This window comes from Maylandia zebra, linkage group LG12 (genome assembly GCF_041146795.1).
Source record: "Maylandia zebra isolate NMK-2024a linkage group LG12, Mzebra_GT3a, whole genome shotgun sequence".
In the NCBI taxonomy this organism is placed as follows: domain Eukaryota; kingdom Metazoa; phylum Chordata; class Actinopteri; order Cichliformes; family Cichlidae; genus Maylandia; species Maylandia zebra.
Genome location: NC_135178.1, coordinates 31,329,718 through 31,435,777, shown reverse-complemented (window position 1 = coordinate 31,435,777; position 106,060 = coordinate 31,329,718). Strand labels below are relative to the sequence as shown.

At 42.1% G+C, this 106,060-nt stretch overlaps 3 protein-coding genes across 10 annotated transcripts; all 3 read right to left on the bottom strand.

Annotated features, from left to right (window-relative positions):
• Nucleotides 1–590: 590 nt before the first annotated feature.
• On the bottom strand, nucleotides 591–30,434 carry camsap1b (calmodulin regulated spectrin-associated protein 1b). Of its 8 annotated transcripts, none has more exons than XM_076891092.1 (20): nucleotides 30,005–30,434; nucleotides 28,497–28,662; nucleotides 22,254–22,516; nucleotides 16,256–16,417; nucleotides 15,002–15,082; nucleotides 14,686–14,718; nucleotides 14,107–14,166; nucleotides 11,829–11,970; nucleotides 11,421–11,560; nucleotides 11,248–11,344; nucleotides 10,124–10,280; nucleotides 9,669–9,751; nucleotides 9,463–9,550; nucleotides 6,951–9,252; nucleotides 6,478–6,614; nucleotides 6,179–6,393; nucleotides 5,065–5,167; nucleotides 4,795–4,904; nucleotides 4,396–4,514; nucleotides 591–2,998 (listed from the first exon to the last, which is right to left on the bottom strand). In XM_076891092.1, exons 2-20 carry the CDS (start codon nucleotides 28,660–28,662, stop codon nucleotides 2,702–2,704), a joined length of 4,755 nt encoding a protein of 1,584 aa, XP_076747207.1. In that variant the 5' UTR covers nucleotides 30,005–30,434; the 3' UTR covers nucleotides 591–2,701. The 8 variants fall into 8 exon arrangements, with proteins under 8 accessions (XP_076747207.1, XP_076747209.1, XP_004566798.3 ...); XM_076891094.1 differs by having other exon boundaries at nucleotides 10,157–10,280; XM_004566741.4 differs by lacking the exon at nucleotides 14,107–14,166.
• Nucleotides 30,435–34,537: 4,103 nt separating this feature from the next.
• ubac1 (UBA domain containing 1) lies at nucleotides 34,538–42,101 on the bottom strand. Its single transcript, XM_004566745.3, has 10 exons — nucleotides 41,643–42,101; nucleotides 40,414–40,534; nucleotides 40,264–40,337; nucleotides 40,068–40,175; nucleotides 39,802–39,904; nucleotides 38,981–39,089; nucleotides 38,449–38,725; nucleotides 37,900–37,986; nucleotides 37,552–37,690; nucleotides 34,538–36,893 (listed from the first exon to the last, which is right to left on the bottom strand). The coding sequence occupies exons 1-10, from the start codon at nucleotides 41,778–41,780 to the stop codon at nucleotides 36,778–36,780; spliced, it is 1,272 nt and encodes a 423-aa protein (XP_004566802.1). The 5' UTR covers nucleotides 41,781–42,101; the 3' UTR covers nucleotides 34,538–36,777.
• A 992-nt stretch (nucleotides 42,102–43,093) lies between these two features.
• notch1b (notch receptor 1b) lies at nucleotides 43,094–86,833 on the bottom strand. The gene is made up of 34 exons (XM_004566746.6): nucleotides 86,553–86,833; nucleotides 85,820–85,901; nucleotides 73,237–73,493; nucleotides 72,713–73,051; nucleotides 70,768–70,890; nucleotides 70,445–70,678; nucleotides 70,112–70,267; nucleotides 69,544–69,729; nucleotides 68,149–68,262; nucleotides 65,283–65,396; nucleotides 64,933–65,166; nucleotides 64,484–64,594; nucleotides 62,513–62,705; nucleotides 62,248–62,393; nucleotides 62,023–62,136; nucleotides 61,173–61,292; nucleotides 60,754–60,906; nucleotides 60,411–60,639; nucleotides 59,706–59,907; nucleotides 59,381–59,534; nucleotides 59,038–59,222; nucleotides 58,260–58,392; nucleotides 57,173–57,430; nucleotides 52,861–52,973; nucleotides 51,963–52,531; nucleotides 51,251–51,685; nucleotides 50,884–51,032; nucleotides 48,919–49,129; nucleotides 48,526–48,616; nucleotides 48,115–48,277; nucleotides 46,659–46,957; nucleotides 46,271–46,418; nucleotides 46,051–46,148; nucleotides 43,094–45,958 (listed from the first exon to the last, which is right to left on the bottom strand). The coding sequence occupies exons 1-34, from the start codon at nucleotides 86,608–86,610 to the stop codon at nucleotides 44,567–44,569; spliced, it is 7,563 nt and encodes a 2,520-aa protein (XP_004566803.3). The 5' UTR covers nucleotides 86,611–86,833; the 3' UTR covers nucleotides 43,094–44,566.
• Nucleotides 86,834–106,060: the final 19,227 nt, after the last annotated feature.

Sequence of the window (106,060 nt, the reverse complement as noted above, 5' to 3'; positions counted from 1 at the left end):
GACCTAAGGCTTTTGCTACAACTTCATAACAATGTTGAATAATATTGAATATACATGCCCAAAGGTTCATCCATCCATCACCTCATTCACACCAAAGCAGTGCTCATGCAGAGGCAGTTCTGCTTTGGTGCTTTTTGAGAAGGAGCAAAACCTCTGATCCCTACTGAGCAGAAGTTGGAGTAATTTCTATTAAAAGTGTGGGCTTTATTTGCCAGCCATTAATGAGTTCCTTCTGCTTGCCCCTCTCATGATGTCAGGAAACAAAACCCTCCTGCTGTTTAAACCTGAATCATGTCGAATGAACTAAAGAGATGCATCAAGATAAACACCGATTATTTTTAAAGTGAGGTAAAGTCCAGTTTAAATTAGAAACCTGTCATTCTGGGAACACTTTTTCTGTCTTGTTAGCTTTCATTCATTAATAGGAAAAAGTGTGTTTCAGTGAAAAGATGCAGACTTGCTCCTCGAGAAAAAAAAAAAAGTGTGACAATTGCAAACAAAAAGTTGTGATGTTTTGTTAATCAACATGGTGTCAAACAGCAGCAACAGAAAGCAGTGAATCTAAATGGATAAATGAAGCCATGAGAAAATCGAAATGAAAAATGTGACTTTTATTTACTTGAAAATTTATTCTGTTTCAGTGCTTCCATTTTAAAATAAATAGATGGCATGGGATCAAAGATAAAAATCAACAAGGATGAAAAGTACATGTGTAACAAAAAAAAAAATACGGTGACCAATGCCAGTACAATCTTTTAGGTAACATGAAAATACACTACCGTACAATTAACGATCGACCACCTCTGCCACCCAACCTCCCCAAAAACACCATGCAGCAAGAGAGAAATCAAGTATTCCACAGTTTTTTTTGGAGACAGCAGTAGTATCATGTCAGTGACGGCCCTTCGGCTTTAATTGTCAGTGTTAAATCTTAGCGTTTAGTTTAGTTTCCACAATTATATTCATTATTTTCCCGGAGCGCACAAACAGCAGTCTTATTAATTCTTAGTTTTTATGCCCATTCAAAAGGTAAAATCCCCTCAACAAGCAGAAAGTAAAGTGCTCGTGCAACGCTTGGGGTTGTTCTGGAGGCCAACATATGGTTTCTAAAAAACACACAAAAAAGCACTGAGTTTTGAAAAAGACAGAGAGAAGAAGAGAGACGACGTGGCAGTGTTTTGTCAACACCTTGGAGGAATGTTCTTTAATGTTGGTACATAACTGAACCACAGCCCCCCCCCCCCACCAACCACCCCTCCCACACACAGAGACCCTCCCCTCCGTAGTGAATATATCAAATACTGTCATTCGAACAGGTTACAGGGCAGCGCGGAGGTACTCTTCACAACAAGAGTGCGCGAGCCGCTGCTGCGATTTAAGATGGGACAGGCTGACAGAAACACTTGGGGAGGGAAGAAAAGGCTTTGAGGGGAGTTACATTGCATGAAATAAGCCGTCGACAAGTGTTCATGAGTGCACCTTTGTACAGGACAGTTTAAGTAGTGTCCAGTGGAGAGAGAAAACACAACTAAGCTCTAAACATCAGAGAATTCCTGTTATGATGAAAAGACATAACATCAGCTTAAACTCTATTCCACATTGCTTAATTGATAAATTAAAAAAAAAAAAAAAAAAAAGCGCTAAAAAAACCAAAAAAACCCAAAACAAAACATCAAAAAGCATCATTTTGTACCAAAGCCTATCATTCATCCTAAAAATCAAAAAGGATGTTTTGACAAATAAAATTCTTTAAAATGACCATCGTTATTTTTTGCCTTTTTTCTTTGCAATACACATATCCAGTGCTACACGATCAGCATCTAGTTTAAAAAGCGGCTGAATAAATAGACGATAGTACCACGATGCGTGAAAGGCCAACGGATGTCTGAGGGATACCCAAGGAGCTCCCCCGTGACTAAAGAAGAAGACAGTTCAGAGCAGCAGGTTTTCTGGAGATCCCTGGTGAGGCAAAATTGGTAATGCCAGCCTGATTCGACAGATTCGACAGTCCACACGGGGAGAAAGTGTAGTTGTGACAGCAGTGTAGTCCTAAAGGGTTGTACAAAGTTCCCTTGTTTCTGATTTTCTGAAAAGAGCGACATAAACCCCCCCAGCCCACCCCGATGTCCCCACCCCCTTTTGTGTCCAAATTTGTCCAAAAGATGAGGCATTTCTGGAGAGAAGGAAGGATTTTTAGTGCTGCAGCTGAGCTCTCAACCATGACAGTGCTGAACTAATAAATACTTCATGTAAAAATGAACATCCACCACATATGAGGGGGGGGAAATGCCACATGCTTGAGTCATGGTTGTTGTTGAAAAAAAGGAAGAGAAAAAGTAATCAGGCAGACTCAAAATGAACCTGAACAGATCCCACCGACATCACAGGAAGAAGAAGCAAACTGAGCTGGCATTCCCTCTCACATCGCAAGCACCAGACTCACATCGCAAGCACCAGACACACACGCGCGCACACACACACGCGCGCACACACACACACACGCGCGCGCGCACACACACACACACACACACACACACACCTTTGTTTCTGCCTCGGTCCACCTACAGATGACCGCATGTCCATAGTGGCCTCTCTCCCGTGTAGGTTTCCATCCCGAGCTTTGGGGCGTCATTGCAGTCAGAAAACAAGCAGTGTGAGGATAGGATGAAGTGGATGAAGGTGTGTTTCCAAATCCTGCCTGCTATTTTCCACTTTTCTTTGGCACAGCGCTTCTCTTGGCCTGCCACAGGTGGTTGTGGATGGTCAGGGCGTCCACGCTGACTGACACAGTCTTGGCAGGGATGACGGTAAACTGCTTTCGATCAGAGCTGTACTTATACAGCTTATCAATCATCTTCTTGCTGATGCTCTTGGGTCCGGTGCCCGTCAGCTTTTGTATTTCTTCGGTGTCGGGGAAGTACGAGTAGAGTGCCCGAAACTGGCAACCACCGTCACGAAACAGGATCATGAGGTGGTTGGACTCACACTTCTCCAGCTCCTAGTGGGGTAGGGGAAGGGAGGGGGGTTACAAGGAGATATAACTCCTGGGTAATTTTAAGACAACATTCTTTAAAGACACAACTTTCACCAACTTTTGCATGACGTGCTGTCACTGATTATGAAAAAAGAAATTGATCATGCTTCCAAGATAGAAGTGCCAGTGTTACTTTTGTGATCCCAAAAAGAAAACAAAATAGTTTAAGAAAAACGAGTGTATAAATTACATCAAAATATTCATATTCTGAATGCAGGAACCTTTGGATCACTTAATTCCAGAAGATCCCAGAAGTTCATTTAACAAACATCTCAGGTAGTGAACGTGCGTCTAGTACCACAAAAAGTAGATTGCTAAGGACTGAATTGGTCCTTGTAGCCATGTTAAGAATAAGAATAACTTTATTGATCCCAGAGGGAAATTCATACGTCTGACATGGCTCATTTGCTATTTGTATGAGACTAAATAGCCTGATGTCTTCCAGTACTGATGCATTTTTGTTCCATAAAGTGGGTGAGCAGAGTTGTTCAACATGGCTACTAACGTCTTTATTGTGCATCTTTCCATCACTTCCCCCAGCGTGTCCAGTCAGGCTCCAATTACAGAGCCAGCTTTTCTCATTAGTTTGTCCAGTCTTCTTGCATCCTTGTTTCTGATGCTGCCTCCCCAGCCTCAGAATGATAGGAGATTTGCAGCAATTTACTGCAGATGTTAGGAAATCTTAGTATTCTTAACAAAAAGAGGCAGCTTTTCCCCTTTTTGTACAGTTCATCTGTATTCAGGGACCAGTCCAGTTTATTACTAGGTGTAAACCTAAGTATTTATATTTTGTTACAACCCCTTTGTCCACCCCACAAACTTTTACAGGCTGGAGAGGGAGCCCTAACCTTCCTAAATCTACTATCTTTTCCTTCGGCAATCGTGGCTGAAGAGTTAGCAGTTCGTCTTGTAATCGGAAGGTTGCCGGTTTGAGCACTGGCTCCGACAGTCTCGGTTGTTGTGTCCTTAGGCAAGACACTTGCGGTCAGAGAGCCCAGTGGCACCAGTGTCCGGCAGCCTCGCCTCTGTCAGTGCGCCCCAGGGCGGCTGTGGCTACAATGTAGCTTGCCATCACCAGTGTGTGAATGGGTGGATGACTGAATGTGTAAAGCGCTTTGGGGTCCTTAGGGACCAAGTAAAGCACTATACAAATACAGGCCATTTACCATTTCTTCTTAGAGGTGTTTAATATGAGGTAGTTTTTCTGACTCCAGTCACTGAAGGCGTTTACAAGATCCCTACAGTCAGATTCCCGTCCATTCCTCACACACCAAAAAACAAACAGACAAACAAAACCAAACAAAATCCCACCAGCATCTTTAGAAATACTATACAACATGCTGATACCACCCCACACTAACCTCTAAGATCTGGTTCTTCTGGGGCTCGTTGACTTTGCCAGCCAGGCAGCAGTGAGAGATTGCATTATGGATGATTGGCTTGTTTGACTTGGCACTGGGCTCCTTGAAGAGTTTGGGGCCTACAGAAGAAAAGCCATGAAAATGTAACAGAGGACTAAGTCTGATGACTGCAAATTTAACTACAGCTACGACACCTACAGTAGGTGTCAGTTGCTTCTGACCAATAAAAATCTCCTTAGCATGTTCAGAAAAAAATATAGTGACCAAAACAGCGATATTCACATATCATTTTAAATGTTCCGAGACTGATATATTGATCTCTTTTTCACTAATCAATGAATAACTATAAAAGATTTGTAGTCATAGTAAAGACTGATCACAGATCACAGAAAAACTTGCCAGTATATTCAGCCATGGAAGTGATGGAAGAGGCGGTGGAGCCGTTGTCCCAGTCTCTCTCTGCAGCTCGACTGTTCCGACTGCCTGGAAATGACTCCACAGAGTCACAGCTGGACACAATGGCACATGAATGGGTGGATCAATAATCATGACAGAGGGCTTCTTGGGTAACAAAACAATTTGAATATAGACAGCAAATCCTAAACTTGCATAATATAACAAATTCTTACAAACAGTAAACACATGAAAGAAAGAGTCTAGGGAATTTACCGCTGGGAGCCTGCACCTCCAGAGTTTACGCTGTCGGCCTCGTTGGTAGCGGCAGATGCGAGAGACAGATTGGAGCCTGACTGGGCGTTACTCAGTTTGTCAGCTATGTAAAACAAAGGAGACCATTTGAAAAATGTAGGAAAAGTTTGGTTGTTTTTGTTTTCCATTTAAATGTAATTACAATATTTTATCAATACTGAATAATGAGTCCATTACCAGATTATAAGAAGGTCTTTGTTTCAGTAAAAACCAACACTTTTATAGATGATATAGGGAGAAGAGCTCTTTAGCTTGTTTTTTCCTAGATCTCAGTAGTTTGGGACAAGAGCCATGGTCTAACCATCTCCATACTCCGTTAGAGGGGGCCATCAGGGTCAAGTGACCTAACGAAATGGTGGGACTTTGCCAAAAAGTACTTTGATGACTCACAGACCACGAGAAACTGTTTCATCATATCTGATGAAATGAATATTGAACTTTCTGATCCAGTTCCAGATATACACACTTATTTGTAACGCTACAATCAAACAAGGTGTAGGCTACATCAGTCCAAAGACATACAGGAGGTGCTAACGTGTATAGAATAAAGCACAAACGTATGGTTAAATGTGGCCTGTAGTCTAAAGTGTTTGGGAAAAGGCCTGCGTGAGCTTAAATGAATCGGCCAATCAGGATGAGAGAAACTTAAAAAAAAAATAAGTATGCCAAACTCAAGGTTGTCATTTCTATCAATAGTGTTTTAAATGAGAAAGTTTTATCTGAAAACCTACTGAGTAATTCAGTCTTTTATTTTGAACAAAAGCCCTCCAAAAACCACTCAGCTTCAACCCTTCTGAGTTTTGGTTCTAGACTGTGCATAAAAATGAAATTTTAAAATCAGCCTGAGAACCAAAATGTCTCAATACTCTAAAAATCAAATAATATTAGTGTCATAAACAGTAAGTGTGGAACATATAATTATTAGTAAAAAATAAAAGAAAATAAAAAATAGCCCACAGTCAGTCAATGTACCCCACAGCTCAGCTGGAAAAACAAATGAAGCGCACCATGCTGTGACATTTACAGAAAAACTGATTTTTAGCTAAATGTCAAAGTGGTGATGTAACAGTCTTACCTGTAGAAGAACACTTGGAGAAATTATCGCTGGAGGATTCCTCTCTGAGGACAGACTTGGGTCTGTGCTTCTGCTTCGGTTTGGGAGTTTTGGGCTTCACAAGGCCTTGTTCCTCAAACATCTCTTGTTGCTTCCTCCGCAGATACTCTTGCTTTATCAGCTCTCGCCGTGTCTTCTCCTCCTCTTTACGCAAACGATCCTCCTCGGCTTTCCGCCTAGTGTTGGCACCAAACACTGGAATTTTAGTAATTTTCCTAACAAATAAATTGGAAATCGATGTCAGTGTGAAAATAATGTACCTGGCTTCGTCACGTTTGAGCTCAGATTCGGCCTCTAGTTGTTGTTTACGTAGTCGAGCCTCCTCTGCTTTCTTCTGCTGCTTCAGCAAAAACGCTGCTCTCTTCTTAGCGAGCTCATCCTCCGCTTTCTGCTCATCCTAGAACATGGAAAAATATAATAGAACAATGTATTAAATCTGCAAATAATAACAAATGTGGTTAAACATCAAAACTGAAAACTATGCAATCTGGTTATTTAATAATTAGAATCACTTTTTCCATTTGGCCAAACAAAAACAAGCAAAAGATTACAAATTCAAAGTATAAATACGAATAAATATAATTTGCATTTCAAATATTTTTTTTAAATCAGCAAAATATGAAATTATAAAATGTGTGTCAATGTGAAAAACTATTTATGTTAATCATTTATAATTGAAAGAGTGTATTAGGGAATTAATAGACACTTGAGGATGCCTGTTATTTATTTTTACCTTGAAGAAGAAGCCCAGGACTGACTTCTGCTCTCCATCATCTCTCTCTGTTGTTTTGTCCTCAACACCCCCCTCTTCTTCTTCTTCTTCTTCTTCAGGTGCCTTCAGCTCTGACAGATCAACCTCAATGAGGTGGGTTTTGTTGCGTTGCGCCTCATCTGATGGTATATTCTCTTTCCCTGAACCGTCTGAAGAGTTGAGCTCAGACTCTCTGGTGTTGCTGGACAGGCACTCATCAAAGGGCACTTCTGGAGGAGCCAGTGATGTCAGGTCCACTCTGGTCGGCAAGCGAATGTTTGCTTCATCATGAAGTCGGAAGGTGGCACTCCGAACGTGGCCAGATCCTGGCTTGTCAACTGTCTCCACTACTGTGGGGTTTCTGGGACTGTCGGGCTGCTCAGTCCTGGGGGACCTGCCCCCAGCTGAATGCTTTGGGTGTGGCAATGTCTCTGATCCACTCTGGGTGGGTGTGAGGGTCCTGGTGGTCTGGCGGCTCTGCTCCTTGGCCATCTTTAGCTCTGATGGTTTGGATCTGGCGCTTCGGCCAGAGCTTAGTTTGGGGGGTTTCCTGGTTGGAGCGGTGCTAGTGCCAGAAAGATGCTCCACAAAGTGAAAGCCTGCTCCAGTCTTGGAATCTCCGTTTTTGTCGCTGGTTTGAGCAGGAGGTGGAGCTGCACCAGGTGGGGACTGTACATTCTGTTTCATCAACATCTCCTGCTGCAGTGAAAGCTGCATCATTTGTTGCTGGATGCTGCCAATAGCTTCATTTAGCAGCTCGATAGAGCGACTGCACTCATTCAGGTCCAAATCTTCATCCAGATAGAAGCTTCCACCGTTCCCTTTCTTTTCTGCTTCTAAGGCACCAGACGGGGTGGTCTCATCCACTTCCTTCTCCCCTCTCATGGTATCAACACACATATCATCTTTACTTGATGGTCCTTTCTCCCCATTGAGCTCATCTTTAGAGATGTCAGCTTTGAGTGGGTTGGGTAATGTGTCACTCCTTCCTCCACCTTTCTTTACTATATGCAGAAAGGCTGCTTTTCCCAGCTTCTGTCTCTGTCTCGCTGACAGTACTTCCATCTTCTTCTTCTGATGCTCAATGGCACGCCGCTTCTCTTCCAGCTGCATTCTGAGCTGGACCAGTTCAGAAGCCAATACATTTGCACCGCCACTGCCTGTACGAGAGGATCCTCCCAAGGGGGAAGAGGGGCTCTGGTCCCTCTTAATCCTCCATGAGGAAGCCAGGGGGCCACTACACTCTGATCCATCTGGAGTGGTCCTCTGGGAACTGGAGGCACTGGAGCGCAGGTCATGGTTGCTGCCAAAGCGCTGCTGCTGAGCTTTACGCTCAGCAAAAGAGGTCATGCGCACGCTGCCACTGGCCATGCTGCTGGCCTGGGAGTGTGTGCTGAGACAGGGGCTGGAACGACCGCTGCCACCATTAATATCTTTGTCTTCATGCTCTTTCACATTCATGTCTTCTTGGAGTTTGGCTGATTCTTCTTCCTCCTCGTTGAAGGCTTTCCTGGGCCAGAGTGTTTCTTTAGTGGTTGCGGCTTCATCCAAATCCTCTTCCTCCTCATCCAGGTCCCCTAGGTCACCGTCCTGACCATTGCCAGGCTTTAGTTCTTCAGAATCTGAATGCAAGTAGAAACCCTCAGCTGGGTCCCTGGAGGAAGGTTCCACACTGCTGCTTAGCCTGAGACTTGCCTGACTTTGAACAGGCTCATCTGACAAGCCTTCCTCAGCTGGAGGAGGAAATGTTTGGTTCAGATTGGAGGGAGCTTTCCTGCGAACAGCAGATGTAGATCCATTTTCTCTGCGTAAAGAGCCCCTTCCTGCAGACCGGGACACTTCACCACTCTCCTCCTCCTTGTTTAGGCATACAGACTTCTCTTTAGCCGTTTTGAGCACGGCAGGCATTAGTGGTTCAAGGTAAAAGCTATCTGGTGTCAATTTGGAGTCAGTGGAAGGTTTGGATCCAATTACAGCAGCTGATTGTGTCCCCTCAACCCGTTTGGAGATGGCAGGACCATCGCTCTTGGCTACGGTCACCAGAGTTTCTTCCTCATCCTCCGTATTGACATTAGTCAGAAGGCTGTGGCCGTTGACTCTACGTACTGGAGGACGTGATGGCTGGTGTACAGAAGTCTGGTGTTTGGGAGTGACATTGATGACATTGGATGCCAGGCTGTCCTTACTAATTGAGCGAGCCAGACTAACGCTGTCACCAGAAGCTATGTCTGCATCACTGTCAGTGGCTGAGTGCAACAGATAAGGGCCCATTGTGGACACTGGTCTGCAGAAAGAGATCATGAGAATAACCTCAGCTGTAAAGTCTGTACTATATGCACAATATAAATAGTCCTTACAGAATTTAAAATTTTATTCATTTTTTGCCTTACTTACACAGTTAAGACCTACACTGGTCACATAAACAAGTTAATCACAACTAGCTGTATGAAGAAAGCCTTTTATTTTAGATTAAAAGTGCAATTATTCCAAGTACCTCTGCCTCTTGTCGGGCCATGCTACTACAGAGCCTCTGACTTGTTGTCCGTCCATCTGAGTCAAGGAGTTCGAGCGGTTTCTCAAACCTACCCAGAAATACACAGGTGCAGATTTAAGTCAGCATGACTTAAATCCAAACTATTAAATCCTACTATACAGGTAATGCATGTATGTTTAAAAAAATAAAATCAAGATTCATCTTACCTGCATCGTCTCCTTGTTGCTTTTGTTGTCTCTGTCGCAGGGGCAGAAGTGGGTGTGAAGGACTGAAAGTTGGGCCCCCTTTACTACAACCAAAAATAAGAGACAAGAGGTTGGCAGAAAATTTATGAACAGCTTAGTTTTGTGTGTTTTGGATCTTATCGTACAGACAATAGGACCCAAACCCACTTTAAACCAATCTGATACATCTCATTATATTTTAGCATATTCACTAGAAAAGCCCAGTATTTTACCACATAACAGACAATCAAGGTCCAACAGCATGCACAAGGTCATCTTAACACAAGTGATCAGACACAGGGTTAGATGTGAAGGACACATGAGAGCGAAACACAGCCATCCCTGCATATCTACCCATCCTTGTGGGTCTATTGTAACTGTTTAGACGACAGGATCATGATGAAGTGGAATGAGAAGGAAAGTGAGAAAAGACTTACAGGGGGTCAGAGTCTTCAGGGTGCAGGAAGTACCTGTTACAGACTTCAGGGCTGCTCTGGTTGTCGGCCATACCAGGACTAGCTAGGAAGCTTCGCTTGGTGGCGTTGGAGATGGGCACTGATGGACGGGCACTCTTGGGATGAGCTATGGCTCGAGCTGAGTAAAGGACAAGGGCAAAGGTCTTGACAACTGACTATTAATGATGAGGATGACTAAACTAGCTGTACTTGGGAAAACAACTGAGCTTTAGTTCTAAGGACACAGAGCACTCTGTAGGGTTGGACCAGAGGTTTTATTTCAAGATACACCAGCGTACCATACAATTTTTGTGACCATGGGTAGGGCTGTTCGATATAACGATATACACCGGATGAAACGTCTATCGTTTCATTTTACGCTATCGTTTGTTTCGTGGTGTCGCAAAATAAACTGTTTACGGCAATATTTTTTCATCGTTTTGATGGTCACCGTAGTGACTATATTAATTTATTAAAGTTCTCTCTTTCTCTTATATTTTATATAACCACATTAAGGACGGACAAGCGCCTGTTTTTATGTGTTGTGGTTAGCAACAACGACGGTAACAGCATCACGTGTCCGCTTGTTTATGTTCCACATAAACCTTTCACAATAAAGCTCAAGATCCTGTTGAGACTTTTCAAAATAAACTGAATCACGTGAAAGAGCAGATTATTTACGGATGAGAATTAAAAAAAAGAGCCGCCAGGTGCTAAAAAATAAACCTTAGACTCAAACATTAGAACAGGCTTTTCCCCGCAGCACGCCGTGTAATAAATACTCACAAAGAAAACGGCGGCCTTTACAACTTATGTCTAAAAATGTATAGTTTCATGCATCGGTTAAAACACTCGACTCCAGCTACATGACGCGCAGCGGGAAACACTTCCCGCAAGACGAGCTGCCCGAGATTCACAGAATTTACAGAAAATGATACATTTTTGTGATTTATATCGTTATCGGGATGATAGAATTCTTATATCGGGATATGAGATTTTGGTCATATCGCACAGCCCTAACCATGGGAGACCACGAAACACTACAATGTAATTCACCACATATGCAATAGTTTAATAATCTTCACTTAATCTACTGTAATACTTACGATCTTTAAACTCCTGGAGGTCTCTGGGCTGGACAAACTCTGGCTTTACTGTCTCAAACCACCAAAACAGCTCAGCGATGAACACCATCACATTGTGCTACACAAAGAGCAGATGGCACGTTATAATACTTAAAATTCACTCTGCAGTACAAATATCTGACAGTTTTTTGTACCTTGAGCACAGGCGGTGAATAGAGCATGTCCTCTGTTGTCAGATAGAAACTTTTATTCAGGTACTCATTGGCAAATTCTCTGAGGAGCTGGATGTTGTACAGGCTATCAGCGATAGAAGGGACTTCCTTCAGGCAAATATCTAATCAGGTGCACAGAGAGCAGGTCAGATCAGGACAACTTGATGACATGATGGCTATAAATGTCTCACTGACTGGACAGTGAGAGTAAGTATGAGCAAGTGACAAAAATAGCATCACACAGTTATTAAATTGAGCATGTAAGTAGAGCAAGTCTATTGGCCCCTATAGAAAAGTATTATTTGAGAGTGATTTGTGAGATGTAAGTAGTGAACGTGTGTGTGTGTTCGGGAGACAGAGAAAGAAAACACACAGGCAAGAGCATCATACCTTCCAGCTTCATGAGATCGGAGCAGTAGTAATGGACTACAGTGAGCAGTGCAGCTCCATCACAAACATCCCTCATCAGATCTTCCAGCAATGGAAAGAAGGGCAGCTGTCGACCGGAAGCATGTTCCCGACGATACCGTACCTAACCACCAGGGGGAGAGAATCAGGGTTTTATGAGAAGAAAAGCCACAACACACATCCCTGGAACTACCAGTCAAGTGGCACGTCACAAAACATCCTACATGGAGTGACTAATATCACAAATACAAATCTCTTTCACATCACAGTAACATCTGATGTGTAAGTTTTTCTTCCAGTTAATGTTAGAACTAATTTAAGCATCAGATCAAGGTTCTCCCCAGTGGTTTCACAGTAAAATGGCATTTGTAATGAAAGCACCAGTTAAAGGCTTCATTTAAATTGATCAACAGCACGTTTAGTGAAGTCTGTTAAAGATGGTTCCGAATGACAAAAGCCCCAGAGGCACCATGATCACCCAATCGAGGGAGAATCCTTGAGACCTGGTTAACTGTGAGAAGATGAAGGTGAAGGTGTTAAAGAGCAGTGACATGAAGAGCACAGAGTAAAAGATCAGTTTTCCATTGACTTTAATGACAAGCAGACCACCAGCGGTGAAAACCAGTGAAACCAGGTAACACGAACCAGCTGACCCAAATGTCAACAGCTTTAATCACTGGCTCACTTTTTGTGAAACAAGTGTATCATTAATACAGAAATTCAGCCTCCCAAGTCACATTTATTTGAATGCCTACTCTTTGAAGCTGGTAATCATTTCAGGAACTCACTGAGGAAATTGAATAGCAACAAGTTAATTAAATGAAACAGACAAATGCACACCCATTTTAGAAGCTAAAAATGAAATCACATACATCCAGACCTGACAGAAAGCCCAAGTACAATGTACTAACTTGTAGTGCTACATTTACCTCCATGTTAGGAAGAGGTCAACTCTGCAAACTAGAACAGGGAAAACTAGAACTGGAAGGTGATTATTATTATTATTATTATTATTATTATTATCATCACCATCATCATCATCATCCTATGTGCACATGTGTGTACACATGTCCTGCAAATGCCGCTTAATTTAGTGGGCAAAACTGAAGCTATAACCTTTTCCAGATATAATATTAAATTTCGACTTAGAAGGAGATGACACATAATAAATTCAAGCATAGTTCCACATTTAGTTATACTAACAGCTAGGGCTGTGCGATATGACCAAAATCTCATATCCCGATATAAGAATTCTATCGTCCCAATAACGATATAAATCACAAAAATGTAACATTTTCTGTAAATTCTGTGAATCTCAGGCAGCTCGTCTTGCGGGAAGTGTTTCCAGCTGGGTGTAGTGTACCTGGAGTCGAGTGTTTTAACTGATGCGTGAAACTATATATTTTTAGACATAAGTTGTAACGGCCGCCGTTTTCTTCCTATTTTTTAGCACCTGATGGTTCTTTTTTTGCCTCTCATCCGTCAATATTCTGCATACTATTTCACGTGATTCAGTTTATTTTGAAAAGTCTCAACAGGATCTAGAGCTTTATTGCGAAAGGTTTATGTGGAAAATAAACAAGCAGACACGCGATGGTTTTACCGTCGTTGTTGCTAACGGCAACGCATAAAAACAGGCGCTTGTCCGTCCGTAGTGTTGTTATATTAAATATAAGAGAAAGAGAGAACTTTAGGAAATTAATATAGCCACTACAGTGACCATCAAAACGATGAAAAAATATTGCCGTAAACAGTTTATTTTGCGACACCACGAAACAAACGATAGCGTAAAATGAAACGATAGACGTTTTTATATCGTCATCCGATATATATCGTTATATCGAACAGCCCTACTAACAGCCTTCACCAAAACAGCCAACTTTATACTGTATAGCTTTGCCTAATTAATTTAAAATATATTCCATTAGAATTCAGAAAATCCAACATTGCTTGAATTCTCAGAAATATATATAGTTTAAATCCAAATTCAAGTCCAGAGATTCTAGGCACTACTTAGAGTAAATAAAACACAACCAAACAAAAAAAAAATAAAATAAAATAAAAAAAAAAAAAATAAATTGTAATCAGCATAAAACAGCTTAAAATGAACTTTAATCTCGCTCATGGAGGGTATTCCACAAAACTATGCTGGGGCAGTTGTTGTCACAAGTCACGGGTGAAACTAACAACCAAACAAGAAGCTGTACTACAGGACACGTTCTACGTTAGTGAGTCTCCTGACTAGGAGGGATCACTGTACCGCTTCGGAGAGTTCCTCTGGCCCCAGCATGCAGTGGGCCAGCTCGTGCACGACATCAGGCTGATACACAGAGCAGAGATACTGTCAGGAGATTGTGGGCATATAGGAAAACAGTGCGTGAGAGCGGAAGAGAGAAACTGGAGGGAGAATGACAAAGCAGATCAGTGAGAGAATGTGGCCAGTAATGGGTCTGCAAAGCAAAGGAGAGGTGTAGGCATGGATTTTTCTCGTATTCTCACTAGGCAAGCAAATACCACACACATCTGCGCACAGAGAATCCACATGGCCTACTTGAGCTTGAAATGAGGTAGCACACACTGCATAGCTTAGAGGAAAAAAAAGTTTGGACACAAAGGTTAGAATAACCTTACACCTTAGTGACATATTTGCCACAAGGGGGAAAAAAAGAAACAAACTAGCTGTCAGCCTTCTCCCCCCTGCTGACACGCTGGCTACATGTAGCACGTAATGAGCTTGAATGAGCCATGGAGGAGTGTGCGCACACATCAACACAGAACTATGCGTGCAAAGGGCAGAGGGGGAAGAAAATGGGGTTATGGGGCCTGGCATCCAACTTACAGGGACTAGCTTCCAATACCATTTGGAGGGAGACTATCCAGTTTGCAGGGATAAGAGAAGGGGGAAGGAGGGACAGATGAGGAACAGGAGCAGAAAGGTTAACACGTCAGAGGTCAGAGACAAAAGGATTGGATCTGCTTCCAGTTTAAACAGATAAGAGTAGAGGAAGGTCAGAACAACATCAAAACGCCATTAGGGAGAAACATTCATGTGAGCGCTAAGGATGCTGTTGCTGTTTTGAAACAAGTGATTGCTTGACACACCTGGATAAGACATGGAGATTTCTAATAAAGGAACCTATTTTGAGTGGCTTTACCTTTTGATGGCTAGGGGACTCCAGTGGGTGGTGCTTGACTTTGTGCTCCCTTTCTGCAATCTCCCTCATCTTCATGTTTACCTGCAGAAGAAAAAAAAAAAGAATAACAAAACAATTATTAGTATGTTTGCATGGAGTCAATAAACCACACTACTGAATGGTAATAGAGGGCTAGGAACCGGTTAGCAACTATCTGGCAACCACTGAATGCAAATGGAAACTGCATATTAAGCTACTGTTTGGAAAATTGTTCCCGTGAGTTGCTGGCTGACAGTGGATGAAATCATTGACAAAGAGGATGTAGCAACAAAAACCTCCTTGTGGATATTTTGATTAGAAATAGAGTTCTATGCTTGCCTGTAGTTTGCTTGAATGACATCTGTAGTGAAATTTGAAGTGTGATGCAAGGCAGAAACAAAACATTCACTTTCAAAATAAAAGCTGCACCCCAGCCTATAACCAAAACATTTCACTTTGAAAGCAACTTGTTTCAGTTTCAGGTATGCGGTGCACTTTTCACAAATTCACAACAGCTTGGTAAGTAATCCGTACAAATGATAGATAACCACGGCAATCTGCTAGGGACAAAACATTTGCAAAGAGGTTGCCATATACTTTTTTGCGATAAGTTTCATGCTAATAGTGGCCAGTAACCTTAGAGAAGAGCTTTCTGGATATAGCAGTTAGTTAGTGAGGCATTTGGAGCAAAATTAAACAACTGCCTAGTGAGAAATTGCTAATCAGGTCAGAATTTCCTTGACGAAAACTTGACAATGTTAGAACAAATTGCTTTTCTGAAATTTAATCTAAAAAAAATGTAATCCGTTTAAATATTGCGCTAGTAGACTAAAGAACATATTCTTAGTCTCATGAATAAAGAGATTTATATCACAGTTAATATCAGAATAATTAGATTAAAATTTCCAAGATGATAAAAACAAAATGTGCATTCTGGCATGTGGAAAAAATATTTTAGGATTATATCCCCCATCTTCCATAGACTGACAATGTTCTTTCAAAAGACAACTACAACATGAACTTGAGTCTGTGCGTGTAACAGACCTAGACTCCTGTCTATTGGACTATATCCAATCATCAATGACATAAGTGGACCACTTTATTCAGAGCCCCAGGAATAAAGCCAGCTGGATTTTAGAGGATAAAAAGCCTAAACAAGATTTGTTGTGAAAGAGTTTAATAATAATGATGATAATATCCTGCTGTGTGTCTTATCTGGGTCATGAGTGTCTATACCTTGTTGATCCAGAAAACCATAGCATCCTCCAGGTCAAAGGGCAGCTCCTTAGAGGCACTGAAGGTAGAGAAGCGCTTGACAGAGGCCACCACTTTCTCTATGCTGATCATCTCCACTGTGTAAGCCATCATCAGGGCATCGATCATGGGCATGTGAGCACTCTGAGTGAAAGTCAAGAGCAGAGCACATGGCAATTCAGTCCTGCTGTATTTTTTTTCAGATTCCAATGCAAACAGGCAGAAATTTTAAAGTTCCCAAAACATAAAACATTACAAAGTGTTAGGTAGATGATTATACGGAACCTAGGCACCTATAGCAGGGTTCTTTTAACATACACTTTTCTAAATTAGCACAATCATCACCGATGCAGCAGAACAAGAGGTATTTTTTTGGTAATCATTTACAGTTTTCAAAGACACTAAAAGCCACAAAACACTCAGTATTTCACTTCTATAAAATATGCAACTGCTTGGAAAGAGGAAAAAAAACTAAATGTTGCAGCCATTAACCTTTTTAATTTTAATGTTCCTTGTCTCATAACACCATATGTTAAATTATCATAAAAACTACATATTAATGCTGGGTGTCATCATTCATTGGCTAATTTCGTCACACCATCCCACAGACACAGGAAAATCTGGATTGGATTGTTTGGGGGGGGGGGGGGGTTTGGTAGGGATTTTCTCATCTCAAACTGAGATGAGAAACAGCCCGAGACGCTTCTCGTCTTCCACCCGTCTCCTTTTTGTGTGTTAGTCTTTCTTCGTATCAACTTTGATGTCAAAACTGTTTTATTTATTTATTTTTCTTACTTGAGTCACAGCGAGTGTCTGAGAGGAAACGATATTCAGAACTTCCACTGTTTCCGCTGGAGCGTTGCTGCTTTTTTGTTCGCTTTTTTAACTGTCATCACTTTGGTGGGAACACCTTAGAAAGCCGTCCCTTTTCTGGGATCCTCTTTAGACACAACTGATTCTGTTTCTTCACTTGGACTTTCTCCTTCTTTATTGCCATAGCGCTCCAGGGTTCTCTCACGTCACATAGTTTATCACACTTCAAACATTTCTTTTGGAGCCTTAACAGAGCTTTTCTATATATGCTTTAGTAATCCACAACTCATCTTCCATCCATTCATGCAGCACCTATATTGTTTTAAAAGTTAGTAATGACTAAGCGTCCTACTATTTAACAACCACTAACATCTGTGAATACACAGAATAGACTTATTAAATAATGTTGCTATCCGTGGCTTCAGTGGTACGGCCAGGAGGTTCTTAAACAAGTGTGAAGCTTTAAATAACCACAATGGCTTAATCAAAGCTGAAGTCTCTCAGTCGGCACAGTAGGTGTCCAATGTTAAACCCGCTCTTCAACTCCTAATGCAATCAAGAGGCCCAGCAGGGGCATCCCATCACCCAGCGAGCCGACAGCTGATGCCTAAAAGTCAAAATATTGATCCTCGATGGTCAGAGTGCTAATTAGATCCAATCAAATACCAGGGAATCTTAAATTCCCTTTGGCTAGTGAATCTTTATTTTGTAAAAGTCCACTACTAAGTATTGTTACTTATGTAAAACATCACAGGCAGCACCTGAAACTATAACAAAACTATTACAAAACACATATATAACAACACACACAAGTTTCAAGCAGTGCTTTGTGCAACACACTGCTAGCTTAATCCAATTGGTGATGGAAGTGCACAGAGATTAGGCTTGTTAACATAACAAATGAGAGCTATTCAGAGCTTTCTCCACTGCATGACCTACATGAACACAAACAACATTAAAATACATTTCCAAACAAACTAACATGGTATTGTCTGAGACATGGAAAAGTTAAGAAAACAAAGTAGGGATGACTATTGTGCATACGGGAATCTAAAAACCGCTTAGCTCTGGTAGCTCTTGGTCTCAAAACCAGACTAAAACGTTTTCATGAAAGAAGCCAACTAAAGGGTAGAGCTGACCTAAATACCATTTTGGGGGCTTTTAGGGTTTGTTGAGAATTATTTGCAAACATCTGAATCTTTGAATACTGAGAGAATCATAGAGCGAGGTCTGGGGACGGAGGCAACCACTGTACCTACAACAGTTTTAGGAGCCCTTTTAGTTTTTTGTGGTTCAAATGCTTCCTTGGACACCAATGAACATAACATAACATAACATAATAGGCCGAGGGGTAAAAAACGTAAACATTTGTCGATGGAGTGAGACTTTTGCTCTAATTTGCCAAATCAGGCAGCTCTCTTGGCTGAACCACACTTATTACTTACAACAGCGTAAAGGGTAAGAAAGACAGCCCTTTCAATTTTGTTCTGCATGTGGGGCAGGAAAACCCTGACTAAATTCTCCAAAATTTAAAATGGCTCAAAGTCTTAGCAGGATATAATACTACAAGAGCAGAGAGGAACCCCCCCCCCCAATATTATTCTTTACCCTAACTACACTATAATTAAAGCCCATTGATTCTGAACAAATACATACTGAATTCAATTTAAAACATCCAATGTGGTCAGCAGAAAACAACAACACATATTTAAACTTGACATTAAATAACATCAAAATAGCATATTTAGGATACATGAAAGTGTAAGATGTTCAATCTTTTGTTCTCCTATAACACCACGGCCTTCAACAATGCAGCATGTAGCCCCATGTGGAGCAGGGGCTGCTGGTGCCCCAAGCTCTGTGTGTACACACTGACCATGTGTGCGCACACACTATAGTATAAATTGGTCTACAACAAAGGGTAGCTTCACAGGATTTTTCAAGCCCCAGCTGTTTCCCAAAAAAGAGACAGGCAAGGTGCAGAGGAAGTGTCTGTAGGTGTAGGATCCCCTTCATTTAAACAGACACACAAAGTAGGAAAACACAGGTTGCTATGGAAACACCTTGTCAAGTCAGCAATATGGCAGTGGGGGTTTCAACAGTCTGTCACAGATAAGTGGTGTCCTGTTCAGGATTTTCTGACATCCTCACTTGGCTTTGTGTCTGGCCGCTTACATACCGGCCTGCCTGGATTATTGTATCAGACTGCTGGGAGGAAAAGCAGACGTACATCACTTAGGAGCCAGCCTGCAGAGGAAAGGCCTGCTCTACACCACTGCTGGTTTCCATGGTAACAAAGGGGTAGGAAGCAGGGAGATGTCTAAGAGCAAATGAGGCTGTTGGTGTTCATCCTATCCTGTGTGAAGTGCTCTTAGTTAAAGTGTGATACATCGTATTTCATCACCAAGGGTTCTGCATTCATTCACACGGATCTGCCATGGTGACTCAAGCTGTGCAGATGTGGAATAAATGCAGAGGGCATTTAACCTCATTATGAGGTGATCTGTGAAAATCTTACAAGGATTACACTTGCCTCAAGACAACTAAATGGGTCAACAGGGCAAGTACCCAGTCACCAACATCTTTACCATTTTGCTAAGTAGAAAGCTTGAGAAAGGGAGGACAGCTAGGCTGGATAAGCATTTAAACTGAGCGTTTAGGGAGCTTTTCCAACAGATGGATGAAAATGAAGGTGAGAAAAATACCAGACACAATAAATTCATTTCAACAAGGTATTAACACAAGAGCAAACCTCTTAATGCTAATGCCCCCCACTCTGAGGGAGCACAGAGATCAGTTTATTTAGCAGGATTTCTATTTTTAATGATCCAGCGGAGAGTCATTTTAAAAGTATGTTGCTTTTGCATATGATTGCAGCAGTGATTGGAAAACTGACCAATAACACTTTGTTAGACACTGAGAACAGGCACCGCCATTCAAATGCAAAAAATGAATAAAAAATAAAAAAATCATAGTGCATCTCTCTTACTCCTTAGTTGCTCACGTCAACTTGAGCTATCACACATTATGTTTGATTTATGTACATTTAATTAAAGTTTACTTGTTAAAATATGTGTCAAAGGGATGTACTACAAATCAAATTCACCATAGCCAGGCTTTTTTGTGTTAGCTGGATCACCAAAACCTAAAACTGCTTTCCTAGATAACGAGTATCGCAGTAGAGGTCATTGACTTTACCTGTTAACCCAGGCTTTCTAATTTAGGATTTGTGTATGGAGTAAGAGTCAAATGACCTCTCAGCAAACAAATACATTACAAATTTTACAGCATGCTTCATTCAGAGGTATTAGAAAGGCCTACCTCAAAAGTTTGCATGTAAGGAATACATTTCTTCCTCAGAGAATATATAAAGTGCTTAGAGGCCACTAAAAAAGCAGCGCATTAAAAATACGTTAATCAAAGCTGATGTTTAACCTCGACACTGAACATACACAAGGCCACAAATTTACTGAATATGAGATAACTGCATCAGTTAGTGTTGGTTATTGACAAAGATTACCTAATGTCAATTTCTGTTTCAAAGACCAGAATTATCTCTAACTTCTATATTTCCAGGTATACTTTAGAATGATTCAAATAAAATTAAAAAACAAAACAATGTAACCAGTGCAAATTATTCATTTATACCAATGGTGGAATTTCATATTTGAAAATGTTTAAACTGGTGCTGCTTCACTCTGCTTTTATCAACACAAGTTGTAGCCATATTATTTAAATAAACATATTTATACGTATTGTCAGTTAAGAAGTGAATGGGGACCTTTGTGTTAAACTAGTGGCCAATTCAATGACCAAAGAGTTGCAGGATTACACTGTGCAGGAGTGCCAATTAAACTGTGATTAAAATTGCAGTGTCTGACACTGTTGCGGGATTTGGCCAAATTATTAATTTGATTATACCCAACTCTGCTTTTGGATAATTCTAAAATAACCAACTTCTTTCAGATTTAGTAACCAAAATATCTACAGTGTTATCAATAACAACCAGTAGAAAAGAGTAAGCTCATCAGTAATAATAATTACTGACAACTAACCTCTGCCTCCTGTTGTATTTACATAAAAAACACACGGTGGTTTATCTGATACTGTGGTATCATCTTTTAACATCACAATGATGTTTATCTTTTAACTTGTGTAAAAAGAGCAAACTGTTAGTAAAGATATGAGTAACCTGTGAGTAGTGGAAAAAGACTCATTACAAAAGCATATATAGTATGAAATAAGTGTTTGTGTTAATTAAATTAACTGTGGCTAAACTCTTTCAAGACAGATTAAGGACAACAACACCTTTGCACAATGAAGGGGGGGGGGGAAAAAAAGAAGAAAAAAAAAATCACACCCACACCTTTCACGGTAACCCCATACACACCTTGCATGCCAGCAGTCAAATGTCACTTATCCATTTGAATAGATATGATGCAGGAAATATTCAAATATTCTGGACACTGTACTAAAAGCAAAGCATGCTTAAAACTCTTTACAAAGTGGATAATGTAAAGAATCTGCAAATGTTTTTGGTTTTATGTGCACTGACAGATGTTTTTAGGTTTGCTGGTATTGCTGGATAATAATAAACGGACTACTAACTTTCACTGACTTCACTGAAGAAAGATAATGCATCTGAAGCAGGAAGAGCTCATCCCCTGATAGACAATCTGTGCTGCTGAGATACACTTTGTAATTGCTATTACAGTTTCACGGCCTATATGAGACTGCATGTGTCAGCTGATCAATAAAAGCATTAACATACCAGTATTATAGTACGTTTTAATTTCAAACCCAAGCAGCAGCTACATGTGAAAATAACAAATCAGCTCCCAAACTTATTTTTCCACAAATTCATTCATCACTAACCTGCTAGCCCCTGCCCTTCCAATTTCGTGTTTCCTTACTGGCTTTCAGGAGAGAAGATAGTTTACTTTAGGCTTTGGAGATCTACCACAAGGTGGAGGGCCAATCTAACAAGAACATGCAGCAGGTGGAGGCCTTCCTTACGTACTGCTACACCAGTTTACCATGTGTCAAAGCAGAACCAGTACTACTAACTGTCCATCGACTGGACAGGAGACTCACTAGACAGGCAGGTGACAATATTAGGTGTTATTGCCACAAAATACTGCAAAATTTGAGAGGATTTTGCACTCACCATTTTGATCGGCATACAGGCCAGGTCCCCCTCTGTAACGGGTGTGTCATCACTCTCCACCACATAAATGCCCTTCCTGGACAGAGCTTGGATGACAGACATGTGGGACTGAAGAGACACTGCCTGCTCAGTTTTGAGGATGAGGGCACACACACGGCAGTAAAGCTCACAGGACAGCAGCAGACGAATGACAGGTGGCTTGATGTGTTCCTGGTCATACTGGTCTGTATAGAACGGGTCCCTTAAGTCCTCTGGAATATGGTCTGCAATGGAGAGAGTGTTTGAGGGGGAAGTCAGTGCCCAAAATACAGGAAACATCCTGAAGCAGTATGTGAGGTTAACACTAGATCAAACTATACATGGACTGAAGACATACAAAAGCTGGTTAAGATAACATACAAAATACTACATAAAAAAGCAGCCACAGCTCTGACTGCCTCATCTACAGGCTACAGTAATGTGACAAAGCCCAGTGCTTTCCATGTAATATTTGTTCCATACCACTATTAGTTTACTTGTAGCAAACATGAACTTTTGTAATTGCAAGTTACAAAGCATTTCCTCAGCGTATCAGGGAAACAGATCCTTGATAAGCCAAGACCTCAGTGAGACTTCTCAGGTGACACTGTGGACCTCCCCCCCCGAAACCCACAAAAAAACCCAGTTGACCTACAGAGACAATTCTGTTGCTTTGAATATGAAGTCATTCTCAAAAACAGAAACCACAGCCATATATGGGCATGAGACAAAGCGGCTCTCTCGAGGCATGCACAAACTACATTTTTACTGTAAGGTAAACCAGACACAGGAATAAAATGGGTGTAAAGGCATGTGCAAACCTGTCCAAATTCAAAACAGAACAGGGACATGATTGAAATGACCCTGTTCTGTAAAATCTGTTCTTAACGCTGTCTGAGCCCCAGTAATACGGCATGAGCTGTGTGTGTGTGTGTGTGTGTTGTGTTCTTAGCCTCTGCACTGACTGACAGGATAAAGGGAGCCACTCGTCAGCAATCTCCTATTCACAAAAACTGGATGGTGGATAGCTTCTAGCAACTGGTTTAGTGGATGATGAAGTACCAAGCGCAAAAGATGAACTGTAAAAGCAGGCATGGTACATATGTACAGAGCCTTTGAGAAGAATGTAAATTCAATAAAATTTTAAGGAAAAAATAATTCCTTAATAAACAATCGACACAATAGACTTATCATGTATAAAGCTGTAAGTTTAGAAAACATCAGATGCAGGCTTTCTTTTCCAATTTCTTTTCCAATGGTCAAGAATAAGGGAATTTTTGCGGAGATAACCAATATAAATGACTAATTTATTACTATATTGACTGTAAAAAATGTGTGCCTGAATACTGATTCCAAAAAAGAACCCCTACAGACTTGAGGAAATTTTAATTATAATGAGGACTTGATTATTTTACTTAACATCACAGGTTGGGGGTTCCTAAATTGCATCCAAATGCAAAATATTTCTTTTCTACTCTCCTCTCTTGTGATGTTAAATTTGTTTCTGCCCCTCCCTGAGCACACACCCTGACTTCACACAACCTCTCACCGTCTTGTCATTTGGTGATGAAACTTATGAAGTAATTAGGAGCTTTTGTTCTCATGCATCAAATCTGATAATGTAGAAATATGACCAAAAACTTGTATCACAGGGAAGTGGGAAATGCAGCTTTAAAACCTATTTTGAACTTTTTGTCCCAAACCTAGAAAAAATCATTTTGTCTCTAGGTAAAAAGACCCACCGGCCCTGCTAGTTACCTGAGCTCCAGTCAGACCAATCAGAAGCAATAGAAATAAAGCTAAAGAAGCTAAACAGCAATCGCAAGTTATGTTGGTGAATTTCCTCTCTGTTCTTGGCCCCTTCCTAGCTAACATTTTTCAGCATGCTGTTCAATGGTATAATTTTAAAAATAAAACAGTTTGTGCCACAATGTTTGTCCTGTTAGTTGAACATTAGTTGTGAGCTGTTACCTGTTGTCTTGTAGTCATCTATTTGATTCATACAACTATAACAATGAGTAAGAAGGTGGTATAAGTTCATCAGGGCTATGATATAGTGATATAAGGCACTTGAAAGAAAAAACAACAATAGCTGCTGTATTTGTCCACTAATATAGTAGTTTACATATCTGGTATCCTGCCCAGAACATGATGAACATTTGTTGTTGTGTAAAAATAAACTGCAAAGAAGTATTACATTTAAAATCGCAGATTTAATATATTTGCCATCCCGCCCTTATTTCAGTAGCTGCTCAGATTATATCGATCCTGTAATCGGTATTCTGCATGCATCACTGAAACACAGGCCAACATGCTGCCAACCCCCATAAGAAATGAAGACGTCATTGCACAACAATAATCTATTACAGCAAACACCCAGCAGTTTTGATCATTCCTAAAGAGCAGTGTTTGAGTATATAAACAAACAGTAACATTGGAGTAACTGTGTGTGAAAACAAAAGGGTCTGGTCAGGGCGAGTCTTCACGTTTGAATACATTCAACAGACACTGATGTCATGTGGCAGCTGCCCCCCTGTGTTCCTATTACCCAGAGCCAGGCTGACAAATTTACTAACTGGGATGGGGTGGAGCTGGAGAACCTGGCCTGGCAACAAGACCCAGCAAAGTCAGCCAACCAGGACCAGGACTATACCATGGTCAGCACAAGCAAACATGGGCAAGAACCAGTACTGTGCATGCAGCCATCACAAGTTCTAACCCTCGCTGGTGTTGTGTCTGGCTGTCTGACACGCATGTTGCCAGCAGCTGTGGCAAACATAGAGGGTAGTAAGGACAGGAGACCATATTGACAAATACAACCTTGTGCAAGGAGGAGGGGAACCAGACAGGTGAAAACAAACTAGATGAAAACTAGATGACCCCAACATCCAAAGATTGTTATACTCTTTACAATGAAATTACATCACAGCTCTTTAGGCTGTTTCTCTCCGTCAGCCAGTGAACAAGCCAAGCAAACAAGAGTACACTGTAGCAAAGACCAGATGAGCCATAGGGTGAAAATAAAATGGCCCTAATTTATTGAGTCCCCATGGGAAAAGGCAATTGTGACTGCAGCTGAGAGTTCCCTCCTTCTGGGCCACCAAAGCACTGGGCTGCTTTACACTTTCCATTGTAACAGAAAAGGATCTCCACCCAAGTTTGTGTGTGGTGCATCATTTTTGTCCTTAGGAAGTGGCTTTTAAGCACCATCTTTCAGACTGCATCGTTAGCCAAGGCCTATGATGACAGACAGCGAAATGACAGAGCAGACTCCTACAAGCCTTGATATGAACTCAGACAAAAGTATGAGCCTTAGTAATGAACCTTAAACAAAGAGGGCTTTAGAGCAAAATGCTGGCCTTAAAAAACAGGCAATGGAGACAATAGTTTTCCATCCATAACCCAGATTACCTTTGAATCCAATCTTGCTGTCATTTGTTTAGAATGAATGCACCACTGGCATTAGGAAATCTGAGTAATGACCACAAATATAAAGAGACCACAAAATACAAAGGAAAGCTTGTAATAAGCCTCTGAAATAATGGTCAGAGACTAAACTGAGCCAGCACACACACACAAAGCAGTGAATGGAGGGATTTATGAATCAGATAGCTGAGGTTTATATTATATATAACCAACTTCAACCACTATGATAAGGAAACACCCTGCAGCACATAAAAAAAGGTAACTAGCAGTCCTTCAAAGATGTCTTTAGTGAACCAACTTGTGAAATGCTGTCAGGCACTGGTGACTAACCAAGCACCAAAAAGTGAAAATCATTTCTGTTGGTAAAACTTTTACCAATCCAATAAAGCTTCTTTGAGAGAAATTAAGGCAACATTCACATATTATAGTTTCTCCTTGGATTTACTGGAGTTAAGTAAGAAAATAGAAAAACTGGACAACATGACTGTAATGTTTCATGACGTGTGTTTGTCTGTCTACAGGACAGGTTTCCAACAAAGGTTTCAATGCAACACTTTTTTTTCCCCACAAGAGACCCAACTACTGGAGCATTCACATTTAACCGTTGAGCCGTTAAAAGATTTCTGATAAAAAGTGGGCTGCATGCTTAGATTAAACACTGATACAAAGTAGAGTCACCAAGCAATGTGGTGCATAGACTGCATGAAAGTCACCACATTTCCAAACTTCCTCAAGCATTAGTAGAAGCACAAAATCATGTATGAGCAACTCATGTAAGTGTAAAGTGTAGATATTCCCACTGCAACCAGTGGGTCCAGTTTACCTTAAAGTCATCTCTTACTAAAAGGGTTCCATAGCATTTCTGTAACTCTCTCCTGTAAATTCATATATTGGTGAGCTCTCACTTAACTTAAGGGATTTCACATCATACCCACCAAGTTAATGTGGCATAGATTTTCCATGATATAAAAGTGTCATATTTTAATATCAACGGCATAGGAATCTCTTGCGTGCACATTCCCTAGCATGCAAAACAAGACAATCCAGACATGTTAAGACAGCCAGACCAGTGTGTCAGGCTTGACAATTTAGTACCTACAGACTAAGCTACATCAACAACCTTTAACCCCAAGCACAACACTATGCGAAATATGCAAGAAACTTGTTTTACTACTTGTGGGGAGGAGAAAAAAAACAAACAAAAAAAAACTGTCAAGTACAACCGAGCTAGGAAGGCACGTGACCAGTCATCAGTTGCAACCAAAACGTAAACAAATCACGCAACTACGTATTACTGGAGCGCTTGCTAGTTTTGCTCCATATGACAGGAAGAGCAAAATGGTGGCTTGAAATCACTCAATTACTGACACGGTTACATAACGAGCGGCCAAGGACATGATGCCAATCCAAATAGTGGTAAAAGTGGGATTACAAAGCTCAACCCAAGACATAACATCCAAGCATTTTTCAGTTTAATTATTATGTGAAAATATTTTTGCAGGCTCCTAAAGAATTACAAGATTAAACCAGTTAAGTTATTGTTATACTTAAGTGTTAAGCAGTATGTTCTACTTTTACTTAAGGTTTCCAGGAAAAATGCTACCTACACTACATTTGTGATCACATTTTACATAGGCTGTGTCACAACTATTGATCTCTATAATACTGGTGCTGCTGCTGTTGGAATCTTGAGGCAACAGATTCACAGGTCTAATTAGGTAGTCTGTCATCAATGACAGTAGTTCATTGGGGAAAAAAAAGGGATGGAAAATGTCCTTTGTTTTGTTTGCACCAACAAATTCTACTGTCTGCAAGTTACAATTTTAGATAAAATGTTCAGTATTTTTATTTTGTATCATAAATATCATCACTGCAATTTCTTTGAAACATCGTAATATAATTTAGAGATTGTATCACCCACCCTTAGCTCCAACATGAAAACTTTTTTCTATACAAAACATATTGCAGAAAAGTATGTTTGACGGAGAACTTTAGCACAGAAGAGCAGCTGCAATTCAATTGTTTACAATATCGTCAGAACAGTGCGGTGCACATGCAACAGTTATGTATCAAAGCTCAGCAGACAGTGGTTGACTCAAATGTAGTCTTTGTGAAATAAATTGCAGAAGATTTTATATAACAATGTCTCCATAATTCCTTTTGCCACCTAACATAAAATATGCACATATCGTGAAAGGATATCAACTGTACTAAAGGTAAACAGTAGGACTTTTTTAAAAGGGTCCTAGTTCCACAACTTCACTAAAACAGATCGTAAAATGCTTACCTTAAATTTCACATAACTCATTTCACCCTTAAAATGTATTCCACTCTTGGAAAAAGCAACCACAGACAAAGCAGGAAAACCTGCCCCTATCTGACAAAGTTACTAATGCCGATACAATCTCAACAGGCAGTGCGAGTGACTGGCAGTGCAGATCAGTATTTTCCATGCTCTGACTACAGTCAAACAGATATAGCCTAATCCTTAGTGCCTGTCACTCAGGCCGATTTGGGCTCATTCTCACTGGCCGCCCTACAAGAATGGAAGGATCTGGTGAGTCAGTATGGGAGTTCGGTTGCCAAGTGCCATGGGGGGGAAACAGTTTTGGCTCAAGAGCACAGACACAAGTATTTCTTCCTCTTGGGTTTTTGCTGTCAAAGTTTCGCTGCTGGAGCGCAACACAATCTGCTGACTATCACTGTAGAGAGCAGTAAACACAATGTGCCAACAACAACATCTGAAGTAACTGTGAGACATGACATTTGTGTAGCATGAATGCAAGTAAAATTACTTACCAATACCGTAGGCTTTGGCAAACAGCCACCGTAGGTTGGCTGCTATTTTTGCTCTGGCGGAGTCATACATCTCCAAAGGTACAACGTCCATTGTGCCTTCTGCAACCCCGGCCAGTTCTACTGTTCTCTTAGTACTGTCCCCGCCAGCACACAAATCAACATCCATCTTTAACCAAAAAAACAAAAAAAAACAAAAAAAAAAAAGCACATTGTTAAAGATAAAATTATACAGGACATTATGCTGAGTAAGAGCCAATGCCAAATAATATGATATTAGCCAGGCATGATTTGCCAAGTGACAAATTCCTTTAAAATGACTCATAAGTGATTTTCTGATACATATTTAACTGAAATCTCACTGACTACAATGTTTGTTGCTTATCAACAGAATATGTTGTTTTTTTATTTCCTTCCTTTAGTGACCCATTAGAATTACATGTGGTCATTGAGACACAAGTGTCAAAGAGGCATTTCGCAGTCACTCATGATGTCAAACAGTAGACAATAGACTTGAGATTTCCAAGCAGCAACTATTTCTTAAATCACCTTGAACTGAAGTCATGGTGACTGCAAGAATGAATCTTTATGATCATTATGTACATTTTGACAAGCAGACAGTTGACTGTACTATTGCACAACTGCAAAGCAAAGGATATGATGTTGGTTTAACCTTTGTGATCACAGTAAGTTTACTTGCAACAAGTACATGTAGACAAAAGGAATGTGATCAATCTTTGTCATAGTTTAGACATTTGATACTCACGTCTACACTGTGCAACACAACTCTAGTAGCAGTTGCCAACTTTAGACAAAATGTATTCCACCTCAAATACAAACTTACAAATTATCAATGTCAGTCAGCCAAGCAGACTTGTGTTTTCTGATTAGTTAGATCAAAATCACAGCAGTTTCACTTTTAACTTCTTTGTCATATAGGTGTTCACCTTTTACTTGGACAACGGTTCGACAGGTTCTGACTGTCTTATCCTGTCAACAGCCTAAAAGGCAATACTAATTACATTAATAGGTTAATAGAAGGATACTGACTAAATTTAGTATGGTTTTGACAGAAAACTAGTGCACACCTGCTTATCACACATGAGTTCTAACGGATTTTTTCCGTTTGTCAGAAATCTAAAGTTCTCTTTGGTCATGAGTTTAAGTTATCGCATTACCTGTAAAAATATTAATAATAATAATAAACAAACCTGTAACAATTTCATTTACATTAACGGCCCACAACAGTACTGTAAACGCTGCAAGGCCATAACTAATGTTAACATACTTTAATACGTTAGCAGGCTAACGTTACGATAACGTTATTAACGGGATCAACCGTTAGCTGAAACAGTAAAGATTTTCTTAACATTTGGTCTACTAAGCGGCCATGCAATGAAACGCAAAGCAGCTAACTATCACCAGCTAACCGCTAGCTTGCTAGTGTGTGCTGTACAGCAGGACCACTCAATGGTCCCATGAATGACGTTAGCTAGCTGGCAAGACATTACCTTGAAAGGTGTGGTGTACGTCCAAGTCACACTTTCGTTCCGTCGGGTAAACGGTTAACCAAGGACCTGTCTCAATAAACAGGAGCCTGCTATATAGAAAACACACCAGCGGCAGCGACGCATTATAGCCAGCTAATAATGCTAGCTTGGAGGCGAGTCAGTGTGGTCCCCTCCCAACAACAAGAACCGATCCGCGGCCTGTGTGACAACCGCTCCACGGCAGACTTTGGGCCGAAACAACACAGGGAGAAAACGGGAGGCTCACCAGTAAAAAAGTACAGCGTACGCGGGTCTTAAGGCTGGAAATCTACCTCAGTGTTAAACCCTCCATGTTAGATAAAAAATAAGCATACGTTTGGGGCTCGAGCAATGCAGCGAGGATCAGCAGTGTCTTCGCGCTCTGCCCATAGAAATGCAATTATTATCCCAGCCTTCCCAAACGCGCACAATGCGCATGCGTGATTAGCTTCCAGACTATACTCGTAATACTGGAAACTGAAATCCCGCCTTGCATCACAGATGCTTTTTACTATTAATATTACTTTTTAAAAATATCTTATTTTTAACTGGATTCATGCGCACTGCATTTTTGTAACACGACTTCCTAAAGAACCTGTTTAAATAATGTTAATCAATTTTTTTCTCTGATATGTCTATTTAATTAACCCACAAGAACGTCAATTTAATTTCTCTTAAAAACTAATATTTCAACATGCACTTGCGTTAATATATGTATACATTTTTTCTTTTGTACTTTAGTCCTGTTTTGTCCTTGCGGTCTTGACCAATGATGGCATCTAATGGTGAAAGATGGTATATGAATTTGAAGATTTGGAATGATTTTGTAGAGCTTGCGTAATATCCGTAACTGTTCCTCAAAGTTAAAACTGAAGAAGCACTGTCCTTCACACTTCCCACTTTCATTACATATTTAATATGTATTTATATAACTAATGAAAGAAAGACGCAGTTTTAGCTCCTGGTTCGAAATCTAAAACTGTAAATCATTTCAGAATGTTTATTCATATATCATTTATGGTGGAAATACTCAAAAACTCAAAAGTCAGAGATTTTAAGAAAAACTGAACATGTAGTTGACTCCATGCAGTTTGCATGCCAGCATTACAGGCCACATAATGGATTAGAAGATCCCACAGTGACCTTTGTTGAACCTAACTGGATTCTCGTGCTCAAGTACTTTTTTGGCTCTCTTTGGCTTTTAACACAATCCATCCTCATATTTTAATCAGAAAGCTTTTAGAACAATTTAACCCAAATAAAAACATTTTGCTGGAGTCTTGGGGGATTTTGTTTGTTTGTTTGTCTAGCAGGACTCAAAGAGTCCAGATAAATGCAATTCTTTCTAATCAAGTTTGATTGTCAATTGGCTGCCCACAGGGATGTGTGCTTTTACCCTTAGTATTTATCCTGTATACAAATATGTGTCAAAGCAGGAACATTAATAGTTGGCTGCTGGACAAAGACACCAGTCATGGCCCAATTCTCGATGAAACATATCTAAGACAAAAGATATGAGGATTGATTTTAGAACACATACTCATAAACAACAGGTTACAGCCATTAAGGGTCAGACAGTGGAATGAATTCACCGTTATAAATATCTCTGATTATTGATTCCAAACTGAACTTTGAAGCAAACTGTGAAGTTGTGAGCTAAAAAGGGCCCCTGTGTCTGTCATGTTATTTCCATACTGAAAAGAACAGTGATGGTTTGATTTTTGTCTTGCTTTCACTGACGACATAGTTTGGATATTTAACTGTAAAGAACAAAAACTCACTCCATCAAATTATTAAATGGTCTGTCTACTGTGAAGAACAACTTGGTATAAAAGCAACTTTTCTCCAGCAGATAAACAGCTAGTTGTTTTTTTTATATTCTACATAATGTGGGATGAATTCTATTCTTTGTTATTATTTATTATGTTGTTTTTATGCTTATCTGTTGTTTGTGATCTGTGTTTGTTCGGAACATTTCTTTTAGACAACTTGCTGAAAAACATGCTAACATGTTCCTGGGATAAGAAACGTTTAACTGAGCAGGCAAAATTCAATCTTGATGTCAAAAATAAAGTATTCATAGTGTTTCTATGAATCAAGGTCAAAACCAGGTACAATACTAGCAAAAGAAATCTCAAAAATAAAGACTGTATAACACTGTCTATTAAAAAAAAAACAACCACACATAGACAGTGAGCCACAATTTGGCAAGTCCCTGAATTCACGCCAACTTATTTGCCATAACTGAACAACAAAATCAAATATTTACAGCTGCAGCTAAACAGCGCCATCTCCAGGCTTAAAGCAAACAAGTCAGGTGGCCCAGATGGTTTTCCTTTTGAGTGGTTTGAGGTTTTTCAAACTGAGTTTGAGAAAACTGAAAAACTCAGTTTGAACTGAGCTAAGGCTTGTTTTTGGCCTTCAATACAAAACTAAAGGATTAAAAAAATGGCCCCTCATGGAGCAAAGCAGTTATATCAATTATGCCCAAAGAAGAAAAAGACAAACTAGAATGTTGACCATCTAGAGCAATCTTCGTATTACGAAACCCAGATTAAACTATTAATTACCAATGCGATGGAGATGGATCATCATGAATGATCCTCCAGTCTATGTATTACTGGATTAGAAAAACCTGGAAAGATTTATGCAAAAGATAAAAAAAATCAATGGAATAAAGGCCAGTTACAATTCTGGAATGATTATATAAAATATTATTCTTCTGCTTATCTGGGGTAGGGTCACAGGGGCAGTAGCCTAAGCAGAGCAGCCCAGACTTCACTCTCCCCAGCCACCTGATTCAGGGAAGACCAAGATGTTCCCAGACCAGCCGAGAGATATAATCTCTCCAGCATGTTCTGCATCTGCCCCAGGGTGTGTCCCAGTGGGACAAGTCCAGAACACCTCACCTAAGAGGCACCCAAGAGGTATTCTTCTCCGATGCTCAAACCACATCCTTTGGATGAGTGGCAGTTCTACTCTGAGCCCATCCTGAATGGCCGAGCGCCTCACCCTATCTCTAAGGGAGATACCTGACACCCTTCAGAGAGAGCTTATTTCCCACACTTGTATCCGTGATCTCATTCTTTTGGTCAAAGCCCAGAGCTCATGACTATAGGTGAGAGTAGGGACATATATCAACTGATAAATCAACAGCTTCGCTTTTACAGTCAGCTATCTTTTTACCATGATGGACCAGTACAGTGTCCACATCACTGCAGTCGCACGACCAAACTGTCTCTCGATCTCCTGCTACCCTCTCCCCTCACTCGTAAACAAATTGGAAAAATTTAGAAGTGTCACCTCACATACAAAACAGTTGCAGCAAATGTCTGCCCCTCTCTGAGCCTGGCTCTGCCAGAGGTTTCTTTCTGTTAAAGGAGAGTTTTTCTTTCCCACCGTCGCCTAGTCGCTCATAGGAGATTGCCAAATTGTTGTTTGTTTGTTTTTTACCTTAATACTGTAGACACTTTTTTCGAATTTGGAGTTATATAAATAAATTTGAACTAAATTTAATTGCCCAATTGAAGAACAAATACAAAAAATGGTCAAAATATTCAAATTGTAAAACACCAATAAAAGAACCATAAATCAAATAACCTATAGTTCTGTTTTTGTCTGTTTTGATTCGAGTGCATTTCTGGATACCTGACCAGTTTGCCATAAAATGGATAGGTGTCCAAAAGCATACAGTACACGTAACTCTAAATTATAAATGTAAGAGTGGCGGCTTTCTGTCTCCCTGCGTTAACCCTGAGTGGCGTCCTGTCCTGCTACCATACACCATAACGCAACTAAGTTCTATAGGCGACCTTTTAATTTTAATAATTGTATATATAATTTTATAAGTTGGTCGGTTTAAAGAAAGTTTTATTGTACTTTCATTGTGAATACATTAAAAATAGGCTGAGATAAAAGCAAATGAACAAGTCAAAGGAGCTTGCAAAGAAAAGCATCTGGACTTCTTTAAGTTGCTTGAAGACGTTTCACCTCTCATCCGAGAAGCTTCTTCAGCTCTAAGGGTCAAATCGTGGAGTCCCAGATTTAAACCCAGTGGGAGTTTCCCCCCAAAGAGGGACAAAAGGACCCCCTGATGATCCTCTAATCACATGAGCCAAGGTGTGAAAACGGGTGTGGGTCCCAATCCGCCAGGGTTTCGGGTGAGCTCATTGTGAAACCTGGCCCCACCTTATCATGCGATTTCCTGAGGTCAGATGGCCCAGGATGTGAGTGGGCGTTAAGGCGTCTGGGGAGGGAACTCAAAACTGGATTATAGATGGTAGACAGTTGGTGTCGTAAACCACCGCCTCTGGAAAATGAACAAATATTAGATAAAATATATTATATTATATATAATATTAGATAAAATAAAATACAGCAATATTTATAAATGTAACTAAATTTAATGTACTGTATACAGGTAAACTAATTCCATCCACCTAAAGATGGGCGGCATTTTGCACTGATTTTCAATGTGGCATTGCTGAATGGAATCTGTGAAACAAAAACACAACATACAACCACAAAAAATAATTTTAATGCAATAGTGATTTAGATGCCAGTAGCCATTAGGCTGCTTGAACGAACAGACTGTGAGCATATTGCATAGGTTGTTGATCTGGGACAGTCCGACACGTGGGCTGGGTGAAACAATAATCAGACTCCAACAACTCCCTCTTCACTGCCCCTTAGCAATAAAATTCACTTTGTTCGTTCGGGTTCCTTCTGACCGTTTTCAGCATTTCCTGTGGCCATTTTTCTTCCTAAAGCGTACAATCTCCCAATGTTCGTATCAGAATATTAAGAGGGAAAGATAGTTTGGTATTCATGCCAATGCAAAGCATGGAGGTGGTGAGACAACTGGTCATGATGGCCATGACAGATTTCCAATTGGGCACAGTGTGCAGAAAGGTTTCCATAAATTCAAACATGCTGCATCACTTTGTATCACACTGTGACCTACCAGTCCATAAACACATTTTAATGATGGTTTGTAAAAACAACATTTGAAGCATTATATTTTTTCACATTTGTAGATTAGCTTCAAGGTTTGCTAAAAATGTTATAAATATGAACATATTACTAGTTTGGCTTTGATATAAATAATGTAATATATAGTTCAACCAGACAATTTTCTCTAAAAACATTTAAATATTTTCAAATATTGCATTTACCAAACCATTTGATGTGGTGCTCTTATTCATAGGTAAAGTTCTACACAGATTAGTTAAAGCCATTTCTCAAATGCCAAACTAGAAGGGGGTAGAGCAGAGGTTTGCCATAGCGACAAGTTTAGAAAAACAATCTCAGCCTCCCTGAGCAAAAAGTCACATCAACACCACATTTTAAATATTGAATAAAAACACTCAAAAACTTGGCAAAACACACCACCCTCCATATTGTCTTTAAATCTCTTGTACAACAAGGAGAGGCAATGCTCTCCTTCATGTATCTGGAGACTTTAAGTACTCAATGCAAAGGCTATTATTAACACACTACCCATTGCAGTTCACACATCTCTAACACTCAAATATATGTCTATACAGGTCAACAGAAGTCCTTGCTATTGCACAGAAATACAGGGTTTTTCTCCACTGGGTACATCTAATGACAAGGCAGGTTATACAGTGACATTTTGGTTTGACAGCATAAATGTTTGTTGCTCTCAAAAAGGAAGGAAAAAAAAAAAAGGAAAAAACAAAAAAACAAATCAAAACACAGAAATTGGTTGCATGTCAACTTCTATTGTTTCCACATATGTTTGAAGACACTCGCACCTCTCAAGCATGAAGCGAGCATGCATCTTCATCATTCAAATTTAAGTTTAAAAAGGCAACCACCTTGTGATAAGCTTCACTTCTTCGCTACCAGTACATGCTTTTGAGACAACACACAAACCCTTCTTTCTTCTTGTACTAGTGCTGCGGTACGCGATATTCATAGAGGTGAAGAAGTGCCAGACGAGAGCAACATGACAATATGACAATCATGAGCACATCGACAGTAAACACACACAGGCCTAATATAAAATCTTCTTGTAAAAACATGACTGAGACATGATTTAGTGTACAGTTTTGCTCTAAAAGGCAAGAAAGTCAAATAAATATGTTTGAAGAAGTTCAATGAAGATTTCTTTTTAAAAATCCTCTTTGACTCTACTTTTTCCTCTCAGTTATAAAGCACTGATTTTTTATTAAAACAGAGGGAGAAGAAAAAGAAGATGTGATACTGACAGAAGTCTTCCACACATTCACCACTGATGAAACATTTTAAAGAGACACTGAAAACTGCAGTTGATTTTTAAATATTGCAAAACATAGAAAACAGTTTTTGTTGAAGTGTAAACATTAAATTGATGTCTGATGTCATTTTTACACGTGGACAAATTATATAAAATAAATCATGTCTGTCATACCTATAAACTGTTATCATTAAAATGTAAAAACAATATACTAAATCTCAATTTATATTATTATTATTACTGTAATAATAACTTTATGTTAACATCTGTTTTGTATAAGTGTTTTTACTGTATTGTTATAAATAAGTTATATCTGTAACATCTTCATTCATACTTTGACTCCTCTCTCTTTGTCTTTAAAAGGCAAAAAACAATACTTGTGTCTCTCCCACGCTCATACATACACATTCATACATGCAAGCGTACGCCTCAGTGTGATCAAACACACAAACACATACACACGAAGCTGCCACAGTCATACACGGGATGGGGGGGGGGTCGTCACCAGGAGGCTCTATGTGCGATTGAGGGTCTGGAAGATTCTGGATATTTGTAGCATGACAGGGCCGGTCTCGGGATCGTTCATCCACTGGGTGCTGTTCAGAGGATTCTCCAGCATGTCTTCAAACGCTGCACATAAACACAAAGCATATTTGTGAGTTATATAATAGACCCCCAACCCACAAATCTTTCCCCTCTTCTGTCAACTGGTGAAGACAGGTAGACGGGCCTTTCTCTATGTCATATGCCTTAAGTGGACACTGATGTCAACTGCTGGTTTTGGGCTCAGTGACTTAAAGCCTAAACGTTAGTGCCTTCATTGCTTCTTTATGTTTTATATATCATGTTTTGGAGCCAGGAGTGACCGTTTTTGAACAAGCGAGTGGAGTGTTGGGTTATTAGCTAACCTATAGGGACAGATATCAAGAAAAAAAGTAACAGACTAATAAAATATCAGAACTTCACTCACCGAAACCAAAGCACAAGTCTTCATGGATGTTTAGTATCACACAAACAACAAAACATAATATAAAATAACCATATATACACAGGTGAATGAAATAAAAAGAATGATTTCACACTGTTCGAACAGTTTTCCTGGACGTCTCAGCAAGATCTTTTTCAGCTGCTGGTGGTTTTTCTGTCTCATTTTACAGAATGAGACTATATTTGAGTTCCTAAAACTACACAATAATATAAGGATGTCAAAAAGTTTTTAATATTACTTTAGGGGAGAATTTTCAAAAACAGGACACTACGTTGGCTTTTACACTCAATGAGACTATACCTAGAAGAGTTTTGGGATTGGTTAAACCCAGCTGGACGACTGGATTTTCCAGGATGGCTTGAAACAGTGGGCTGTTGGTGTCGATGCCTTTGTCCAGATCTTCTGGAGAAGGTTTCCTGTCTCCCAACAGCCACTCACACTGCAGGAATACACAGTAAGGAACAAAAAGGACACCAATTAAAATCTTTATGGAAGTCAAAGTATAAAATTAACTGAAAACAAGTGAAACAGGTATTCAATGTTACTGGACTTGTTGTTTTCGGAAGGTTTCAGAAATTACTGGGGGGAGGGAGCTAACTGTTAAATTTGTTTATTAATAGTAAAACTACTGACGATGTGTAAACTTACCGCTGCATCCTGTTGGTTGTTATTGACTCTCAGAGCATCGATCACCTCCTTTTCATCAAAGCCCATCTCCATCAATGCAATGACTGCCTGCAGAGTTCATTAAAAAAAGCAAAAAAAAACCACATACAGTTAAAATCTATCTAAAGTCTATTCCAGCAATTCCAGCAGCTATCATGGGGACACAAAACTTACTTAATAAGATGTGAACAAGTTATGGTAAAAAAAAAAAAAAAAAAAAAAAAAAAAAACTTCCATCAAAATCGAATATCACTCAAGTTTAAGTGTGGCCCTGTCCCACATAAGATAAGATAAGAAGAACTTTATTTATTCGGAGGAAAAATTCTTTTGTCATACACATGCTCAATGCAGCAAGAGAGACAGAGGAACAGAGGAATAAGATATACAATAAGAATAGTAGTATACAGTAATATACAATAGGATAGTGCAAAATATAATATCAAATAACTCAAATAACATGCAGCCGATGAGAACCCTGAGAGGAGATTTGTAAAATCTGAAGTCTTGTATAAAAGCTAAAATTGCACCCACCCTTGAATCTGGTCTGAACTCCCTTTTCCTGCGGATCCTCTTGAAGATCTCTGTGAGTTCATCCTGCTTGTTGCTCTCGTCTGTGCTCGACTGGCTGGATAGGCTGCGGTGAGGATTAGGACCAGAGGCTGAAGCAGAAGCTGAAGCAGGGGGGCCTGGAGTGGCAGCTGCCGTAGCTCCTGCTGCCCCAGAAGAGTCCTGGCCTGGTAGTGGCGTGTCCACAGAGGGGTCATCTACATGCTCAATCAGCCACTCCATAGCCTGGGTCACTGACATGCTATAAGGAGATCAGATAAAACTACTGTTAGGGTACAAAGATAAGGAACAATTCCTATGAGACCCTTTCGTGGAACCTTGGTATCAGTGCATACTTCTCCAAAGTGCTGTCCTGCAAATTAATGCCCACTGGATATGTTTTCACCATATTTTGCAACAGGGACATATTTTTTATGTGTGTGTGTGTGTGTGTGTGTGTGTGTATATATATATATTCTTTCCCCCCCCCCAAATATAACTATAGATACAGCCTTACTGGTTCAGTCTCAGAGCTTTGATTGCTCTGCTCTCAGGGAAACCCATCTCAGTGAGCTGCTGGAGGGCCGTTTCATCCACCCGATCCTCTTCATCTTCATCTAACATTGCTATGAGACACAGACACACAAAGAGAAAAGATCTTTGGTTGACAGCTAAATGTTTGGAACAATCAAACATACAGAAAACCTGCACTGCCAAAATAAATGTGCGCAACTTCAGATAAAAGATAACATCTAGTTTCTAAAAAGTGCCCATTAGTATGTTTTATTTATTTATTTAGGACAGTGCATGTTAATGAACATAAATGTAAAATAAATTACATGAATGTAAACATGCCAGATTATAGCCAAGGGCTAATTTCCATCTGTTGTCCATAAAACATTAAAAAATAGACATAATAATTCATAAAAAATTCAGAATTCATTTATAATAAAAACTCCATCACCAAACTCACACATACACACCATTCTATTCCCAAATAAAACATTAAAACTATACAACTTATACATGATCACACACTTGATTTGTCCATAACCAGTTTTTAACCTGTGCCTTAAACAAGTTGAATTTTGAGCATTCTCAAATGGATTGTTGTGGCTAAAATAAAACCCAATCCTAACCCTAACCACAGACTTGGTAAATGTTAAAACTCAGGTGGGCAATTAATTTTCCTGAGAGAAACTGGAGAGATGAATCAATCATTTTAGAAAGATTAAAAATAATAATACAGCAGAAATGAATTCAAGTTAATGGTGCTGTGACAGACCCAGTTTTTCCACTGGAAAATGGGTTAAAGGTTTAAGGGATTTTCCACTTTACCATTTGCCTTTTTGAATAGTTCGACAGCATCAGGGTTCAAGGCAAGAAGCTTCTGTGCGACTTCAATAAGAGAAACCAGGATTTTTCTGAGCTCTGTTTGAAACTGCAACAACACAAACAACAATATACAAGGACATTAAAAATAATTACAAGCTATCAGTCCAAGTACAGTGCAGGTAAATTTCTCATTTACAATATTTTAAAGTATTATTGTAATTTATCTACATTTCAGTGCACCCTGTGAGCTAAAGCTAAACCTCTCTTACATCTCTGATGTTGTGTTGCGTAACAGTACGGTCTGTGTGGCGTGTGGATAGGCTGGCGGTGGCTTTCAGAATAGCATCTTTATCTGGAGCTTTGTTTTCTTGTTTCTTCTGTGATGAACAGAATAAACAGCAGTTAATAAAATATATGCATGTTTAAAAAAAGGACTTCTTCCCAAAAACTGGACAGAGGACTTACCTTGTCTTCTGAACTAACGTCAGCCGTCTTTGGAGGGGTTGGTGGCGGTCTTTTCTTTATGAGCAGCAAAACATCTACAACATACATTAAACATGTTAGCTTCATGGAAAACTGTGGCAAACCACGGCAAACTGGAGAGACGCTACATACCTTTATCTTTGAGATTTTCATCAGCAACAGTTTTTGTGTCAGAGAGGACTCTTTCTGTAGCAGCATGAATAAGTTTATGATGTGTAAGGGTTTTGGGATCTTCTAGACTTCCATGTACACACTACAAATTAAGCACAAAACAAAACAACTCAGGCACAACCAGATAACTCATTGTAACTAATCACTTTCTTTGTTTTAAATATCATTCAGTTACTGTTATAAGTAGGACCAATAATGACAGACATTTGAAAAAGTTATTTAAAAGAAGAGAAAAAGGAAAAAAAACCAAAAAAAAAAACCAACCGATGATCTAGATGACCAAGATCCTACACAGAAACAGTGGATTGAAAAAACTTAAACACAATTTTTAAGTTGTACATGTCACAGTGTGCTAGTTATCTGCTTTGTAAATGGCCTGGTCATTAAAAAATAAAATAATTGAACTAGTAACTAACTATTTTAACTAGAAATAGTACCATCTGCTTCTGCTTTCTGACAAATTTGAATGAAAGCGGTGTACTTTGTTTTTTAACATAGATTATGGCAATGGTGCTGTTGGTCTATATGACTTATGCATTAAAATGGGTCTGACACCCCTGCAACAGAGAAAGCCAGATCCTCACAACACAGTTGTAGGAACAAGCAAATTTTCGAGTTTTGGTTATCAAAATAACTTTAGATCTGTTTTCTCTTGATCAGCTTTAATCAGTTAACTACATCAGCTCTGATATTTAACCGAAGATACAAACTGAGTAAAAACAGTCTCCCTATGTGGAGGATTAGCTGCTTTCTGTCTTTGCCTTGTCATCATAAATTCAGGATTGGTTGGGTAAACAAAACATGACTCATCTAAAAACTCTAAGCACTGACTTCATGAAGTTTCAGAGACGTATTAATTAATTTAAGAATATACTGGGCTGACACGAAAACCAAAACTTAAACCACTACTTGAGTTTTCGCCATAGCCCAAGGAAGGAGAAGTGAAGTGAGCTGTATAATAATAGAATGGCTAAAAAGTAGCATGCGTTTCTTAGTAGCTACTGGGACAACCAACTTGCTAAATTATAAATAGCAAAGTCTACCCAGTTACTATAAATACAGCGCCAGTGATACTGACACTGACAGTTTACGAAAGGGACATGGCACAGTGTAAAGCACCCCAGGCAGAGGAGTGACAGGTCGAAAAAAAAGGAAGCAGGACAAACACAAACAAGCCAAGAAAAACCTACATGTTTCAAGCACCTCTCCTTTAGTTTCTCAACAGTCGTGTCTTCCGTGACCTCCTCCAACCACTCCGTGCCGTCCATGGTGCAGATGTGTATTTTCAGCACTTTGCCGGCAAATATTTTTTCCTCCTGCACGAACATAGCTCCAGACTTAACAGTACCAGTCCAGTGACGATAGCTAGCAGCAGTTGCTATGTGCCTATTTGGCAAGCTTGCGTGCTAACCTTAGCACCCAGCTAGCCGTCGTCTGTAAATCCACCAACAACAAAGTGAGAGCGGGCACCGACTAGCTGAGGGCCATTTGGGGGTTCCTCGGTCGGTTTTCGCTGCGGTGGTAACCGAGAAACACGTCCTCTTCAAGACGAGTTCTTCTTTTTTCCTGTTAGCTCACAAGCAGTAACTAGCGAAAACCCTATTTTTACTGTAACTTGAACTTTGAACTCCCAACTGTACCGCCAATGCTGGATTGTGGGATGTGTAGTTCTTTTGAGTGACAGGTCCAAAAATACAATCAACCCGGTCAAGCCGTTTTTAGAAAACACAGTTACTTGCAACAAAATTATGAAACATCGTAATATTTGCTTCTTTAACCTGCACTTAGAGGATCCTCAGATCTCCAACGGTCCAACATCAAGGTAACTAAAACAAAGCTGAAACTGGAGTTAAAGCAACAACAACGAGTTAATTAATATTAAAAATAGGCTTCAGAAAAGATGAATATCAATTAGGTAACTATATGGCAATACTAAATGACAATATGAGGAGTGTTTTTTCTGCTTGTTTTCATTTTTCCACCCTGTCGATCGATTATATTAATACCATTTTTCTAATATAGATCGATTAAAAAATGTTGCAAAAGAGTTGTTCAAAATGCTTTAATAAATAATATGTACACGATAAATCTAAGAAAAATCAGAAAGAAGGTATACTCCATTATTATGTAAATGTGTGTGTAACCTTGGATCCTGACAGGTGTGTTGATCTTTTACAAAAATAAGCTGTTGTAGAGTTTTATAGAAAAATAACAAAAACTATTTGCTTAAGTATCTCTATGGCAGCCAGTCTGAGCATGTTGAGCATGCATATTTCTTTTTTTTTTTTTTACGTTTTTACTTAATCATTACACAGTAAATTGAGGAATGGGTCCCACAGCTTATACCAACTATGGTATTCAGATGATTTGTTCTTCTTATGAATTTTCACGATGTTGTATAAATATTGCAGCTGTAATTCACTTAAACTTAATATAATTAATTTTCTTTAACAACTGTCACCACCAGATGGGGACATACTCCATCCATACATACATTAAATTAAAAGTAAGAGCCAGATCACAGGAAAATTCAGCTTTACTCATCACAGGCTAACCTAATTGCAGTGATGACTTTACTGGATTTGTACTTTAGATGTTTATTATAAACACACAAGCATAAAAAATAAAAGACAATTATCACTGATTTCAAGACACACAGGTGCCCTTTATTATAACAAGAAACATTTTTACAGATTGAAAATGAAAAGGGAAAATACATTTGTTGCAAATTATAGCTTTATAAAGACAAAGGAAACATATTGCAGATATTGCATTTTTCACTACAACCTAATGTGGTTTTTAAAAACAGAACTTTTTCCAAACTATACCAGAGTGCATCTCACAAAACATTAAGGTGGACACAACTTGAGAACAAAACCAACAGTTTTCATTTCATTGAAGTGTAACAAAAAAAACCTTTCTATCATACATAAACATTTGCCTCAATGGATTTTTGTGTGTTCCAGAACAGCAAATAAATATCAATTTATAAAACCTCAATATTTATTTATTTTTCCATTTTTATATGAGAAAAACACCACCTAACAATATATTGTGCCTATTTGTATAGAGTTCAAATTTATTTATGCATAAGGGACAATAGGATACAAAATATAAATTCTGTTCTGTTTTACATTTTAGAGGCTGATGATTGGTGTAACACCTATCACAATTGCATGCTTAAGACATAAGATTTCTTGAACAAAATCTTGCTTACAAGGGACACAAGGGGAATATTTACAGAAGGAAGGACACAGCCATAGGCTCAAACTAAGGGAGAGAGAAAATGGAGATTCCTTTTCCCTCTGAACAAAAACATACACTGTGGCCGACAGGCCAGATCTCCAACACCACAGGACTCGCAGATACTCAAGCCTGCCTTAACTGCCAATCTCCAAGATGGCCTTATACTGTACAACATATCACATTCCCACTCCATTTCCACACGAGTGAAATCAAACCAAGAGGCACAACATAATGCTGTTCCACTGATTCAAGAAATTTACATGACTCTAAAGAGTGTAGCTAAGAATCACATGATATTTATGGAAGCTCCCATATCATACAGGACCTGTACATGGCATTCATGTACTGTTAACAGTTTACCATCAGTTGATATTTCAGATGCTTACAAATAACTGAAATAACACTGAAACTTAATATGTGCTCTATAAAAATGCCCCTTAATCACGATTTTCATTATAAACAAGATTATACAAAAATATATATATATAAACATGAGAAACCATATAAAAAAGGCAAAGTCCTTAAGGGAAAATAAATACCCAGTGTGTATGCTGCGACTTCACTCCAGAAAAGAAGTACTAAAAGAAAAGACTTTCTATAAAGGCCATCCACTGCCCTGCTTATGACATAACACCGTGGACCCCACAAATTTCTGAAGGCAGGCAATGCTTATAAATAAGACATTAATAAATAAAAGAATGGATGAAACACAGATGTTGCTGTTAGTATAAAAGCTTATGAAGGTTTTTTAAAATCCTGTTTACAGCGTTGCCCTTTCTCTTTTTCCTCCAAGAGTGCCTTTTTAGACAAAAAAAACAAGAACAAAAAAAAAACATATGTACAGCAGCTCAGCTGGGTCTGAAGATTTTTATTTGAACTGTTCAGGTATGTGTGCAATCTGAGACGGCATGCTTGTCGGTGGACTCGAGATGCCCTCTGACCAGTCAGACATGTTGGAATGAGGAGATGAACTGGACCACTGGTCAGGGGAGCCGGGAGAGGGTGTCAGAAAGGGGTGGTCAGGTACTTGGACCTGATGATTTGGGGTGTTGTCAATGGGGCCCGAATAACTGTGCTGGGAGGGTGGGGTGAGGAACTGGGTGCTAGGCATTGACTGGCTGATGGAGGAGGGCATAATCTGGGTCTCCTGAGGCAGGATGGTGCGGATGGGCATGGTGGAGTTGCCTGTGCCCTGCTGGAGCTCTGGAGAACTGAGCTCCCCACTGATGAAGTTTTGGGTGTTGGCTGTGTTTGAGTTCTGGTGCTGCAGCTGGATGCTCTGCTGCTGCTGTTGATGCTGCTGCTGCTGTTGTTGAAGCTGCTGAAGGTTCTGCATCTGCTGCATCTGTTGAGCTTGCTGTTGCAATATGTGCGACTGTGGACCCATTCTGGTGTTCTGGATGCCCTGATATGTCATCATCTGAGTCAGGCTGCTGTTTGGGTGGCCATTATGGAGCGTTGTTGTCATCATCCCGTGCTGGCCTCCCTGGTGAAGACCTCCTTGACCACCAGAGTTGTTTCTCATTGGGTTGTACTGACCTGGTTGGCTCATGTTGCCATGCATCCTGGACAGCCAATCACACTGCCCATTCATGGCGCCCTGGCCACTGGAGACAGTAACGGGTAGGTGGGTAAGACGTGGAGGCATTGGGTCAAACTGCATTCGAGCCAGCTCCTGCTTGCTTGGCATCACCATGTGGTTTACAGCCAGGTGTGGGTCAGACATCCCCTGCAGATGGTTCAGGGATACAGACGGCGACTGCTGGAAAGGTGAGGTCATCATCGGCGGTGAAGCTACATCAGAGACATAGCCATGTGGAGACTCCAGGGAGTCAACTGGAGACAGAACAGCTGAGCTATCCAGGAGGTTCCCAGGCTTCCCATCCTGGGAATTCTTCTTCTTCACCTTCATGTCTTTTCCCTCCTTGCACCCGATGCCTTTGGTGCTGGGCTTGCGTGCCTTTTTGCTCTGGCCTTGACCTTGAGGCTGGGGCTGCTTCATGTTTCCCAGGAAGCCATTAGGCGAGCAAAGAGGGGGTGACAGTGTGGTGCTTAGTGACCCTCCATGCATGGGAGGACTTCGTACCAGGTTGTACTCGTCCATCAGCCGCACAATGTCGTGATGCATTCTCTCTTGTGCAATGTCTCTGGGTAGCCGGTCCATGTGATCAGTTATTTCTCTGTTGGCAAAATGGTCCAGCAAGACCTTGGCAGTCTCATAGCTTCCTTCCCTAGCAGCCAAGAACAGAGGTGTTTCCTCCTGAAGTAAACAGAAAGGAGACAATATATTAAACAGTTTAACAGATGCACAAGGAATGTTCCTTCATTGCAGAAAGGGGGTTATTTCTATACCTTGTTATTTTGCATGTCCTTGTTGGCACCATTTTTGAGTAGCACAATGGCTGCCTCCACGTTATTTACTGCTGCGGCCCAATGTAGGGCTGATTTACCTGCAGAGACAGGAACAGGGTCATTAGATATAAAATTCTTTTTGCACCACATTTAGCACTAAAATGTGAAGATTTCAGGCTTTTGTGAATATCGTAAGTGGCAAAAAACATTGAAACCTTACCAAAATCATCAATTGCATTGACATCAGCATGGCAGTTAATGAGCTCCTCCACCATGCCCTCCACTGCAAGCCTGGCAGCCAAGATCAGGGGTGTAGTGCCATCATGCATGCGGGCATCTAAGTCTGTGGCACGGTTCCTTATCAGAATCTGCAAAGATGTACAACACATTACTCCATTAGATTCCTTTAGAATAATGAATTTTACAGGAAATTTAAAGTATTTTAACTTTGTACTATTAATATTTTTTTAATAGCTATATTTTTCACACAAAATGGTCATCACAATTTTAAGATGAAAAAAAAAAAAGACTTTAAACGAGCCATGCTCACATTTGCATTTTGGGTTTCCTAATCCAAAAAGAAATAAATAAATGATAAAGAAACCCACCTGGAACACTCCTTGGGCATCAGCTGCCACAGCAGCATGCAGAGGAGTTCTGCCCATGTTGTCTTGTATGTTGGCATCAGCGCTGGCCTCCAGCAGGCGTTTAGCAGCATCAGAGCGGGCATAGCGGGCAGCCAGGTGAAGAGCTGTTTCACCCGTCCGATCAGTCTGGTTGTGGAGGTTAGCACCTTGATAGATGAAGTCATTGATCACATTAGCAGAGGCGTCCTCCTCCTCCTCGCTGTTGCCTGTTTCTAAACCTCCGCCACTGCAGGACGCAATCATCAGGGGTGTGAATCCATCTGCACGGAAGGACCAGAAGAAGCGAATGAAAAAAAAGGCACTGCATGGTCAGCACAGTACAGTCATATTAACTACTGCAAAACTACAAGAGGGTTCACTTCAAAGCACCTGGCAGATCAAAACAAAGCAACAAACAAATCGAATGTGGATTTGACACTTTTTCCTGGGTTGAATCATCACAGCGCTCTCTTTTTCGATAATAGATTCTGATCAAGGCCCCGGCACAGGAGAAGCTTCAGAAGGAAAGCGAAGCTAGAGGGATAGAGGCCAAGGCTTGCTAAAGCTAGACTACTGCAAAAACGAAGCATTAAAATCTGGCTGTGAGAGGCGGCTCAGTCAGTCGACTTGGATAGGTTTTCTCCTCTTCAAAAGGATAGCAAGCCCCAGATCTCGCAGATTTGGTCGATTCAAGTGCATCGATCCGCAACGGGGGGAAAAGTGTGCTCTCAAGATGTTAAACCTGTTACTTTGATTTTTCATAGCTTTTCTTCAGGGAATTTGCCACTTAGTACAAAGTTAGGTTTTTGCATCTGATGCCTTCATTGGTTTTTGTAATGTAGAATAAAAAAAGAAAAAAAAAGAAAACAGAGGCCTATTACTGGTCAAATGATTAATCTGATCAGGAATCAGTGTTTTCCCCCAGGCATCTAGCTTCCAGCCAGCTGCTTTGAAGAAGATCCTTTACCCTGAGGACATGGAGCTTTAGCAGCTCCTACATGCGCAATTACACACGCACGCACACACATAAAAAAACACACACATCCTTAGGAAATGTGAAATGTTCGCCCAGAAAAGATATTAATCAATTCACATACACAAGTTTACACAAGAAAAACACACACAGAAAAATGTGTGACTACTAGAAATGTGTGCTCAAAAAGTTCTTTGCCCCTTGATCCATTCAAATATCAGTAATAGCTTTACACTACCGAAGGATTTTCCTCTCCCAGTTCCCTCACCTAGACTTTTCAGTTCTGTATTTCACAAGCAAAAAGAAAAAAGGCAAAAAAAAAAGACATATACATATACATATATATATCTAGTAGTCTCTGTAATTTAATGGTTTATATAAAGACAACCAAGTCATCCGCAATAAAAATAACCTAAAGATAAGAGGTCCCGCCAATATAAATAATATCTATGGTTCGTAACACACCTGGACCGCGGACATTGACATCCAGGCAGTCATTCTCAATCTCGCCCTGAGGGGGTGTGGGAGCTATAGATGGGATGCGCAGGTCAGCGGCATCCAGGTGCTGCTGCGTCCACTGGCGGTTGTCTGTCTGGTCGTCCGCATCCAACACAGCCTGCTCATCAAACTGTTAAAACGGGGACAGCAGGAGGTCAGACAACTGAAACTGACTTTAAATCGAATTAGAAAAAAACAAAAAAAAGTTTAAAATGTATTATAAAAAGATCATAAAATTATTTTAAACATTTAAAAATACACAAACAATTCTCTCAAAGCCTAGAATTAGATGTCTTATGAAATAGTTGCTCAGACTGTAAAATTGAATAATAATAATAATAATAATCATTATATTTTAGTTATGTCAGAGTTCCTTACCCTAAAGCGTTTCGCATCTGAAGGTTCGTCTTCTCCCCACTCAGTGTGGGTGTCATCCATGAGAGAAATGTCTGAGGTGTTTTTCATTGGCCTGTGATGAAGCAGAAAACCTTTTAAAAATCCTCGTACTCCACTGCTTCAGTCTCATACAAGCCACTCACCATTAATGGTGTAGCGATGCCGAAAAAACAAAAGCATTGATTGATTTCATACCACACCCCTCTGCCCCAACAAGTCAATTAATTCACACGTAAACCTGCTATATCATTATCATTAATGATCCAGAGAAAAATCCCATTTTTCCAAATTTTTACCTAAAGAACTGGCCCGTCACCCAACCCGCAAAGAAACACACACCAAATGACAGCGAGTGCCGAATAAATGTAAACTTACTTTAATCCCACCGAATCCTCTCCAACAGGCTCACGTCTCTTCTTCTTGCTATCTGTGGTCTTGAAGCCCTCGGGAAGCCAGAGCCGCCCGTGTTCATGACGGCGCTTTCGGGCAGCCACCATTCCCAGTCCAAGGAAGGCCAGCATCCCTAAACCGCCCAGTACCAAGTAGATTAGGTAGGAAACCTGTGGCGGCTCGGGTTCCACGCCACCTGGTAGGAAAATGGACATTATGTTCACAGTGGGCTGAGGACAAGATGTGGACCGCTGAACCGGGACACCCAGGATCAGCCTGAGTGTTCGAGCAGAGCTAGTCCGGCTCTCCTTCGCCCCGCGGATCCCACTCCAAAACGCAGCCAGTGTCTGAAATGGACTGACGATCCTCACCGTTTGTAAAGCTAGCTTCTTCTATCTATTCAGTAATAATCAGAATTGCTAACCACTTTTCATCAAAAAAAGAAAAAAAAAGGGATGGGGCGTGATAAAAAAAAAAAAGAAAAGGGGGAGAAAAGTACACCACCACCACCTCCTCTCTCTCTTTTCAGCCCAGGGTACCAAGAGACAACTTTACCATTTCTTCTTTAAGAGAAAAAAGGGAGGGGGATTAATGAACTTCAAATTACTGCACGCACTTTAAGCTGTAAAGACGAAGGATTTATTAGGATTTTCGAGATAACAAAGACTCCCAACTTCTAGCACACTCCCGATCAATTTTTCCCCTTCTCTTTTTTTCCACTAACGATTTTGAAATGATAAACTCCCCCAACCTAAACCCTCAGAGATACATTAAGTCCTGGTATTACATTCAGCGAGGTGAAGGTTGCAGCAGCCCCTCACACTGTGGGATGAAGTGCGTGTGCGTGCATGTGTGCGAGTGTGATATCCGTGGACGTATATGTGTACATGTCTGAGAAACAGACAGATACGGTTATGTTATGTGATTTTGGAGGCGGGGGGAGGTTGGATGAGTTGATTTACGGCAATTAACCATTTTGGAGCCTCAAGCCATTGGATTTACACCAAGGGGAGGACTCATTGTTTAGGCCAAGAGATTCACAACTGCATTTGTTCACGGCTGCATAACAAATACACAATCAAAGAGTTGTAAGGTTAGGACCCGACCAGAGGCCACGTCGGATACATTTGCTTCGAGCGTGAGCATGAAAGAGCATGTGTCTAATCCGAGTATGTTCTGTACGTGTGGACACCACGAGGCCTTAAAAAACCCCATCAGTGATTTTTCATGTTTTAGTCCTCATACTACTAATGACATTTATTTTACTTTACAAACAATCAAGCTAATTTGTGCGATCCTGTTTTACATTTTAGACTGTCTTCAAGAAACCTTGGGTTTGCACAGAAATGAAAATGATTACCAGTGTGTAAGATACACTAATGTTGTATTTGCATACAACATTTAAGGAGTGTAGTCGATTTTATGTTTTCGTTTATAAAAAGATCCAATTAAAAAAAAAAAGACTAAACCAACAATTATACATGAACAGAGATAAATGAACATGTTTTTTACATGTTAATCAAGAAGTTTTGAAATTTTAGGAATAAAAATATTTGCCTGGGCTTTGCAGGCTACATCAAATCTATTCAAGTGGAGGTTTGGCCTGATAAAGAAATATGCAGTACAACCTGAGGCCCACTACGTTTTTAATAGGAGTCAATGATGGCTTTGTTTTTTTCTTGTGATTTGTTAACAGTATGGAAAATACACAAAATCAATAGACTTTTCCATTGAGTGTACATTGATTAGAAAAGTTTCATCATACAATATATGAAAATATGAAGCAGCTGCTTTAGATCAAATATCTTTGGTAAAAAGTGTCCAGAATTTGACAAGCTGCAGTCAAAATTTGCTTTTGCTTTATTTTTTTATAGAGAGTTCTATTTTTTGGAAAGCCAAGAATGCATACAGACTTTTTAAGTCATGCAGATACCTATTAAATATACTTACTGTAAACAGCTTCAATGGTGAAAGGTACATCCAGTTTGCCACTGGACTCCAAAGCCCCAAGGAACGCTGCAGCATCACTTGTGCTCTGGAAACACTCGGTGGATTGTTGGAAGCACTGACGGTTGTCCACCTCCAAGTGGACAATTGAACTAGAGAGTGAAGAAAACACAAAGTGACTCCAGACTTTATCATTTTTCTGAATCTAATTAGCTTCCGCAAAGAAATAAAAATCTTCTTAAACCCCCCCAAAAAGAAAAAACTAAATCCAAAAACAAAGATGAGCATATAAAATGACAGATAATGGAAGAAAATGATCTGAACAATTTGCAGGTTAATGACTGAAATATTTTCAGAAATGCCTTCTCACCCTTTGATCTGCAAATGATCCAGCTCCCTCTTTGCTCTCTTGCTGTCACCAGCCAAGTCATACAGGCTCCTCTTGACCACATTCAGCACTTTGCCAGGAACCTCTGACCAAGAGTCCACTGAACGCTTGACGTTGTACTTTTTCAGCTCATGTTCGTTCCCATAATATGGGTAGACCATCATTTCCCCCTTTGTATCCTTCTTGAATACCACATTGGTTCGGAGCACGCGGCTCAGCTCGCGCAGGAAGCCGAAGGAGTTATTGAGGAGGTGTTCAGGGGTGATGTGGACAACCAGGACCAGCTGGCCCACGGCTAGCTTCTCAGGCATGTTGCTGGCACAGTCCAGGCCATCCCACTCGCACTCTGCGTTGTTGCAGCCCTGGTCGCAATGGCCATCGGCGTAGTGATCCTTGCAGTACTGGTCATAGAGAGGGCTGCAAAAAAATTGGATGCAAAGGCCCAATTAAATATCTCTTAATTGCACATATATGCTTAAAAGAAGAAGTATATGACACAGAAACTACCTACAGCTCTACTGGAAAATAATGAACTGTTGTATCAAAGACAGTTTTATCACTGTAGTTCTCTATCCTGTTTGTTCTTCTCAGCATCTAATTAGCAGCACACCAAGCAAGACAAATAGATTTTAAGATATTTAACTAGATATTTTATGAAGCTAAGCTAACTCTTATTTCACTTAAATACACTTACTTGCACTGTCCTTCCAAGTTCTGGCAGTCAAACCCATCATACAGACATCCAGCATTGTCACACTGTGAGTCACACTTCCCATCATTGAAGTATCGCCAGCACTGCAGAGCGGCCGAGCAGTTCTTCCACGGATCGTTGAAATTGAGCGAGCAGTCGCCGTTGTCCCAGCCGCACTCATGGTTGTTACAGGACACATCGCAGTGCTTGTTGTACTTGCGCTCTTCACACTGCGGGATCCCGCAGGGGACGTCCACTGGGGGTGGCGGGATGTTGTGGCCAGACCCTCCCGGGAAGCTGTAATCCAGGATATGGCAGCGGAGGCCGTTGAAGTTAGCTGGGCATTCACAGTGGTAGTACGGCTCCTCTGAGGTGTATTCACACGTGCCGCCGTTGTAACAGGGGTTCGAATAACAGGGACTGTCAGTGGGATATTGGCATTCAGGTCCAGTGAATAATGGAGCACAGAGACACGTGGGACTCTTATGACCGGAGATGCATGTGCCTCCATTGCGACAGTGAAGGCTGCCGCAGGTCTGGGAGTCGTATTCACACGTGGAGCCAGTAAAGCCCTACAGGAAGAATAATATATATGATTTATGCTTATTATATATTAAATAAATTAGACTGATATGAATATAAGCAATCTGTCTTATTCCTGAAAACTAAAATTCAAGCCAATATCAGGCTATCTATGATTAAAGCCAAGAGGGCTAATTTAGATCAAATATTAGTAAAAAAGTATATTTCCCATTATGGAAGCATCACATCGCCTTCTGTATGTCTCTTTTAAAAGTTACAGTCAACATTTAGATAATATTAAGAGGAATTTTTGCTCTTTTATTACAACTTTCTTATGAGTGACAGAGGTCTGTGTATATTTCCGAGAGTGTGTACTCACAGGAGGACATTTGCAGATGAAGCCATGTGGTGTATTACTGGCCACAGCACAGGTGCCTCCATTACGACAAGGTTTGCTCTTACAGCCATCGAACACAGTGTCACAACGCTGACCTACAGAGGTGTCACACACAAAAAGGTTTGTCATTTCATTTTCATTCCTCATTATAATTGTAAGGTTAATGTCACACCAGTACGTTTTAGATCAACAAACACTGTATATAAAAGATGTGCAGCAGCAGGGACTGACTCCTGCATCTTGCATCATTGCAATTTGATTTTCACTTGACTTCAGTAAACACTTTCCTGATTAGACTATGGTCTCAGTTGCTACATGCAAATAATATTGAACACAACATGACATTCATTTTGCCTGTTATTTTGTTCTGGCAAGTACTTTTTATTTTAAGCATGGTTTAAGCTTGAATCGCTACCTTATCGTGGTGGAGGGGTTTGTGTGTCCCAGGGATCCCAGGGGCTATGTTGTCTGGGGGCTTTTGCCCCCTGGTAGGGTCTCCCATGGCAAATTGGCCCTGGGTGAGGGACCAGACAAAGAGCGATTCATAAGACCCTTATGAAAAGGACACCGAGGGAACAGTTTACCCTGCCCGGGATAGGGTTACCGGGGCCCCGCCCTGGAGCCAGGCCCGGGGAGGGTGCCCGAGGGCGAGCGTCTGGTGGCCGGGCCTTAGTCCATGGGGTCCGGCCGGGCACAGCCCGAAGAGGAGACATGGGCCCATCCTCCCGCAGGCCCACCACCCGCAGGAGGCGCCATAGGGGTCGGGTGCATTGTGTGCCGGGTGGCGGCCAGGAGCGGCGGCCCTGGCGGACTGACCCCCGGCTGCCAAGACTGGCAATAGGGACATGGAATGTCACCTCTCTGGTGGGGAAGGAGCCTGAGTTAGTGCGTGAGGTTGAGAGGTACCGGCTAGATATAGTCGGGCTCACCTCTACACATGGCTTGGGCTCTGGAACCAGTCTCCTGGAGAGGGGCTGGACTCTGTCTCAGTCTGGAGTTGCCCCTGGTGAGAGGCGGCGGGCTGGGGTGGGTATCCTAATATCCCCTCGGCTTGCTGCCGGTACGTTGGGGTTTTTCCCGGTGGACGAGAGGGTTTGTTCCCTGCGCCTTAGGGTCGGGGAACGGGTCCTGACTGTCATCTGCGCTTATGCGCCGAGTGGCAGTTCAGAGTACCCAGCCTTCTTAGAGTCCCTGGGGGGGGTGCTGGAGGGTGCTCCACCTGGAGACTCTGTTGTCCTGCTGGGAGACTTCAATGCTCACGTGGGTAACGACAGCGAGACCTGGAGGGGCGTGATTGGGAGGAACGGCCTCCCTGATCTGAACCCGAGCGGTGCTTTGTTATTGGACTTCTGTGCTAATCACAGTTTGGCCATAACGAACACCCTGTTCGAACATAAGAGTGTCCATAAGTGCACGTGGCACCAGGACGCTCTAGGCCGTAGGTCGATGATCGATTTTGTAATCGTATCAGCAGACCTGCGACCATATGTTCTGGACACTCGGGTAAAGAGAGGGGCTGAGCTGTCAACTGATCACCACCTGGTGGTGAGTTGGATCAGGTGGCGGGGGAGGACGCTGGACAGACCTGGTGCACCTAAACGCGTAGTGAGGGTGTGCTGGGAACGTCTAGCAGAGGCCCCAGTCCGTGAGATCTTCAACGCACACCTCCAGCAGAGCTTCGACAGCATTCCGAGGGAGACTGGGGACATTGAGTCCGAATGGACCATGTTCAGAGTCTCCATTGCCGAAGCTGCTGCATTGAGCTGCGGCCGCAAGGTGGTGGGTGCCTGCCGTGGTGGTAATCCCCGAACCAAATGGTGGACACCAGAGGTGAAGGGAGCCACCAGGCTGAAGAAGGAGTCCTATCGGGCTTGGTTAGCCTGTGGGACTCCGGAGGCAGCCGACAGGTATCGACAGGCCAAGCGGAATGCGGCTCGGGCAGTGGCTGAAGCAAAAACTCGGGTGTGGGAGGAGTTCGGAGAGGCCATGGAAAAAGACTTTCGGACTGCCTCGAAGAGATTCTGGCAAACCGTCAGACGTCTCAGGAGGGGAAAGCGGTGCTCTACCTGCACTGTGTATAGTGCTGGCGGAGCGCTGCTGACGTCGACTGAGAAAATTGTCAGGCGGTGGAAGGAATACTTCGAGGACCTCCTTAATCCCACTGACACATCTTCCGAGGAGGAAGCAGAGTCTGGGGATGAGGGGAATGACCCGCCAATTTCCGGGGGCGAGGTCACTGAGGCAGTTAAACAACTCCTTGGTGGCAGAGCCCCTGGTGTTGATGAGGTCCGCCCCGAGTTCCTGAAGGCTCTGGACGTTGTAGGGCTGTCCTGGTTGACACGCCTCTGCAATGTTGCGTGGAGATCAGGGGCAGTACCTGTGGACTGGCAGACCGGGGTGGTGGTCCCCATCTTTAAGAAAGGGGACCGGAGGGTGTGTTCCAACTACAGGGGGATCACACTCCTCAGCCTCCCTGGGAAAGTCTATGCCAGGGTGCTGGAAAGGAGAGTTCGTCCGTTAGTCGAACCTCGGATACAGGAGGAACAATGCGGTTTTCGTCCTGGTCGCGGAACACTGGACCAGCTCTTTATCCTCTCCAGGATACTTGAGAGTGCATGGGAGTTTGCCCAACCAGTCTACATGTGTTTTGTGGACTTGGAGAAGGCATTCGACCGTGTCCCTCGGGGTGTCCAGTTAGACCTTCCAGTAAGGTCTAACTGTGTGATGTCGTCATGGGTTATATAAGGATAGGGAACGGTCCACTCTTTGGAGATCTGTGGCTGTACGCTTGTCTTCCCATGCTTCTGTCTTAGAAGTGTGTAATAAAGATCACTATTCTGACATCTACTGAGACCATGCAGTCGTTTGTCTTCTCCTCAAAACTCGAATCATGACAAGGTGTTGCGGGAATATGGGGTGTCTGGCCCATTGCTACGGGCCATTCGATCCCTATACAACCGTTGCAAGAGCTTGGTTCGCATTGCCGGCAATAAGTTGGACTCGTTCCCGGTGGGTGATGGGCTTCGCCAGGGCTGCCCTTTGTCTCCGGTTCTGTTCATAATTTTTATGGACAGGATTTCTAGGCGCAGCCAAGTGGCGGAGGGCTTTCACTTTGGTGGCCTCAGAATCTCATCTCTGATTTTTGCAGATGATGTGGTTCTGTTGGCTTCATCGGGTGAAGGCCTCCAGCTCGCACTGGAGCGGTTCGCAGCCGAGTGTGAAGCAGCGGGAATGAGGATCAGCACCTCCAAATCTGAGGCCATGGTTCTCAGCCGGAAAAGGGTGGAGTGCCCACTCCGGGTCGGGGATGAGTTCCTGCCACAAGTGGAGGAGTTCAAGTATCTCGGGGTCTTGTTCGCGAGTGATGGGAGAAGGGAGCCGGAGATCGACAGACGGATTGGGGCTGCAGCTGCAGTAATGCGGACGCTGCACCGGTCCGTCGTGGTGAAGAGGGAGCTGAGTGTAAAAGCGAAGCTCTCAATTTACCGGTCGATCTACGTCCCTACCCTCACCTATGGCCACGAGCTGTGGGTAGTGACCGAAAGAACGAGATCGCGGATACAAGCGGCAGAAATGAGCTTCCTCCGAAGGGTGGCTGGCCTCTCCCTTAGAGATAGGGTGAGAAGTTCGGCTATCCGGGAGGGGCTCAGAGTAGAGCAGCTGCTGCTCCACATTGAAAGGAGCCAGCTGAGGTGGTTCGGGCATCTGACAAGGATGCCCCCTGGGCGCCTCCTGGGTGAGGTGTTCCAGGCATGTCCCACCGGGAGGAGGCCCCGGGGCAGACCCAGGACACGCTGGAGAGATTATATCTCTCGGCTGGCCTGGGAACGCCTTGGTATTCCCCCGGACAAGCTGGAGGAGGTGGCTGGGGAGAGAGAGGTCTGGGCCTCTTTGCTTAGGCTGCTGCCCCCGCGACCTGGCCCCGGACAAAGCGGATGAAGATTCATGGATGGATGGATGGTTTAAGCTAATCAAAATTAGCAACTCAATTAATAATAGCTCATCTTGTTAACCAAGGAAGCATAATCTGATCATTGCTACTCTCTTGTCCAAAAGTTTGCTTTAAAAAAGATAAATTTGCAATGGTGAAAAGCAGAAACTCAAAGCTTCCATTAACTTTAAACGGCTGATCTCACTTTGGTTATGTCCATCTTTTATATGCTGTGTGTAGTACAAACATGCAAACTGAATGATGAGGGCAGTTTAAACAGTGAGTGCAAAGAAAATACCAGCCAAAAAGGCAGGCTAACATATCCCCCCTCAAACTCTTTAATATACTCTCTAAGCTGTTTACCCGTGTATCCGGTGCGACACTCGCAGCGGTAGTTGTTGGTGAGCTGGATGCAGCTGTGCGTTCCACGCGGGTCACAGGGGTTTGACAGACACTCGTTCACGTCTCCCTCACAGCGCTCCCCAACATATCCCGGAGGGCAGATGCAGTGGTAGCCTCCGACTCCATCCACACACTTGCCTTTGTTGAAGCACTTTGGCTCTTTAGTGACTGGGTCAGTGAAGGGAGTGCAGTCGTCCACATTGATCTCACAGTGAACACCTGAAGATTGCAATGGAAGAGTAAGGGGGAATCAACAATGTTAAGTAATGTGCATTCATTTAAATAAAGAACATGAACAATATATCATTTTGAGAATCACCAAAAGCGGTTACGACTTTAACAAACTGTCAGCAGGTCATTTGCTTTCTATTCTGTCATTTTCCAGTAAATTGCAGATATTAGTGTCCCTTTATAGAGGAAATTTTGGATAAAGGGTATGAAATTAGGTCTGGACTTTGAAAAACAAAAAGATAGACATGTCTGCAAGGACATAAAAAAAAAAACAGTAGTTAAGTTTGAAGAGATACATCAGGGCATGTTGTATGAAGAGTTTTATATAGTAACATTTTAATGTTTCGAGTAAGAAAAGATTTCAGAGATCCAAAAACAGATTTAAAAAGTCCACAAATAAACAGAGAGTCAAAGTGCTCTGCTTTTCCAGTGTAAATGGCTTTAGGTTAAACCAGACCTTGAAACTGACCAAAAATGATTAAAGTCAAGACGTTTAGAACCATTTTTAAATACTGACCTGAATTTGTTTTAAAAAAAAAACTTTTTTAATCTTCAAATTTCCAACAACATGTTGGCTGTTTTAGGAAAACCAACTCTATTGCCACTTTAGACTGACCTAAAACACACACGCTCCCTTCATGTCTGAGAGAAAAATCAATAGAGTACTTGACAAGTAGAGGAAGAGATGGAGCCAAGACGGGAGGTGGAGCTTTTATGCCCGGGGTGCTGTTAAGCCCTAATTAATGAAGCGTGGAGACAAGTAGGAGAGAATGGAGAGGCAGAGAGGTGTGGAGGAGTGTGCGTGGGGTCTGCTGACCTTGGGTTCCCCGGGGACAGGAGCATTTGTAGGTATTGATCAGGTCAATGCAGGTGCCCCCGTTCTGGCACGGCTGGGAGAAACATTCATTGATCTCCACAGAGCAGTTGGTCCCCAAGTATCCTGGCATGCACTGAGGAAGAGAGGGAATAAAAGACGAAAGAGGAATAGAAGGAAGAAGGAAGAGCGGGACAGCGAGAGAAGAGAGGGGAAAGTTAATCGATGTCTGACATGAAACAAAGATGTTTTTTGTTTACCTGGCTGTTTTCTGGCCTCCATCCTGCCAAGGCCAGAAGATCCTTTACTCCGGAGAAGATTAACATAACCAAGCTGTTTGTTTTCTATTTATAAGCAAACCTCTTCATTAGGACTGCAGCAGAAAGGATGTCTGCCTTAAACTTAAATTCAATGAACAGCTACAATTACCACTTCTTAGTTGAATGCCTCCGACAGTTAGTTAAAAAGCAGGTTAATATCATATAATATAGAAGATATATTAATGAGTTGTAGCTTTAAGAGTAAAAATATTTCTGCAAAGAAGCACACATCTAGAGTTATACAGTCACCACAAGAAATGTGTTTAACTATAAATGTCTCCAAGTAATGTTTGTTAGAACAACCAAAAGTTGCCATAAAATATAAATAACATACTAAACTTGAAAAAAATGCAGTACATATGTGCCATGGTGCACCAAATTTATGTAAAAAAATAGACACATAAAAACAAATCTGAACATAGATAGCAAAGGGATAAAAACGTTCTCTTCGCAGTTTTTACCTTGCAGGTGTATCCGCCCAGAAAGTCGGTGCAGGTGGCGCCGTTTTGGCACGGGTTCGGTGTGCATTCATCTACCTGCTCCTCACAGTAGCTCCCGGTGTATCCCACCTGACAGTGGCAGTAGTGAACATTTCCTGCGTCCAGACACTGACCCGAGTTATGACAAAGATGCGCAACATCGACTCCTAAATGGATAGCAAAAGATGATGGAAGTGTTGTAATAAAATTCTTTATATTTTGTCAGTAATCGGCAAATAATATACGACGTGATATTCTAAGTTTAACAGGCTAAACATTGTTAAAAAAAAACACCTGGCATAACAAGGCTTTTGAAACCTCTCACCTCTCTGTTTGGCTGCCACCTCACAGGAAACACTTGGGACGTCACAATAAAGGCCCGTCCATCCAGTCTCACACCCACAGCTGTATGTGGTGTCTGTCTGCCAGCAAGTTCCCCCGTTTTTACAAGGAGACGAGTCACACCAACGAACCAGGTTCTGAAAAGCATAATAAAAGTAACAGATGTTGACTGTGCGGTGTTAATGCAGTATGCATATGTTATTTATCAATTCAATATGCCAGACAGATGTAATTTGCTCATTTTACGGTTAAAACGCAGGGAGCCTTGAAGACAATCAGAATAACTTTGTTCTACTAGCTCCTCCTACCTGACAGTTTAGTCCTGTGTAACCGTGTGGGCAGGTGCATTTGTAAGTCCCATAGCTGTCCTGGCAGGTACCGCCATTCAGGCAGGGTTTGGAGTCACACTCATTGATATCATGTTGACAGTAGCTCCCGGTGAAGCCTGGTGGGCATAAACATGTGAAGGCATTGATGCCATCCACACAGGTGCCACCGTTGAAGCAGGAGCTGTAGGGAAAAAAATAACAGACGTCAGCGCATCAAATTAGGGTTAAAATATTCTACAGCTTTTTAGGGAAATGAGAGTAAATCAATACAGCTCTCATTATATGAGCTGCAGGCAAATTTATATCTGATTCACAGAAAGTTCACCCAGAACAAACATTTTTGTTGCAGCATTGCTCTACTTCAATTTCACACTTTTCCCCACACATTTTTTTTCACACATTTTAAAACTGACTGAATAGAGCAGAACTAATGCTTCGGCCATTTTTGCAAAAAACATTAGAGCTACACATTAATTTAATGTAAAAGCAAACTACTATGTTGAAACCTACTGTTGTATATCAATATTTCACCAGAGGGGGCAGTAGTGGACAAGAAAACAAAGATTACAACTCCAAAGCGCAGAAAGTGAACCTGCTGATCTTGAAGAGATTACTCACAATGACACAGTGGCAATGTCTGTGGGGTTTAAATCAAGCAAACAAAACCTTCTGTGAGCTCTGTACCTCTCAGTGCAGTCAGGAGTGTTATTTTCACAATGAATGCCACTGAAGCCGAGCGGGCAGGTGCAGGTGTAGCTGTTGACACAGTCAGTGCAGTTGGCTCCGTTCTTACAGGGGTTGCTCTCACACTCGTTGATGTCCTCCTCGCACCTTGTTCCGCGAAAGCCGGCCGGGCAGGTGCACAGGAAGCCGTTCACCTCGTCATTACAGAGCCCTCCGTTGCTACAGGGGTCTGCAGGTGGAAGCATTAGACTCAACTTTATGTTCTTATTGTGCTGCTTGTGTGCACTTTCATCAATGGACACGAAGAGGAAACACATAAAGGGAGAAGGACTGATGAACTTACTGGGCTTGCAGTCGTCAATGTTGTTTTCGCAGTTGCGTCCGGTAAAGCCCGGTTTGCAGCTGCAGTGGTAACTGCCCAAAGTGTTCTGGCAGGTTGCTCCATTGCGACAGGGATTCTTCACACACTCTTTGATGTCCACCTCGCAGGTTTGACCTAGAAGGGATTAGGAGAGGAAACAGAAAGCAAATATTATATACTTCTTCAAATGCTGGCACAGTAAGTATGAAATTAAGAACATAATCATCTTGATTACAATCCAAGGATCTCTTATTAGAAATGTTTGTATTAAATTAACATTTAACATTTACATGTGTACTTCTGTTCTCTAAAAAGGCTGCTCTCTGAGTCCTTTTTGACCTTTTCTATGACCTCTTACTCATTCCTGGAAGGTACTCATATATGCAGACATTAATAATTACCTTGCCATCCTTCAGGACAGACACAAGAGAAGTTCAGATAGTCCTCTGATTCCTGACACAGTCCTCCATGCTTGCAGGGTTTGGAGCTACAGGGGGCCATCAGAGTTTCACAGTTCTCTCCTGTAGTGTGCAAACGCAAGAAAGAAATACACCGTCAACTGAATTAAACTCTGTTTAACATTTATCTGTCACTATGTGATACCACGTAGGAGTCATGAACTTGGAGATAACCCAATCCAAATGGACACAGAATCATCTTTCAATCAATGCTATCAGAAGATTTTAGCCAGGTTCTGTCAGTATTTGAGGCCTGTGGAGATATTTCCCTATCTGTTTCCATAACATACTGCTAATACAGGAAGTCGGCTCCAGTTTCCGGCCATTGTGAAGCCATTTGCTGTTCTGTGAGACAGGAAGCAGGCAAACAGGAAATGTGTCAAGCAACCCGTTCCCACCCCAAGCCAAGCAAGAGTCTTTTAGTATTCAAAGCGCTGTGGATTTTTCCAAAAAAATATACAAGACAAATATAAGAACAATTTGCCCTTAAACTTCCCATGGTTATGTGTTTGATTAAATACTAAGCCAGATGACATTAAAATGACATTAAAATGTTTCCCAGCTCCCATCACGGATGCTTGTGGATCACAGAGGAGCACAGTGAGTCAGAGGTTTGGTGTCTTTGAGCCCTGAGGAAGTCTTGCTGCTGAACTTTACTCAAGAGCTATTTCATCCGCCACACATTTTCCTCTTTGCCCAACAGCCGGTGGAAACTGTCTCCCACAGCAAGGAAATGCCAGAACGCCAGGCCAACACATGGGTGTATCAAATATTTTCAATAATATTTTCATACCCGTGTAAGGCAGGATACAGTTGCACTTGTACCCTGCAACGTCGTCAATGCAGGTCCCCTGGTTAAGGCAGGGATTGGAGGCACATTCGTTGATGTTGTTCTGGCAATTTGGTCCTGCATGCAATAAATTAAACACATTTCAGTTCAAGTGGTGGTTAGCAGTGAAACTGTACGGTTCGAATGACACTAAACGAAGCTCATCGACACATGCTAACAAATACTGACCAGTGAAGCCCATGCGACAGGTGCAGACGTATCCGCTGGTCATGTCCTTGCAGGTGCCTCCGTTCATACACGGGTTGGATTCACACTCATTGTTGTTGATGTCGCAGTTTTTGCCGCTCCAGCCAGAGTCACACAGGCATTTATAGCTGACGAGGAGTAAAAGACAAACATCATCGATAAAGGAAAAAATTTCTTGTTGGAAATCTGGGGAAACTTGTTTATTGTCACTGCCCTGCCCCTGAAAAATGTTTATAGACCGCCTCACCCATTTATCTTGTCCTCGCAGTGACCATGGATGCAGGGATTGCTGAGGCACTCATTGACTTGGGAGAAACAGGTGGTGTCATGGTAACCATCTGGACACTGGCAGGTGAAGCTGTTGATGCCGTCGATACAGGTGCCGCCGTTGTGACAGGGGTTGCTCGCGCACTCGTTGATGTTTATGTTGCACATGGCACCTAAACAGATATTTCGCTTTACTTCCTGACATCATGAGTCTCCATGAGTTTATAAACAGTGAAAGGATGGGTGCTGAAATCACTGCAATCATTTTTACACTCCAACAGTTTTGATGTATTACATGAAAACGCTGAACAGCTGCACACAAAGCCTCCACACAATCAAGTCTATATATCAACACAGCGAATGTATCAATTTCCAGAAACATACGGCTTTAAAGGCGGCCTTTGTCGGCGACTTGAAGCGTTGATGCCATTCAGGCCCGTGTCATGCGTAGCATAAAGGCAGCCCATTTAGCTTTAAAGCAGGGACCGGCTTCCAAGCTTTTAAAAGCTCAACTTTCAGGAATCTTTCAGGGAATCTTTTCTCCTGCTCAAATCCCCACTGGCCCTGTGTGCCAGAGTGTGTGTGTGTCCTCTCTTTGTGCGGGAGGGCAGCTTGCTTGTCCGAACAGCAGCAGGTTGGGGACAGGGTGGAGCTGGAAAGTGACACCGGTCGAGCCTCAGAGGAGCGTGCGCACTCGCTCGCCATCTGTCACCCTCCCCATCAGGACCTTTGAATCCTCTGATGCTGCACCTTAAGCACTCATTTGCCCACTTTTTACTTCAGACAGATGTTATGTTTAACCTGGCTATATATTTGGAAAAGATGGGCTTTTCCAGTGCATTAGTTTGTGGCAGTAAACCAAAGATCATGCAATTCCACTTTATCTATTTGAACAACAAATATCCTAACATCAATCTTCACTAGATTTAATCTATTTGAAATTAATTTTTTTGGAAAACTAAAAAAAATCCTCTATCTGGAATGATCCAAGAGTTTTTATGTTCCTTCAAACACAAAATGTGTAATATATCAGAAAAATGTGGTAAAATCAAAGAATTTTCAGGAAACTGCATATTTTGAAAGATGTTGTGAAAATGTGATTATTCATTTCCACTAATCTAGCAAGCCATTATCTGGAAAATCTAACCTCATTCAGAATTTAGGCTGAAACCTGTTAGTTTAGGTTAAATCTGTTTTCTAGGTTTTCCTGCCAGATCAGGGAAAAATAGAAAACTTATACTATCACAATTTCCCTCAGTATCACCATCTCCCTCCCATTCTCCTGGGAGGATTTTGGGTTATCACCTTTGCACTTGTTACACAGCAAATTTCCTAGTGTAACATAATCAGCCTCAAAGTCTCTTTTAGAGTTATTAAAACAGTCAAAGTAAAAACGAGTAGGCTAGCCCATATAGAGCCCAGAGCAGTTTTACTCATGCAGGGTCCCCAGGAGGGTTTTCTGCAATCAATCCATAGTGGGTCCCCGATGGTATTAGGACAGCTAGTGCTTAATATCTATGGGGAGTTGAGATGTTTCTGATTTTTGCCATTTACAGAGATATCTCAGAAACTGACTGTCAATAAATGCACATTTCTTCTGGATGTTATCCATATCTGTGACAGATGCTATGATACAAAGGCATCTTGTATCATATCTACCTTGGATCGTATTTACTGCAGTGACTACAATTGTATGAAAATACAAACAAGAGCCTACATGTTAACATCAGAGTACTGAAGCTAATGTCTAAGGCTCATACTGCTTGATTTGCAGTATTTGTTTTCTTTCTTTAAATCTGATGTTTTAACATGCAGTCAACAATCAAACTCTAAGATTCATTAGAGTTATTTCAAAACTACTGTGTTCCTTCTTGCAACCATGATCTGAATCACAACTTCCTGTTTCCTGTTTCCTATATTGAAATCAATAGAACTATGAACTCCAGTTTACCAGTGTAGCCAGGTTCACAGGCGCACTCGTAGCCATTGATCTTGTCATTGCAGGTCCCGTAATCACAGGGATTGCTCTTGCAGTCATCGATGTTGGTTTCACAGTTGATTCCTGGAAGAAAGTTGCTTTTTAGATTAAAAAAAAAATACTGGTGCCCAACATTTATGGTATAAATGTGAAAATCCTAGGTGACTTCCTTCTTGAGTTTTTGCATTCACAAGATTTTTAGAAAACTTGACCTTAAGATTCAGGTCACTGAGATTCAAACTCATCCAAGATTTTTAGTAGATGCAGCTGTGCTATCAATCCTACGTTGCCTTGTTTTCACGTTATTGCATTCACAAACTTGAGTGTCCATGCTGCCAGTGGAGTGACAACAATATCTCATCAGCCTTTTTATGGCTGAGGGGTAAAATGTTACGCTTGTATCTCCTGTGTGTGATCCTTACCTGTTGTTCCCTTGGGACAGACGCAGATATAGCTGTTCTCCCTGTCCTGGCAGGTGCCTCCGTACCTGCACGGCTGGCTCAGACACTCATTGATGTTGGTCTCACAAAGCCGACCGGTGAACCCGGGCTTGCACTGGCAGCTGAACGAGGCCAGGCCATCAATGCAGGAGCCATAGTGGCAAGGGTCGGAGTAACATTCGTTTATGTCTGTCTCACAGTGCTTCCCAGTGTAACCTAGGAAAAAGAGTTGATGTCTGTTTTAACTGACACATTAATTTGTGAAATGTTGTTATATTTTAAAGGTCTTGGCTCCTTTTACAATTATTATAATTTATGTTAAGCGTGAATACCTTCAGTGCACTCGCAGGTATATTTGTTGGGTCCATCTGTGCATTTGGCGCCATTTTTGCACGGCGTGCTGGCACACTCATCAATGTCTATCTGGCAGAGGTTCCCACTGAAGCCTGGAAAAACAACAAAAAGCTGTTATTGTGCGCATGTGTGTGTGTGTGAATGAGTGCGTGTGTGTGTACAGACATCTCATTTTAAACCAGCCACACTCATAATCCTGAGCCTATGTTATAAGAGCTCTTAGCGAATCAGAAATCTGCATGTTAATTAACAACTGTGAAGCACTACGAGCTCCCCATTTTCTCCTTTCACTTCTTTTCAGAGCAGAGGCAAAGGGAGAGGAGCTAGTGGGGGAATCGGTTCATTTAAAATAGGGGAGGGAGGGAGAGAGGGAGAGAAATGAGGAAAGAATGAAAGTTAGGAGGCCTCCTGACCAAGGGGTGAAAGACAAAGGCCCTCCTGTCTGCTCAAAGCAGCACCAAACTGAGCCTGTTGCCTTCTTTGTCCCCCAAAACCTTTCCATCACAATGCATATTCTCCTGTCTTACTTTCACCCCTTCCCCACTACCCCCTCTACTCCCTGCCCGCCTCCAAAAAGAGCTAGCTTGACCTTTGAACCTCCGGTATTCAAAGTGTTGTTCATTCAAAATCAACCAGTAGGCTTTCTTGTTTTTCCTGGACTTATTCTCAGATATTTCCTCCTCGTCTCCTGTTTGTCACAGCTCAAAGACTAATAGGGTGATGAAGAGATAAAAAGTTCTACTTCCCTCCCACCCCATCACCACAACATCACAGGAACATACAGGTGCTTAAAGCTAAAGAAAGACCAGTTGTAGATAATCCAGTGAGGAAGTATTTGTGTGGAGAGCTGCAAGCTGATTTCTCCCACTGGACTCTGCTAGAAGCATTTATACTTCCCCAAACTGGCTGCAATCAGACGGATGAAGTGATGACTAAAATGTAGACACTGCTAACAAAGTTTTCAGAACAATGCAGTCCAAAACTATGTCGATAGCAGATTAAAGCTGATGCTACTTTAAAAATTAGAAAACTAGACACTCCAGCTTTTATTTTGTGCTACTTATATGATATAACTTATATGAATTAAGGCTGAGAGTCTACTTAAGTGGCCTTTAAAACATACATTTAAAGAATAATTTAGGCTAAAATTTCCAAGTAGTCAATGGGATTTTTTATAGCATGGCAAGCAAAATATTATTTTTTACTTTTTTCAAAGCTTGACACAGATCTGTGAAAAAAGAAAAGTGTGAATTAACTCTTAAAGCTATTATTTCAAAATTTCCAAGCTTATTAAAAAACAGCACAATACCAAGTGGATATTTTCTGCTGTATGTATGTAAAGATTTGAACGGTACAAAAGGGTGTTTTATGTGAGATGTTGTTGTTATTTTTGGCATTACTTGTGCTTTTAGTGTTGAAAAGTGCTATAAATCAAGACAGTTTGCAGTCTGATAGGGACTGTGAGTTTACAGCAGCAACAACAGTCCTTGGTACAAACTGCATGTTTCTTAACAGGAATGTGACTGTTCTGTTCTCCAACAGCACTCCTGACATTAATGAAAAGATTTTCTTTCCCAGATGCATAAGTATGCACACACACAAAGGATAAAGCGGAGATGCAACCACGCACAGGGCCGTGCACATCGCACACCTCAGCAGCCAAAGCGGGATTTATCCCCAGACTGCTGGAATCAGACATTTCAATGGCTCTCAGCAGGGTTTCCATGGCTATTCCATGTACAGAAATGAAAAGGGGGACCCTCGCCTTGGGCCTGGCTCGCAACAGGGACAAATTTACATCTCAACTAGAGCGGTTAAAACCCCTCCCCCCCTTCTACCCTTCCTGCTTTGGCATAACGGTCCGTGCATCTCAACACTACCCACTTCTCCACACACCCTCCCAAAAAACACTTCCACCACCACCACTTTGTGCTGCTTCCTCACACAGCCCTCGCTCACTGTCACACACAACGAGTTTTCTTAGGCGCTAAGCTCTTGTGTTCACTCTTGTAGCCCCCTCTCTCTATTAATTCCAAAGCTTTCTTGTTGTGGATGTCTTTTTTTTCTTTCTGCTTTTCCTTCTTCCTTTCTTTTTCTCTCAACAGGAGGAATCTTTCTCCTCCACCCAGACTGCCTTTGATCCACCCAACTCTGAGCTCTGCTATTTTCCTTTTCCAAAAAAGAAGAAGAAAAAAAAATCACTTCCACCTCAATGATCCCAGTGAAAGAATGCAAAACAAAAACACATTTGGGGAGTCTATAGATCCTTCCTTTCTCTTCTATCTTTTTTTCTATCCAATATTCAGAAGTTGCATTCCTTTGCTCCTGAACAAAACATCAATACCTCATGTACAAACAGTGAAGCTCCTGTATGAGTTTTGAAAACACCCACATACCTCAAAATAGGCTGAAGAACTACCTCATTTACAACCACAACACAGAAAATGTCACTTTACAGACTGTGGCAGCAGCTCTGCCTTCTCTTATTAGCTCTCTCTTGTTCTCAGTTGCAATCACAAGCCTTGCTTAGTTTCTGCTCGATCATCAGACTTGATAAAAAGGATAACAAACTTGTTCAAAAACTTCAAACTTCCTCAAGCCTTTCCTTATAGATTTTCTTTTACCGCTTCTCCTCAACTGCTGCGTATGTGCGGGGCTACCCGGGCCAGCATAAGCTCGCCTCAGGGCTGGGATTAGTGCCCGTCCAGATCAGTGTTTGTGTGTGTGTGTGTGTGTTTGTGTTTGAGAGGAGAAGAGAGCGAGACAGAGCAAGATCAGCCTCTGTGCCCCCTGGCCCCACGCCCTCTCCCTCCTCCCCCCTCCACAGCGGTACGGCAGCCTCACCTGTGGGGCACTGGCAGTGGAAGGCGTTGGTCTTGTCGATACACTCGCCGTTGTTCAGGCAGGGGCTGCTGGCGCACTCGTTCGTATCGATTTGGCAGAACTCCCCCTCGTAGCCTGGCCAATTAGCAAGGGAGGACCGTGAGGGAGATTTGATCGGAGACACACAGTTAGAAGCACTTTCACACTGCAGAAATATACTGCTACATACTGGGTTTAAATTATACAAAGTACTGAGGAATATAACTAAATATTGTTTTATTTTATTAAGTTGTTAGTTTATAAAACTGACCCCAATTTATGTTAAGCTAAAGGTGATGTCATGTAAAACTGCAATGAACTGAAAATACTTTAGTAAAATATATTTGTAACTTTTCCTCTGAATGTGACTTTAATATTAAGTTTGCTGTTGATCACAATTAGTTAACAGATTAACTAATTCAGCTCTATTTTCTTGTTTGCTGCATTTGAATAAAATCTTGAAAATCACACAAATTCAATCAGAATCCACGATGATGTCGTCGAGCTGAAAGTCTGACCATCAGCCCCAAAATTAAATATAACTCAGTCTAAAGAGTCAAAACTGCAAATCTTCACATTTCAGAATATGTAAAAAGAAATTTCATTAATTAATCAGCTAACAATTTCTAAACTTCAAAACAAACCCATTCTGAAAGGAATCCTAAGTCATTCACATGGGTTTTATTTGTTGACTTTACTTGTCCAATTAGTTATTCTACTATTATTCTTAACTCCCATGAACACAGCAAATTACGTGACATGCAAAAGTAAAAATACACACACACAGGGCAACCTCAACATCACACCTACATGAGCTGCTCAGCCACAAAGCTCCTGCTGCAGTTTTTTGTAGTTGATGATGACTGTGTAACTTTAGCCTTCTGTAACTTTACATGGTCTGACACTTTGTGCTTCCATTCTGCATAAATACCACTTACAGAAGAAATATCATAAATTTACTTGTTTCAAAGACTTCATCCTATTACAGTACAGTTTCTTTCACACATTCAGTGAGTTCTTTAAAAAGATCCATTTTTTCCACACACTTTTGCAAAGACAGACTGCCTGGCTAGGTGGGGGGCTTGCAGCAATGGGACTGAAAACACTTGAATTCAAAGTGTGGCTCGGTCTGTGAGAGCTGAACTACTTAAAGTTCAAAGCAAAACCTATTTTTGATTATAGGAGACTTGTTTAGTGCATATGATTTGCTGCATTTGGTGAAATTAACCAAAACAAACAAAATTCAAGTTAAATGTATTCATATGGGACACATTTCCCTCAAAGGACTTTACAAATGTGCACAGCAGAGCGTTCCAGAGTGCACCCTGTGGGAATGTGACTGAAAAAGTAGCTTCTCCATATAACCAGACATCTTACCTGGCATGCAAATACACTGGAATTTTCCTATTTGGTCCAGGCATGTAGCCTCGTTCAAACATGGGTTCGACATGCACTCGTTGATGTCCAGCTCACACCGTGGTCCCACAAAGCCCCGCTGACACTTACACTGGAATGAGCCCCTGGTATTGATACACTTCCCCGCATGCTCACACGGATTGGAACCTGTTTAAAAAGATCCAGGCTTTAATTTCACTTCCTTTAGCAGGTTGGTGTGTCCATAAGGATGTGAAAAGCAGCAATTTCACTATAAAAGACATTATAGGACGTTGAGTGGCTCAGTGTTGTTTGACAAAGCCAAACCAAAAGCCTCAACTGCGGGATTACAGCAATAATACCCCAGAGGGGGTTATTTACTGCAATTAGGGGTACAATTATGGGTACCAAAGTACCCATAATAGGGCAAAAGAATGACCTTGTATTTTAGTTTGTATAAAGGAATTACGAACCAATGTGTGGTAATTGAAGTTTTCGTGACAGTGGTAAAGCTAAACTCTGAATACTGATGTTGAAATATGTCTGACAGTGTGCAAAAGATGAGTTTTACCCAGTGAGCATTCATCAATGTCCTGATCACAGGAAGCTCCAACATATCCCGAGGGGCAGGTACAAAAATGATTTCCCGTGACGGGGTTGGTGTCACAGTTGGAGCCCTTTTGGCATGGGTTGCTCATGCAGGCATCATCCAGCTGGCAGAGCAGACCTGGTGCAGAGGACAAAAATAAGAAGGACTTCATTATATATCCAGTGATTTCAATCAATTTCAGTTTTACTGGGTTAGCTCACACAGTTTGTGTCAGATTAAGTTCGCACAACAGTTGTATTTAACTTAAGAAGCAGAAGTTCTGCTGCCATGCACTAAGATCGAAATTCCACAAACCTGTGCGGCCGGGGGGGCATTCACAATAGAACGAAGCTACCCGGTCATGGCAGGTGGACCCTTGATGGCAGGCCGCACTGGCGCAGTCATCGATGTTCTCGCTGCAGTCGTCCCCGGTCCAGCCGTTCACGCACACGCACTGGTAACTGCCATAGGTGTTGTGGCATGTGCCGCCATTTTGGCATGCGTTGGGCATCAGCTGGCACTCATCGACGTCCTCTCTACAGAGCTGGCCTGTGAAGTGGAAGCACCAGGATAAGTGGGTGTATGTCCCCAGACAGGCTTCTTCACGGACTCATACAGTGAAGCAACAACATACAGACCTGTAAATTCTGGTTTACACTGGCAGTTGTAGGTGTTGACTCCATCAACACAGGTCCCTCCATTCTGGCATTCATGATTTGGACAGTCATCAATGTTTTGGCTGCAGTTTTTCCCCGTAAAACCTGACATTAACAAAAAAAGAAAAAACGTCTCTCCATTAATTTGCTTCAGTGTGGGTTTACGTTGCATAAACTGTGCCGTCTTTAACGAGACTTTAAATATTTAGTTTCTCATTTCTCCTGGTTTGAAAACAACAATGTCCCATTTACAACAAAGGGAATGAAACTTGCAGTTAAATGTGGTCAACTGTCTTTTCCTTCCCAAGAAAAGCGAGGCTTTACCATTTTGAGGTCTGTGGTAAGCCTGCCACTCTCCTATACGGTTACACAACAAGCAGCCACTGCACTGTACAGCTGGCATCCTGGGTAAAATAAAATGCAAAGCAAAACCAGTACAACACGTAACGACTTACAGTCAGCTTCTGAAACCAAGCTAAACCACTGCTAATATATAAAAAAAGCAGATGTCTGCAGCTTCCACTGCAATGTTGCTCAAATTTCAACTGAATTTTATTGTCGAAATTTGTTATTGTCATTCAGGGCTCAGTCAAACCGGCCTAGATACTAGGGAGTGGTTGCTGAAGGATCCAACCGGAGGTTGCTACACAAAAAAACCTTGCGACTGGTTTGGTTGCTAACAGATTGCCATGGTTGCAATTATTTGGTCACAAGTATTCACCATTTAGTCTCTGAGCTGTAGTGACATTTTTAATAGTGTGGTGCAAACTGTAAGAGGAGAAAGTTTGCCTTCAAAGTAAAAGTCGTGTCCTCAAGCAGCAACAAACACATCAAAAGGTCTCTGCATCACACTTTTCACACTTTAACTACCACTTGATGAGTAGTTTGCGAGTGCTTGCAGACAAATTGGCGTCTTCCTTCCAACATGACATGCGGGTTTGTGACTGCAACTGATCTCTAGGCCTGTGTGACTGAAGCCATTACCATGCTTCTGTATGTGAAAAAAACACAATTCCCTCTGCAAGTTCCTAGTAGTGTGTGCTTTGAATTGTGCTTTGCAGGCTAAATATTTACAATATTTGCAAAATACCAACTGGCGATCGACTCAGCCAATCACACATGATCAATTCATTTAGTCACTTTACCCTAGAAGATCCCAACCCTGACTTACATGGATGTTTTCTTTTAATTACTTTAATGTATGTAATAACTTTAAAAAAAAACTGAGAGACCAACACATTATTTTCTCTTTAGGCTTTTCAAAGAACATACGAGGCTGCCAGTAAGACGGGATGGAAAGTTGCCACACAAATTCTTTGCGTGAATTTCTGAATTGGAAGGAAACAGAAAAAAACAAGGTGAAGTCAGTGTGTGTGGAGGTGACAGGGTGGAGGGCAGGGCCGGAGTCCCAGCAAGAACTGCTTCACTCCATCATGTGAAAAGGATGTTGTCCTTTGACCATTTCCTTACGATAAGCCCGGATGCTTTCCTGCTCTGCTTTGTTCGCACACTGTGCACAACAAAGTACAAATACACTCACACACTCACACAGGGCACAGCACACACAGGAGCAGCCCAGCCTAAAATGACATCACCACTTAATCAGCCACTCGCAGTGCTGATATTTAGGAATCACCTAACCTTGATTCAATGGGGTGTCATGGTGGCTTTAACTTCACAAACGTTAATGGATCTGATCAATCCCACCTTACCACAGCTTCTTAAACAGTACACCTTTATTTTATTCCTTTTTAAAAAGAAACTCCTGAATATTAAAAGCCTAGAATAAAAAATTTGCTGACCTCAGTATTCAACATAGTCACTTTATTTACATGACTGAAGAAAAGCACAGGAGGCCCACTTTAGAGCAATTGTACAGCAAATGATCAAATCATTTAAGACGTGTTTTAATGCAGCTTAATGTTACCTGGCACACAGGAACATTCGTAACTCGTCTCTCCCTTCTGGATGCAGGTGCCTCCATTTTGGCAGGGTGACGGGTTGCAGGGGAAGTAGCGGCTCTCACAGTGCTTGCCTATGTAGTCCGGTGGGCACTGACATCGGTAGTTGCCGACCTCGTTGATGCACACCCCGCCGTTCTTGCAGGGCGATGGCTTTATGTCGCACTCGTTGACATCCTGTGTGCAGGTCATTCCAGTGAAGAAGGGCGTGCAGGTGCAGATGTACTGGAATTCAATGACGGAGCACTGTCCACTGTTGGCACATGGATTAGAGGTACAGGGGTCGGCTCGTTCACACTGCTTACCTGAAGGCACAAAGATATTGTGTGAAAGATTAAACACATTGCTAGATACAGATTTCTGGGATTTCACAACCTCAAAATGACCCATAAACAAAGAGTGTTACTTTTGTTATCCAGTTATCTAGTTTCCAATCTTATTTATCATCAACCAACCATTGGTTCAATATCATAGCACTGTTTTATTTTACCTAACCATCCAGGTGGACAATGACACTTGTAACTCTGGAGATTTTCCAAAGCACAGGTGCCTCCGTTGCGACAAAGTATGCTGGTGCAGGGATTGACAATCTGGCAGTGGAGGCCTACGAAGCCTGGCCTGCAGCTGCAAAAGAAGTCCACACTGTTCTCGCTTAATGTGTGGTGGCACATGCCATCGTTCTCACATGGCGAAGCGGTGCATGGATCAGGAAACTGGCACCTGTTTCCTAGGAATCCATCACGGCACCTGGAAACAGCAGATGAGGGAGGTCAGAGGTCAGTTTCTTTATGAGAAAGATAATAATTTTGTCATATTTAAACAATTTAATATGTAAGAGGTTTATACTTTAAGTATTAATAAAAGCCATGATAAGAACTGAGATTCTCAGCTGCTAATCAGGGTGATGTTTGGATTATACTTTATTATGGATTATACTTTATTTTTATTTACCATTTACTCTTCATTTTTCTGAGGATGTGCACACTACTTTCCAAAGCAAGCCAATGTGCTAGAGCTAAAACTGACAAATTCATATACTAAAAGCTGCCAGTTTCTTATTTAATTGATTTTTATTTATTAATTGGACTTCTGTTTAGCAGATTTCAATATGCATAGTATACATATAGTACACTAGTATATATATATATATATATATATATATATATATATATATATATATATATATATATATATATATATATATATATATACACATAGTATACTCCCACTTTTTTCCCTTTAGTGATATGAATTGAAGCAGTATTAGTTTTTTTGTAGACAGAGTGGTGAATGCGTCACATTCCCAGTAATTTTATTAAATTCATTGTTTCCCGTGTCAGTCCTAAAAAATAAAAAACTTAAACAATTCTTATTATACCTTTAGTGAAAAGTATTGTTCTATCATGAATACCAGCAATTTACCAATAATCCATCCACAAGATGGACTAATAAATTCATACATTTTTTTATCCATTCAGTCAAAAGTCCACAATGCTAATATGACTTTAAATGAGCAAGGCTACCTTTTTGTCCGTATCAATCATTGGCTTGTTTCTACGACACGGCAACACAGCAATGAGAAACTATGCTTTAAACGGACATTTGTCTTTCTACTGTCACCCCCTGTGGACAATGTGTTTGAAGCTATAAAACAGAGTGGTCTGGGCAGCGAGGGGAGGGGGACAAGCTCCTGTGATGTTTCTCACAGGTTGTTTCTGAGTCATAAACGCTGCTCGGACCCCAGCGAACAAGTTCCCAGAGAGAGAGCCGCTGATCACAGAGGCACATTCACACATTTACAATTACAATGAGAGGAGCTGAAAGCATGTCCCCTGAGGATGCGCGCGGCTCAACAAAAGGGCCACACACACATACACATACTCGCACAAAGACAGACGGTGATCGCTATTTTACACAGGGCCACACACACATACATATACCCGCACAAAGACAGACGGTGATCACTATTTTACACATGCATACACACAGGCAGAAAGATTACATGAAGGAATGTTTCACAGCTCCTTGCGTATCCACAGATTTGTGGGCTGGAAGTAAAGTAAAGCCATATTTCTTGGTATGGAAAACTCTTTAGTTTTAACCAGCCACTTACATCTAACAGACACACTCTGTCTTAACCAAAAACTGATTGAGGTTTAATACTCAGTCCTTTTTGCTGCTCTAACTGACCCATAAATCCAAGCAGTTCACAGCATTTCAAAGATTCAATCCTATTGTCAATAATGCTGGTTGGCTAGGGGCACAAAAGAAAAATCTGTGGTATTTGGAAATCTTGTTCCTAATCCGTCCTTCCCAAAAGTGGAGGTATGAGAAAAGCAGCCATCATGGCACTCTTCAGCAGCTCTGAGGACTGGAATCTGCTCACTTTGACCCTTTTGTCAGCACTCATTCATCCTGTGTACAAGGCAGCATCTATGCCACAGTTTGAGCTGCAAGCCAACATTATGGCAACTTCAAAGCACCGTGCCACCACCTCAGTGCTCGTTATTCTGTCTTCCCCAGAGAGGATTTGCTCACGCATCAGACAAGAGGATGGGCAGGGGATGAAGTGAAAGACACTGCAGTGCAACCACTCAAGATTCATGAAAGATTTCTGAAAAGTGAATTCCCATGTAGCGGAAAACTACACAGAGAATGTCCTAAAATGCAGATTTGTTTTTTTGCTCTGTTGGAGTTTTTTTATGCACATGCCTGACCAGCAAGAGTTTTCTTTCTCTTGTTTTGTTCTCACACAAAAACCATTGTGCACAAAGCATGAAAGACATTAAAAAAAAACCCAAATTGCTCTCAAATACCTGACCCGAGCCAGCCAGTCTGTTAGCACTGAGGGGCTGACAGGACCCTGTCCCCAAACATTCCCAGGGCGTCCACCCTGTGTGTATGTTAGTGTAAGTGGGGCCGAGCTGTGGACCCTGTGCAGGGACAGGCGTGTGTTTAGACAGGGTCTCCCCCTCATGGGATTAGACAGCTTTAGGACTGTGGCAAAGAAAAGAAAACATGACATGCTAGGCTGCCAACTGCATAAACAGTAGCAGTGAGTGGTGGCATTTCACCATGTCTAGAGCAAAGAGTGGCACCTTGCATGCTTGTCATTTAGTCTGAGGCCATTTATAAAAGTAGACCTACTCGTTCCAGCGCTATATTTTTATTCATGGACTCTAGAAGAGAGCATTATGTGATTCACAGTGAAAAATAATCCTTATTTATTAACACCAGGTCAATGTGATTTGTTTGAAAGAAGCCAGCTTTCTTCTGATTGGCTGCTTGTATCATGAACAAAAGGTTTGAACAGAGTGGGTGGGGCTTCTGTGCTCAGAGTCAGAGCTGTGTGCCTGAGATAACCATATTAAGTATATCTGCTGTAACTGACATCACACAGAGCCAAGAGTAAAAAAAACTCCACAATAAACTGTTGTAAACCAAGCCTTTTCTGAAGACCTACTTTTCAAAGGAAGTGAAATGTGAAATGTCTAGCTATTATAAAAAAAAACCCAACCCCCCCCCACCCCCCCCACCCCACCCCACAAATTTTCCACAAATTACTTTACAATGTGCAAATGAGACACTTTGTTATTATATCCATCATTTAGTCAATTACAAGGTCCTCTCAAAGACACATAGTCAATATCTTTGATGGAAAACGTCTAATCTGTCAAAAAACATTGTAAAACATTTTGATTAATGAGCTGAAAATACTGCCGTTTCTCTTACAGTAAAATTGTTGGCAACTTTTCAGGACACATTGTTTCCAAATGCCAGTAAAAGACACATAAATCTTTCACACCTAGAAAAGAGGCAAACCCTGGTCTGACGCTAAGGAGAATTACCAGACTGAGCCATTAGACTTGACTTATGCACATAAAATGTGTCTTGTCCTGATGACCTCTGGGTTTTTCCAATCTGAACCAAGAGAAATGCTCAGTCTGTCATGAAATGTCAAATAAACTTAAATAAGCAACACTGAAAACTTCTAAAAAAAAAAATGTAAATTCATATTTAGTAGTTACAAAGTATTTCAGCAGTCTATGCAGCAGCAACACTGAGTTAATCTGATAAAACAGCTGTACATTAAAATCTATGGACATTCTTCCACATAGAGCATCTCTATTTAACCCGACAGGGGACAGTGGAAGTATGTGTGTGTTGCAGTGAGTCTGGGGTTGGGGAATCGGCCAAGAGAAAATTTGGCTGCTAGAAGGCCAGTCCAGCTAAGCCCCAGCGGTGGCGGGTGCTGAGGTCGTGAGGCGCCACACGAGCTCGCTGGAAAAAGGCCGCAGGGAGCAGGTGCGCATGCTAATGAGGAGACAACAGCTGCTACCCCGGCCAGTCATCCCCCCCCCCTCCCTTTTACCCCTTGTCTCCCATATCCCCAACACTTAGCCTCCTTCCTTTCCATGGCACCCCATCTGACTACTGTCCTCAAACACTAAGAGAGATGAGGGCCGTGCCCTCATCTCTCACAAAAATAAATGCGTTATGTTGTGTTTCACTATTCTTTTTAAACTAGTTGTTTCTGGCTTGAGGTATTTATTAACATACTGTAAAAATGTAAAATAGCAATCAAAAGAATGGAAATTTAAGGACTCAAAGTTAAATAACATGTTGATTTGGACATTTTTTCACAGTGTTGGTATTTGAATGAATGCCCCCCACCATTCCCACAAATACTTAGCAGTAAAAATGAGGAGTGAGAGAGGCATAGAAAGGAGAGCGAAGGATGAGTGGGCCCATTGTTTTTCCTCCCCATTCAGCGCTGACCACAGGCCGGGCGTATTCAGCTGTTAGACCTCCTCTTTCCTCTTCTTTCTCTCCCCCCCCCCCCCCCCCCCCCAAAAAAAAAAAAAAAAAATCTTTCTCTGAATTGTCCTTCCACTATATGTGCTCACTCCTGATTTCTTTTTTTTTTTTCACTTCCTCTGTTCAAAGCTGTATGGCTGCTGGCATCCACTCGCTCCCCTCTGTGCACTCTCTTTCCCTCCAAAACCCTCTCTCTCACCCCTTTTCTCCTAAAACCCCTTCTTTTCATTTGTAAGACAGCACAGTCGGATTTATAACTCGCATCTGCTTAATGCTCATCCTCCCAAAAGTTTCATCCAAGATACTCCAAGCTGCTCTGCAACTTTTTTTTTTGTGGTCTGCAATGCTGGAGGCCAAGCACAAGGCAAAAGGAAAAGCTAAAAATCCAAAACACACACACAGACGCACATAGACAGAGACACACAGACATGCACTGGGACAAACAAAGACGTCTGAGAGAAAGGAAACTGGTTTGGTTTGGTTTTCAAGGAGAGAAAGGCAGAAAGGAGGCAGAAGGAATTTTCTGGTGTTTACTCTAAAGAGCCTCCTGTCCTGATTCTTAACCTGAGAAACCTCAATAGGGGCTTGCTGGCAGCTTCCCTTTATGGGTCTTGGAAAAGACTTGCACTAGCTTTTGAAACCGGTTTCTGCCCTCACAAAAACAGCTCTGCATCTCACACCAAGGTCTAAAAGACAAACAGACAGAGCCCCTTGCACCCTTACCTCAAAGCACGTGGACACACTATTCAAACACACTCCGCCTGGGATGCTAGCATTAAGTCAACTGTAGCACACGCTTGACAAAGAATGTTAACAGTTTGCTCTTTAACTTGGCGATAGCCTGTCAAGTACACACTCAGCACAAAACAGCTTTTACGGGCATCAATTTTAACTGCCTCGATAAGAGCCCAAACACATAAAAAAAGGTGGGTAAGACAAAAGATATTCAACGACTCTTTTATCAAGTCTTGGCTGTGTTCAAAACAAACAGAGCAAAGCAGCTGCTTCAACAAGTGAAATCTGCCCGGCCCGGGAAGCGGGATAATCTCAACAGCAGTCGATAAACTGGGCCGCTAGAAAGGTAAATAAAGAAGACATGAAAAGTGGAGCACAAATCAGAAGCTGAGCAAATATCAGGTGTTTGGGAGGTATCGTGTAACTGCAGCACAGCAGTGGAATTATCTCCGCGGTAAGGCCGATACTGTTATTATCTTTTCTGTCATCCCTCCCCAGCAGCCCTCATTGTTCTCCTCTGCGCTCACTCCTGGGCCATCTCTTCTTCAGTCGCTGCCGCTGTAGCCCGTGGCAACAGGTCTGCACCACTGATGGGATGCATAACAGGGCCGGGCGGCGGCTCGAGCCTGCAGCAGATGTTGTGGTGACATCTGACCCTCAGCCAGGCGTCACTCTAAAGGGGTTTTCCTCAGTGCCGAGCCAATCTGCCATCTGCCATCTTTCTGAGGTCACACGCAGATGGGAGCATGTAATATGTAGGCTACACATGTGCACTGTATACAAATAAAAACCTAGAATAAGCAAAGAGATTTTGGCAGCTGCATGGGCCTTGCTTTATGTGCTCTTTGAGAAGCTTAGTGAATTAGGTTGTGTATTTATTCAATTACTGTGGCATGTAAAGCTCTGTGAGAAACAGATCACTGTCTGGTTCCATTTCCATTAGCAACTTGATCAGGATTTTTTTAGGATAATTCTTTGTTTCGCTTGATCTGCTGGGTATTAAAAACACCCGTCTCATTTTCCAGTAACATTTTCAAACACATAAAGACATTTCACTTACTATCATGGAAGAAACTGGAAAAACTGGAAGCTAAAACTAGGACTTTGTTGGTATGATAGATTTTAACAGTGTTGGAATAGCCCATTCAGCCACCTTCTTTATGGCTTATAGATTTTGAATGCCAGTCAACAGAGGTGCATGTGAGAACACGAATGTTTAAATCACTTGGATTGGACATTAATCTAGAGATGTTCCTGGTATCTAATTTACTAGTCTGATTAAAAAAGCACCAACAAAAAGTCAAAAGTGATTTAAATGGATTGTCTTTAATCAGTCGACTTCCGAGTAAAGATGCCTGCATGATGTACAGCTGTGCAAATGCGAGAGCAAATCAATATCCTGTCCGGTGTATTCACAGGGAGCAAGTGGCTGTCATGTGTCCTGCCACCTGTATTTCCAGCGGTGAGAACATGTCTGAAGTGGACGATCCCCTGATGTGTGAAACATGCGAGACAATGGTCTGTCACATTTCTCCCAGTTTCTTCAACTAATTGTTTTTCTCCTCCTCCTCTCCTTTCTCCCTTATAAGTTTGACTAACTGACCTTGTGTCTAGGAGTCAAATGATGTAGTTCCTCTCTCTCCCCCCTCCCCTTATCTCTCCTGTCTCCCCACCACCTTATCTCATTTCCTGGCTGTTTGGTTCATGTCTGGTCTAACTCCCCTTTGGTCTCATCGGATCTGTTTTAGTAGCACTGCCCAGGGGTGAAGGGGCACTCTCCCCTCCTTTCCACGAGACTTACCTCTCTCTTTCTTCCTCTCCTGTGTTTTCCCAGCAGTCTGCACAGTAGCAAACACCTCTTTAACACATGCATTTGGCTTGAATCACGCAAATATAAATAACTCTTCACTAAAACCGAACCTGGCACAAAAACCAGGCTTGTTGTTTGTTGTGGAAATGAAACCAAAGTTACCATCAAATCCCAACTGGCTACAGAAATTACAGGGGGAAGTGCTTCCACTTCTTGCCTTCTCTTTATATTCATCCTTCTTTTCCTCCCTCTCTAATCGTACAGGAGAGCTGACCTGGCCAGCCCACATCTGGCAGCCTTCATTAGAGACCCTGTTTATTTGGGAGCAGTATAGCCCATGGGAAAGAAAAAGCTCCCCTTTGGACAAAACACTCAGTGTGTGTGTGTGTGTGTGTGTGTGTGTGCGCGCATGTCATGAGCGTAATAGCAGCTCTAATGACTTCTGCTACTGCCACTTTACGAGGCTGGGAACCACTTAAGGGCTTCACGGGTGTCTGAAGGTGTAACTGACAGCACAACAGGATCCTCAGGTTGTTACTTCAAGGGTGAGCCAGAGCATGAAAAATTGTCCAACATGTACATCGCTGTTAAACTGTTGGCTGTTAAGACAACCCTGTGTGTGTGTGCTAACAGCCACAAAACAAAGTGAAATGACTGTAACTTCCAAACAGCCAATGTTTAATAGTGAAAGTTTCTACTGCTCAAAAGGACTAATACATGTTTCTTTTAGGTTTTCCCAGCCTCTTTCTTATCAGATTATCAGGTTGATTTAAGAGTGAAAGCTGTCACTTTGGCTTACTTATTTACTACTTTGTTTGCCAGGTTTCTCATGTCAGTCCTGTTATTTTAAACACTGAAGGCAGCTAGCAAAACATGATGATTATCAGGCGTTTTCTACCTTTAAAAGAAGCATTTCTTCTGTTATTTCAAAACATACATACAAGATAACACCAAGATTAAACCTACTGATGGTTGAAGCAAGTTAATTCATCACTGCAATACAATGCTCTGATGTAAACCACAATGGCTGCACCTGCAGTCCACCCTGCCACCATGGAACAGAGAGGAAAGCAACAAGGAGCCCAAAGATGTCCTCAACAGAGGCTCCACCACACAACACACAGGACCCAAAAGATGGACTTCTGAGATCCTGGTGGCAGTCACAAAGAACGCCTCCAAAAGTCATGTGTCCATGCTCTACAGCTTTGTGTTGGCATGAGGTGGAAATACAGAACATTTGGTTGTAATACTGTGACTTTTTAACATTTATTTGCATTACATTTCTAATCTTTAAATATTGTATCAGTGTTAGAGCTTTAGAAATATCTCCACCAATTAATACAATTGAAATTCACCTCAACACCTTCCCTTCAGTGTCCCCACTGAATAAAACCCCCTGCTTCAATGTAATAAAATCAAAGTTAGATTAGATTTGATCACTTCATTATATTTGGTGCACTCACAGAGAGCGCAGACCTTTCTATCAAAGGCAAATTCTGACCACTCCCAAACAATCCTAGCACACTATGATTCCTGCTGAAACTTTTAACCCTTGAGCAAATCTGTACTTTTTATTTTTTGTTGCCATGTAACAGACACTAATATCAGTCCTACAATCAGCATTACTGCTGTTATAAACTGCTCTGGTTCACGATAAAGGCATCACACTCCACTCTCTTAATTATTCTGTTTGTGAGTGTGACTGCAAGCTAAAAGCACACCTGGCAGACAAAGTCATTTTTCTATGTGAAGCTGAATGGGCAAAACCACAAGTAATCATGGGTATTATGGAGCATGCTGCTGTATGGGAGAGTGTGTGTTCCTCCTAGTTGTTATACTATAACCCAAAGACAGGTGGTCTGCCGGAAGGAAAATAAAAGAAATGAGGAAGTGTGGTTTGGAGTGTGCAAAGCTTCTTTGTCTCTCTCTCTCTCTCTCACACACACACACACACACGCTGACTGTCAGTCCTCTTAGCCTATGATCAAAGTTTATGTGATTTGTCTTGGCATATGCCAAACAGGGGGGGTTCAAATATCACTAATCCTCGGCACTGAGGTTCCCCACCACCAAGTCGCTTCAGTCAGCCAGAGCTCTCCTCTCACCAGGCGGACTCGAGCCAAAGGGAACCTAACACTGGCAGCAGTGGCCATATAAAAGGCTCGCACTATGTGCTTCTCGTTGTGTGATGATATGATCAGATACGGCACCTTTTCTTCCCTTAGGCCACTTGGATTCTGCTTCCTGACTCTGAATAGAGGTGCAGGGGGGAGTGGAGAGCATGCGGGGGAGGCTAAGATAGACTCATCTGACTGGAGTGAACAGAGGTGCCATTGAAGAATGCCCAGAACCGGAGAGACAAGGGCTCACTTTCACTGAAGGTGGATCTAATACTGTAGCAGTTGCACATACCAGCAAGGAATTAACGACTGGCTGTTATCTGAGGCAACGTTTGCTCAAAATGCCAACAAATGAGCAGATCCTAACAGCAGGATTAAACTTCTCACATTTTCAGAGCCTAAATTTGTTAACCCCTTTCAAGAATCAAAGGAGCAGATATGGCTACTGAGTGTCGCTGGGAGCACAGGTGTGTGAAGGCAGGTGTGTTCTTAACGATAAATTAGAAATAAACAACTTTACCCGTATTTTTTTTCAGGGAATTTCCAACCAGCTCAGTGTGTGCAGGCTGAAAGTGAAAAACGTTATGCACAGCGCTTTCAAGCTCATAAATTGAGAGCAGAGCTTAAGTTTTGGAAACAAACAAACACACAGATGCATCTCAGCAACAAGTGGGCCAACTTAGTTTACTCACAAGGACTGTTGCATGCAATCGAAAGTTGCAAATGAACCATATCAAGGCATCATGTCATGTTGCTATGATTAGATCTTAGCTTGAAAAAAAAGTGTATTAAAGCCCCAGTGCTTGGAACTTGGTCCTCTGTGTATGATACAGTTATAAACTTTTCATAATTAAATACCTGGACAAAGGGTTTTTGTCCCCCTAAATGCCAGAGTAAGTAATAGTGACCAAACAAAGGGAATTAGAAAGCAGCTTCAAACAAGGGCCAGCTACCTTCTGTAGCTGAAGTAAATAAAGGCATTGGATGCTGCTATAGTCGAGAGATGACAGTGGGTCTATAGTATTCATCTGGCCAAACTCCGATCCTTCACCTACTATGCAAACTTAAACCCTTGCAACAGCTCACCACTTCACGCTGCTATCAACATGCTTTCAGCTGCGTTTTTTCATCACTTTGACCAGCTAACGGTGAAAGTATGTGATCTCTCAGCAGCATCCTTCCTCGCCCCTGTCCCAGCCTGACATCTCTCAACTCTCAGGAAAGAGAGGGAGCTCTGCTGCAAGCTGCTTTGATTTTGGCCACTGTGCCACTGGAATCTGTGAGTTATTTTTCCTAGTCTGGATTGGCTCAGCTCTGTCACTGCCTTCTGCTGCTGCCAAGCCTACACAGTAAATGAGAGGCCTCCTCGAAGCTCTCCGGAGATAAAGTTCAGTTGGGATGTCATTGGGCCAAGCCAGATACGAGGATGAGGTATTTATGGCATGGCATGTCAAGTAGGCATCTTTGACAAACTACATAAAACTGAACTATCCAATGCCACTTACTTGACCTCGATATAGCACTTGAGTTCGAGAGTGGCAGCTAATTAGTTGAGGAGAAACCCAGACTGTAATTCTGACAAGCATGAAGAAGAAAAACACAATCTGTGAGCTGAGAATGTTGTAAACATTTAACTGATTAAAAAAAGCGCACATTAATCATCATCTTACACCTATTTTTACACTAAGCTTCAAACAGGATCCACCTGGTTGCAATTATTTCTCGCTGTTCGTGTCGTGATACTTCCAGCTGTGCTGCTTTAACAAGAGCTGAAGCACTGGCTGGATCAACCCACTTACTGTGGAAGTCATCAATCTTGGAGAATGAGGTTCATGTAAAAAGAGCGATAGCATCAGTAAACGTCTCTCTGAGTTTTGGAGCTGTAGAGTGAAGCAAGAAGCTGGTTTGTTAATCTCTTACACTGGTTCACTTTGAAGATCAGCTTACTGGCCAATTAACCTGATAAGTACTTAGGATTGTATATTGTGTTTTAAGGTTCTGGGGAAGCTTTTTAAAGGCTGAGAAAATGACTTTTGGCATTTCATCAGTGAGAGACTGCAAAGCAAAATATTGTGATAGAGGCAGAATTCGCTTTAAAAAAAAAAAAAGAGTTCAGCAGTGCCATTTCTTGCATCATGTAGCAAAAATCCAGTGACTTGGTCTGCCTAATACTAGCAACTGAAAGTCTACAAGTATATAACAGCTTATCCTGCATTGATTCTGTGCATTTTTCATCTCTTTTCAAGTTCTAAAGCTTGCACACAGGACTTAGTACAACAGTGACTGTGTAGTAATTCACGGTGCCCTTAAATGTCGCTCTAAATCTCTACTTTTAACAATATTAAATTTACTCTTGACATTGAGAAACTACACACATTTATACGCACAAAGCCTAACAAAATTCTTCTTAACTTCATATCACTGTGAATAACATATTGTAATAGAAATGCAAGAAAAACCAAATGCCCAGAGCTACCTTTCAGAAAAGATGGAATCGAAAGCAGTTACTGTTTTATTGTCTGTTTTATGTCTATTTAGACAGTCTGCCTGACCTCAGAGAACCTTTGAACTTTATTTTTTTTGGCCTTCTGGTGGTGTGGTGACAACTAACACAATGAGGGAGAAAACACTGAAACACACAAAGGCATGCTGAACCTCGTGTGCCCGCTCAAACCTTTTCAAAACCGCGACGATGCCCATCTCCATGTTTAATTGGAGACGTCTGAGAGGGAAGACAGTGCAGGGGCACAATGATTGCTTTGTGGCCCAGTGAGGAGGTGGGGTGGGATTGGGTGGGGGTGAATACACAACAAGACCAAATTAAGATGTGGCAAAGGGCCAAGATGGCTGCCAAGGTCTTTCAGTCCCAAAGCTGTGACCTGGCCAGCCCAATCACTCGGCGGTCACCGGTCTTTGCGACAGTAAGGTGACACTGGCTGATGCAGCTCATGCCAGGGTGGAAATAGAGCCAACGAAGGCTATTGTTGCGGGAGCATGTTGTCGGAGCATCTGAAGTGAAAACATCTCAAAACACAAAACTCTGCAGACAAAATGCAGAACTCGTGCCCATTTTAAGCAGTTTAGAAAATCCTCCAGCCTCTGCCATCTGTCCAGGGGACTGAGAGAGAGAGAGAGAGCACTGAGGGCCATTGAGGAGGGGACCAAATCCCAGGAGAGAGGAGGGGGGGGGTTGTAGGAGGACAGGGTCTGAGGGTCTCTCTGGGAAGCCTCACCCAGATTAGTCACACAGAATTAATCGTAGGGGAGAACAATGGTCGCCGAGCTTCTGGCAAACCCAGCTGTCGCTTCGTGAAAGAAAAGAAAAACAAGATTTAGGGCTGCGAGAGTTTGGCTGCAGAGGAGAGAGTGTGGTGGCAGTAACACACTCTCTCTCATCGGGTGACCCCTGTCCTCATCAATGTCCACTCAGTTTCTGTCTCAGCTCGCTGGCCATTTGCGTCCCAGAAGAGTAACAATAAAAATGAAAAATAAAATAAATCTCATAGATTCCACAATCCCACATCTCTTCCGTGCAGATGTTTCTTATTATTCTTTGGCTTAAAAAAAGCAAATGCAGTTGTTGAACTTACTTGCACTCTTCGTTGCCATCTAGAGTTGTTTGACATTTCCCCTGGTTCAAACACGACTCCGCCTGTTTGGAGCATCTCAGACCTGCAAACAGAAAGTTTTAATACTTGTGTGCTTTCCTCACACTCCTCTGAAATCACTGATTATTGCCTGTACAACAATCCCTCCAGGTGTTGCAGAAAGAACAGCTTCCAAATATGTTTGTTTCTCCCCATAAATGTAAAATCTAAGTGTGAATCACATGTTGTAGTTTAGCTGTCCTAATTTAAAAAAAAAGACTGTGCCATCTCGGAGGATAACACAGCTTTGCGATATTATTAAAACACACAAACGCGCTCACACTGCTCCCAATCCAGAGTGCAAAGGCATGCGTTTACACACTAGTGAGAAAAAGTTGAGTGTTTGCCGGGCAAGTGCTCAAGAGCTGCCTGCAGAGCAAAAATGCGCAAACTGATCCAGGAGAGGTGAAACCGTAAAGGTTTTGCTAAATCCAACAGGTGCAAAAGAAATAAAAAAAGTAAACATCATGACTGTTAATTAGCAGATGAACCCTGCAGGCGGCAATAAAGTTTGGAAAATTCTGCACTTTAGCCTCAGTTCACAAAAAAGTGAGCGCATCAAGATCAATTCACACACTTTGGACATTTTACAGACTAAATAGTCATAAAAGTGATTTTTTTTCTCTCAACTTTCTCAAGCAGGAAACTACCACCGAGAGATTCCCCCGCCACTCACCTCGTGTTACTCCTATCAGCGACAACAAGAAAGTTAGTTTGACAGACAAAATATGCATTCCTTCTGGTTTAAAATGATTGTACAAATCCACGTGGGTTTTTTCATAGATCCGATAATGTGTCTTCCTCTTCGACAGTGAAAATACAAAAACTATTTCAGTTCATCCTTGAGTAAGGTCCACAGAGAGAGAGAGAGAGAGTTAAAAAACACACAGTAACGCTGAACTCCGAGCATGAGATGTTGTCACTTCGGGTCCCGAGTTGGGAATGATCTGATCTCCATCCGCCGCTCCGCACCGAGGGGCGTTTTTCTTCCACGGACACATGAACAATCACTCAGTTGGTCCCCAGACAGGCGCAAGCTGCACAACTTGATAAAGTGACAGTAAGGAAGTTTGTTTGTGTTTCCCCCGAGCGGTTTTCCCATGTAGTGAGAGGTTAATTAACGCGTCTGGATCATTAGTCCTGCAGATTACATCAAGTATTTACCGTGAGAGTTAAAAAGAAACTGTTGGGCACTTTAAAAAAGGGACTGGGCGTTAATCCAGTCGATGTATGAATTATCTTAGTCCTTAACATCTTAAATAAAGACAGGCTCTACTTTATTGTACTTTATGCCAGTTTAACGTGGTTAAACGACTTCACAAGCCTGATAGTTTTCCATTTTAATCATAGTGACAGCACTTTACTGTAAAACATTACACAAACTCAAGGAAAATAAACATGAACATTATTAGTCAACTTAATATTTCAAATGCTGGTAGTCCTGATTGGAGTCTTTTAATTTGAAAGGGTTGCTTTGAGTCAGTGCATTCACTTTTTAAAAAAAACAAAACATGCTGATTTTTACTTAATCCACTTTTATTAGATAGCTTTCATTGTTACTCTGCGACCTAAGATGCTATATAGTACAAAATACATTAAGTGATTATGCATTTTTATAAACACTTTTACAAAAGCTGGTTATACACGAATAGACTGGTAATAATACAACAGCACCGCGCTGTATTATCATGCATTTTCACAGGACAACTCTCTATTTCTACAGAGGTCGAAGTGATACCCAGTAACACCTTTTTGCATATAAAATAAAGTTTAACTGTAAATCCAACTCTGAAAACAGTACATGGTTGATAATGATAACTTTAACCATTGCTACCCTTTTTTCCACTATAAAGACACATCTCCTGGATGCACTGGTACGCATCTTCAGTGTTGTATCCTAGGGTCATCAGGTGTTTCGGGTCTCACATAACCATTTCAAGTGAATACGTAGGTAAAGTTTATTTATAAAGTGATTTTCATGGAAATGAATTCACAAAAATGCTGCAAGATCAAAAGAATGAAAACTAAGAATAATCACAATAAAACTAAACAAAACTAAAAATTAATATGGGGGGGGGGTATAACAGTACAAGACCTGTATAAAACACAGAACAAAATAGTATAATGGATAGAAGATCATTAAAAAACTGTTACTATTAATAAGAATCACAACAGTAATCCCCATTACATAAACATGTTTTACCTGCTTTTTATAGAACATTAGTTTATTAGCTTGTCTTTAAACAGCTGCACCCCTCCACCTGAGCATGACAAACAGCCAAAGCCTGTGAGCAGTTATGATCTTCTACAGTGATAAATAAATGCTGACAGAGGTACACGCAAATTTTCATTCAGTACGCAGAGTCAGCAGTTCCCATCAGGTGGTCTGTGAACAGACTTTAAGCAACTTCACACAGGTAACGGCTGTCATGCACAGCTAGACAAAACAAACTGATGACACCTGTTTATTTAGTTTTCTGGGGTCAGTAGTTGAAGTCTCACATTTAGACCTAATAAGAAAATATTACATCAAATTAAATATTTCCTTTTATGTTGGTTTTTTTGGGAAGAAATAACTATTAAAATAATGCCTTATAATGTCCCAAAGATTTCTATTTTTAAGCCCATACATATCTTCTGTAGCAGAGTCAGTCTCAAACCTATATGAGGGTTGTATGGAAAAAGCGTGTAGATTTTTCCATACATGGAAAAAGTGTGTAGATTTTTCCATACTCTATACTTCTATACCAAGTCTTACCTGATCTTCAGTCACAAATAGACAAACAAAATCTGACTAAACTAATGACACACAGAAAGTTGTATTTTAGTTCCCTTAACTAAATACTATACATCATTCACAATGTAAGCTAGAAAAGGAGGAATCTGGGGTCATTCCTCCCAACAAAACAGTTTCAGTTCATCAAGATTTTTGGGAAGCTAACCGAACACTAAGGTCACGACTCTGACCTGAAATGAATTTGCCCTTCTACTTCATTTATTTACCCTTCTGCTGCTGTTCTGAGATTCTCTCTAAAGTTTCTTGATATAATGTAGAGTCCATTGTTCCCTCAAATACTGCAAATAGTCCATACCATTAGATAGTAAAGCTCATTTAAACCATGATGGTACCTCCACCATGTTTCACCTCCATAATACAGCAGCTAGACTTTTAGTTGATATGTTTTGCACTGGGTAAATGTGAAACACTGAATTGGCTTTATTTTAACTCCATAGTTAGAACTCTAAAAGGTGACTGGCCTTTCTCTGTTATTGCCCCTAGGCTCTGGAATAAGCCATTCAACACAAAGTCCTGTTCATCAGCTGACAGTTTTAAATTGGTTTAAAATACCAACCTAATACCACTCGCTTTTAATTCAACCCTGAGGCGTCTCATGGTATTTTTAAAAATCTAAAGAGTTTAGTTTTCAGTGGTACAATAAAGAGTTGGGCAACCACTGCCAGAATCTTTGGAAATTACTTTTAGATTAGTGTAGGATGACAAATAAACATTCTTAATTTTGACTTGGCAATCATATGTAGGCGTCAGCAATCTCTATCAACATCACCAGGCCCTCATTTTCTTAACAAACTACAGAGTGACACGTGGCGACTCTGCCAAGAAGTGTCAGGTGAAACATCTGCTTGAAAGAGAAAAAATAAAAAGGTGTCGTTGAAAGCCTGAGGGCAGACAGGGTGTCGGAGTGCTCGAAGAGGAAACGGGGGAAAAATGTTAACCAAGGAGGAGAAGATCACACTGAATGAATGAAATGCATGAAATCCCCATTTAACCTACATTTAGTCTGTTGACACATAACAATTGTGGTCAAAAATGCATGGGTAGATAATGCAAATGTCAGTCTGGTTACCTTTATCACATTAAGCTCATAAATCAGCTTTGACCAATAAACTTAAGAACATAAAAGTATAATAATAATAATAATAATAATAATGTATTGGATTTATATAGCACTTTTCTAGGCACCCAAAGCGCTTTACAATACCACTATTCATTCACTCTCACATTCATACACTGGTGGAGGCAGCTACAGTTGTAGCCACAGCTGCCCTGGGGCAGACTGACAGAAGCGAGGCTGCCATATCGCGCCATCGGCCCCTCTGGTCAACCCTGGCTTACTTGCAATGGAATATTTTTGCACTGGTATTTTTACTTAGTGAAGTTAAATATTTTTTTGAGATTCGAGCCTTATTGAAGCTATACTATCTAAACAAATGATGTTTCCCTTAGTTAATCTGTCTTTTGACTTAGCCTTTTGTGGACTGCTGGTTGCTATCATTAGAGTCTTTGTTCTTCACACTAATACGCCTGTTTCATATCTCCTATTGCAAAAACGAACACATGCTGTGTGGTCCCATTTGACATGTTGAAAGCTGGATTTACGCATAGACTAGGTTAGAGTCTGAATCTCGAGGCGCTTTATAGATGATCATATAAATACACACAAACACATATATACACTCAACAAAAATATAAACGCAACACCTTTGTTACTGCTCCCATTCCCCATGGGATGGACGTAGAGACCTAAAATTCATTCCAGATACACAATATAACCATCCCTCCCAAACAGTGGTCACAAATCAGTCCAAATGTGTGGTAGTGGGCACATCTGCTATATTGAGATAATCCATCCCACCTCACAGGTGTGCCACATCAGGATGCTGATCTGACATCATGAGTAGTGCACAGGTGTACCTCAGACTGCCCACAACAAAAGGCCACCCTGGAATGTGCAGTTTTTTTGCGCTATTGGGGGTCTGGGGACCCAGAACCGGTCAGTATCTGGTGTGACCACCATTTGCCTCATGCAGTGCAACACATCGTCGCATGGAGTCTATCAGATTGTCAATTGTGGCCTGTGGAATGTTGGTCCACTCCACTTCAATGGCTGTGCGAGGTTGTTGGATATTCGTGGGAACTGGTACACGCTGTCGTATACGCCGGTCAAGCACATCCCGAACATGCTCAATGGGTGACATGTCCGGTGAGTATGCTGGCCATGCAAGAACTGGGACATTCTCAGCTGCCATCTGCCCTGAACAATGTGAACCATGATTCATCCGTGAAGCGCACACCTCTCCAACGTGCCAGACGCCATCGAATGTGAGCATTTGCCCACACAAGTCTGTTACGGCGACGAGCTGGAGTCAGGTCAAGACCCCGATGTCAGCATGCCAATTGCACGCTCCCTCATTGCTTGTGGCATCTGTGGCATTTTGCTGTGAGACAAAACTGCACATTCCAGGGTGGCCTTTTGTTGTGGGCAGTCTGAGGTACACCTGTGCACTACTCATGATGTCAGATCAGCATCCTGATGTGGCACACCTGTGAGGTGGGATGGATTATCTCAATATAGCAGATGTGCCCACTACCACACATTTGGACTGATTTGTGACCATTGTTTGGGAGGGATGGTTATATTGTGTATCTGGAATGAATTTTAGGTCTCTACGTCCATCCCATGGGAAATGGGAGCAGTAACAAAGGTGTTGCATTTATATTTTTGTTGAGTGTATATATATATACATATATACATACATATACATATATATATATATATATATATATATATGTATATACATATATATATATATATATGTATATACATATATACATATATATACATATATATACACATATATATATATATATACATATATACACACACACACACACACATATAAAAAAACACCCAGCACGCCCCTGCGGGCGGTTTATCCTTCAAGCTCGGGTCCTCTACCAGAGGCCTGGGAGCTTGAGGGTCCTGCGCAGTATCTTAGCTGTTCCCAGGACTGCGCTCTTCTGGACAGAGATCTCCGATGTTATTCCCGGGATCTGCTGGAGCCACTTGCCTAGCTTGGGAGTCACCGCACCTAGTGCTCCGATTACCACGGGGACCACCGTTACCTTCACCCTCCACATCCTCTCGAGCTCTTCTCTGAGCCCTTGGTATTTCTCCAGCTTCTCGTGTTCCTTCTTCCTGATATTGCTGTCATTCGGAACCGCTACATCGATCACTACGGCCGTCTTCTTCTGTTTGTCTACCACCACTATGTCCGGTTGGTTAGCCACCACCATTTTGTCCGTCTGTATCTGGAAGTCCCACAGGATCTTAGCTCGGTCATTCTCCACCACCCTTGGGGGCATCTCCCATTTTGACCTCGGGACTTCCAGATTATACTCGGCACAGATGTTCCTGTACACTATGCCGGCCACTTGGTTATGGCGTTCCATGTATGCCTTGCCTGCTAGCATCTTGCACCCTGCTGTTATGTGCTGGATTGTCTCTGGGGCATCTTTACACAGCCTGCACCTGGGGTCTTGCCTGGTGTGATAGACCCCAGCCTCTATGGATCTTGTGCTCAGAGCTTGTTCTTGTGCTGCCATGATTAGTGCCTCTGTGCTGTCTTTCAGTCCAGCTTTGTCCAGCCACTGGTAGGATTTCTGGATATCAGCCACCTCCTCTATCTGCCGGTGGTACATACCGTGCAGGGGCCTGTCCTTCCATGATGGTTCCTCGTCTCCCTCCTCTTTCTTGGGTTTCTGCTGCCTGAGGTATTCACTGAGCACTCGGTCAGTTGGGGCCATCTTCCCAATGTATTCTTGGATGTTCGTTGTCTCATCCTGGACTGTGGTGCTGACACTCACCAGTCCCCGGCCCCCTTCCTTCCGCTTAGCGTACAGCCTCCGGGTGCTGGACTTGGGGTGAAACCCTCCATGCATGGTAAGGAGCTTTCTTGTCTTTATGTCAGTGGCTTCTATCTCCTCCTTTGGCCAGCCTATTACCCCAGCAGGGTACCTGATCACGGGCAGGGCGTACGTGTTGATGGCCCGGATCTTGTTCTTACCATTCAGCTGACTCCTCAGGACTTGCCTGACCCTCTGCAGGTACTTGGTGGTTGCAGCCTTTCTAGCGGCCTCTTCATGGTTCCCATTTGCCTGCGGGATCCCCAGGTACTTGTAACTGTCCTCTATGTCTGCAATGTTGCCTTCTGGTAGTTCAATCCCCTCAGTTCTGACTACCTTCCCTCTCTTTGTTACCATCCGACTACACTTCTCCAGTCCGAACGACATATATGTGTAAAAAAACACCCAGCACGCCCCTGCGGGCGGTTTATCCTTCAAGCTCGGGTCCTCTACCAGAGGCCTGGGAGCTTGAGGGTCCTGCGCAGTATCTTAGCTGTTCCCAGGACTGCGCTCTTCTGGACAGAGATCTCCGATGTTTTTCCCGGGATCTGCTGGAGCCACTCGCCTAGCTTGGGAGTCACCGCACCTAGTGCTCCGATTACCACGGGGACCACCGTTACCTTCACCCTCCACATCCTCTCGAGCTCTTCTCTGAGCCCTTGGTATTTCTCCAGCTTCTCGTGTTCCTTCTTCCTGATATTGCTGTCATTGGGAACCGCTACATCGATCACTACGGCCGTCTTCTTCTGTTTGTCTACCACCACTATGTCCGGTTGGTTAGCCACCACCATTTTGTCCGTCTGTATCTGGAAGTCCCACAGGATCTTAGCTCGGTCATTCTCCACCACCCTTGGGGGCATCTCCCATTTTGACCTCGGGACTTCTAGGTTATACTCGGCACAGATGTTCCTGTACACTATGCCGGCCACTTGGTTATGGCGTTCCATGTATGCCTTGCCTGCTAGCATCTTGCACCCTGCTGTTATGTGGTGGATAGTCTCTGGGGCATCTTTACACAGCCTGCACCTGGGGTCTTGCCTGGTGTGATAGACCCCAGCCTCTATGGATCTTGTACTCAGAGCTTGTTCTTGTGCTGCCATGATTAGTGCCTCTGTGCTGTCTTTCAGTCCAGCTTTGTCCAGCCACTGGTAGGATTTCTGGATATCAGCCACCTCCTCTATCTGCCGGTGGTACATACCGTGCAGGGGCCTGTCCTTCCATGATGGTTCCTCGTCTCCCTCCTCTTTCTTGGGTTTCTGCTGCCTGAGGTATTCACTGAGCACTCGGTCAGTTGGGGCCATCTTCCCAATGTATTCTTGGATGTTCCTTGTCTCATCCTGGACTGTGGTGCTGACACTCACCAGTCCCCGGCCCCCTTCCTTCCGCTTAGCGTACAGCCTCAGGGTGCTGGACTTGGGGTGAAACCCTCCATGCATGGTCAGGAGCTTTCTTGTCTTTATGTCAGTGGCTTCTATCTCCTCCTTTGGCCAGCTTATTACCCCAGCAGGGTACCTGATCACGGGCAGGGCGTATGTGTTGATGGCCCGGATCTTGTTCTTACCATTCAGCTGACTCCTCAGGACTTGCCTGACCCTCTGCAGGTACTTGGTGGTTGCAGCCTTTCTAGCGGCCTCTTCATGGTTCCCATTTGCCTGCGGGATCCCCAGGTACTTGTAACTGTCCTCTATGTCTGCAATGTTGCCTTCTGGTAGTTCAATCCCCTCAGTTCTGACTACCTTCCCTCTCTTTGTTACCATCCGACTACACTTCTCCAGTCCGAATGACATTCCAATGTCATTGCTGTATAGCCTGGTAGTGTGGATCAGTGAATCGATGTCTCGTTCACTCTTGGCATACAGCTTGATGTCATCCATGTACAGGAGGTGGCTGACAACTGCTCCGTTCCGTAGTCGGTATCCGTAGCCAGTCTTGTTAATGATCTCACTGAGGGGGTTCAGGCCTATGCAGAACAGCAGTGGGGACAGAGCATCTCCTTGGTAGATCCCGCACTTGATGGTAACTTGTGCTATGGGCTTGGAGTTGGCCTCTAGTGTTGTACGCCACATCCCCATTGAGTTCCTGATGAAGGCTCTTAGGGTCCCATTGATCTTGTACAATTCTAGGCATTCCAGTATCCAGCTGTGGGGCATTGAGTCATAGGCCTTCTTGTAATCAATCCAGGCAGTGCACAGGTTGGTCAGTCTGGTCTTGCAGTCTCGGCTGATTGTTCTGTCTACCAGTAGCTGGTGTTTTGCACCTCTGGTATTCTTGCCCATCCCTTTCTGTGTCCCGCTCATGTATTGACCCATGTGCCTGTTCATCTTAGCCGATATGATGCCTGACAGGAGCTTCCATGTAGTACTGAGGCAGGTTATTGGTCGGTAGTTGGAGGGGACCGGTCCCTTCTTGGGGTCCTTGGGGATCAGGACCGTCCGGCCTTCAGTTAGCCATTCCGGGTGTCTTTCGTTAACTAGCAGCTGGTTCATTTGTGCTGCCAGACGCTCGTGGAGTGCAGTCAGCTTCTTCAGCCAGTAGGCGTGAACCATGTCGGGCCCTGGTGCTGTCCAACTCTTCATACTGGAGACCCTTTCTTGGATATCTGCCACTGTGATGGTTACTGGACCCTGTTCAGGGAGGTCGCTATGGTCTGCCCTCAGATCCTCTAGCCACTGAGCATTGCCATTATGGGTTGCATCCTTCTCCCATATGCTCTTCCAGTATTGCTCCGTCTCCAGCCTTGGTGGTGCTGTTCTCTTATTGTTCCCTTGCCACTGAGAGTACACCTTTGCTGGTTCTGTGGAGAACAGCTGGTTTATTCTCCTGCCTTCTATCTCTCTGGTGTACCTCCTCAAGCGGCTGGCCAAGGCTGTGAGTCTTTGCTTGGCAGTTTCCAAGGCCTCAGGTATGGACAACTTGCTGTATTTCTTAGGCACCTTATTTGTCGCACCTTTCTGCAACTCCGTTAGTTGGCTAACCTCCCTCCGTGCTACTTTGATCTTGCCCTCTAGCCTCCTTCTCCATGGAGGGTACTGCCCCTTGTGGCTGTTCAACTTGTAGCCAAGCATCTCACTGATCACTGCTGCCGTATTGTAGATCAGCTTGTTAGTGTCAGTAATCGTGGTTGTAGGTATTGCCCGTAGTGCTGCATTAACATCATCTAGCAGACCTTCTGAGGGTACTTCACGTAATCTTGGTAACCGGCTACGGGGGATCCAGGTTTCAAGCTTGGCCATGATCCTATTTTTCAGGTCAGTTCCTCTCGCACTCAACGATCCTTCTCCTATCGCACTTGGGGCTATGTACCCAATCTCGGGTGATGATATCTCCCCCCTGACCTGGCGTCCTGACTCCTCCTTGCCGTAGCATTTGTGTTGTACCTCGTCAATCTCTAGCTGTGAGAGCAGTCCCTTCTTTCGAATGTTGGAACACTGAGCTACTAGTTGTTTCGCCGTCATTGTGGATGTTGGGTATCGAAGAATCCATAGGTCCCTCATCCTATTCATGTAGCCCCTTCCGCCGGGGTTACTTGCGTAGTAGCATTCCAACAACGCCCTGTTTTCGTCCCTTGCCCACCGATGCCTTCTTGTTCCAGTAGCCCACTTTTCGTCAGGGTGCCCTGGTTCCTCAACACCTGACGCGGACCTTGTTGATCCGGGCGACGTCCGAGCCGGCATGCCTTCATATTTATCTGTCTCGCTCATGTCTGCGGTAGGCTTGCTTAGCATAGGGGGTCTAGCCTTAGGACCCTTACTGGATACAGACGCCCCAGGCAGGAATCGAACTTGCGATCCTCTGTTCCAAAGGCGTGTAGTTTAACCACTACGCTATCCAGCTGCATATATATGTGTATATATGTATATATATATATATATATATATATACATACATATATACATATATATATATATACATACATATATATTAAAAAAAAAAAAAAACACCCAGCACGCCCCTGTGGGCGGTTTATCCTTCAAGCTCGGGTCCTCTACCAGAGGCCTGGGAGCTTGAGGGTCCTGCGCAGTATCTTAGCTGTTCCCAGGACTGCGCTCTTCTGGACAGAGATCTCCGATGTTATTCCCGGGATCTGCTGGAGCCACTCGCCTAGCTTGGGAGTCACCGCACCTAGTGCTCCGATTACCACGGGGACCACCGTTACCTTCACCCTCCACATCCTCTCGAGCTCTTCTCTGAGCCCTTGGTATTTCTCCAGCTTCTCGTGTTCCTTCTTCCTGATATTGCTGTCATTGGGAACCGCTACATCGATCACTACGGCCGTCTTCTTCTGTTTGTCTACCACCACTATGTCCGGTTGGTTAGCCACCACCATTTTGTCCGTCTGTATCTGGAAGTCCCACAGGATCTTAGCTCGGTCATTCTCCACCACCCTTGGGGGCATCTCCCATTTTGACCTCGGGACTTCCAGGTTATACTCGGCACAGATGTTCCTGTACACTATGCCGGCCACTTGGTTATGGCGTTCCATGTATGCCTTGCCTGCTAGCATCTTGCACCCTGCTGTTATGTGCTGGATTGTCTCTGGGGCATCTTTACACAGCCTGCACCTGGGGTCTTGCCTGGTGTGATAGACCCCAGCCTCTATGGATCTTGTACTCAGAGCTTGTTCTTGTGCTGCCATGATTAGTGCCTCTGTGCTGTCTTTCAGTCCAGCTTTGTCCAGCCACTGGTAGGATTTCTGGATATCAGCCACCTCCTCTATCTGCCGGTGGTACATACCGTGCAGGGGCCTGTCCTTCCATGATGGTTCCTCGTCTCCCTCCTCTTTCTTGGGTTTCTGCTGCCTGAGGTATTCACTGAGCACTCGGTCAGTTGGGGCCATCTTCCCAATGTATTCTTGGATGTTCGTTGTCTCATCCTGGACTGTGGTGCTGACACTCACCAGTCCCCGGCCCCCTTCCTTCCGCTTAGCGTACAGCCTCCGGGTGCTGGACTTGGGGTGAAACCCTCCATGCATGGTAAGGAGCTTTCTTGTCTTTATGTCAGTGGCTTCTATCTCCTCCTTTGGCCAGCCTATTACCCCAGCAGGGTACCTGATCACGGGCAGGGCGTACGTGTTGATGGCCCGGATCTTGTTCTTACCATTCAGCTGACTCCTCAGGACTTGCCTGACCCTCTGCAGGTACTTGGTGGTTGCAGCCTTTCTAGCGGCCTCTTCATGGTTCCCATTTGCCTGCGGGATCCCCAGGTACTTATAACTGTCCTCTATGTCTGCAATGTTGCCTTCTGGTAGTTCAATCCCCTCAGTTCTGACTACCTTCCCTCTCTTTGTTACCATCCGACTACACTTCTCCAGTCCGAACGACATTCCAATGTCATTGCTGTATAGCCTGGTAGTGTGGATCAGTGAATCGATGTCTCGTTCACTCTTGGCATACAGCTTGATGTCATCCATGTACAGGAGGTGGCTGACAACTGCTCCGTTCCGTAGTCGGTATCCGTAGCCAGTCTTGTTAATGATCTCACTGAGGGGGTTCAGGCCTATGCAGAACAGCAGTGGGGACAGAGCATCTCCTTGGTAGATCCCGCACTTGATGGTAACTTGTGCTATGGGCTTGGAGTTGGCCTCTAGTGTTGTACGCCACATCCCCATTGAGTTCCTGATGAAGGCTAACCCTAACCCTGGTGCTGTCCAACTCTTCATACTGGAGACCCTTTCTTGGATATCTGCCACTGTGATGGTTACTGGACCCTGTTCAGGGAGGTCGCTGTGGTCTGCCCTCAGATCCACTAGCCATAATGGGAGAAGGACGCATTATGGTTGCGTCCTTCTCCCATATGCTCTTTCAGTATTGCTCTGTCTCCAGCCTTGGTGGTGCTGTTCTCTTATTATTGTTCCCTTGCCACTGAGAGTACACCTTTGCTGGTTCTGTGGAGAACAGCTGGTTTATTCTCCTGCCTTCTATCTCTCTGGTGTACCTCCTCAAGCGGCTGGCCAAGGCTGTGAGTCTTTGCTTGGCAGTTTCCAAGGCCACCTTCTTTGTCGCACCTTTCTGCAACTCCGTTAGTTGGCTAACCTCCCTACTACTTTGATCTTGGCCTCTAGCCTCCTTCTCCATGGAGGGTACTGCATGCTTAGCATAGGGGGTCTAGCCTTAGGACCCTTACTGGATACAGACGCCCCAGGCAGGAATCGAACTTGCGATCCTCTGTTCCAAAGGCGTGTAGTCTAACCACTACGCTGGTTAGCTGGTTAATAATAGCTTAGGCTTCAACCACATTGGCCTAGAGACCAGTTGGTTACAACCTGGTAATCTCTGGTCAATATGGAAAAATATATATTCCTCAATTATTTGGCAAGTGGTTACTAGCTGTTGGTGAAGTAGGTTGCAAGAAGGGTGCTACAAAAACCTCCTTGTGATTGCTTTGGTTGCTAACTGGTTGCTGCTGTTTCCCATAGTTTCCAGTGCTGGTGCAACATTTACTTTCAAAGTAAAAGTTGTGCCTTACCACTGATGTTTCAAAGGGACATCTTTTATTTTGATGGTGAATGATCTGTTTCCAGCTGGCATAGCACTCTTCCCAATTTCTCTACTGCTTAGCAAGTGGTTGGCAAGTGTTTGCAGACAAGTCAGCATCTTCCCAATAAATTATTGACATTTGTGGTAATCTATTAGCAGCCCAAACAATCACAAGAAGGTGTTTAGTACTGCACCACCTAGTGACTGTTGGCAAGAACTGGTGAGGGAATACATGCACAACTAATTGGTGCCAGGCAGTTTCTAACCCAATTCTAGATCTGGGTAATTGAGGCTTTAGTGTTTTTGTAGCACTTGCAGTAACTAGGTTGACTGAGGAAGACATTGACTTTGAAACATGTCGGCCGAAGTAAGTCAAACTTGGGAACAAATGTAAAAGTGCTGAGAAAATTGTGCGCTCACAGTTGGTGATCCCAACTGCTGCTCTTGCCTTTTACACTTAGCAATCCAAGATGTAATTCTGCACTTTTAAAACTGTGGCTACATTTCTCCATGTTTTGTTATCCCCTGTTTAGGGGATGGAAACACAACATGAAGAGCATCCATCTTCCTCGAAGTCCCAAGTAGCCACTAGAGCAAGTTTCACAAATATAGTGAGCCAATGCCAAAGCAACAAACAAACAAGTGTGTCTATGGATCCAAACTGAGATAACCTGACCAAAAGAAACAAACCAAAACAATAAGACTAATAATAAAAATGTCCTGTCTAGCATAAACAAGAAAGAACTGTTCAAAATAAATTGCAGCTCAGCCCTGGTCACACCTTTAACCTTGAACACGAAACACATTGCAGAAGTTACACATTAGCACAGGCGTGGCTCTTTGGAAAGTGGAGATGTGAATCATCCTCTCCCTTAATGGTAGCCACCTTGGCTCCTTCTGTAGGGTGTGGTATTCAAGCTGAATCCAATCATCTTTGAGTTATATATGAGGCACACATATTGCTGCCAGGCACCTTCACTTTCCTTTAACGGAAAGAAACACGTTAGACAGAATGGCACAAAAACCATGACAACAGTTTTAACAGTGTACTCTACCTGTATTGTGGTACTGAGGTATGTTTTAAAGTAGATTATTAATTTTCAAACAAGTGGCCTATTATACAGTTATATTAATTGCCTCTTGCGGAACAGTTTTGGTGTAAATTGGGTCTTTCTGAGTGCACAGTGTGCAAGAGTGCACGAGGGCATGTAAGGGGCATAAATTTCCTTTCTTTTTAAACACTAAACTAAGTTGAACTAAATGCCCGCTGTCACAGTTGGTTGCCTCTCCAAATGATATGTTCTGGTGCCAAGCTTGTAAGATTTATTCACATTGCTTTTTCCTGTGGCACCACACAACACAAGTTGACAGTTTTGAAAATTGTGACTCCACCAGAATTGGTGATCCTCTCACTTTTCCTTTCCTTTGGCCAAAATGTCTTTTTTTTGTTGTAAGTTCAATACCGACTGCAAAAAGATTACAAACCAAACCAAAACATTTCCTATAGTCAGAGGCCATGTCTAATAGATTTTCCTTTGAAAACGCATCTTTTTCTCTCCGTTTTGGCGTTCCGTCCACACTGAGACTGTGTTTTCGATCAAGGAAAACGGAATGTTTTGAAAACGCCGTTTTCGGGTCGCAGTGTGGCTAGCAAACCCGGAGCCTATTAAACTAAGATAGCGGAGGGCATAACACAGCAGTTGTTTTGTCTGCTCTCAATTTTGACAGCCCCATTAAAGATTAATATCTGTTTGTACATGCTTCATATAGCTTTTCTTCAAATTCTTTCATTCTCACTCGCTTTTGCAACTTTGTGCTTTTGTGTTACTCACAGCAACAACTCCACTTCATTGTTAGTCAATTTAAAAAAACTTGGTGCCTTTCCTCAACATTTTGCTGTGACGTTTCAAAGAGCTGGAAAGTAAATAAACGGCAGACAGAAATGAGGCAGGTCGAATCGCTTTGCGTTTCACACATGCGCAGTACTGGAACATAAGCATTTTCGGACGTTTTTAATGTGAAAACGAATTAAAATGATAGTGTGAACGCAGAGCATCATTTTCAGACGTGTACAAATTTCAAATTTATCCGGGCTAGTGTAGACGTAGCCATGTAGGTCATTTGTTAGCTTTTTGTGTTTGACTGGTTGTTCTAAGTGACAAATGGCACCCTTACCCTTTCACAGTTAAAAGTAACTGTATCACACAGTGTGCTTGATTTTAAACTGACACAAAAAAGAACCATACTTTTAGCTAGCACGCTGCTAAACTGCTAAAAGATAGCTAACAGCACGCTGACATTATCACTGTGAGCATGTGAGCTTGATGATGGTGGGGATTTATCTCAAATTACCAGTCTCACAGAGCTGCTGGCTCTAGACTTGTTAAGAAATACTTTAACACAGAAAACAGCTTTATGTATATGAACAGGAAGATTGCATATCTTTGGTGCCATGACTAATTAACTCCTGACAGCTGGCGGTGACATAATCCAAACTTGTTCAATTGACTGTACACAAGCATGAGGTTCATGCCAAGAATATATGACGTTAATATTGCTTTGCAAAAAAAGGTCTTCTGTTTGAGAGGCGCGTGGGTGGGCGCGGGGCAGCTTGGAGCGGCAGATGTGGTGTGTGTGAAGGGACGAGTCCAGGCATGCTTATGCAAGTCACCACCACGTAGTTCATTTCATGTTTTGTGCATGTTAGCTTGCTGAAACATTGGAACACATAAAGAAAAGTGCTGTGATTATTTTATACCACCAAATGTTTGCTCTGTCATGTTACTTACAAGTGACTGAAGCAGAAATATGTTGCAAAGTGCAAACAAGTGCAAAACTTTTCATCTTTGCTTTTTAATCTTTCACGCTTTCAGTAAAATGACTTTATTGTTTATGTACTTCATATTGAACTTACTCAACAGTTTTCCTACTGACACCTGAAAACTGAGCTGCTTTAAACCCCTGAGCCGTCAATAGATCGGCTTGGCCCCCCGAGTGCCAGCTACTTTCTGCGATTGTTATTTCCTCTTTTTCTCTCCTCTCCTCTGCGACTGAGGGTGGGACATAACAATTTATTCCTTCGCTAACTGTTGAATCTGATTGTTGGTGACTTGAGTGCCCCAAAGGATCTGAGCAGTCATTTTTAGCTGAAGCATGTTTTTTGCCAGAGAATTACTGTAAACAATCGTTTTCTAATAAGTAACAGACTTGTTTACAGTGTACACACTGACAGGCCTTTATCAAGCTTTATGGATGGGGAAAGAAGTGACCCTCGTACCCTCACATACCCCTGAGGGGATCTCATTAGCTGGTCAAGACCGCTTTTGTCCAGTTGAGCCAAAGGTCTGCCAGAGGCTTAGGAAAGACATTAACATTGTGGTGTACAGTATTTTTCTGTGCACCCTCCTCTTCCGGCTCATGTTTATGCTTTTTAACTGCATGTTGTTGGACTAATGTTTGAATTGAGCAAATAAAAAACTTTTATTAGGTTATTTCTGAATAATTTTAGCATAATTTTATGTTTTGTGCACGGAAATAGCTATGTTAATTGATGGTTTATAATTAAATGTAGTTGCAGTCGGGGGGGCCTAAAACCGCTATCAGATTCCTGAGTCGATCAGTGCGTTAGGGCCTGTAAAACTTAGTTAAGCAGTTAAGAATCTAGTCAGGATTCAACACAACAAATAAAATTGTATAGAAGAAGAATAGAAGAAATGTGTATGCCATCCAACACTTTATTTATAATTAAGATATAGATACACTGAAACTGATTGTTTAAGTGGTATAATGTGATTTCTTTTAAATATGTGTCACACCATGTGCTTGTAGGTTATCACTGATCCATTAATTTTTCTTCTTTGTTGGTCACAGGAAATGTAAACTATTAACTTTACACTTGTTTGACACTATCACACATTAATTATGAAGTCATTCTTTTTCCCAGAGGCTGTGCTGTGTGAAATGATGATACAGTTTATGCATTCTCTTCCTTCGAGCTCTCATTTCAAAGAAAATCACATTGTGGGAGAAGAATTGTCTGCAAAAGCTCGATCAGCTCTTTTGTTTTTATTTCCTCTTTCCCACTAAACAGTGCTGGCATGTTCAGGAGGGTACGTTTAATACCAATACACTTCACATCCAGGACAGACAAATCCTACAAGTGCTGTGTCCAAAAAGCATACCTGAGGGAAGGAAAATAAGCCATTGTATTGCAGTCGTATTATTTCCTTAGTGTTTCAAAAATGGATTAATGTATCCTGGTGTTGCTGTATTGTTCTTATCAGGGAGGTGGGGGGGCGGTTACTGACTTTAATGCTGAATTGTAGATTATGTCGCCCAATGTGAGGAAATGCAGACCCGAGTCTTTGGCTCCTGCTTTCCTGCAGTAGCAAGGTTAAAGGAAGCTGAGGGTCTAGTACCAAGAGTATTGTTGGGGTAGTTTGGAAAATGTCTTAATCTTTGGAAAACTGCGGCAATTTCATGTAGAATTAGAAACAATAATGGCATCTTGGAATTTAACCACCTATGTTTACCTTGTAAATGATGCATCATTTAAAAATGACCTACAGTGTAGGTTAATAATAGGGAACCATGGTTTTCCCTCAGAGGATAGAGTATACACAGGTGAAATGTGATATTCTTTAACCCTAAGCCTAATTTAAATGCAAATTGTGTACTCTCCTAAGTACTCAGGCTTTCTTGAGCTTAGCTTAAATGTCCTCAGTACCGGATTGGTTGAGCAACTACACCCAGTTCCTGCTCATTTCCTGCTGTCTTTCTTTAGGGCCTGTGTTCCAGCTTGCTACTGCAGATAAAGGAGATGGAGTAATAAACTAAGCCAAACCACCTGTGCTAAATTAGACTTCTGCTCCCTTGCCTAATTCTCTGGACCACTTAGAGCATACTTACACTATGCTCTCTGTACCAGTGCTCTCAGTACGGTTGACCCCTAAAGTCTAGTTTATTTGACTAGTATGACTACTACACAGTGCCCACAAACCTTACAGTGTTTTCATTGTTTAGCCAATTGTTCATGTAAAAATATGGTAAACGAGGGAGGATGTGAGATGAGATTGTGCTTAAGCAATCAAACAGCTACTCATGCAGTTGCCTGCAATGGAGTATAAGCTCCACTTAAAGGAGTGGTTTTACTATGTTGCATGCATCTCAGAGCTGGAGACACGATGGCTGAGTAGTCATTCCTGTTATTACGCTTTGAAGTCAGCTTGAAGTCCTGACCAAGGATGCACGTCTGTGTTTTCACAAACAAATTATGAGACATGCACAGGGATCCTTGCAGCACCATTATGATCGCCACATCACCCATATTATGTGCAAACAGTGGCATCACCACAACTCTGAATGTACTGTCTACCTTACAATATAAAGCACCAAATCACAACTGTTGTTGTTGAATAAATAAAATTGAATTGAACTGAACGGAACCATTTGTACCAGTGCAGAGGATACCAGCGCCTACTGGAATAATCTCCTGAATGATAGTTATCTCTACTCAGACAAAACCTCCATCCACAAAGCCAAAACAGGAAACAACGAAACTGTATTTTCTGTGTTTATATGTATGTATGCTAAAAAAAAGTCAAAATGATTGTACACCCCTGTTTTCATCAGTGGCACATGTGAGAGGTTAGAATGGCGAGTGTGAAGGGCCGATTACACTCAGTGTGTGATAATAAAACTTATGTGATGTGAACCCAAGTAGATTTAGACTTGCAGATGAAGGTGTATAACTGACAGAATGGTCCAACTAACTAAACTTTGGGGGTCACACAGATTCAGAGAGCATAATATGAATATGCTCTACTCTTTGTCCTGCAAGACTGATTGCAAATACATAAATATTAAACTTTCTAGTAAAAACAAGAGAATGTAGGAGGACAAGAGGACTATCCCACTTTTCATCCAAGATGCAAGGGTGAGTAAGAAAAATTTCACTTGTAATTATTCACAGCGCTCTGTGATAGAGCCAAGTAGAGTAAACATGGATCTATACCACCCTAACAGGGATCTTACAGCTGGTAAAACAGAAAGGTGATTTGTTCTGGTACATAAATGATTTGTTGCTCTTTAGCTTTCTTGTTATGTTCCTTAGATGTGTTCTAACAGTGACTCTAGTATCCCAGGTAGAACAGTCAGCAGTTTTAGTTTTACAACCATGCCGAACGGTCTACATGTTCAACAATATACAATAAGGAAACTCAATGCTTCTGATACCTATTAGGGATATCAACCTATCAAATCTTCTGACCCAGTAAGTTAAAACACCATTTGGGCCATTTCCTCTGCTACTGCCCGTTAAGCTAATTACACTAATGGTAGCTGTTGAATGGCATTAACAGTTTGTCACTTTTATGTCATCTGCAGCTGCTTCCCAGTATTGTGGTGGCACCCTGGCTACGTAAGCACAATGTGCGGACAGCCAGACGCAGTGGGTCAGTGGTTCTCTGGCCCAGAATGAAGAGTCGTGGGAGGTTCAAACCCCGGTTCTGTTTTTGGACACACAGTCACAAACAGGAAGTCCTTGCAAACCAGTCACACAGCGCCACTTCCTCCTTTTGTTTACAATGGGGGTTGAATTAAATTCCCAAAGACAAAGTTGTACCAGTGTTTGTTGCTCCAGCTCCATTTTGGCCCTGCTGCTTTGACTCTGATTTTTTTAGCCTGCTGCCTTTGCTTCACAGTGAATCTTGATTGAATCTTGTTTGTTTTCCTTTACCCATCATCTCTTTTGAAACTCAGGAACCTAGGAATGAATGGGCTGTTTAGTTAAGAACATCAAATTCAAAGTTTTTTTTAAATGGAATAGCTCTTTTTTAAATTAAAAAAAAAAATCATTTCTAACTTTACCGATCGATATAGACATAAGCAGAAGATTTTCAGAAACAAATCAAATTTCTTACCTTTATACTTAAAACATTTTAGCAAGTAACCAGTTAGCTCACAACTGTGTTTTTTTATGTAAAACATTACGTGTATTCTGTA

Bases quoted from the DNA above. Each gene is read 5' to 3' on its own strand.
- camsap1b (XM_076891092.1), bottom strand. From the start codon at position 28,662: ATGGATGTTGATTTGTGTGCTGGCGGGGACAGTACTAAGAGAACAGTA. The intron at 9,752-10,123 runs GTAAGTCTTTTC...TTTTGGTTGTAG, and splicing joins CCTGAAGACTCTGACCCCCT to TAAAGGGGGCCCAACTTTCA. The intron at 5,168-6,178 runs GTAAGACTGTTA...TGTTTTACATAG, and splicing joins CTCCAAGTGTTCTTCTACAG to CTGACAAACTGAGTAACGCC.
- ubac1 (XM_004566745.3), bottom strand. From the start codon at position 41,780: ATGTTCGTGCAGGAGGAAAAAATATTTGCCGGCAAAGTGCTGAAAATA. The intron at 40,535-41,642 runs GTAGGTTTTTCT...CTTAATTTGTAG, and splicing joins AGGAGAGGTGCTTGAAACAT to TGTGTACATGGAAGTCTAGA. The intron at 36,894-37,551 runs GTATAGTCTCAT...GTTTATGTGCAG, and splicing joins CAATCCCAAAACTCTTCTAG to CGTTTGAAGACATGCTGGAG.
- notch1b (XM_004566746.6), bottom strand. From the start codon at position 86,610: ATGCATATTTTGTCTGTCAAACTAACTTTCTTGTTGTCGCTGATAGGA. The intron at 69,730-70,111 runs GTAAAACTCATC...CTTTTTAAACAG, and splicing joins CATTGATGAATGCTCACTGG to GTTCCAATCCGTGTGAGCAT. The intron at 62,137-62,247 runs GTCAGTATTTGT...TATTGCATGCAG, and splicing joins CTGTCGCATGGGCTTCACTG to GACCAAATTGCCAGAACAAC.